Source organism: Gallinula chloropus (assembly GCF_964237585.1).
Source record: "Gallinula chloropus genome assembly, chromosome: 16".
NCBI lineage: Eukaryota > Metazoa > Chordata > Aves > Gruiformes > Rallidae > Gallinula > Gallinula chloropus.
This window is the reverse complement of record NC_140101.1, coordinates 2,527,129-2,647,118: the sequence shown is the minus strand read 5'-3', so window position 1 is coordinate 2,647,118 and position 119,990 is coordinate 2,527,129. Positions and strand designations below refer to the sequence as shown.

Genomic DNA, 119,990 nt, shown 5'->3' with positions numbered 1-119,990 from the left:
TTGGCAGTGAGACAGATTTATAAAAAAAGACTCCACTAAGAAAAAAATGGGTGGAAAAGATGAGAACATTGAGAAGGAAGGCTGGCAGCAAGCCCCTTTCTAGATGAGTAGATGTCTGGATTTAATAGTAAAATTTAAATTAAGCAGATGTTTTCCAAATTAATCTTTAATATGTCAAACTGTATCTCTGTTTCTACCATGTATTTTTCTACATTTTCTTCCTGGATCTTGTTAACAAAACTATTTTGGAAACTTTAGAAAAACTTCTTGTCAGCATTAAGAATGGAATAGAAGATTCAGTTATGTCTCAGTTTTGACCCAACAAATTGCTTTGCATGACATAAACCATGCTAAGAAAAGTCATGCCTTTAAGGACAGAGGTGTATTATGTATCCCACTTTATTTTTGGGGGTAGGTTGTAAGTGTACACTCATCCCAAAAGCAATCAGCTCAGTGAAGACTTCAGATCATGATGATGTTGTGTACTCTGCTTTATCACCAGCATGGAATTCTTTACTGTGGACCCTGTGAACCTGAATACATACCTAAAAAGCCTTTTCTTTTTAAAATTAGAGAGCTTGGTCAAGCAAACAATCAACCTAAGCCATCAAAGGTACCTTAAATAATGTTCAATTTCTTCTTCTCACTGAGGTTTTGGGGCTTATAATAATATCAAGGAAGGAAAATCATGAATTGCCTCAAAAGTAGCAGGTTTTAAAGGCTTATGTCTAAGTAGAAGTAGCTCTCTTTATAGCCTGATTCTGTATTTCTATTAGTAGGATCTTTCAGACTGTGAACAAAATATTTTTCTAGTTTTTCTCTTCCCTGTCCTGCAAGAGTTGGGATTTCTTGTTTTCCCCCCTTGCTTCTCCGGATGGCTCTGAAGCTCCTGCAGCCGGACCCGGCGCTGCTCGCCCCCCAAGCACTCCTCTTGGCTGAGCCCCGCCAGGCACCCGAGGCGTCCTGCTGCCACGCTGACCCTTTGGAAGTGCCAAAGGCACCAGAGATCTCAGGTCCCAGTGCTGCTTGTGCTGCCACTGGCAGAAATCTACAGCCTGACTGTAAAACAAGGGGTTTGTTTCGCTTTTTCTCCAGTTCCAAACGCCCCTTTGTCATAGCTTAATTGCATGTTAAATGTAACGTTGGATTTTGATGCATACACCTCTGTTGCCTACCTGTCATGTGTCTGCTGCCCAGCACGAAGCTGCAGTGCATGTGCTGTGTGACACAGGTTGCTGTCTGATGTGTGTGACGTGGTGCTGCCCGCTCCTTGACTCAGCGGTTGGTCTCGGTGAAGTGTTGGGGTGACAGCGGACTGTACCCTATGGGTCACACTGTCTGACTGTCTCTCTGGAGTGATGTGAAGCTGATTCAGCTTCCTGTGTACAAATCTATTACAGTTTCTCCTTCATAAACCTCCTGAAATAGCTTGTAGCGGGATGAGCTTTATTCCAGCCCATTCAATCAAGGGTATTGTGATGTGTATGTGTGTGTTCTCCTCAGCTGTGTGCTTTGCAGAGGAGAAGATTGCTTTATTTATATATCACTTGCAGCTCCCATCGGTGTGAGCCATTCATTTGTTCTTCTGGCTTTTATTTTTGTATCTCTCAGGACCTTTGTGTTCTAAATTAAACCACCAGAGCCCTACTCAAGCTAAAGCTCTGGGTAATGATTTTTCTTCCAGTGGAGGAGACAGTGACAGAACGGTTGCTGTCTCCATTTTTGCAGTGCTCTAGAGAGACAACAAAATGCTCCAACTCCCAGAAAGGTGTTAATGGAAGATACTAAAAAAAACCACTCTAAGAGCAGAAGGTGTAACTGCAGCCACAGAACTAATATCCCAGCTGGTCTTTGACAGGCAAACTGATATCTTAGGATTTGTCTGAATCTGAGCATTTTACCATGTCTTCCAGAGGAGAGGATGAAACGAGGGCATTTTCTTTTACAGTGTCTGTTTTATTCAATTTTACTGGGTTTTTTGGGGGATTTTTTTGGTGTTTTTTAAGAGTAGATGGCTGGGAAGTTTCTGCAATGCAGTCAAAGTGCATGTGTAGAGAGAGCACTAATGAATTAGACTTTTTTTAGTCTCTCCCTCTTGTCCCCAGTTCTTTTTCCCTGACTGTGAGCACTGGAAGCACAGGAGGTGAAACGAGCACTGCAGCAAGTGGATGTTGCAATGTTTGGTTGAAATTTCCTGGTGTTCCAAACTGATTTATTCCTTTGTATGGCTTCAGCTTGGGAAAATACAGAGCAGCTGGATTCCTACAGGTAGTCTGAAGTAAGAAAAACTTCAAGACATTCAAACTAAGTGCCACTTGCAAAAGAGTGAAAGCCTTGGAGAATGTTCCTGAACCAGGAACCCAAGCCCAGGAGTTAGGAATCATTTTTAAAATGTTTCATTTGTGTCTTTGAAACCTGTTAATAGAACACTACCAGAAGTGCTAGACCAGCGCTCTCTTACGGTCCAGACCTCAAGGACAGATCATGCTGCTGCTTTTATTTTCCAGGCCAGGCTGTATAGCATTCCATGGGTTTGTAATGTACTTATCAGTGTAGTGATCTGTGCAATAATTTAACTAGTGTAGGTTAAACCTTTGTTGTTTAATCCAGGATTCATGTAACGATACAGCAGGCCTCTTGGGGAATAGCAGCCTACCGAGGGATTTCCATTCTCACCTTCCTTTGGCAATCCTGAATTGCAGTAACCCTGGTAAGAAAGGCATGAGCAATCAGTGATTCAAACAGAAATCAAGAAACATTTTGATGTCTGTTAATAAGAATTTGACTGTAATGGCTTAGTGACCTCTAGTTGTAGAGCCCTCTTCCATTTCCACGCCAGCAGCATCTCGGTCAGTATGGAGTACTGTATCTTTTCATTTTCCTGATGTGCTTTTTGTGATGTTCACAGGAATGGCCATTTCAGTGGACACTATTCATTGTTCTGTAGAGTGGTACTGGACTTGAACTGCAGTGTCATCTTTTAAAGAGCATTACAATAAAGCAAAGAGACATGGAGCCGAATGGTGTTCAGCCCTTTTTCAGGAGACCTCAGTGGATTTCAAACCTAGTACAGCTGGTGTGGCCTGCTCAGTGTGGTTAGCATCACAGAGGGAACTCAGATTGGGTTGCTTTGTAATTAAGCAAGTATTGTCACAATGTGAGTATGGAATTGTCTTGTTGGAGGTGAGCAACTGACGTTAACAGCATGAATGTCTGTCGTGATGTGCTGGTGTTGTGTGTATTCCTCATTGAGTGCAGGGAGCAAGGAAGCTGCAAGTGTTGACAACGAAGCCAAACCCGTGTGCTTCATCTCTGTTTTGCTGGAGCTTCATAGTCTGAATGCTAATTTAAGATCTGTTTGAATTGGGAACAGTTTTAAGACAACATTGGTAGCCTCCTATATTTAAAGGTAACTGTAAAATGAAATTAAAGTAGCTATAAATAGATGCATGTACTCTGAGCTCTTACTAGCTTGTCTACAGAGACACTTAGGCAGGAGCAGAGGTAACTTAAGGCAGTTTTCCAAGAAGCAAGATCCCTCTGACAAATTCTCCAGCCATGGGTGATGCTTCACATCCAGATCCAGTTTCCTCCTTTAGCCAAGCAGCCCTGGGACTGTTCCAGATGGTTCCTGACTGCGCTGAGCTTTATGTAAATTCAAAATGCCATTTAGTTTGGTGTTGGTCTGCAGGACTGGGTCCTACCCCCCTTGGAGCAGTGACTCCATCAATTGTTCCACACCAAAAAAGTGGATGTTTGGGTTGGGTAGTGGCACTGGTGATATTCCCCTGATAACATCCTGCATTAAGGGCTGCTCTGCATGCAGGATGCAGAGTTTTCAGCTGGGATTAAAGTAAACAGGATATGCTGGTTCTGGAGGGAGGATTTTGTCTCTGTTCTGTCATCACCTGAGCACCAGTCACCTGGAAATGTACAAAATACAACGGGAAGTAAGAAGGTGTTTTCTGACTGCTGAGCTGAGCGCCATTGCCAGAGCTGATAGAAAAAAACAGAGTCTGTGGCTCAGAGTTGTCAACTTGAGGGACACCAGCTTGCTGCTGCAGCCGTGGTGTCCAGCTCCCTTCTGCTGAGTAAGCGTTTCTCTGTCCCTTTACAGCTCTCTGCTCTGATCCCAGTACCATGAGCAAGGTCAGTTTGTGCTCCCTTACCACTATACACTGTTGAGGTGTGCTCTCCTAGCAGATGCAGGCTGCGGAAGATGACTACCTGGATTTCCTGGGGTTCACAGCTCAGTGGTTTTAAGGAACCCAGGTGTCTGAGCACACAGTGGGGATGTGCCTGGCTTCCCTTCTCATGCCCTCCTCCAGGTTCTTCGGCAGGTGCTCTACGTGTCACAGCAGCTTCAGCTCCCCACAGCGCTGGCTGAACACCATTACCTTCTCTGAACTGCACAGGCTTGGACCAGCAACCAGGTACCCCAGGACAAAACAGGCCCCAGGATGAGGTGTGGGCTCTTCACCTCCCCACTGCTTGGGGAAAGGGTTGCAGGAGTGGTGAAAACAAAGTGCTGTGAGGAAAGTGAAGTGAGGGAGCTGGGTTGTCCTGTTGCTGTAAAACCCCAAACTCTGATGTACGTGCAGCTCAATCACTCATCTGTTAAGTCACTAATTTGTAAGGAGGCCAAGACACGTGGGCTGTTGGTCTTGGCTGCAGCCTTTGTGCTCTGTCAGCAGGACGCTGCGTCTCGCCCGTACCGCAGGCAGAGGGAGGTTAGCTGCCTCTCCTCAGCAAGTCCTTGCCCTTTGCGTTAGGTGAGGTGAGCTTCACGGTTTCCTATCCTCAACTAATGCTCAACCAAATGGAATTTCACCAATGCTCCCTCAGTGGCAAGGTTTAAACTAGCTAAAAAGTGGAAGAGACTAAATAAATAGTGAAAAGACCTCCTAGGAGAAGCCTGTTGTAGTCACAGTCGCTGAGGGAAAGTGTGGGAGACCATGTTTCTCCCGTGGGGCTGGTTACAAGGATTGTCAAGAGTAGAGTTGTGTTGGACCTCACCAGGATTGCTGCTCAAGCAGGAAAATCCAGTGCTATCAGCTCTTTGCAGTGTGTAAACCGGTTTTTGTCTTTCCCTTTAAGCTCTGCCAAAGCGTGCTCCCTCTGAGAGGCTGCTCAGCATTGCTGAGGCTGTTGAATTTTACAATAGATAAATCAGCTTCTGCCAGGAAACACAGAAAGGCTGGAGAGTGCCTTTACAAAGGGTTTTTTTTTCCCCCCACACACACTTCTGATTGAAGTGCTGCTGTGTGGTATCAGCAATTCTTCATTGGATTGCTCGAGTTGCCTTAAATATAACAGTGTTTGACCACCTAGGGCAAAATGCAGTTGTATATACCTCTCTTTTTCCTACTCCATTGGTGTGGATGACTAACACGTGTAGATTGATGTGCTGGATTATATAGAAGGCTGTCATGAGCAAGCTCAGCCTAGGACTTTTCTTCTATAGAGACCTGTCTGTGTGGTGTTAATGCCTAGATGTGTGTTACAGTTCAAGAGCAAAGTGTAATTTTAACTCAGTGTTCACAAATTTCCCATCCTTCCACCCCTTGGCTGTCACTCTTGGGCTGTGCCTCAGTGCAAGCCACTGGGCTGGAACTGGAAATTTAGCCTGCCTAGGCTGGGCTTAACTTTCAGTTCAGGCTCCCCTGTGTTGCTGCAGTAAAGGGAAGAATAGTGAGAGTCTGAATCTAAAACTACTCACAAGTCTCTTCTTGCCCACACAGGGGTGTGTCTCTATACTGGTCCCAGAACTTGGGATGGAGTACAAAGCCTATCAAAGAAGTGGAATAACTACTTCTGGTGTAGCCTAGGCTGCTAGTGATATCCCAGGTAGTTAAATTAATCCTCTGCAGAATAGACTTGGATGTCTCCACCTCCCTTAACCACCCTCGCAGAGCACAGGCATTTATGAAGCGCTGCTTTTCTTCTCTAAAAGGTCACTCACACGCTGGGCTCTGCCAGTGATGTGGTCCAGAGGCTCACCCACCTCTCCCCCATTGTGATCCATCTATTTCCTGCTGGAACCTGCAAGGCATTGGAGGTGAAATGGCTCAACCAGGCTTGGTCACTGCATAAGAGGAACAGGAGGTGTGACAAGAGAACTGGAGCTGACCTGTTCCAGTGAGTTGTGTCTGAATAACGGTGCCAGTGAGAAACACACTGTGAGTAGTTGATGTGTGGCACTAGCTTGGGGCTGGTAAACCTTCCTTGTGTTGTTGTCTATTTGTAGTCTTAAGCTCGGCTCTGTGGGGTGCACTCCTTGGGCTGAAACTCCTTTGGCTCAGTCCCCTCTCTTGCACTGGTTGTGATGGAGGACTGGGGCCATGGACCAGCTCGCACCGAAGATGCTGCTCGGGGAGCTTGTGGCCAGAGGAGAGCTGCTGGAGAAGAGCCTCACTTCTCCTTCCTTCCTCTAGAGGGGATTGTGTTCCTGTGCTGGGCTGCGGGACGAACCGGGCTTAAAAGAGGCTCGAGCAGCGAGCTCCAGGGGTGGGAATGGATCCTCCTCGTGTAGCTGCTTATCCGCAGCCCCATCCCGTGTCCTGCCTTTGACTTTCACGTCGTGTTAAGCCTACGCGACACGAATTCCTCTCCCCCATCCTCTCCCCCAACCAATGGTTCTGGTTTCTCTTGTCTCTGACAAGGCTGGTTTACAGCTCAGGCTGTAACAAACACCAGGTTCTTCCCCATGTTGGTGTGGAACTCCCTGTGCTCCAATCTGAGGGCATTGCCCCTTGTCCTGTCCCCACAGATCACTGAGAACAGGCTGCCCATGTGTCCCTGTGTCCCACCCTTCAGATATTGATAACCATTGATCAGATCCCCTCTCAGTCTCTATTCTCAAGGCTGAACAGCCCCAGCTCACTCAGCCTTTCCTCACAGGGGAGATGCTCCAGCCCCTTCAGCATCTTCATAGCCTCCTCTGGACTCTTTCCAGGGGATCCCTGTCTTTTTTTATCCCAGGGAGCCCAGAGCTGGATACAGTACTCCAGGACCAGGGCACAGCAGAGGGGTAAGGAGTTAAGAGCACGGCTCTCCTGTCTGCTCCACCCTGGGAGGCTTTCATGGAGCTGGAACAGCAGAGGTGCAGCTCACATCCCCAGAGTAGGGACAGCAAAGTCTTTGTGTCCCCATCAGAGTGGCCTGCAGCTCCTGGCTTTGATCTTCAAAAAATAAATCATGTTGAAGGGCCTCACCCTTAGGCTGGACCGTGGGAGTTCCACTCACCTGGCCAGCTTTGAGGTCTCACGCCCAGCACCAGTGCAGGAGCTGAGAGTTCAGGGCTGTTGAAAGTTTTTAATGCTTCTTCTACAAGCTGCTGAGGAATGGGGAAGTGGAGATGACGCAGGTTCCATCTCTTGTTGCATAAGAGTGTTTATTTTATCGTCGTTGTCATAGCTCCTCAGGTGTTCTTTCCCAATGAAAGCTTTCAGGAGCTCCTTATGAAGGTGCCTTTGGTGTTTTCATTACCTCTGCAGGTCCTGAAGCAATGCAGTTGTTGGGAGGATTTCATTTTCCTGGGGTTTAGGGTTGTTGGGTTTTTTTGCAAGCTGAACTTCTGTTTGTAGCTGTGGAGATCCACGACTGAGCTGTAATTGTTTAAAATTTTAATGTAACCAGACATCCCCCTGTTTGCTTTTTTGAAGCCAGCCAGATTATCTTGCCTTATGTGTGCTTGCTTGGGGTGAGCAGCCCTCCTTTCCTGTGGGAAGAAGCAATATATATTGCTCTAACAAAATGAAGGACACTGAATGACACGAGAGCTCCAGCTTGGATTTATTACTGCCTAATGAGAAATTACTGAATAACCTGCTCATTTGCTGCCACTAGAAGGTAATAAATCTTCCCAGAGTTCTTGGGCTCTAAGAACGCTGCTGTCCAGACTTATTATCAGCTTCCAACGCAGAAATGAAGGAGTCTCCATGGTGCAGCACACTCCAGGCTGGCTTTAATGGCTCTGAGACCATTCCTCTGGCTGCTGTGGGTGAGAGATCTCCAAGCAGGATGCTCATGGTACTGCTGATCTGCTGTGTTAAATGTTTCTCTAGGGAAGTGTTTTCTGTGAGGTGGCCTCCATAATTTGTTGTGGCACTGACATTGATGAGTTAAACAGCAAATAGCTTTACAGCCAAACATAAACTTTTTGTCTGAGAGCCAGAGGGAGAGCCTGGCTCCCAAACAATGCTGTGCTCCCTGCTGCCCAGCCCACCTGGCTGGGCTCCAGCCCAGGTGAACACACCTTGCTGGGGACAAGGAGTTGTCCCCAAGGAAAACGGTCTTTGGCAAGGACAGCTCCAGGTCAGCTGGTGCCAGGAGGTCTTGCTGGCAGAGAGGAAACACAGGCCTTGCACAATCAGGGGTTTTAGTGCCTTGATCTTGGCTGTGAACTGCTTTTATCCTTCTCTTTGTGCTTACCTGAACCCCCGTTGGTGTGTGAGGGGAGCAGGGGCGGCTGGTTGCCAGCTCCAGGCTGTGGGCATCGTGTGTGCCAGCTCAGAGCAGGAAAACTCCGAAGCTCGGTCCTGTGCCAGGCTCTCCTGCTCTGCAAGGAGACACCAGCAGCTCTCTGCTTGGCATGCAGCACCTGGGCTGCCAGGAGGAGGGCAAAATGTAGGGGGAGGACGAAGTCAGATTTTACAGGTGTTGACAGGGATGATGTGGGACAGCTCGTGGTGTCCCCCATGCTCATCCCTGACTTGCTGCTGCACTGATAAGAGTTGTCAGGGGCTGGAACAGGCTGCCCAGGGAGGGGGTTGAGACACCTTCCCTGGATGTGTTTTAAAAAAGGGCAGATGAGGTATTTAGGGATATGGTTTAGCTTAGGATGGGGACGGTTGGACTCAATGATCTCAAAGGTCTTTTCCAGCCTTGTGATTCTGTGAAAAGAGATGCTTTACAAATGGGGTTTTTTATCTTTTGACAACCTGTGCATTTATAATTTAGAAACAAGCCCAGGTCATAGAATCACAGAATCCCAGGGGCTGGAAGGGACATCCAGAGCTCATGGGGTCCAACCCCCCTGCCAAAGCAGCTCCCCAGCTCATACTGCACAGGTTGGCATCCAGAATGGGGCTGGAATCTCTCCAGAGTCCCTCCTGTCCTTCCCTCAGCCCTGCTTGGGAAAAAGAAGTTAATAAAATAAATCAGTGAGTGCTAAACCTTCTGCCTGATGTTGTAACAGGGCTGGAGCTGAAATACAAGAGAACTGGCTGGGCCCAGAGGCGCCTCTGTCTTCTCTGAGCAATTAATGAGTCAAGCTACTTCCTGAGACACAGAGTTTGATGCTGCTGTTCCTCTGGGGAGGAGACCTAGATGAAGTGACTCTGCAGTGCTGCATCCATATTCATTGTAGCCTTGGAGTCCCAAGCCCTGCTATGAATAGTACCTTCCATCTGTAGATCTCGATGATAACTAATTAAATCTAATTAATCTCTGCATGTATAGGGAGTTGGGAAGACCTACCTAGGGATAGCTTTTCCCAGCCCTGAAGGACTGTCACCTCCAGGATGGAGCTAACAGCAGCTTGCTTGGGATGTGTTCCCTTCAGGAACACAAAGGCTTTGGGGAAAGGCATGGAATCTGCAAAGGATGCTCCTGAGGAACTTGGTGCTGTGAGCAGGGGGCACACCTGGCTCTGCCTTAACATCCCTTTCCTCCTGAATTGATGAGGTGCTCTTCTCCCTAAACACCAGAGAAACCCCAGGGTTGTGACATCCAGACTGCTGTGCTGAGGGAGAGCACGAGTCCCTCCGGGCCTGGATCCTTGCTCAGATGTGGACTGGTAGCAGGAGCCAGGGATGGAGGGTAAGAAATGGTGAGTAACCTCTTCTCTAATGTATTCTTGCAGCTTCCAGCAATCAAGACAGAAGGAAGTACCTGGATTACCACTGCCAATGAGAGACCTGTCCTGCATGAATTTACCTAATCCCTTTTATAACCCATTTAGATTCTGAGGCTTAATACCCAGTGGTGAGAAATTGCACAATTCGGTTTTATGCTGCTGACATGGAAGAAAAATCCTACAGTTTGTCTCAAGCTGGCTGACTCTTTTAATGAGCTTGGCCCTGGTGTCCATGTTGGGACAACAGCTCCATACTCACCTTCTCTACAACAGTTGTACCTTTACAGTGGTCCCCTGTCTTCAGCTTTAGCCCATCTGGCTGCCTGCCGTGCCCAGAGGCATCTCTCTGAGCACAGCTCCATCCTCAGCAGACCTAGGTATGGCTGGCCCTCCCTCTGCTCTCTTGACTGAGTACTCTCAGAAGGGGAGATAATATATTTTTAGTGGTTTCTCTTCCTTGTCTTTGTGCCTTAAGTAGAAACGTTAACGTCCAATTTAAAGGCTACCTTTCACACGGTTATTTATGGAAGCAATAAGCCTTTTTTCCTCCTGTCTAAGACAGCAAAATAACCACTCTCTGGCTTGGAGCTTTGCTTTAAGTAGTGTCTTCATTTTCTTGAAGGAAGACACTTAATGCCCAATGAATAAACCAGCAGCAGTTTCTCCCTACTTGAAGTGAAGAACACCAGAAGAAAGCAAAGGGGAATCCCCAGTCTCTGTGAACCTGCCCAGTGAGAGGATGTGGTTGTGGGAGCAGCCAGAGCATCAGGCGCATCCTCTCAGCCCCATTATGCTGGTAATGAGGCTGCATTAAGGCCGTTCTGCTTTTAGCTCTGTGCAGTTATGTCGTGACAAGCAGCCCTGTGTGTGCAGCGGGTGCAGGAGAGCAGCTGTCTCCAGCCCAGGAGAAAGGACAGAGTCTGGGGTGGCTCTGCAGGTTGGATGGCCTGGGCAGCGATGGATGGATGAGAGCTGGGCTCCAGCTCTGAGGAGCTCACAGTGCCCTGCTGGGTGTGGGCAGGGTGCAGGAGCTGGCTGGCTGTGTGGTGATGGGGTGGGCAGGGTTGTGGGGGCTCTTCCCTCGGCGTGTGTTACGTGTTGTAAGTGGAAGGTGCCACAGTGGTGGGCAGGGACAAGCCCTGCCTGCCCCTGCTGAGGCTGGGACAGGCACACCAACATCAGTTGTGCCACAGAGGACTCCAGGAGACAGCCTGAGAGCTGCAGGTAAGCCTGCCCGTGCCTACAAGGGGAGCCTGTCTGCCTGCATTCGTGGCACAGCAGGATCAGCAGGATGCAGGAGGAGTGTGCTCCAGGAGAGCCTGCACAGAAGAAGCCTTGTTGGTGCAGCCTGTTCCTGCTGGTCTCCACACAGCCAGGCTGCAGTGGCTGTTTGACTTGGACTGGAGCACTGAGACAGAGGTTTGATCAGCCCCACTGTGCCTTCCTCAGCAGAGAGCCAGAGGGGATGCTGGCCAGAGGAAGACCAGCGTCTTTACTTTTGCCTTTACCTGCTGTCACCTGTTCCTTTTTGCTCTGCTCCCATCTCTGCAGAAGCATCTCCTCCCACCTTCTCCCCCTCTGCTCAGACTGAGCTTTGTTACCCAGCTATCTGGGGATGGCCAATGCACGCCCTGAGTTCTGACATCCCATCCTGGTGGGCAGTGGTACCCTCTTTGGGAAAGCCTGTGCCTTGCATCCTGAGCATCAGGAAGGATACAGACAGTGTGGAACAGCTTGTGAAAATCAGTGAAAGCCCAAAAGGGCTCTTATGGGGCAGAAAACCCAGAGGGTACCAGATGAAGTTAACCAAGTTCCCAGCTGCCCACAAAGGGAGAAGGTGGCTGCCAGAGCCTGCAGCCCTTGGCAAAGTGATTCTGCAAACTGCACCCTGAGGAACCAGCTGCATGACAGGTCCTCAGCCCTGGTGAAGAACAGCAGGCACAAAAGCTGGGTCTCCTCCTGATGTGGTAGGAAAATCCCTTCCTGATTTGGTGATAATGAGCAGTTATTTGTCAGTGACCATATTAATGGCTGGCTGTTACTGGGCTCTGCACCAAGAGCTTCAAAGACATCTGTTTTCCCCTCTGAAATGTTTCAGCATCCACCTCTTAGGAACCCAGGAGCCTGGCTATCACCATCAAAACCCTCATTTCTCAGGACCTGGTGACAAAAGGAAAGTGTTTCCATGCTTTGCTTGTGAGAGAGAGGTCAGGGAAGGTAAGGAAGATGCTGGAGGCACAGACAGCCCAGACCCAGCCTAGCCAGGATGGCAGGCAGTGAAAGCTGGTCCTCCTTTGCGTGCTGTCCTACAACCACAGGCAGCCAGGGGTGTTTTTAGGACACTGAGCTCATTTGGGAGTGCCAAGACTGCGTGGGCCCCCGTGCCAGCTCGCTGCCCCTCCGGCACAGGAGGCACACAGGTCCCCCTTTGATTTTGGACCTTGGCCCTGGCTGGGGTGTGCTGCTTGAAATGCTAACCCCTGTTTGATTTAGGGTATTACAGCACAGGGGGGGTGTAAGCCTGGAAGGGTCTGCTTGTGCTGACAGGGATATTGGCTAACTAGCTGCTGGCTGATAAATTGCTGCTGAAGATGATCTGATTAAAGGCAGCATTTAGTTTCGTGCTGCTTTATTAGGCTTCAGACTGAAGCAGAATCTCCTTAGCTGATAAAATTCCTTTCCTTTCCCTCACCCCCCTCTTCTCCATATTCTCTTTTGGTGGGATTTCTCCCTCTTCCATGTTTCTCAGGTTTGGTCCTTTATGCCAGCCAGTGTTTCTCACTCCTACTTTAAATAGTGGAACTATAATTACACGTGCTTAATTAATGTGATTAACCATCTCCCTATCCCAGTTCCCCTGCCTGGTTCTTTGCTGAACACCATCACTTGCAGGTTAGCTCCAGCCTGTGGAAAGTATCTCAGACAATGGAAAGGGTGGGAGCTGAGGCAGGTGGCGGTGCCTGGAGGTAGATTTGGAGGCTGTAGCCAGTAGCACCATACAGGGGAACAGCTTGGAACAGGCAAAGTCCCCACCTCATCAGTGCCAGCTCTTGCTAACTGCAGCCTGTGCTGCTCCATCCAACCTCCGTGGTGGCTGCTACAGTGAGGAAGGGCTCCAGCTGCTCTCAGCCCACTCCGTACCATGCTTTGGCCGTGGCGAGGGGTGCAGCCCACTCTGGGGAGAGGAGGAGGAAGCCCCTAGGGAAGAAGTTGGGAGGAAGCCCCATGGTTTGCGGGGGGAAATGGCAAATCTTGAAGCCTTCGCGGGAGAGTCGCAGCCGAAGGAAGAAGGAAGCGCTCCCTCCGTCTTCCTGCCGTGCGTGGGCGACCCCGGCAAGCGGGAGGGACACCGTCCCGCACCTTCGCGGCTCTCTCGGGCGGCCGAGAAACCAGCCACGCCGGGACCGGCTCGCAGCAGGCTCCTCCTCCTCCTCTTCCTCCTCCTCCTCCTCCTCCTCCTCTGGAGCCTGCAGCCAGGGACGGGGAGGCGGGGAGCCGGAGCCAGCGACTTCACGCTGCCTACCTGCGCCCAGCCAGCCGGGCTGGGGACCAGCATCCTCGCCACCCGCATCCCGCGGGGTGTGCGGGCCCCCCGGGAGCCTCTCCGGCCCCCATGGAGAGCCTGAGCAACGGCCTGAAGAAGAAAGCCACGGAGCAGCATTACAGGGCAGAGGTGATGATTGCTGGAGAGCAGCTGAGGTAAGAGGTGATGGGGTCAGCTCCCGGGGGCTCTGGGCTTGCACAGCGCTAGTGGGAGCTCAGAGCTTTATCCTTGAGCAAACACTCCCCTCCCCGCCCTGGGTGCTACTGTCGCCCCCTCCTTGGTGTCTGCTGATCCTTCCCTCATTCACCAAACCAGCGGTGAACCAGGTCTCCTCTCATGTCACTTGTCCTGCTGCTCCTCTCTGGGCATCTCTTGCCCTCCACTTCCAAATGCCAGGGCATGGGCAGGTGGGCTTAGATGGCAACAGGTTTACAGGGGTTTTTTAAGCCCTTTGCATCCTGCCCTAAACCCAGAGCCTGATGTGGTGCCTCTGAGCAGCCTCTCGCAGCCTGGCTGGGTGGGGACAGCAGCGTCTCAGAGCATGCGGGCTGTGGGTGGTTTGGGAGGTCGCCCTGTGGGTGCCATGCACACGAATGCTCTTGCACAGCAGGATGGAGGGTCTCCCCTCTCCTGAAAGCCACTTCTGGGAACTTCTGCGGGTTCATAGTCCCAGTTCTTGAGCAAGTTCTGAGTGGTTTGGTTTATTTTGTGGTTTGTTTGTGGGGTTTTTTTTTTCTTCTATCCAAGAAACCCTGCGTGGCTGGAATGTGTCCCCTGTATATCCGGGGTCAGACCCCCTCCCCTCCCTTTCTCTAAGCATGCAACTGTGACTGGAGCCTTTTCTTGCTCTGGAGCAGATTTCTTGTTTGTATCTGGAGCAGTTCTGGTCTGTTTTGAAATGTGGGTGGAAACTAGGAAATACATCTGTGAATAACATGAAGACCCCAGAGCCTCAAAGTGCTCTCATCAGACTCCTAGAAGTAGCTCTGTGTCACGATGCTACCTGCCCCTGCTCATGTTTAGCCTGAGCTTTATTATTTGTAAGCCTGAGCTTTATTATTTGTACCACAAGGGCTGTTGACCTCCAGCAGAAGGTAGGGGACCCCCCTTGAACACACAGCCAATGTCCAAAGTGGCTGGATTTTAAGTCTGCAGTGATGGTTACCCACGTTTCCAGGCTGTTCTTTCAGGGATGTTATGGTCCTGGCTCTAAAAACAGAATCTCTTCCTCAGGTAGTGACTGGGAGAGCTGCTGTTGGGGATGGGGACTGCATCAACCTTTCTGCCTTTGCAGTGTTTGCAGTCTAGGTTGTTAGAAGGGCTCTGGACATGAGTGTAACTTTCTTGCAGGGGAAAGCAGCAGCAGCTGAGCTGAGTGACTTGCCTCACTGCAGTAACTCAGGGTAAAAGATGTAAAAACATGACTTTTTCCATCCCCAGGACAGAGCTGGCTTATTCATATTTGTATTTCCAATGTTGTACTCTTTTGGAGTCCCTGAGGATTTAAAAGGTGTTCTGTAGCCTGGGCCAAAGGAGGGGGTCAGGTATTCAGAGAGAAAATAAAATGATCAGAACAGATCAGTGTGTGTGCAAGGGGGGTGATGTGGCTCCTCACACCTCTCACAGGGCAGGACCGTATCCAATCCTGGACCATTTGGGGATTGTGACTGTACAGAGGAGAAGGGGATAGAGTAAATCTGTTTGTGAGCAGAGCTCTAGCTGGTTCTTACCAGCAAGGTAAAGGCACAGTACAAACGTTACACTCTCCTGAAAGCAAATAACACCAACTCATTTTTTCCTTCCAGTATCTGACTGGAAACTTCACTCCTTATTGTGAGTGTGAGTGTGCCCTGAGCCTTTAGACAGGGTGCTAAAAGCCTGAGGAGCCCAAGCTTCTGCAGGGAGGGAGTATCTTTCCGTTAGTGTGACCAGGATGAAGTTGGATAGAAACCCCAAAATATATGTACTCTGGGGGCACCCATCTTTCCCCCTCCCTCCCTTGTGTAGCTGGAGTGCCTTGGAGTTTCCTGGTTTGGCAGTTCCCAAAATCTGAGCGTTTTCAGACCCATCCCAGCAGGTTGCAGACTTGGGCTGCTCAACTCCTGTTCAGTTTGGTACCCTGGGGAGAACCTGATGCAGGTTCTCTCTGCTGGAAGGGGCGACAGGAGGAGTAGGAAGGGTGTATGAGAGGAGAGAAGAGGTGAGAGCTCTCCCCTCAGAGGCTGGCACACACTACACCTGCAGTGCTGGAAGACACATGCTGTTTTGCAAACACCAGGGCACAGGGAGCAGACCCGATCTGCCTTTGGGCAGCCTCGACTGCTTCATGCCCCTGACCTGCTCTTGAAAGGCTTAAACTCTTTGTTGCATGGAGAGTTCTCAGATTTAATCCAGCAGGACTGCTCTCTTCTTCAGCTGTGTTTTGTGGGTGGTGGGTCTGAATGCCAAAGGCAGACCCCAGAGTACCCAGTGCTCACATGGATGGAGAGGTGGGTCCTGTTGCTGGTGGCTTGGCTCAGAGCAGTCACATCCTCCTGCTTTGGTCTGGGCAGGAGTCTCTTCCCAGTGCAGAAAGGAAGGAGCTGCTGGCCAGTATAGGCTGTAAAACTCAGGGAGGAGGGTGACACCAACCTGCAGCCAGGCTTCTGCTTCCCCTGTGGCTTGTCTGGCTGAAAGGAGAACAGAGTGATGCAGAGCACAGCACGCTGCTTGAGTCTGCCTCTTGTACCTTACAGCCAGGCAGGCAAGGAGTGAGTGATGTGAATCTTCCTGGGCCCTGGCTGCCCCTTAGGTAGCAATGGGGAAACTGAGGCAGAGAGGCAAGAGGGTGTCTCAGGCAACAGCAGGTGGGGCAGAGTTCAATGTCCACATTGTCCTCCCTTGCTCTCCCCCAGGTAAGGAATAAAGAAGCATGTGAAGGAGCATCACAGCCTGTCCAGACTCTGTAAACCTCACTCAGCAAATAATGCTGTTCTATCTACGTAAAATCTCAAACATTTGCTTCTCCCTGCTCCCTGCTTCCTGCCCAGCCTCTCTGCTATTGTATTTAATCAAACAAACCTTTGCTCCATCTTTACAGTTCTTTGGCTTCCCAGCAAGTTTACAAATCCCTGAGTTTGGTTTGGCCAGAGGGATGAGTCTGTTCAGTGTCACGATGCGTTTCCCAGCCAGAAATAGCTGCACAAGTGGGGGGTGAGGGAATGCTTCATGGGGATGGCTGGGAACAGCACAGATCCTAAAGGAATCACAGGGAGAGTCCATGCTGTCCCTTGGGCTGTCTGCCTGCCAGGGTCCCTTTGCTCCCACAGGGATGGAAGGGGAACAGGAGTTCTGGATCTTGGGGTTCTCCCCATCAAAAAGATGAAATAAATAATTGTCAGTGATACTTTCATCGTGGGTTCAGAGGGGGGATGGCTGGGGCTCCTTCCTCACATCTCCCACTGGGGGTCTTCTTGGTTTCAGACACATAAATTTGCATGAGGAAAAAAAATAACCCACCCTGGTTTTACTGTGTGTTGCTGGGTGGCATTGTGTAAACGAGGCCCCAATTAGTCATTTCTAATTGCAACAAATGGCTTATCTGCACAGAGATATCCTGGGACAGGCACTGGGCTTTGAAATCACACCCTGCTGTAATCTGAGGCTCTCAGGTTGAGACAAGCCCTCCTGTGCTGTCTCTTCTGGTTATTCCTCATGGTCAAGTGAGCCAGCTGTTCCCCAATAACTCTGCTAAGCTGCAGGAATCACTCTTAAATGTAAAATATACTTGATGAATTTATGTCTTGGACATAAAAAGGGAGAGGAGAAGGAAGGATTTCCCTTGTAAAGGGTAAAACTGTGATTTCAGCTGCTGTCTGAACTTTCCAACGCTGCTCAGTGTTTTATTGGAACAATTAAATTGAGATGCTGTTAAATTAAGGGCTCAGGCTTTAATGCTCAGGAAATGCTCACTTCAAGTTGTGTAGATGAGCGTGCCAAAACCTGTATTCCCAGCCAAAGATCCTGTGTCCAAGGGGAGGTTTGGTGGGTGTGCTGAACCTAGATCTCTTGAAGTGGGGACTCTGCTTGATGTGGTGATCACCAGGTGGACGTCTCTGGGCTTCCTCATTCAAAAGACCAGACTTCATGATCACAATTACCTTAAAAAGCTCATTAATGCATTTTCAGCAGTGGTGAAAGGCAGGACTGGGGAGAAGACTTGTGCCTGCTGGGATTCCTTTCTGAGATTGAAGCCCCTTTTCCCTACACCTACATTTAAATACAAGCAGGAAAAGAAGCCACCTCTGTACACCTTCAGCTAGGCTGCTGCAGGCGTGCAGAGCTCTCCCTCTGCCCCATAATGTGCTGGTGCTTTGGCAGCCTGGGGGTGCAGCAAGCAGGGTTTGGCTGAGCCCCAGTGAGCCTCTCCAGCAGCTGGGATATGTTGTTGTGTCTCTTGCTGCCTTTTGCTGAGCACTTTGGTTTGCTGGGGTTTTTTTTTGGGGGGAGGGAGCAGGGAGCAGTTTGTAATGACAGGAACAGAAAGGACCCTCTGGGTGAGGGATCTTTCCAGGGCTGTCTGTTTGTACTTAACCCCTGTTGGAATGGGAGTGAGTATCCTTGACAGATCCAGCTTGGCATTTGAGATGCTCAAGGACTGTTTACGTGGGGAAGAGGTGAAGGAGAGTGACCTAGAGGGACATCCCATCCCCCAGTGCAGGCACATGTGACTTCTTGGTGCAGAATAGCCATCGCTTTGGGGGTTGCTCTGGCTGTGCAGCAGTGATACAGTACAAGTAGCACCTTTTCCAATACAAGAAATCCCTTTTCTTCAGCAAATGCCTCTAATTCAGATTGTTCTAAAACCACGTGAGCTGTGAACATGAAGTGATGGAGAAGGGAGCTCCTTGGATTCCTCTCCAGCACTGGACATCCTTAATGTGCTGCTGGAGGAGGAGGAGCAGGGAAGTCTGTTTGTAAGTGACTCTGGATTCCCTAGCTGTTTGTTTTGGGTCTTTTTTCCCCCCATGCTGTAGCTCTGCCTTTCCACAAGGTTGCACAGGATGAATAATGATGTCTTTGTAATGACCTTGACAAAGACACGATTTGGTTACCCAAGGCAGCCAACCCAAGGCAAATTGCATGTGAAAGCAACGTACCAGCTGCCAAGTGAGGAGGGTGTCACAAGACTCTCTTGTCCCAGCAAGCGTTTCATCCTCGTGTTACTGTCCTTCCCCCTCCCCACACCCCGGTTTGAAGAAGCAATAGGCACATGGGGTAGGTCTTGGCATCTAGAGAACTCCTAATATCGCATTACACATCCTTCTTTAATTATTTATTTAACTTTTGTTTTGGCTGGAAACACAATTATGAACCCCTCATCCTCTCACCAGCCTTGATTTTGCAACACCCTGTGCTGCCTGGTTTATAGAGCTGAGCTGCCTGAAGGCACAGTCGGTGCTTACATCCTTCTGTGTCTGAAGGACAGAACTGGTCTCCTCTTCCTCCATGGGAAACAGTCAACAGGAGGAAAATGAAAAGATCAGGAGGACGCTGGAGCTGTGCATCTCCTGCTGTCCTGGGTCTGCAGCAAGAGGACAAACTCTTCACAAAGTTAAAAAAAGAAGGCTCATGACACTACCAATCCAGGGGCACTTAAAATGCCATTAAATCCTGTCCTGGCAATTGTTCCCAACACAGTAGTTCCAGCAGAAGTGTAGTTTTTAAAAAAACGTAGGTTTTAGTAGTATTAATTGCTGAAAGTGTGGGGTTTTTTCTTTTCTTCCCCCCCTCCACAAGATCTGTGCACTTTCTCCAGTATTCTGAAACCTGATTAAAAGAAAAAAAGAGACCTAGAGGGAAAATATTCTTCTGCCAACCAGTTCCTGTTCAGCCCTTGTGTGATTATGCTCAACATGTTACTCTGTGTGTAAAGATATGTGTGGATGTACGTGTGTGTGTGTGTATTTATAGTCTTCGCAGGCTCCTGCAGACTCTTGATAGCAAGAGAGTACTCTTGGTTAAACACTTCTTATCTCTGCCAAACATGCCTCTGAAGTGGCATCCCACTTGCTGGTTGCTGAGGAATGAAAGGATATAAAGTGATGACTGCTTGTCACGTAGCTGTGGGGATGGATGGCAGGGAGGGGATGCTCTTTGTTTGCAGTTCTGCTGCCCGTGGCTGATTGTGTTTTGACACTGGACCATGAAATAAAGGAAGGAAAAAGCTAACAGTTCCCTAAGTAGCAGGCAGCTGTCTGGTGTAGGGTGGGCTCTTCTCTTTGGGTAGAATCCAGATGACTGCTGGTCAGTGTGAGAGTGAGACTTTCAGGGAAAGAGAGTCAAATACTGAGTGTAGGCTGCAGCACTGGGGGGAGTCAGAGGCAAGACCCAGAGCTGGCTCTGTGTGAATCTTTGGTCTGTTAAGAGTTGTCTTGGTTCATAGTAGCTTCAGCATTAATTACAAGAACCAGTCACTAATTCTTCATATAACACAAGGTTTTATCTTAAGGCTTTTGAGATCCCAGCATTTGTAAATCCCACAATATGGTATAATCCATGATTTGATAGATTTTTTTTAAAGATGTTTAATGCTTTTTGTATGGTGCCTGAAACTGTTGTGCAACGCGATGAGGTGTACACAGAAGTTCTTTGGAAGAAGTTGAGGCATTAAATAAAGCAATGCTGCAGTGATTAACACATTTGTAGAATATACTGGCCTGGGGCAAAGCTGGGAATTGAAATGAATAATTTGAAAACAGGAACATCCTTGAGTTACAGAGAAGATCTTAATTAAACATTTCTCCTCTGAGTCTGCTGCGTGCACCAGGCGTTTTCAGGGTTAGTATTTTGGGAAGTCATGACTACAGGGCAAAAGTTTGGCTCCTGGACAGATCTCCTGCCAAGCCAGGTTGGCTTTGGCCTGAACACATTAGATCTCTGTGTCTCGTGGCCTGCTCAGTTGTTAGGGTCCTTTCACAAGCCAAAGCCAAACTCACCTGAGTAATCTTTGCTCGTGTATATAACTTTCCATCAGAGGCACAGACTCGTTAACATCAGGGTTTTCGGGGCTGGACGCTTGTTGTTCAGATAAACTCTGTCCCAGTCCCTCCCAGTTTGAACCAGGAAATGGCAAGACTGCTGTCCATTGTTGCTGTGTTTTAGTGAGTAGTTTGCTGGGTACCCCTGGCACCCATCTGAGACCCATGGAGAAGATGGAGTGCTCCCATTACAGCTCCCACCCTGAGCTCTAAGACCTTGTCCTGGGGGCAGCTACCTTCCTGCTCCTGAGGCTGTGGGGAAGGATTAGACACACAGTCACACCAAGATGACAAATATTATGTGCTTTTTATTTTTTTCCCTGTGTTTCTTCATGAGCTTCAGGAGGCTGCTGTGTCTTTTTAAGAGGCTTGTTTAGAACCAAAAAGATGTGTGCAGTTCAGGGATAAGTCAATTATATCAGGCAATTCAACCACCTGCATCATGATAGAAGGAGGAAACAGGATGATAAAGGGAGGCTCTTTAGGATTGATTGATGTAGCCTTGGAAAGCCAAGAGAGTTGGTTGAATTTCTAAGCTACTGGGTGCTTTCCAGAAGTCCCAAATCATCAGTGGTTTCTGCTGGCTGGGCAGGCGCTGGGCTATTAGACTCAAATTGCTCTAACACCAGCTATGCTCAGTGGCTGTCTTTCTCTCTAGGCTTCGCCTGCACGATGGGAAGCTCATTAAAGACAGACGTTACCACCTCCGAACATACCCCAACTGTTTTGTGGCCAAGGAGCTCACAGACTGGCTGATTGACCACAAGGAAGCGCCGGACAGAGAGACGGGCATCCGCCTCATGCAGAAGCTAATGGACCATTACATCATCCATCACGGTGTGTGGGTTTCTCTGCTCCCTGCCAAGTCTCCCTGGGGATGTGGCTGTCTGTCTGGTCACCTCGTGTGTCCATCAACCCAGGATCATAGAATCATACAATGGTCTGGGTTGGAAGGGACCCCAAGGATCGCAGAGCTCCAACCCCCCTGCCCACAGGCAGGGACACCAACCTCCAGGCCTGGAGCTACACAAGGTTGCCCAGGGCCCCTGCCAACCTGGCCTTGAACACCCCCAGGGATGGGGCACCCACCCCCTCTCTGGGCAGCCTGTTCCAGCCCCTCACCACTCTCTCTGTAAAAAACTTCCCCCTAATATCCAATTTAAATTTTCCTTCCTTCAGCTTTAATCCATCCCCCTTGTCCTGCCAGTCTCTGCCCTTTAACAAGCTGATTCCCCTCCTGTTCCTCTGCTCCCTTCAGGGACTGGAAGGCTGCAATGAGGTCCCCCCACAGCCTTCTCTTCTCCAGGCTGAACCAGCCCAGCTCCCCCAGCCTCTCTTTGTAGGGGTGCTGCTCCAGCCCTCTGATCATCTTCGTGGCTCCTCTGACCCCTCTCCAACAGTTGCACATCAGGATGTGAAAGCGTGGTCAGGTCCCTGTTCGAAACCCTCATATGGATGAGGGGTTCTGGGGGAGCTGGGAGATGATGGGCAGGCATGAAGCTGTACGGACGGGGTTGGAGCTGCGTGATGCTCCATTATTTTGGGCCGGTTCCTTGCAGTGAAAAAACTGCATCTGGAGCAGCTCTTATTTGAGAGCAAGTTCAGTAACACCTGACCTGAATTGCCCTACAGCAATTGCACCAGCAGCTGGTGGTGGATATTTTTACAGAAGCTGGTCTGGCTCATCTTTGTGTCATGCAGAAGTAGAAGCTGAATTATGAAACACACTCCACATCTGCAGGGAAGTTCATTTTTCACAGTATGAGCCCAGTGTTCCTCAGTTTCCCCAGCCATGGTGGGATGGGACAAGTAGGTGAAGCAAAAAGTCATCTGCTGCCTGTAATCCTTGGACTCAAGCAATCCTGTAGGAATGCCTCCCTTGGGAATTAAGTGTCTGATACCATTTCAAAGGCTTGTCTGGAGAACCTGTTAAAAGGAAGGGGGGAAAGAAAGCAGGAGAGCAGCTTGGTGCTCAAGCCCAGCTCCTGTTATTCAGGCTTTGTTCTTTTACAAAGATTATTTGGAACTTTCGGCAGTTTTGGATTAACTCTGGTTATGTGCTGTGGTCTGTGCTTATCCCTGAGCTGTAGAGCAATCCCCAAGGTCCAGCCTTTGGTGCTGATGTAACAGCGGGCCCTTGGCAGGATGGGCTGTGGCTGAGCTGCTGACTCATAGCTGAGCTCTTCAGCTTCCAAGTCTTTGAGACATGAAGTCCAGTAGCCTGGAGTTTGGTGGTGGATGCAGCTGAGGAGGCAGAGGAGCTGGTGACAGCCATACCCAAATCCAGCCCTCTCTTCCCCAGGGTCCAGAAATAGCTGCCTCTAACCAGGGCAATGCAAACACTCTCTGTTTCCATCTGCTGCTTGCTGAGGTTAATGCCCTTTACATTAAGCTGCCTTGAATAAAAATAAACTCTGCTGCTGTGCTTTATCACAAAAGCATAAAGCTGAAGCAGTGAGGCCTCAGTTAACCATTAACACTTAAACCTGATTATTTTTCCATCTCTCCAGCCAACTGCTTCAAATAAATCCATTAGTTAATTAAAGCCATGCAGTGCTGGGTACCGTGGCTGTTTTGATTGCTTGTTGTGGACGTGTCCCTCCTGCTTCTGTGATAAATTCCTGGCAGGACACAGAAGTTGACTTTCCAACTCGCCTTATGGCCATTAATTTTCGTTAGCCCTGTGGAAACAGAGCTGCCTGTTAACCACAACACTCTGCTAAGTGCTTTGCAATCGGCTGTCTAAACTGTTTACCTTCTTCTCCACTGGGATCCAGAGGATGATCATTATCTCATGAGGATTATTGTTTGTGCTGCCTCTTAATGGTCTGGGGTGGTTGGAGCTGATACTCTGTTGCGTGCTGGAAATACATTGAAGTTGGTCTTCAAATACCAAAAATGCTTTAGTTTTCTGTGGGCAAAGTCCTATTTGGTTTGGTGTTCAGGTCCTGAGTGTGGAGGCATCTCAACTGTTGCTCCTTGGAGTTGTTAAGATGAAACTTTCAACAACCTTCTTGACCTGTCTTCTTGCTTGATGAGTCGTGGGCTTTAGTGTAGGGAGAAGTGGGGAACTCCAGGTGCTCTGATGGCTTTGAGCATTCTGCTGCTCCCCAGAAGGGAACGCAGCTCTCTGCTCTGCTCAGCAGAAGGAACGAGCCTGAAATTGTGTTTAAGAAGTTTGTCTTCTAAATTTCACTCCAGTGGGTCACGTTCCTTCAGTGAGGAAATCTTGGGTGGATTTCTTCCCCTTGGACTAATTGTATTTGTCTCCCAGGCATATTCTTTACTTTTTTCTTCTGTTTTCCCCCCTTTTTTTCTCCTCTCTTGTTTAAGTTTCCCCTTCCTGTGCAGACAGGAGGGCCTGAGGAGAGGTTGAAAGGTTGCTGGTTGATTTGAGAGCTGGACTGTGATTTTTACTTTATTTTTTGAGGCGGAGGGAGAGTGTGGGGAGCCTTGTTTTGGGTTTTTTTTGACCTGTAGCCTAAGGGTCTGTTGCAGGCAAGTTTATTTCAGTGCTGAATCCCAAATATTTACCCACTAAATGTTGCGTGCACTCAACAGCCCTGAGTTTACAGACTCTGTGCTCATCCCCAAGATAAACTGAGGCTTTTCCTATCAATTGGATTATTCCAGTTGCATGCACCTAACTTTGAAGAAAAAAATTCTCTTGAGCTCAGTTTACCCTGCAAAGGATTGAGCAGAGTTGGCACAACATAATGTGGAAAAGTTGGTGTTATTCTATTTCAATGTACAATTTAATTTTGACAGGGACAGAGGTGATTTAATGGGGTTTGGGATGCAGTGTGAGGGGGGGGTTTCCTTCTGTCTTCCAAGTCTGCTTACATGTGGCACCAGCTTTCTAAAAAAAGCTGGTTGAGACAATTGGGTTTGTTTTCTTATAGTCTAAACCAAAACATCAACATTTAAATTAAAAAAAAAAAACAAAACAAACCAAAACCTCACCAAAAGAACCCCTAGAACCCTAAAAGAAACCCAAACCCAAAAATAACAGCAAATAAAAAGGAAAACCAAAGCAAAACTCTTCCCAATTTGTCCTAATGAACATTTTAGTGTCTGGATCAAAGTGTAGGCTCAAACTCAGACTCTCCCAAGGTTCAGGGGGACCAACCTCTCCCACCAGCACGGGCTGCAGATGTTCAGAAACACCTAATCTGGGGACCAAAGGCTCAGATGCTGGTTGCTGCGTGGTGTGAGGGGCACAGAGAAGGCCATCACATATAAAGCTTCTAACCTGGAGGTAACAGCCAGCAGGGACGGTGCTCTGCAGCTCTGCCTGTCCCTGGCAGACTGACAGATCCCTGCGGCGCTGACGTCCCTGCTCTGAACTCCTTCCAGTCTGTGACGAGCACTCGGACTACAAGGACGCCAAGCTGCTGTACCGCTTCCGCAAGGATGACGGGACGTTCCCCCTCAGCAAGGACATGAAGGTGTTCATGAGAGGGCAGAGTCTGTACGAGAAGTACGTGAGTCCTCCCCCTGCGAAACAGCTCCTGGCAAGGGGCGTTGGGAGCGCTGGCTGCGCTTGCTGCTGATGCTCTAAGACTTGGAGCCACAGCTCCAGCTGCTTTTCTCTTCCTTCTCTGGGCTGTAGTTTGGGGGATGCTGGTTCCTGAGCTGCGTAGGACAGCTGAGGTCTTTGGGGCTGGGGCAGGAGCTGTACTCTTTCAGGGGCTCTGGTACAGGGAAGCCCTAGGGTTCAGTCTGTAGTTTGGGTGCTTCTGGGATGGGTCTGTCCAGTGGCAGTTCCCAGTCGTCCAACCCCCAGCCTCCCTAGGTGAGCTGCTTCCACTAGAGCTATTAGGATCTATGTCCCATCAAAATCAGCAGGGGCCAGGATGTCAGGGCCCTCATGGGTGAAGTGAGGTGCAGGGATCCAGGCCCATTTGCAAATTTGTACCAGAAAAACTCTTGGGTGGTAATGAAAACTCCTTCCACCTCCAAGTGTTTATGTCCTTTAGTGACCTGGGTTCAACCACTGCCCACCCTCTGGACACGTCTCCCTTAACAGCCCCTTCACATCTTCTCCATCCTCTAACCCTGCCCATCAGAGGCACGAAGTGGCCCTGAGGGACATGTCCTTCAGCCAGGCGGGTGGGGATTTCTGGTGTCCCCTGCCCCTCTGGCAGGCGTGCACCACCTTCCACAGTGCTCTGTGGGACCCGAGGAGCATCCAGCGCATCTCAAGGCTGAGCCCGCTGCACCCTCTCGTGGAGACGCCGGATTTAGCTCTCACCTCGGCTGCCAACTCAATCTGCTCACTGAAACCAACCTCCTCCACCCCTTCGGGCTATCTGCCTCTTGTTGCATGTGTTGCTTGGCTTCCCCTGGCAGCCTTTAGCTGAGGTGGCCGCTGAACTGATTCTGCTGAGGCTGCTTGTGATGAAGATTCAGGCGGCTGCCTGGCTGCAGCTCTGCCTCTCTCCTTCCTTTCCCATTGGCAGCTGTGTTTTGGGTTGTGATGCTTTGCCTGCTTCTCTTGGCCCTGCTTCGGCCGGCTGCAGCTCCTGCGTGGGCCGGCAGGGCTGCACTGCATCCCGGGGGGCTTGTCCCACCTCCCTGCCAGGCTGGTAAGCGTGGAAGAGTCAATCCTGAGGGTGAGAGAGGAGAACTCGGTGAAGTACCAGAGGGCTTTCCTGGGCTGCGAGATGATCGACTGGCTTGTTCAGGAGGGGGAAGCGGAGAACCGGAAGGAAGCGGTGGAGCTGGGACGGGCGCTGCTGGAACACGGGATCATTCAGCATGGTGAGCAAGAGGGTCGGGCTGGAGCCGGGCTGGAAAGCGAGAGATGAAAAGAAGACTCAGGGGGGACCTTATTAATGTTTATCAGTATCTGAAGGATGGGATGCAGGGGAAATGGGCAGCCCCTTGTCAGTGTCTGTGGGGACAGGACAAGGGGCAATGGCTGCAAGTTGGAGCAGAGGAAGAACTTTTCCCCAGTGAGGGTGAGGGAGCCCTGGGACAGGCTGCCCAGGGGGTGTGGAGTCTCCATCTCTGGAGAGATTCCAGCCCCGTCTGGACGCCGCCCTGTGCAATATGAGCTGGGGAGCTGCTTTGGCAGGGGGTTGGACCCCATGAGCTCTGGAGGTCCCTTCCAACCCCTGGGATTCTGTGATTCCATGATTCTATGAGTGTAGTTGTCAAGGCTGCGCTACAAACAAATCCCCATTCATGTCATGCAACAAGTGCTGGTGAAGTGCCCACTTGAAGATGGCAATGAGGCCTTTTAATTCTATGTTTGGAGCTGGTGACCTTTGAAATTGGAGCAATCTTCCACTACCCACAAAGGCTTTGAGTTGAAATCTGAGCTGTTGCTCTTCAGTTCTTCAAAGCCCCCCGGCCACAGGACTGGGATCCACCCCTGGGGTTGTGAGGATGTAATGTTCAGCTCCACTTGGCTGGAGATCATAAACATCTGCAGGAGTTAAAACTTCTGATTGAGAAAGCAGGGAGTCCTCTGAGTGTCTTGGGACAGGGGAGGTAGAGGTCTGTGACTTGATGGTACCCCCCTGGGAAATGGCATCTCTTGGGGCAGTGGCCCCTCTGTTCCTCCTTCCCTGCAGAGTTCTCAAACTGTCAGAAAAACTGCAATTAAAAGCCTGGATCCCTCAGTATATTTACCACATGTTTTTTGCACCCCCTCAGCCTCTCCCTCCTCCCCTGTTCTCTCCTAGTCTCCAATAGGCATCACTTCTTTGACAGTGACATCCTCTACCAGTTCTGGATCAACTTTCGGCGGCGGCGGCGTCTCACGGAGTTACTCAACGAGAACTCTTCTCGTGCCCTCTCTGAGAGCCCAGACAGCCCCTTCTGTCTTCGCAAGCTCAACCCGGATCCAGGCAACACCAGCTTTCTCTCTGGTAACTCTGGGTGTGTTTGTGGAGGGGTGTGGAAGCAAGGTTTATGTTACCAGAGTATCCCAGAGCTGAGGATGTTGCTCCAGCAGTGTGTAGGGTGTTCCTCTAGACATCCCATGAAACGAGCACCCATCCCACCGGTGTGTGGTGGATGTCATGATGCTGTGGCAGTCTCTATCACAGCTCCCCATCTCAGGAAAATACCTCCACTTACCATCAGTTTAGCTCTTGAGCTTTCTTTGAAGCTGGTTTTATTCTTTCCAAACTCAAATGCCATCTTCATTCCATGCTTACCAGCCAGATGAGGGTCAGACTGGTGGGGGAAGTTACTTTAAACTGGTTTGTTCCTTCCTTGGGCAATTGTTATTTCTGCCTCTTTCAGTCCAGACCAACAAGGAGATCAAAATTGTCTCAGCAGTTCGAAGAAGCAGCATCACGTCCCTCGCTGGAAACAACAACCCCTACTTCAGCGCTGCTCCCACGTTGGTATTTCCTCCTGTGGCCGAGTGCAACCCCAAATCAGGTCTGGGCTTCTGCACTGCCTGTCATTGCATAGGATGCAGCTTTCTGGGGCACAGGCTTCCTCAAGCCTCAGGTTCAAACTCTCCACTGTCAGCTTGGTGACTTGCACAAGGAGAGGGTGTGTCTCAGCCATGAGTCTCCATTTGGAAAGTTGTGTGTTTTGGAAAACATTGAGATAAATGCCAAGATTTCTGCATGTGGTAACTGGGGCTGGTTCTAACATCTGTTTTCCAGCCCCTGGTAATCCTCAGGCTGCTTTATTATGCACTGTCCTGTGTGAAACCCTTGATTCTGATAGGATCTGTCACTCTCTGCTCTAGTGTTAAAGAGACCCGTCACCAATGAAGAGCTCCTGTCCCCTGGGGCCCCCTACATCAAGAAAACACTCACTGTAAGTGACCATGGTGAATGGTATTGCTATTCCAACAGCATCCAGCCCTCTGACAGCTCTGTGATAGCTTTCTGTCTGCTGCTCTGACCTCCCTGTATGGGCACTGTGATTGCATGTCACATCATCACGGCTTTTCCCTGGTGAGCCTCAGTGGGTCAGTGTCTGCAGATATTCTTGTGGGTGAAAATGTGCACAACCTCTGCTTTAGTTTCATGTATATTAAAGGGGTAGATCAGGAAAGAGAATGTTCCCTGGACAGAAAAACTCCCATTTATGTTTCATCCAGCTCCCTACAAACTATTGGATCGGTCAAGTCTTGGTAGGACTTTGGCACTCATCCTCTGCCACACAGGTGTCCCCTTTGCACTCGGCTTTATGGGTCTTTCAGGTATCTGCTGAGGGTCAGATATGTCGATATGAACCATCAGCACCTGATGGAGCAGCACGGAACAGCAAGCATCCAAGGGCCACTCTTGCCTTTCTTATGATGGGCTGTTTTGATGGACAAAACAAGCACTCTGCAAAATCTCCTGGATGCTGCAGACAACCTGAGTTTGGGGCTTTTGCATTTCTAATTGTATCTAAAGCTGTAGGACTGGTGAAGGCAGAGCTGGTGGGTGCTGGGTATGAATGTTGCTGGGTACCAATGTCTCTGGATCCTATCATGCTTGTTTATTTTTGTGTAAAACCTCCTAGTCCTTTTATGCCCGCCTTTTTAAGGAGGAATCTTACAGTGGCCAGTTTAGGAAGCATGAGGGCTGTCTTGCTGTACTGGTTTGAGACAGGTGGGCTTACAGAGGAGCTGTGGATCAGATTCCCAGTTTAACTGTGCTGTAGAAATTGGTGGGAAGGAGCAAGAAAACTAAAGCTGGGGATTAGTGTGGCATGGATGAGGACATGCTGTTCACTCTCCTCCTGAATGCTCTTGCCCTGCCCTTCAACTCTGCCAGCCTGGGTCTTTCATGGCTCATTTCCTTCTGCTTAGCAGTGCAGTTGCTGTTATTTATTTATATGGGTAGTGTGCAAAGTCCTTGGGGAATTCCTTTTCCCTTTTAGTCACACCAGACGGCCGCAGTGTCACAGTGAACTGCCCTGTCAGACTGAGATCAGAGTGGGAAAACTTGAGAGTGGCTACTTCACCCCTGGAAATGCTCTCCTGTGCCAAGGGAAAGGCACCGTGTGCGTGCTCTGGAGATGTTCTCCTCACAGTCTTGGTGCATGCCTTGCACTTCAACTCCATGCTGCCTGTGCTTCACTCTTCTGCACTTGCTGGCAGGGAGCACTGATCAGAAACCAGCTTTGCAGAGAGTGATGAAGCCATGGTTCTGTGTCTGACTTGGTGAGCCACTCTTTATCCACCGCACAAGACACAATAGGATCATGAGCAGAGCTTTCCATCTCACTAGGAGCTCTTTCATCTCCTCTATCCAGCCCATTCCATGGTTTCTAACCCCCTTTTGTTCTGCCTGTAGATTGTGGGGGATGCGGTGGGCTGGGGGTTTGTGGTCCGAGGAGGAAGACCTTGCCACATCCAGGCAGTGGACCCAGGAGGACCTGCTGCTGCTGCAGGGATGAAGGTACTTCTTACTCTTGGGGACTTACCAGGAGGCAGGACTGATGTCCTGTTTGAGCTCTTTAGGTTGAACACATTATTCAACAACATTATTTGGGATAATCCCACCTCCTGCAGTGGAGATCCAACTGGTGGAGTCAGCACGTAGAGCTCTGGCAGTGCTGTGAGAGGTGGAGGGAAGGATGCTTAGTGCAGGCAAAGGGCCCTGCTGTGTGGCTGTGTGGTGGCAGATTTGCCTTTTGCCAGGGCAGCACAAGGGCTGTAGGCACCTAACACTGAAAAAAAAAACCCTGTCAAAACTAATCTGTCCCTGGAGTAGACTTTGGAGCTGTCAAAACTGTTGGAGCTGCTTAAAACAAAGCAGAGAATTCCCAGTTCAGGTCCAGTAACTGAATAGAACTCCAGTGAAGCAGGGAAAGAGCAAAGCTTTACCTTCAATCACTTGCTGTCACAGCTCCTGAGACGTAACACACTCCTTGTGTTTCTCTGCCATTAACAATGTAGTTCTGTGTGGGACTATTTTCCATGTACATGAATGCTTAATTGCCTTAGACTGATGCCTTGGTTAGATTCATCAAGCAACTGCCAGTATTTCCAGCTGAGGTGAAATGAACTGATGTCTTGAAACTCATTACAGAGCCAGGCAGGTCTGGGGTTTGTGTGTGGAGTTATAGGTGTGAATGAGAGAAATGCTGAGTTTCAGAGTTCCCCATAAAAACCCCAGCAGTGAGGGAGTAATTTCTACCCACTGACAGAAGCCTGAAGTCCCATGGATATTTGAAATAATGGGATGGTTCAGAGGCAGAGTGTGAGTCCTTCTTTGCTTCAGGCAGGATTGGAAGGGGATGGATGAATTTGTTTCATTTATGCAAGAGCCCAGTTAATTTCTCCTCACCTAATCTCATTTGCTACCAAATTGCTAGATGTAAATGTTGTGCCTCCTTTCCATCTGTGGCTCATAAACACTGCTCAGAAATGAAGTGGTTTGGGTATTTTTCCTGTTACCTCACAGTCTAAATCCCTTTGGTCCCTTTTTTGTATGACACAGTGACCGTAGCACACTGGTTACTGGTGTAGCTTATGGAATGGTAATGCTTTGGGGTTGTAGCAAGTTATCTGCATCGCAGCCCCTGGCTGTAGCCAGTCATGGGCAGAAGCTGCCATGAAGACATTGACTGAAGGTACCTTGCCCTTCCTTTCCTTGCAGGTGTGCCAGTTTGTTTTCTCAGTGAATGGTATGTATGTTTTGCATCTGGACTATCAGACCATCAGCAGCCTCATCATGACAGGACCACGAACTCTTGTGATGGAAGTCATGGAAGCTGTTGAATGAGCAAAGGACTCTCATCCCACTGTTGTTTGGAAAGGCAGGACACTCCGCCAAGCCGGGATGGACTGTGGGGAGGGACCAAGCTTGACCTTTCACTCTGAAATGTTAGCCAGGCCTTTTAATATATTTTCAAATAAAAATGTTCTAATGGACGAGGCTTGGATGTCGATGGTGTTGAAATACTTGGCTCCACCTGATTTAAAGAGGGTCTCAGCTCTTGCCGCTCCTGTTTCATGTTGGTGGGAGAGTTCAGCCCGTCCTGAAACCAGCCTGAGAACCAGCCACTTGCCCAGCCAAGCCTCAAGGCAGGTGGCACAAGCTGGTGAGCAGCAAGAGGCTTGATACCAAGCGAGTCAGTGTGTCTGAGCTCCCAGGAGTTGTCTGTGCAGCCTACTGAGAACGCAGCGTGCTCTCCAGATGGCCCCGTAAGCCGTGTCGCCGCCTCTGTCAAGAAAATAAGGGAACGAGTAGGGTGATGTGTGCTTCCCTGTAAAGAAAGTCTGGGGCTCCTGCTAGTCTCTTGGCATCGCCACGCTCGCAGCCAGGGCTGGTTGTTCTTCCCAGCTGCGTTTCTTGAAGAGGTGAGACTTCCATGGCTGTGCTCCCTGTGCCTCCACACCCCCCTAACGATTTAATTCATTAACTGGCTTCACCCTGGTATGGAGCCAAGCAGAGGTCCCACACTGACCTGGGGGAAGGAGAGACCATAAGCAGTGTCTGCCTGGAAAGAAATGTGTCATAGAATCATAGCCTGGTCTGGGTTGGAAGGGACCCCAAGGATCACAGAGCTCCAACCCCCTGCCACAGGCAGGGACACCAACCTCCAGGCCTGGAGCTACACAAGGTTGCCCAGGGCCCCAGCCAACCTGGCCTTGAACACCCCCAGGGATGGGGCACCCACCCCCTCTCTGGGCAGCCTGTTCCAGCCCCTCACCACTCTCTGTAAAAAACTTCCCCCTAATATCAGATTTAACCCTTCCTTCGTAGTTGGAGTTTGATGCTGGGAAGTGACAGAAAGGACTGAAAGCCACCAACACCCAGCCCCTCGGGCTCTGCTGATCCCAGCATGACTTCATTTACAGGTAATGCAGAACATTCACATGTGGACTGTGCTGAAAGAGAGTTAAATATAGAAAAACAGGTAATAACAAGCAACTGGGGAGGTTTCTTTCTTTCTTTCCAGTTCACAGAGTATCCAGCTCATAATTGGCCTTCAATGCTGTGCATACAGCAGGATGATTTCCAGCACTCCTGCTTGGGGCAGGTCTCTCAGTGCAACTCTCTTGCCCATCAGCCAAGTCTTTAAAAAAAAAACCCCAAGCCCTCCCATTATGAGTTGTGTTAGAGTGGGAGCTGACCTTCCTGCAAAGTCTGGTGTCAGCTGTATATTAGGTATTGCATTACTGCTGGCTGCCTTTTTTTCCTTGGTATGAAGGGATATGTTCTCCCCCAGCAGAGATAATAGGACTTCTTGGAGCTCAGCATTCCTGGAACGTGGTCCAGGCAAGATGTTTGCATCGATAACCCGCTCTGGGTTCCTTCCAACCCCTAAGTGAAACCAGACAGTCTTCAAAGCCATTTGTCAATACACTCACACTTGTGATTTCCAGCCACTGAGTGCACAAGCGAAGCAGTGTCCATCTGCCTGGCTGCTCTTTGAGTTCCTCTTTGTGTTGCTGTTCAGGGAGGGCATCTGTGATGGCTGTGAGGCTTAATCCACAGTGTTGGCCTTGAAACAAAGTTAAAAAAGCAAAGCCAGGAGACCACAGCATCACACAGGCACTGTGAGAAAGGTAGGCCAGGAAGCGACAACCTGGACATAAGTGTTGGAAGAAGCTCCAGATTTTTCTGAACATAAACTGAGCATAATTTTAGCTCTGGGTTTGACCTTCCCAGAAAGTGAAGTGCAGCAGATCTCTGCTCTTTTCTTTCTCACCACCTCCTAGTTTTAAACTGCAGCAAATCTGTGCAATTACTAAAATCCAGCAGGAATTACAGGAGAGGTAACTTGTGTTACTCACATGTAGGGTGGTGACAACCCTCACTCCCCAGGCTGCCAAATGCTCCATGTTTGGTTTAACAGTATTTGTTTGCTTTTGGTGTTATCTTTTGGCTTGTGTAACATGATGCTTTCTATAATACATACTAGATTATAAAGCAAAATGGAAATGAACTACCCAATCTTTATTTATTGAGCAGAAATATTTGACAACTACCTTTCTTCTCTCTGACTCGATGCTTTCAGAGGTGCTTGTGTTTCCTGAAGAATGACAAGTGTGAGTTTCCCACAGCTTGCTCTGTTCCAATGGGAGACTGATGCTGACAGTCCCCAGAGGTGCAGCTGAAAATCTGCACTCCATTTATAATGAGAAATGCCCTGTCAGTTCTTCCATTCCTGGCAACAGGGACAAAATCTTTCCAAAGAAGCTCTGGTGTGGAGCTGAGTGACTCTCCCAGGCGCTCCCAGGGCTGGGGACCACATGCCGGTGGAGGTCAGGGCTGTATCCCACAGCTGGGAAGTCTGCAGCGCCGTCGAGCTCCAGTTCATGATTCAGCCTCTGGCCTTGCAAGACTTACAGATGTGCCTAATTTCCTTAAGCAAATGCAACGTGAGTTGCCTCCAGCACAAACGCCGGGCTCTGAAAATTCTTTAAAGGGATGTGAGCGGGGCCGGACTGACTTCATCCCTGGGAGTCTGACAGTGGGCGGGAGCCACAACTTGTTGCTGTGCTCTAGGAAACCCGTGTGCAGCTTCCTAGCCATGTAGGATTTCGTTAGCAAGCCCACTGCAGGCTCTCTGCTGCCTTTCCTTGCAGCGCTCGGGTGCTTCTCCCGCACGCTTTATTTAGCTGCGTGGAGGGGGCCAAGCAGTGCTCTCTGTCTGCTGCGTGGTGAGAGGGAGGTGGGGGGGGGGAAATCGCTGTCCTTCTCCCCCCTGCTCTCCCTCCCCTTCCTTTACCCCTCCTGCCGCCTGGGAATTGAAAGCTCTGTCCGTGCCGAGGAGCAGGCGAGGCGCAGGGGCTGCTTCTCCCACAGTTTAAGAATGTAGCTGGATTCATCGCACCTCCCGGCTGACTCCAGGGAAAACCACGCTGCTCCACGGAGGTCTGTGTGGGTTTGGGGCGTGTGTGGGGACTGGTGGAGCAGGGATCTTCTGTGGGGAAGATCTCCTGGGGGTCTCCTGGAAACTTGGAGCTGGTGCAGCTGGGCACAGGGCGGTGCTGCTGGGGCTGTCTGGGGTGGCAGGTCTCATCTGCTGATGGTGAAGTAGCTCCAAGACCCATGTTCGCTGCAGGTCAGGTCTAAATGTTGCCAGGAATGCTTTAGCAATTCTCTTGGAGTGATGGCTGTGAGAAATGCACTTTGTAAGTTGGTTTGCTGGGTTGTTTGGGTTTTTTTTCCTTTATTAATATCATAATCATATTAATAATCACAAAATAATCACCTTATTTTGTGATTAATGGCATAAAACCTGCAGGGAATTGTTGCCAGGGAGGATGGTGCTTGGAAGGGTCTGTTAGCAGTGACAGTGATCTGTGTGGGCTTTTCCCACCTGGAGGTGTTTGGGTCTGCATCAAGCTGATAGGAAACCTGTGGGGAGCTGCAAAGGCTCAGCCTAGAAGTGAAACTTGTGCCTTACTTTTTTGGAGACTGGTACTGGGATAATTGACACTTTTGTTCAACAGGGGAACTAAAATACAGAAGGATTCCAGGGAAGAACAGAAAAAGTTTGAAAAATAGGATTTTTTTTTAATTGCTATTATTTTTTTCTCCAGTCTGCCTTAGCTCCTTTAACTAGCAAAGCCCCCAGGGGGTGTGGGACACATTCACTCCCTGCTGCTGGCTGCCTGGGGCGAGTCGCTGGTCTCTTCTGCAGGGCTGTCCCTGCACTGCTTGTGTGTCCAGCAGTGGGTGGGCCATGGGGTGACATTGCCTCGGTGATGCTCTCTGGGATGGGGAAATGTCTCCAAACTGTGGAGGGTGGAAATAATTCACAGATCCCCACTTTCAGTTGTGCTGAGTTCAATGTGACAGGGATTCTTTTTAATTTTTTAATAGATTTTTTTAATTTAATTAAAGTGACTATTAGAATTCTCTGTACAAATAAGGGGATCTCTGACTGCCTAAGCTTCCAAATCCCCTCTGAGCACACAGCTGGGGCAAGCGGGAAGTGGTGTGTGTCCCCCACACCCATTTTCCAGACCCTGGAAATACTCACCACATGCTCATGTGTTGCTGTCTCTGAATTCCTTCCCTGGGTGAGTAACAAGAGGGAGGGATCTGTGTGCCAGAGGCTGCCTGCCCACCAGCAGGCTGGTGTCACTGTTGTCCCCTCCATCCTCGGGTCCACAGCTCAGCCTGGATGGATGGTGGCACCAGTGAGAGCAGAAATGGGTGGGAAGGGACCATGGAGACCCAGGGAGGGAGCTTAGGGACCAGCAGGAGACCTGCTGAGTGGGAGCTCTGCAAGGTGGGGAAGAGATAGGTCTTCCAGCCAGGTATCTTCCCTCATTTCAAGAAGTGCACTTGTTGTTCCTGCTTTACAGGTAGGGAAATAAAAGTTGGAGAAGAGGCAAAATAGTGATGGGTTTGCCACTGAGCTAGGAATAAGAGATGAAGTTCCCCACTCCTTGCTTTAGTCATAGTAAAGATCCACTCCCTGGGGACTAACTGGATCCAGTCTGGTTGAATACTGAGTCATCCTTACTGACACCTCAGGGTGGAAGCTCCTGGCTGAATCAGACCCTGTGGTTAGCCTGGTTCGGTGCAGGCTGGGGAAGTCCATGAGTCCACTGGACTCTGGATCCCGTATAACCCTGGCTAACATGAAATGATCACACACAATCCAGTGCTTTTCCCAGAGCCCAGCATCCTGTTTGCCAGCAGAGCCTCAGGGAAGGTGCAAGGAAATCCAGAGCGATGTGGTGGCAACTGCAAAATGGCACAAGTGACCCTCTGATTCGGGGAGTTTAGCAAAGAGGCAGGTTTCTTCTTCTCTGGCACGTGGATCTGTGTAGCTTTGCTTTTCTTGAGGTGACAGGAAGATTCCTGAAGCCCACCTGTAAAATGTTTGCTGGTGTTTTTAATAAGCAATGACTTCATTTTATGAGCTGGAAAAGAGGCGCAAGTTTTTCCTATGGCTGAGGGCTTCAGTTACACTGCAGTTGTTCTGCATAACCTGATCTTCAATCAGAAAAAAAACCATATCACAGAGTGAGGAGGGCGGTTATAACCCTGTTACAACTTGTATATTTTCCCATTCATTCTTACAGCAATTTAGAGCTGATTTAAACCCCTGGAGATCATGGCTGGGTCACTCACGTGCATATTTATTTTGCCTTGAAATCACTAAAAAGCTGATATATTTGAAGGGAAATAGGCATTTGCCAGGAGCCTCTAAATACCTGTCCATCAGAATGAATAGAAGTGAAATGTCACTGCAGACAGCAGTGGAGGAAACCTGTGTATGGTCTGGTTCTGCCAAAAGCAATAAGGCTGAAATGTGCAGCACAACAATGACAGATGCCAATGATGCATTGCAAAAGGCCAACAGCAGCTCTGTTAAACCTGGTGTTTCCAGGCTGAGGTGAGGGGGAGGCATGGTTTCCAGCAGGGTGGTTTTAAGCTGACCTGATATTTCTGACCCAAGCTGAATAAAACTGAAATCTAGGCCAGCAAAGATAACTGAAGGTGCTGGAAGTTCTCAGCCGTGCTCGAGGTCCTCAGCCAGCCAGCTGTGTCAGTGCTGCAGAGGTGACAGTCAGTCAGTCTGACCCTCTGCCATCACTGAGCCCATAACTGCATCTGTTTTCAGGCTGTTCAGGTGAACAAGTTGAAACAAGACTATCCCAACAAGTCATGAGTGCAACTTCTCAGGAACTCCACTGTGAAATCAGCAGTAAAACCCTTGTTTCTAAACTGTTGATTCATAAACCCAGCCAGGTCCATGGTATCCCTCCTGCTGCATCATTGCTTTATCACAGAGACCACAGGGTCATTCAGCCTGTGGTGTGAGGAGCTTGTCTCCCAGACCATGCTCCTTTAAGCATTTCTCCCTGTGTGTGTGTGTTGCTGGGAGGTGAGAAAGATGCTGTGTGTTTGGCTACTCGTATTGATTTTGGTCATGATAGTCAGAAACAATTGCCTCTGCAGGATTTAAACCAGAAGTTGTTCTGGAATATATATATCTGTCCAGTGCTTTGGGCAATGTTGCTCATTTGCATGACCAGAGCAAAGCCCAGCATGGGTTGTAGCCCTGTTGAGATCGTCCTACCAAGAGGGCAGTGCCCACCTCCAGCACTAAGCAGGCTGTGAGGAGTCAGTCTGCTGCCCATCAGATTCATAAGCACAGTTTAGTACTCCTCCAAGGCACTGAGCAGCCATACTGGGGAGACCAAGAATATAAAATAATGCACAGGAATTGCAAGGTAATTCACACCTGCTTCTCCATCCTCCCTTTCAGTGATGCACAGAGCTGTAGATCTCAGCTGGTGGTCCCTCAGCTGAGGACTGCAGAAAACCAGTACTGTTGTGGTGAAATGTAGCTGTTAACTCTCCTTCCTGATGTTTGCCTCCTTGTAGGTCCTGCTCACCATGCTGATTCACACGTGTTTCTTCTTTGCCTGCCTGCCTGTGGTGAGCCATGTCTGGGGCCGAGCAGGACAAGGTAAGGAGCCCCCCTGCCCTTGCCTGGGGCAATTCCATATGGGCTGGATGTCAGGGGCGTTATCCCACCCCTTGTGGAGCCCTTCCCATTGGCAGTGACACCGCATGTGAAGGGCATTCCCAATGACAGACAGGATTTCAGGGGGCTGCAGTGCACTGGTGTCTGTTGGTGAAGTTCCAGACAGCCCAGTCCCACACTTGGAGAGCAAGGGGGCCATTTGGGGAGAGTATCTTCATCCCTCCCCACCCTGCCAAGCCTGGCCTCATCACTGGCAGCAGTTCAGCATCCCACTCCCTTGCACTAGGGATGCATGTCAGCCTGTATAAGCAATGCAGGGTGTTTATGTGAAATGCAAATGGAACTTGAGGAATAGGAAGGAAAAGCAGCATTGCTTCTGTTAGTCATTGCATCCATCCTGTGCTCTGAGTTATTGCTTTGGGTGTCTCTGGTGGTATGTGGTGCGACATTTGGATAAGAAAGCATGAGGTGCATTCCTCCTGTGCTCCCACAGTACCATAAATGATGAGAAAATACCTATAGCACCTCGCCGTGTAGTTTCTGATGTTGAAGATCAACCTTTATATGATCATAGAATCATAGAATCAGAATGGGCTGGCTTGGAAGGGACCCCAAGGATCACAGAGCTCCAACCCCCTGCCACAGGCAGGGACACCAACCTCCAGGCCTGGAGCTACACAAGGTTGCCCAGGGCCCCATCCAACCTGGCCTTGAACACCCCCAGGGATGGGGCACCCACCCCCTCTGTGGGCAGCCTGTTCCAGCCCCTCACCACTCTCTCTGGAAAGAACTTCCCCCTAATATCCAATTTAACCCTTCCTTCCTTCAGCTTCAATCCATCCCCCTTGTCCTGCCAGTCTCTGCCCTTTAACAAGCTGATTCCCCTCCTGTTCCTCTGCTCCCTTCAGGCACTGGAAGGCTGCAGTGAGGTCCCCCCACAGCCTTACCATTTGACCCATCTGTGGAAGGGGTCAGTACAGAGGTTTCTAAAGAGGTGATAGCATTTCAGAGTTCAGACAGACATGTCTCCATCCTGACTGTAATCCAGAGCAGCCTCTGCAGCTAAGCCTGGGCTTAACTCCCAATCAGCCAGAGAGCAAGGTTACAGCATCAAATAGTGCACATCCTACACAGGGCAGGGAAACAGTGGAGCTTTCATGGCACAGGGCTTCATTTGCATCCCACACATAATGGTGCTTTAGAGGATGCTGTCCTTCCCCATCTGTCTGGGGACATTCTTGCCTTTTTAGCTTCTGGGCTCCTAGAGTGATGGCTGAGGAGCTGGACCACACTTGGCCAAAAGAAGACAGCTCCGTGTTTAATCTAACTATGAATTCTCTTCATTGTTTCACAATCTTTTACCATTTCTCTTAGACATGATTCTGGGATTTGATTTTTGCCCCTCACCCCTCTTTCCCATGTTTTCCTTCTTCCCCTTCAGATTTGCCTGGGGTGAGATGTGAATCTGAGCTTTGTTTCCCCAAAATAGTTCTCTGCTTGTTGGGCAGCCTGCAGGAAGTCTCTGGAAGGAAAGGTTAAGGCACAGATGTTGGGTTGAGATAAGCAAGTCCTTGCTTCCAGCTCTCATTGGGCTTTCCTGGGCTGTGCCTTCATGGCAAGGATGTCAGGAGATGTCTGGATGACTGGCTCAGGGTTTGAGGAGTCCAACACACACAGTTTGCCAGCACTGAGCAGGTTGCTCTAGGTCACCCAAAGGGGTTTTTTTATGAGTAATGTTGAAGGGAAAGAGATGGGTAACAACTGCAAAGGAGGGTGGGCATTTTGAACAAGATGCTTATGTTGTGCAGGCAAGGGGCATGCTCACCCGTTGCAAATTAGGGCAGCCCACTGGAAAGGCATCTGCAGTAAAGGGTCAGGGAGGAGGGGAGGTAAATCTGCTGAGTTGCCATCCTGTACCCAGTCAGGTGAAAAAGGCTCACATGGTGACATTCCTACAGCAGCACAGCTATGATTTACCCAGGATTCATTGATTCAAAGAGTGACACATGAGCTCAGACATCTAGCTGGGGCTGAAAAGCTATCTGAGAACTCCAGAGATGATAAGGGAATGTGCCCTTTCTTCTTTTTATTTCCTTGTCTGATACTATTTTTTTTCCTCTGGAATTGTCACTTAGTTTGCTGCTCCCTGCAGCAAACTGATACAAGCTGGTGCCCATGAGTTATGGTCCTGCCAGGAACTGTTATTTACACTTTATCAGGTTTTATATCTTTTTTTACTTCTTTTTTTTTATTCATTTTTTTTTCCTTTCCAAACCCAGCTGGTTCTTGGAGCTGCCTCTGAAATTATCTTTCTACAGAAGTATGGGATCCATCACCTGGGGAATTGTCTCTACTTCTCAGCAGCTCCAGCCTCCTGAAGAGCCTCACTGAGCCCTTCCATAGGTTTCCTGCACTCCCATTTCAGATTTTTGCAATAAACACACTTGCTGAAACAAAACAGAACGCATGAGAAGGTTCCAGGAGCATCCTCCAAGCTGTGAGGGGTGCAGAGAAAGCCCTCACTGCAATGGCAGGCTGTTTTCCTGGTTATATATTGAGATAACTCCTCTCTGTAGGGTGCAGGCTGCAGATGCACGGGGACTCGCAGCAGGGTCCCTGGCTGAGGCACAGGGAGGCTGCAGGAGTTGCCCTGCAGCACTGGGGGATGCTGAGGACTTGCATGGGATGGTGAAGGTTTCCTCTGCACTGCAGCTGTTCCCATGTCCATAGAGGAGGCAGCGTATGTGGTGGGTGCATGTGCAGAGGGAGGACTTGTATCCGTTCCAGCATGGACACATCTCTTCCTCCCCAGGGTCAGGGCGGCTGAAGCTCACTGTCCTGTCAGAAGAGAGGCTCCAGATGAAATGGAAAGAGACTGAAGGGAACATCAGTGGCTACAAAATTCGGGTAAAACCCATGGCAGGTATGTGCTAATGCATTGGACATCAGACCAGGCTGAGTTTTGTGTATGAGGGATGGATGGAGCTCCACCTTTTGACTGGTGGGCAACAGACCTTAAGCAAGAGCGTTATTTAGACCTTAAGGTGATAGGATGAGGCAGAGGGAAGTACCCACTGATGTGCTGGTTTCAAGTGTTGGTTACCTAGGTCCAAACTCTTCTCTGGGCTGTACATGCAGTAAGGACAAGAAGCCTTTCTGGCCAACAAGAGAGCAGCCTGTAGTGCCCTGTCAGGGCAGGCACAATTGCTCTACCACCCATTCACAAGAGGGAAATTAAATTAATCCCTGTTTTTCCTAGGGAAAGCCTTATCCACATAGTATTCCTCTTAGAGAGGAGGAAAGGTTCATTGTTTGGATCTCGGGAGCTGCTGGCTGTCTCCCACCTGCAGGGACATGGGATGGGAAACCCTTGGCCCCATGTGTGTGTGGGAGTGAGCCCCCTGACTCCAGCTCTCCCTGGCTTCAGGCACTGAACCTTGTGGCAGTGGAAGGACCTGACATCCCTCTGCAAAGAGCAATGGTTGGGCTGGAGGGAACCGTAGTCTTGGCTGGCATCTGGTTTTCAGTTGCTGCCACTCTCTCAGTGAGCCAGAGAAGGTTGCTGCCAGGCAGGGGTACGTGCAGCAGACCTCTTGTGATCACCCATGCCCTTTTAGCTCAGCCCCCACCTGTTTCCCTAGCTGGAGCAGGAGGTTTCTCATTCCTTCCCTACCCTGGTCTTCCCTGAGCTCAGCGGAGAGCGATGAGCATCCCGGGAATGCAGGGAATCCCCACCAGTGCTCCAGGCACATGCCTGAGGCTTTCCCTCTGCGTAGGCTGGGGAGCTCCATCTCCAGCCCTAGGCATGAGCACAGGGGTGGCACCGCCAGAATTACATCCATCCCCATCATTTAAAGCTTGTAGGCTTCTCTTAATCAGAGGATTTTAGGGAGCTGGTTTGCCCCTCTCCCTTTGTTTTCTGTAGCACAGAGAGTGGTGCAGTGTTGCTGCTGCTTGGCAGAGCTGCCTCACTCCTTGCTCAATGCCATCCTGATGCAGGAATGCCCCAGTTCCTGGCTGGCTGAGGCATCACAGCCCTAAGACAGGTCCCACAATCATGGAACGTGGCTGGAGGGGTCTGGAGGCAGTGCTGGCCCCAGAAATGAGCTGCCTGCCCGCAGAGAGCATCTGCCTTTGGGAGAGGTAGGGCTTGCAGAGACAGCACCATGAGAGCAGCTGGGATGAGAGGAGTCCCAAGTGCCAGTGATGACCTAAAACACCAAGCCACTTCCTCAGTTTGTTCTATATGACCTCAAGCACATCAGCTGGTTGGATGTTTTAATGAGCAGTATTTACTGCCCAGTCTTTATCCTCCCAAGACCAGCTTTTCACTCAACAGCTCCTTGAGAAGTCAGTGAGAGTTGCACTAATACTGGATAGGAACTGGCTTTCCATTTTGGGCACGTTGGGAACTGGCTTTCCATTTTGGGCATGTACCAGGGATATTTTTATAAAATGCAAGTGTTCTGGATTGGGAAAAAGAGCAAAAATCAGAGAGGCACAAAACTAAAAGAGAAATAAGACTTGACTGAAGTCTCTAGGCAGACATTCCCTGCATTTCAGCAGCTCTTTTGCTACTGTCAGCTTAAATTTAAACTCTAACAGTCTCTGAACTGTGGTTTCATCCCACCCCAGGGGACTCAGAGCAAGAAGTCATGCTGAAAACTAAGACTCCCAAAGCCACAGTGGGGGGTCTGAGCCCTACCAAGGAATACACGCTGCAGGTCTATGTGCTCAACGGCTCCCAGGAATCCTTGTTTGCCAAGAGGAAATTTGTGAGTAAGTAGAGTGTGCTAGATTTTACCATTCAGAGAGCTCCTGAGGCTCTTGGAGATGTGGCTCCTCAGAGCTCATCCTCTGCAGTATGCACTGTAGACTGTGCTGCAACCACAGAGCCTGCTACTAGTTTGGTTGGAAGGTTTGAAGGGGGGTTGGTGTAGTCCCAGGAGATGAAAGATGGGCTGTGACTCACAGACCTGTCTAGATTGACTCTCTTTCCCTGGTTTTGGTCTTTCTACAGTAGAGGAGCTAAAAAACGCATCCCAGACTAGAAACAACCGAAGAAACTCAGGAGCTGCATCGGGAAAGAATCTCACCTCTTTGGGGAGCTCAGCAACTGAGCACAGTGCGGGGGTAGAGGCCACCCCTCCACCCCTGAATGCTGTCTTGACACAGTCAGGTGGGTGCACAGCTGTCCCTAAAACCATTCCAACTACCCCTGTGGCCCCTGCTTCATCAGGGGTATTCATTTGATGAGATGTGCTAACCCTGAACAACAGGCTTAAAAATATCTGCCCCTCATGCCAGCTAAACTGTCCAGCCAGGCAAAGCACATCCACACATTCCTGGAGCTGGCAGGTATTCACATTAAGCAGGTACACTCAAATCTTTCATCAGAGAGTGGATCCTTTGAGAACAAGCTGCTCCCAAAGCCCCAGGGCTAGTGATGCCTGACTTCTGAGGCTGCAGGTGGTCTACAGGAAGGTGTAAAGACTCCCCTATGGCTGAGGGCTGTATGTAATCACATAGATTCTTGTGTGGCTGATGACAGGGTTTGCATGGGTGCTAAAGAAGCATTTATACATGTTAATGGAAGAAGGATCCATCGGGACCATTGTATGAAAAGACTGGCATTAACACAGGGTGTTTCTGAGCCACAGATTGCTGGGGTCTGGAGAGTACACAGGGTACCAGGTGCCATGGTGTGTGTTTTCCCTGCTTTATATTTTATAAACATTCACATTTTTCCATGACCAAGGATAATGGGAAGGCCAAACTTTGTGATCCAGAAATGGGATCCATTTCTGATGATATTAACTCATGAGTCCACTTGTGGCTCCCTCAGAGAGGCATGAATGAAGATGATCTCCTCTATCTAACTACCTATTTGCAAAAGGTTGTAGGATTTTTTATCTTCTCTGAGGCCCCTACACCTCTGTCAAATGTGGCTGAAATCAGCTGATGATGCAGCAGGTTGCCTGGGGATAACACAGCTAGGGACAACGTTTCCTTTTCTCTTTGGAGCACAGCAAAGGACAGAGCTGAAAAGAAGAGGCAGAAGATGACTCAGCCAAAAGGCTCAGGAGAAGCCACAAGGAACCAGCCCAGTGTGGAAGCCAGCGTGACAGAAGCAACTCCAACAACCCCAAGGTCACCCCAGCGCCCTCCTGCCAACGGGGAGCGAGAGTCTCTAGGGAAAGAAAAACCCACCAAGGATTCACTGAGGAGAGGTGAGAGGGGTTCCAAACATGGCTTGCTCCTCCTTCCCCGCTGTTTTCCCATAAAGCTCTTTGCATACAAGCTTTCCATCCCATTTCTCTGTCGCCAGGATTTTTGAGAGTACAAATACTGCTGATAGTGCTTTTAATTGCTGGGTCATACTTTGGGGAACTGCCAGGCATCACTGGGAAGTTTGGAGTTCTGCAGAGCATCACACGTTTTTAAGGCAAACTGGAGCTGCACCAAAAATTGCTTCTAGATGGTTCTATTGGTTTGCCATTGTTCTCTCTCTTCACATTGCCAACTCCTGGTGCTTCTGACAGATCCCAGTAAGAGTTTGTGTTCATCACCAGATTCCTAGCCATGGTCATTTGCAAGCCTTCAAAAGGGCAGGAGCACGTCAGTGATGTTTGTTACCCAGCCTATTCCACCTCTTGGACTTGTTCTTCATGTTTCTCAGCTAAATGATCCATGATTATCTTTCAGATTTGTCTTTGAGACAAATCTATTTGAGACTATGTCAGGGCAGATGGCTCCCAGCACTGCTGGAGTGGTGGGAATGGGATTGATCACAGCATTCAAATTTTGGTCCCTTGAGACCAGTAAGAGTCCATATCTGTGAAAAGAGGTAAAAGAGTAACCTCATTGCAGCCCACTGAATCCTGATGGGTTCATCTATTTCCCTCCCCCAAAGACGGGAAAATCCTTCATCTGAAAAATATTTTGGGAAAATGCATTAAATCAGCAACATGCCTTATCTTATCCTCTGTTAAGCTGCAGGTCTGGGGTGGGGAGAAAGACAGAGCTTGAGTATTAGCAGGTTTTTACAAAGAAATGGGATTTAATCTAAAGCTACAAAATAATTATAGCAGACAGGCGATCTCGTGCTGGAATGGAATGAAGCGATCACCTGCGATGCTTGGAGAGTTAGGCTAGAGAAAAAGGAAGAACTGGGCTGGGGCTGAGATGTAATGGAGCTGACAGCTGGCAGGCAGCAGTGCTTGCCTTTAGCACATGTTTCCTGACAGCTTTAACCCGTTCTTTGCAGAAATGCAACTGTGTGCCCCAATACTAAGCTGGGTCACCCTTAACCTCTGGGTATTCTCAAGATGCTGGGATGCATCAGGCTGGCAGATGGTCCAAACCACCATCCAGACAAGGTCCTACATTGCAGGTTTTCTTTTTATCTTAAAACTGAAGCAGTTGCTTCTCTCAATATCCACCTTTATACCCTGCAGGGTCCCAGTTTCAGTGTGACACATCTGCGAGGATAGATATCATCCTGCTTGTGGATGGATCCTGGAGCATTGGGCGCAGCAGTTTCAAGCTGATTAAGGAGTTTCTGAGCAATCTGATTTCCCCATTCAGCATTGCCCCAGACAAGATAAGAATAGGTAGGACATTTTCCTGTTTCTTGACCTTAGGAAGTCCATGCTTGAAGGGACCTTGATCTCTTTTCCTGTGATTCTACTCTGAGAAACTGTTATTCCTTCAGGGTGGTGGGTTCATGTTGTTCTTGAGATCTTTTCCCATCCAGCCAGCCCTGGCCGCTAGTGGCTGTAAGCAACAGCTGCACAGGGAACAGTAGTGCCCAGTCCTCTGGGCAGCACCGTGTCAGGCATGGATGCTGAGACACATTTGGAGCTTGCTGCCCACCTCTGAGGAGGTGCTCAGCCTCCTCAGCACCATGTGAACAGATGTGGTGGGGATGCCGCCCTGGGGTGGCTGTGAGTGCAGCTAAGAGAGGTGCTGCTCCCAGCTCCAAGTCACACTAATGGTGGCCAGGCTGTATGTGAGGTAGGGCAGTGTAAATCCTTCCCACTCCTTGCAAGTCACCAGTTTGACCCTTATTAACACTGAGAACTTAAGAGATACTTCGAGCATCAGCACAGGGATAAGTACCACTGTGCCCAGTGGGGTCTGAAGCTTCTTCAGGTGGCTGCCTGCATGACAAGGGCCACGCAGAGAAGTGGAGCTAGAAATCAAATCTGCTCACCCCTACTCCTTTCATTATTTGTGTTATCCTCCAATGGCAGGCCTGACACTGCCTCCCCAAAGCGGATCTCCCCTTGAGGCTTACCTTAGCTGCCTTGGCTTGCATGATGCTGATCTTCCCTTCCCCAGGGCTGTCCCAGTACAGCAGCGATCCACGCACAGAATGGGATCTGAACACCTACTCTACGAGGGACCAAGTGCTGGAGGCTGTGAGGAATTTGCGGTACAAGGGTGGCAACACCTTTACAGGTAACTCCATCTTGCAGGTCTCTGCCAAGTGATCTGTGCAGCTGTACTGGGGGGAAGCTGTTCCCATGGGATGACATCCTCTGGAGGGACCAAGGCCACTGGAGGCAGAGGAAAGAGTAAAGCAAAGGTGTGGGGGGGTGTTGTCTGTGAGGCTGTAGCAAACCATCCATCCTTGCTCCTCCCCAGGTCTGGCACTGACCCATGTCCTGGAGCAGAATCTGAAACCAGATGCTGGTGCCCGGCTGGAAGCTGAGAAGTTGGTAATACTCCTGACTGATGGAAAATCCCAGGATGATGCCAACCTGGCTGCTCAGACCTTGAAAAACCTGGGCATAGAGATATTTGCCATTGGTAAGATCACAGTCATGGATAAGCTGTAGGACAAAGCCAACATACTGTCAATCTTCAAATTGAAGGTTAGGTTCCCTCTACTTTGCTGGAAGCATAAGGAGGCTGTAAAACTACCATGAGGTAGTGGGTAACCCCTCATTACATTGTGGCTAAGAGGAAAGTGCTCATTTATTCAGCACAGGCAGTGTCTTCAAAGCGTATTTTGTATCTTTAGAAAAAAACATTAATTCACATGAGACTTCAGACCTCCCATCTAGAAACCTTTGTGAGCCTCAGAGACCTGAGCCATGAGTTCAATACTCTCAGCTGTGGAAGTAAGCAAGAGAAGATGGTGTTGGGGAGGGCAGGAGACCTTTATAATTACTGCCTCTCACAGCTATCCATTTCTCTGACTAATATCTGCTCTTTGTTATCCAGCAGCACTAATGAGACACAAAATGGTCTTGAGCAGCTCTGTCCTTGATGACTACACGAGTCTGCTAGAGACTAATACACGAGCACTGAAGTTACATTGAAAAGTCTCCTAAAATCACAGTCCTCCAAACTTTAATTGCTCATTTATGTTGGGAGCACACAAACAAGGTTTTATTGCACAGGGTCGTGTAGCTAATTGGCTGGCACTGGGATTGCTTTCATGGACTGCATGGAGCTGCTGAGCTGTATGGTGTGCAGGGCAGCAGGCTAACATCTGTGTACCTGAAATCACTTGGGGATCTGTTCCTGGCTGGAGTCTTTGCCTTTCCTCTCTGGTCAGAGGAAGGTCACATTGCTTGGTCTTAGAGATTGGGATCTGAGTATGGATCTCAATAACACATTGGTTCTCATGGCAAGGGGGAAGGAGGCTAGCAAAGCTGCTAAGGTTAACAGTCTTGGACTTGAGAAACCAGGTGGGATCCCCATCTGGCAGTGGTACTCCTTGGGCAACCTTGAGCCAAGCACTGGGCAGCCAAGTAAGTTGTATGCTGTGGATCTTGGTCTGCAGAGGGTTAGAGAGGATGGGGAGCAGATGGGTAAGGCTGGAGGATGCTCTGTGATGAAGTTCACTAAATAAATGGCCTGCTTTTTGTTCATCCCTGGCGCTCTTGAAATGCAGTGTGATGTCCTGATGAACAACAGACTCTCCTGGGGAGGGCTCACACCTCATAGATATAAAACTCTGTGTTCATTCACTTTTCCCCCTATCCATGCCAACTGCTTCTTAGGGAGAAAAAATACCAGCCTTCCTGGTAGCAAAGCCTGCAAGTAGTGAGGAGGCAGGAAGACAGGAGGAGGATTCACTGGACTGTCTCCAGACCACAAAAGGACTTTTAAGCCCACAGAGTTGAAAGCCCTTCCCAAGCTGGCCTGAGGCTGTTGTGCAGGAAAACCGGGCCATTCTCAGATACACACACACACACACACACTGGAATGACTGGGAGGCTTTTATGGGAGGGCAGGACGATGGCAGACCCATCCTGCCTCTGAACAAATAATGCAGAAGCTGCTGCTCTCTGGGGACTTTTCTCAGTCTTGTTCTCTGCTCTGGTTGCAGGAGTGAAGAACGCGGATGAGGCAGAGCTGAAGCAGGTGGCCTCAGAGCCCCTGGAGCTCACAGTGTACAATGTGCTGGATTTCCCACTGTTGAGCTCTCTGGTTGGCAGGCTCACCCAGGTCCTGTGCACCAGGATCAAAGAGAAGAGCAACAAGGAAAATGCAGGTGAAGTGAAACCACCTCATTGAGGGCTGAGCTTCCTTCTGCTCCCCATGCACCTTCCTTGCCATCAGGATTGACCCTTTCTCATAGCATTGCCTCCTTGAGCTCTACCACCATGTCAGCACCACTTAAGTCTTCTCCAGTGCTCACCTCCTTGCTCAGCCCTCTTGCTGTCTGACAATGGTCCTTGCCACATCAGTCTGTTGGTCAGCTGCTCCTGTGATCACTGTCTTCTTCAACACCCCCTGGGTGCAGTTCTCCCACTCCCACTCCACTGTGGACTCCCTGCTGTCTCTTACCAAGTAGATGAGAGATGTTACCTGTAGATGTTTCCATTCTGATGCTCTTGGTTCAGATATCTGCTTTTGACCTGTGAGCCAATACAGGCAACAGCCATTTTAGCAAAGGTTTGGATAACTCCTGGTGGATGTAACTGCCTAAAGACAGAAGCTACTGCTCCCTTCTAGGGAATAGGGGACTTCTTTTCCCTCTTGTATTATTATATGGTGTGATAAACGTGTTGTAACCATCTCCTTTTCTGAGTTTCTCACAACCAAGAAGAGGCTGAAAAAGCAAACTGGCCAATTTAAGAATATATTAGAGCAAGTGTACAGAGGAAATGTAGGAGTAGGAAGAGGAGGTGATAAAACATCTAACACTTTTCTTCCCCCCCCCCCCCCCCAGACTTCACTTTAAAAGATGGATCTCCAAGGTATTTTCAAGTTTAAACCAGTCTTTTTCTTTCCTTTACTGGAGAGACGCTTGTGTGATGAACAAGATGGTGAAAATCCAATCCAGATGTTAGCTTAGATCCTCAGGAGAAATATGTACATATTTCCATATCTCTCTGCTCTAGAATTGGCCTGAGGAGAATGTAAAAGTCTTAACTTTCAGGCATTATTTTATTTTAATGCTCTGGAGATTCATATCAATAATAAATATTAATTTGTACTTATTTGCTGTAATTAGACAATTTTCAAAGGTATAGATTAGGTTAAAGAAAGATGAGCAGCTCGAAAAAGAATCCAAGATAACTTCTGCTTTTTCAGTTTGACTAATTTTCATGACTGAGGAAAGCTGGGTCATCTTTTGGTAACAGCCAAAAATTCAGGCTTGTGTGGAAAAAATGTTCCCAGCAACCAGCAAAATATGCAGCCTGTTCCCTATGGAATATTTATGTTCTCTGTATGGCCCTTTTAAAAATATTTCTTGTAGAGTAGTTTGGAATGATTTTGTAGGGAAGGAGACTGTAACTTGGTTTGAAAAATGTCACTCCTGTTTATTGGTTAGAAAGTACATTTGGTGTGAGAAAAGTCTGAATATGAGACAGTAACAGTGTTGTTAATTCCTAGGCAGCACCTTTAAAGATATTCCTGCGAACACGGGTCCCCAGCTGAGGCCAACTGACCTTAAAATATCAGCTGTGACCTCTAAGAGCATGCACTTGACCTGGAGTCCTCCTCTGAGACCACCAAAGAAGTATCGGATTGTGTATTATCCATCTAAGGGTGGTATCCCCAAAGAGGTGAGAGATCTTCCTCTGGACACCTGAGGCTGTGGTATCTTCCAGATGGTGGCTGGGAATTTAAGTAGACTTGAGTAGACAGATGAAGGGAGAGGTGTAGTGTTTGTGGGCCATCAGCTCAAGCCAGAGACGATATTGAATGTGTGCTGAGTGAGGATGTGATCAGTGATAGGATGACAAGGTAGGAGAGGCCATCAGATAAATAGCATCTTGCTGGAAATACTGCAGGTCACGTTGATGCTGGTTTTTCTCTTAGGCAGCATTAGCCCCTCCCTAAAGCATCTGTTCTGACTCTCAGAGGACACACACATGTGCAGAGAGCTGTCCAAGACTGTCTAGAACAGATTTGACTTAGAAAAGCAAATCCAAATTGTAGATGGATTTCCACTGATTTCAGTGAGAGTGTGTGGTTAGAGGCTGGTGTTTGGTGTTTGCACAGATCCCAGCCTTAGAGGACAGGAATGCTTACTGCCTCTTACCTCTCTGTTTTGGGGAGGTGCTAGCTGGCACAAAGTTCAGACAGCAAGTAGACTTCATGTTTCTGGTCACAGATCTGCCACAAAGAAGCCACACTTCCTAGGGGAGGCCAGTTCAGCTAGAGAGAGGCTAGGACCTCCCAACTTGACAGCCCTCCTTTGTCCTTTCAGGTGGTTTTAGATGGAGCAGTCTCCTCTCTGCAGCTCTCCAATTTGACCTCACACACGGAGTATCTGGTGTCGGTGTTCCCCATTTACGACACAGTTGTTGGGGATGAGCTGAGAGGTGTCACCTCCACATGTAGGTCGTGAGTAGAGAGAGTTATGCTGATGCACGGTTATTATAGGTGAACAAAGTTCTTTCTTTGTGATCATCTCTGAGTGGAGCCTGGCATTGTATTTTTCCCCCTACTTCAAGTTCAGTCTGTCTACAGCCACTTCCATCCATGGAGATGTTCAGAACTTGACCACAAAAGACCCTGAACAATCTGCTCTAATTTGGCCCTGCTTTGAGCAGCGGGTTGTACCAGAGACAGACTCACAGAATCACTAAGGTTGGAAAAGACCTCCAAGATCATCTAGTCCAACCATCCCCCTACCACCTACATTAATATACTCACTGAACCATGTCCTTAAGTACCTCATCCAACCTTTCTTTGAACACCCGGAGGGATGGTGACTTCACCACCTCCCTGGGCAGCCTGTTCCAATGCCCAACCACTCCTTCTGACAAGAAATTTCTCCTCATTTCTGGCCTGACCCTCCCTTGGCACAACTTGCCTCTTGTCCTACCACTGGTTCTGTGTTCCAGACCCTTCCCCAGCCTTGTTGCTCTTTTCTGGACATGCTCCAGGGCCTCTTGTAGAGAGGGACCCAGAACTGAACCCAGTATTCAAGGTGTGACCTCACCAGAGCTGAGCACAGGGGGATGATCACCTGACACAGGCTAGGATACCTTTGGCCTTCTTGGCCACCCAGGCACACTGCTGGCTCATGTTCAGGCGAGCATCAACCAAAGCCCCCAGGTCCTTCAAGGGCCCTTTTCCACCTACATCATTCTGCAAAGGAGACCACTGTGTCGAGCTCCCCCAACATGGCAGTAACACACCCTGCTAGAACTATTTTGCAACCCCTTGCCACTTTTTTATCCCTCGGCTCCAAATGAACTAAACTTGCTGTCTATAAAGTGGCAGCTCCACTGAGCTGGATGTGGGGTAGATGTCCATCAGCTTGCGGTAGTGGTTGCAAAGCCAGGTCTCCTCTGGGGTTTGAGCTGTTGCAGACTATATATGCTGAAGATACCTTTGTGCCTTGTTTTTCCTTTCAGTGCCTTTGTCTTCTCCTCGCTCCCTGCGTGTCTCAGAGCTGAGCCACAACAGCATCAGGCTGAGCTGGAAGGCAGCCCAGGGAGCCACGCAGTACCTGGTGCTCTGTTCTGCAGCCCCAGATGGAGCAGAGGACTACACAACAGAGGTGGAGCTCACAAGGATAATGACAATAATGTTTTTTCTCTGTCTGGGCTGAGTTTAGTTCCAGCTCTAACCTGTGTGAATTGGTAACATGGATGTGTTGGGGTTTGTTGTTTGGAAGAAAAAAGTGTCAGCATTATTGTCAGCAGTATCTTTCAAGAAAGACCTTTTTTTAATGTTTTATCTCAAAGTGATTTATAACTGTGAGGGTTTCACTTGGGAAATTAAGATATAGGGAGAGAACTGGCTCCCTCATGGGGCCCTGGAAACTCAGGCACTGAATTCACATCTCTGCAGCCCTAGGTGTAGTTGCTGAGTCTTTGAGACTAAGTGTAAGTGTCTTTGCTTTGTTTATCTGACAATGTTAATTGAGAATTTGTTAGGGCAGTTTTTGCTGACTTCTGAAACCAGATCTACCACACTTCTTAAGAATAAAACAGCGTTCCATGAAAGGAAAATCCCATCCCAGAACACATCTGAAATCCCTTTGTGGTCTGTGCATTTTAATGTGTTCTCTGGAGTTCCTGTAGGCTGAGGACAGGAATTTAAAAAAAAAAACCCAAACCCCAAAAGACAAGAGTGGGGGGAACACATATTTCCTCCTTGACTCAGATTCGCCCCCTGGATGCACAACAGAAACAGTCACAGGATAATTTTCACAAGAGAGCAATGGATGCTCATGCTCTGCTCTCAGTCCATAATTGTGTCTTTTAAGATTTAAAATGTTTGAAGAGCCGAACGATTAAAATTGTATTTTAGCCTATTAGAGCATCCCTGCAGCTACCTGCCTGAGGTGCTGCAAGAGTGCAATGCTCAAAGGCTAGGGCATGTCAGCAAAACCAGCCTTAAAATGCTCTCAGCCTTTCATAAACACTCCCCACCCTGTGCAGACTCCTGTTCAGTCCCCGGGGTGCGTTTCTGCAGCGAGCAGCCCGTGAGAGAGCTGTGGCTGTGCTGTGCTAGCGGCAGGTGGCAGCAGCTCGGCTGCTATGGCTTTGCTTGCAGCAGGCAGCTCTTCTGCCAAGAGGTTTGCACCAGTTCTGGGCAAAGTGGGGCATCGTGTCTCACATGGCCCCTGATCCAACCCAGAACAGCAGCAGCATCTTTGTCTGAGAGACTTACAGCTCTGCAGGTGCACCTGCAGGGTGTGTAGGAGAAGGTGATGTGCACCCCCAACGGGTTGGGTATCCCTTAGGAAGAGAGAAGTAGAGCATCCACCTGTGTGCTGAAGTCCCAAGTTGGAGAAGTCCCTTCAGTGTAACCAAAGGGACCTAAACCTGTGTCTCTGTAAGGTTTTGCTCTGCTGAGGGCATTGGTTGGTACCTCAGCAGTGAAGGGTGCCCCAAAACATCTCTCTGTTGGCAGGTGAAGGTGGCCCAGCCTGAGGTCCTGCTGGATGGGCTCTCCCCCAGCACGGAGTACTCCGTAGCAGTGTATGCGATGTACGGGGAGGAGGCGAGTGATCCCGCCAGCATCCAGGAAACCACCCGTAAGTGCTGCGGCTGCTTACTGAGCCATCATTAAGCACTTAAGGCAGGAGAGACGTGTTAAATGAGGTGCTTCCCATATTGTGCATGCGGCTTGTAAACACGCTGCCTCTTCCCTGCCTGATCTTAAGTGAATATTGGTCCCTGAGGGGATGTCTAATTACGTGGTGAGCTGTGAAAAAGGAGTGATTTTCCCCTGGTAAAGAGAACTCCTGGAAGAGTTGTTCCCCCAGGTCTTTGTTGTTTGGGGTTAAAAAAAGGGAATGATTTGTTTGTTTCTCACCTGAGGCCCAGGGAGCCTTTCAGGACATCCCAGGGACTAGTGTGGTAGTGACATAAAGAGAGAATTTTCCTGCAAGGTGAATGAGTCTCTTAGTTCAAGGTGGGGTCTTCTAAGAGCATCAGGAGCCAACCAATGGCATTTCCATTATGCAGCCTGTGAAACCTCGGAGTGCTGTCACTAACTCTCGTTGCAGTGGCCTTGAGCCCTCCCAGATACCTGAGCTTCTCCGAGCTCAGCCACGCATCCGTTCGAGTCAGCTGGGAGGCTGCGTCGCCGGCCGTGAAAGCTCATCGCATCACCTATGTTTCTAGCAGAGGGAGCAACACTGGGGAGGTGAGTCCTCAAGGGGTTGGTGGAAGGAAAAGAAACTTGAGAGGTCAAGATGCTGTCTTGTTCTCCTTCAGCTGCATGGTTCAGGGAAGGCTCATCTGCTGGCAGCGCAGTGCACACTTTTGATGTTGCCACCTACGTGCTGACCCCTCTGCAGCTGTCCCCGTGCTCCTCTCCAAATACTCATACAACTCCTCTGCTGCAGGTAGAGGTTCCTGGCACTGCAACATCCACTGTCCTGAGACCTTTGTCTTCCCTCACCCAATACTTCATCAGTGTCCGATCTACGTATGATGAAGGGGACTCCTTTCCAATTACTGGCAATGTTACCACCTGTAAGTAGGGAAAGGAAATGCTTTTGGTCCTAGTAACAGGTGACAAATCTGGCTTGTGTGTCTCTGACCTGGGATGTTTTGAAGGCTGGTCCCAACAGGCAAACTACAGGTGACCATTGTTCTTTGCATGTGGGATGTGTCCAACTTTGTCATGTTTAGAATGAGGCAGAAGGAATAAAGCAAAGAAGTAAATGAAGAAAAAGCTTGTTGTATTACTAATCTCTGTGTCCTTGAGAGCCCTCCTAGCCTTCTCCTTTTTACAATACCAGTGTGGTCTGTGTCCTTTCCACAAATGAGATAATCCTCCTTAATTAGACTTTTTAAAATAATTTACCCCTCTCTGTCCTGATGGCTGTTGTCATATGGGTCTGGAGAAGTGAGAGACAGGCTGGTTGCAGACACCTGCCTGGTTGATGTTTTGCTCCCTGAACATCTGCTTCACACCTTGGCTCTGACAAGGCGCTGTCAGTGCTGGCGCTTCAGCTGGTTTTCCTTCTGCATCCCTCAGTAAAGGTCCCCCCGCCACGTGCACTGAAGGTTACTGAGCTCTCTGGGAACAGCCTCCGCCTGCAGTGGGAAGCTGTGGCTGCCTCTGATGTGGTTGTCTATCAGATCAAATGGAGCACAGTCAGTGGAGAGATGCCTCAGGAGGTACGGACCCCTGCACAGCTCTGGGGAGGCAGGGTTGGCTTTGTGCCTGCTCGATGGCTCTGAACCCACCTGCAAGAGTGGTACAGGGAGGTGCAAAATTGTTTAGGCTAATGTACTCAAGAAATGAAACGGTTCAGTACCCAGACAAGGGAGCCTGTAGAATAAGACAAGGCTCTGTCCTGGGTCTGGCTCTGTTCAATGGTGCTGTCACCTTGAGTGCTGGATGTGGGAGGGATGGTGGGTCAGCAGGGTCAATGTCCTACAGGCTCTGGGAAGATTGCAGAAGTGTTCTGGAAAATCTCAAGGATGAAATTCAATAGGGACAAGCAGAAAGTATTAAGCTTAGGTAGGAATAATTAACTACAGGTATACAGGATGTCGAACAAATAGCTAAGAAGCAATTCAGTTGAAAAAGATCTGGGGTTGCAGAGAATCACCACTCCACAATGTCAAGTTGTTGTGGAAAAGACAAAGCTAATACTCAAGTATTTAAAGATAGAGGTATCACCTCTGAGGCAGGCGAAGCAACTTCTGCTTTCCTCAGTGCTAGTAAGCACAGGCTGCTTTGGGGATACTGCTCTTCAAGAAGGATGAGGTCCAGCTGAGGAGCACTAAGAAGAGAATGAGCAGAGACAGAGCTGGTGCAGGAGGGGCAGGGATGGACCAGGTGACCTCTTCCATCTATCTCAAAGCCCTATTTTCAATAAGAGTGCAAACAGCAGTGGGTTAAATACACAAGTGCCTCCTAAGATATTTCACATTTGGGCTGGAACAGGGGTGTGTATTTGGGCTTCTGTCCCCAACACATTGGAAAGTGAGCAAGGGGGTTTCATGCTCCAGGCAGGCTGAGTAGTTGCTGTGTGTAACTGGGCAGCAGTATGCACATATCTACACTGCATTAATCAGGGCTGGAATTTTGCCTTTGCTTAGATGTTTGCAACCCACAACACTAGACCTTCTCCCCAAAGCCCAGTGCTAACTCATTTGTGCCTACGGGCAGTCTGTGAGGCAGACGCTTGGATGGCATCACCCAGCTTGGGGGTTGCCTGGGAACTTGACTGACTCATTTCTTCCCCCGCTGCAGCTCTCCATCACTGGAAATGTGGCAACTGCTGTCCTGCCAGGCTTGCAGAAGAACACCGACTATAAAATATCCATCTGGGCCTATTACAAAGATGGTGCTCGGAGTGACACGGTGTCTGTTCAGCACAGGACCAGTAAGTCATCAGTGTTCGGTATCCATGGTGAAGGGGTAATAAACAGGGCACAGGATGCCCATCACAGCCTAGCAGCTCAGATCTGGCCATCTCCAGCTCTGAAAACCCAAACCTGAATGTCTGAATGTGGCCAGAGATATTTAACTTTCTGTCTTCTGGTGTTCTGAATTTGTCTTGAGGAGAGATAGGGATGGGGCAAACTCAAGCAGGCTGGTGCATCTTATCAGTATCCGACATCCATGCAAGGTGTTTCATTTAGGATGCATTGCTCGCCCCCACCACCCCCATCCCCAGCCTCCCCCTGGCTTCTCTAGTGTGTATCAATGCAAATGAGCTGGCTTTCTGCAGCGTGTTCAGCTGAGCATGTCACCCTGCTGCCTCACCGGTGTTTCCTGTGAGTAAAACATTGTCTGTTAAGGGAGGGTGAGGATTTCTTCAGCTACGTCATCGCTGAGCTGTGCTCCATCGTAGGGCACACACAAAACTGAGAGAGGATCCTGCAGGCAGACGCTGCCTGGAAGCATTATCTAAATCTTGCTTTGTACAGACAGGATATGAGGTTAAAAAGTGGCACTCCCAGAGGTCTCTTAATTAATATTGCCTGTATAATGGCTTTGTTGGCAGTGAATGGAATGCAATTCATTCACCAGCAGCAGTCTTCCTCCATCTCTCAGCTCTCAACCGCCTTTGAAGAATAAGCTCCTTTAGGCTGATGTTGAGCTGATGAAGCTCAGAGTAAATGGCAATCTTGGAATAAAAAGCTTGGGTTTTATTAATAATGAATAATAATAACATTTGTTTATAGAAAGCCACCTCGGGCAAGTACCCAGGAGCTGCATGCTGGCAAGAAACAATGATAAATGAAAGCATCCTGCAGGTATATAATGATAAAGGGACAATTATAGCTGCTCTGAGGGTTCAGAAAATCAATGGCTACGTTTTAAACCATGAATTTACAAAAGATCAGAGGAGCTCCCTCAGCCCACCACAAACGGCGTGTGAGGGTGCCCTCCCAGGCTTATTTGAACAAGCCGGTTCGTGCTGGCACTGGCACCCCGGTGGGACATGGAAGGCAATTTGACTTCAGCTTGTCAGCTGCTGTCCTTGTTCAGAAACAAGGATGCCTTAGGGATATCAGCCTTTGCTGTGCTGCATGAATAAAGGAAAGGGCTCAAAGAAGTCTGGTGTGCAGCTGGGCAGCCAAACTGGGTTTTCAGTGCCTGGCCCAAGCCCTTGGTTTGATTTTTATGAGCCATCCTCAACCTAATTTTCATCATAAAATCTAGGGGCTGAAACAACAATACAGGCTACACCAAGGTCTCCTCAGGGTGGTGGACTTTGGGTTGCAACCTGTGAGCAGCAGTGTTCAGGCTGTGCTGAAACAAACCCAAAAGTAAACATTGGAGGAGGCTGAGAAACCACTTCCCTTTCACCATTGCTTTTCTCTTTTCCTCTCTTGGGAGCATCCCTCTTATATAGGAGTAGGTCAAGTTGTGAAGTTTCTTTTTAAAAAGTCTTGGTAGAATTTGCAAGAAATGCTGAAGTTTAAGGGCAATGGCTCAGCAGGAAGCACTGGTAACACAAGCTTCTCATCCATCCAACCCAGAACACTTTCTTCTTTGAAGGATAAGGGGGAAAAAAACAAGCCAGGTCAGAATGATGCCCTTTGCATGTTGGTTTTGTGAAGCAGAACCACATTCCTCCCCTGTGAGTGTGGTGAGAACACCAAGTTCATTATATTCAGGACCATTTTCCCTCTCGCCACACCTGAAATACTCATTTCAAGGCCAGGGGACCCTGCAGACACCAGTCCCTCCAAGACAACAGGTCATCAGAATCATCATCCTCTCCTACAAACCAAAACCATTCATCACTGTGATGTGTCATGTAGCAGATTTGGGACTGGGCTTCTCTTCTTCCTGGCAGGTAGAAAATTAGTTTCAAAGTTATGGCTTGAGATTTATCCTCAAGGGGTTTATGAATTCAACTTAAAATGGCTAAATAGCTTTATCTGGCAAAGGGACACAAGTTAGAGGCACTACTATGGTGCAGGTCCCTTCTTATCTAGCTCAGCACTTAGTGTTTAAGTTGTAATGGTGTAATTAAATATTCTCTGCTGTTGCCTTACTTTCATATGAGCCTGCAGCCCAAGCAGAATCCTACTGCCAAATGGAGAGCTTCAGTTGTTGCAAAATGCATGGAGCAAGTGGAAGTTTTTTAATTCTTTGTCTTGACTGGAGGAAAAAAAGGAAAAGTTTAGGATTATTTCTCAGTAACTCAGTTAAGGAAACCTTTCTCTGCAGACTTACAGAGAGGAGAGCAGGACAAAACCACAGTGTATTTCCCATGGGTAACAAAATTGTTGCTGTGTCCTTATCCATGGTTCTGACGTTTTTTGTCTCTCTTATATTTAGACTGAAGTCTCATTTTGGTTAAGAGCTCTCCTTTCAGTACGTTCCTATCAACTGTCAAGGGTAACAAAGTCCTTATCCTTGACCAAAGGCTCCACACAGTGATCACTTGTCATAAACAGCCTCAGTGGTACATCAAGTATATATAAATCTATCACACAAGCTGGTGGGAGTGCAGAAGCTGCTGAGCAGTGATCCTTGGAAGATGCTGGAAAGGCTGGGTTTTGATCCTGCTGAGAAGCAGGCAGGGACCTCTCGTTTGTCCTGAGAGGAAGTTCTTTCATCCAGGCTGAGGAAAAGGAGCTTCCACAAAATGAGTCACCTGTTTGTTCTGAGGGACAAGAATACTGGGGTCTCACTGTGCCACAGAGCTTCAGGATTGAGGCTGAGGCAGCAGTGATGTGAATGAGCGTCAGAGGACACGTTAGCAGTCCATGGTGACACAGGGGATCTTCCCATAGCAAAAGGGCTGTGGCATGACTTGGAATTTATATTGTATATGTAACTGAATTTCAGCAGCATAGCAAGTTATTCAAGCTGCCAGCTGAATTATGCTGTCACCATAAATGGGTAGTGACACCATACATGGATGGGGGGTATTGATCTCCATCCTTGCCCAGCTTAGCTCAGAGTGAAGTTGCATTGTGTCCCAGGCTCAGCAGAGGAATGGTTGGTTAGATGTTAAGCCACCGTATCCCAACTGTCTTTCTGGCACCTTGGGACTGATAAAGGTCTTCAGATTCTTTATCCAGCTCCTCACTGAGCTCTTCCTACCAAAGCATACATTACAAATAAAAGGGATTGAAATGTGGGGAGGAAGCTTCAACCTATGGCAATGAGGGAAAATACATGACCTATATAATCATTGCCAATGAATACTTTGATGGAATGGATTCCAGGAGCTTATTCGTATTTGAAAATCTGCCTGTGATGCTGCTTAGACCTGAGAGCAAGCAGCCTGGGACTCTTCCTGTGGAGGGGGAGAGGTTCAAGAGGTAGTTGAAGGCACAGATGGTGTCCTCTGTGTCAGGGATGCTTCTTTGCTCCTAGGCAGCTTCAGGAGGTGACCTTTCCCCTGGCTGTCAGATCCATGCCATCAAATTCTGCTGGGCTTGGGGGCTTTCCAGAATAAACCCAACTCAGAAGACTTCCCCTAACTTTCCTTTTTGTTCACTTAAATAGTCTCCACTTACCTCAGCTGAAGGAAACAGCCAGTGCAGCCAGCAAAGATGCAGATGTATAGTTCAGCACTAATAATAGTGCCACTGAAGTGACTTTACCTCCCACACTTGTTTTCTTCTCCGCTTTACCTTGTGGTGATGCAGAGCAACAGCCTCCAGCCTGATTCAGCTGCTAGCAATCTTGGTTCAGCTGCAGTAAAAGTAAGCTCATTTTATGCAGAAGAGGGAAGGAGGATCAATGAAGGTGCAAATGATCTTCATTCAACCTGTGCTCTAAGGTCACCCTTGACTTTGCTGGGTGGGCAGAAGAGCCACACAGGTAAAACTGCAGAAATCTCAGAGCCTGGGTGTGTGTCCTTGACTGTCACCCATAATTCTTAGTCTTTCCTGAATAAAATGCCACCTTCTCTCTGCCTGAGACTTCTGTGCCTTCACACCAGCATGGGTTCAAGGCCAGACACATGTATTTATGCAGAGCAAGATGCTGGTTGAAAGCAAGTTCTAGGAGCAGAGGGCCTCATGCTCTCAAGCCTCTTCTTTGTACAATGGATGGATTTAGCCCCTCTGCCTTTCTCTTACTGACTCAGCCCCTGCTCAGAGAAATGGCTCCAGCACAACAGCCTCTGTTACCAGGTCTGGTTTGCTGTGCAGTGGGACTCCAGGGAAAGAAATGCATTTACATAATTAAAAATTTCTCAGCTTTGGTCTCTGGCAAACCTTTTTCTGGCTGAGCACAGCTCGGTCCATCACCTATTTGGGATACATCCACACAATGCAGTGCAGGGCCAGAAAGGGGAGGGTAGCTCAGACACTGTATGTGATCTGCTTCTCAACGCTGTGGGTGTTGGTGTGAGAAGCTCCAGGCAAAACTATTGTGTGCTGGCTGCTAAAGGGCTTTATTTAGACTAAGTTTAAAGCAGAGAGGAAAAGCTGGATATATCAAGGTGTTTGTCCAGTGTGTCACCAATTCTGTGATGAAGTCCTATTGCAGTTTGGGTCTTCTCAAGAGCATCCTTTGATGTTTGGCTGTGATTCGTATGAAGGAGCTCATTGTGCTTCCAGGATTCTTCCCTCCTTCTGAGATATTTTACTATGTCCTAGGCTTCAAATTGCTTGAGTTGTATTGCGTTGTACTTGGGCATTCCTCATCCCTCCAGAACCTGTTTTCTCTCATGCCCAAGGTGACTGCCTCTGCTCCAAGCACTGGTTAGCAGCACAGAAGTATTCAGAGATGGGCTTGGAAGCAAGTGCTGCCAGGCCTTTCTATAAACATTATTACCTGCCTTTTCTGCAGTTTGCCTTTAATCCCTGCTGCAGATTCTCGGAGCCCACCCACCAACCTCTTCATTGACTCCGAGACCCCCACCAGCCTCCAGGTCCACTGGACCCCTCCCGATGGCCGTGTACAGCACTACAAAATCACCTACAGCCCCGCTGCTGATCCAGGTGCTCAGCAAACAGTAAGTCTCCAGCTCCTTTGCAGGTGACAGCTTTCTTCTCTCCCTGATCTGTGGTGGGGAATCCTCAGAGCCAGAGGGGTTGAGGATACACCTATTTCTCCTCTGACTTTGGGACGTTAACCTTTGAAATGCCAGGTTTTCTACTCAAACCAAGGCTGGTTACCATGTTATAAGGCACTTCTAACCCATTTGCATGGGGAATACTGGGGACTTTACATTGGGAAAATGTACAGGGCTGGTCTGATGGCAATGCATAGCCAGGCTGCCTCTGCTTGCTTCCTGAACCATGCAGGGATGATGCTGCCCTGAGCCCCACTGTCCCAGGACTCACCACTAGAAACCTTCTGTGTAACTCTGGGGTATGAGCAAGAGTGATAATGGGAAGCCTGCCCAAACATTGGGCTTTTTTTCCACCCCACTGTAGATCATGGCTTCTGGCAAAAGCAGCAGCGTGACACTGCAGTCGCTGCTGCCTGATCGAGCCTACAAGGTGGTCCTTTCTGCCATCCACTACACGGGAGAGAGCGAGAGCACAACCACAACGGGACGGACAGGTAAGCATAGCAGTCAGCATCTGTGTGTTCCTCATAACCTGTCTATCAGTCCTGAGCCAACCTCCACTGGGACACTGATGTCCATGTTAGTGCTGGGCTGTGGCTGAGGCCAGGGTTTTGCTCAGCAGGGTAGACAACTAGCATCAAAAAGGGAAAATTCTGCCCCAACTTGTCTTCCTCCTTTCTCCCTCTGCTCTGCCCTGGTCAGGCCCCACCTGGAGTGTTGTGTCCAGTTCTGGGCTCCCTGGGATAAAAAAGACAGGGATATCCTGGAGAGAGTCCAGCGTGGGCTACAGAGGTGATTAAGGGCCTGGAGCATCTCCCCTGTGAGGAAAGGCTGAGTGAGCTGGGGCTGTTCAGCCTGGAGAGAAGAAGACTCAGGGGGGACCTTAATGTTTATCAATATCTTAAGGATGGGATGCAGGGGGAAACAGGCAGCCCCTTTCCAGTGTTTGTGGGGACAGGACAAGGGGCAATGGCTGCAAGTTAGAGTATAGGAAGTTCCACACCAACATAGGGAAGAACTTTTCCCCAGTGAGGGTGAGGGAGCCCTGGGACAGGCTGCCCAGGGGGTGTGGAGTCTCCATCTCTGGAGAGATTCCAGCCCCGTCTGGACGCCACCCTGTGCAATATGAGCTGGGGAGCTGCTTTGGCAGGGGGTTGGGACCCCATGAGCTCTGGAGGTCCCTTCCAACCCCTGGGATTCTGTGTGTTATTTCCAATTCCAGGATGACTGGGAGGGGCTGGTGACCACCTGGGTCTCAAGCCAGGGATCATGGTCCTGAATAACAGCTCATACAGTCATTGTTTTGTCTTTCAGCTCCTGTGTTGTCTAAATTCCCTTCAATACGAGGATTTGTTCCATCTAAAACAGAGGGTAAATCACATCCTATACAATCCTGCCTTTAGTTTTTAGCTTGGGTTTGGGGTTTTTTTGGGGGGGGGAGGGGTTGGTAAGAAATAGCACGGTGTGGGCTCTGCAGGGCAGGCAGGAGTGGGTATGTCATTTCTTGAAGGATGCCTTTGGGGACTGTCCAAGGACAGCCAGAAACCACAGAACTTGTCAAAATCAGGCTCCCTTAATAAAGAGGCTGATAGGATTTTTTAGAGGATTTTTGCACAACTTGCCCAAAACGGAGCAATGATGACATGTTTTAAATTAAACTTCCCTGTAAAGTCCCTTATTAAATTTAATGAGCATATGTTCTCATAGCTGATATAAAGCAAACTATAAAATGGATTAAGGAAAAATGTTGAATTAACAGGGCTATAAAATCTTATTAAGAAGCAAATATTACAAGGCAGATATTGTGGCAGTAGGGCCTTTTCCTGTCTGAAATAGTTCTAAACAAAGCTTCAATTTTGAAATGTATTGAGGGAAGCTGCAAAGTAAAAATAAGGCAGATTAGATGAAAAAGCTTAGTCTGTACTCAACAAAGAACATTTCAGGCTGAGTTTGCAAGTGTCTTATTGAGGAAATTTACAGTGTGTTCAGACCACAGTGAAAAAGTTCTGTGAACTTTCAAGTAGAAAACAATCTTCCCATAAGGGTGATGAGGCACCTTCTGGAATTTAATAAGGCTGCTTGGCTGTGCTAGCTGAAAAGGCAATAGGGAAAATATTAAATTTGGTATGTTATATGAAGTAACTTTGTTTAACAAGTGGAGAGGATATGTAATAAAGCTGAGAAAATTGTTGGATGTGCAATAGAAGACACAAATATTGATGTGTGACCAAATCACTGAGAGAAATGGTCTAACGTTGCAGGAGTGATTATTCATTATACAGTGAATACCTACACTTGGCTGGGACTTTGGGAGAAAAACAGAAAACAAAGAGAACAACAAAACAGCAGGAATCCTTGGCTGGAAAGTCTAGGAAAAAATCTTCAAAGCAGAAGTTCATACTGCCACTGTCATACTGTCAGGGATCCTTCCCTGACTCTGATAATGCTTTGTCTAAGCTGAGCATTGCCAGATCAAAGAGCTGTGAGCAATCCGAGTACCTTCAGCCTGGGAAGGAGGTGAGGATTGCCAGGTATGTCAGCAAGAGGGACTGTAGGGTCTGGGCAAGGGTTAGGAAGGGCTCCCTGACTCCCAAGCAAGAAAGCTGGATGCCTGGTAAATGGGCAGGTTTATAGCTTGCTTATATGACTTTGGAGGGATTTATTTCATTTCATTTTATATTATTTTACTTTATTTTATTTGCTTCATCATGCTTCAATTCTGAGCAATGCTTTGCATTCAGAAAGCTGCTTGGTTTCTGGAAGGAGAAGGGAAAGAGCGATCTATAGCTTGTAGACATAAGTCAGATCATCCAGGATGGAGGACATTGCTCCACAACCAGGGGCTGGTCAAGCTCAAAGAGGTGGTTTTGAGGCTCAAGTTCCAGTAGCTGATTTGTTAACTGATTTCCATAGATCCTTCAGTAGTTTCATACCAAATTCTAGAGGAGTTATGGTATGTATGTGTAAAACGGTGGAGTAGGTTGAATAACAGAGGTCATGACAGCTTGTAAGTCTTTGTGTTTTAACTCCTGGCTTCAGCAGTCCCATGACCAGCAAAGTCACAGGTTTAGGTGCCATTTCTTTGATGTATGTGATGCTCATGAAGAATGGCATTAAAACACCTACAGGCTTAGGAATCCCAGATGCCTTGGGAGGGTAAGTCACCCTCTTTAAGATCTTTGCAGCTTTTGTAAAGGTTAGGTATGGACAACTGGAATCCCAGCTTTTCTGGTGGGGAGTGAAATGACATTGATGCAAGAATGGCAATAGCAAGGCTCTAATGAAGCCTTAGTATAATGACCTGCTAGATTCTATTATATCCATGACCTAGAAAAGCATTTATGAAACAGCCCATCATGTCAAGTGTCCTTGATTCTCAGGGACGGTTCTCATTCTGCGTCAAGCATTCCCTTTGTCCCAGCTCCATCTGGCATCTACAGCCTGGGATTTACATGGCAGCAGATAATTGAAAGTCATATTTGTTTGCTGGTTTCTAAACACCCCCTTACCTGGGCCTTTTAAGTGGGGAGTGCTCATAACCTGCTGGCTCATGTTCCAGCCTCACATCCCTATCTTTTCCCCTCTGCTTCTGCTTTCTGTCCTGTGGCATCTTGGAGGATTCATCAAGGGAATTTCTGAAAGGCAAGCTGCTAAACTTTGTCAAAACTTGTTTCTCTCAAGAGTTCAGAAGCCAAACTGTCACGTTGGGACACAGAGTTTTGCTGTGTGAGTTTGAGTTTCAGGTCAAAATTTGGAACTGCAGGTATCTTTATTTTGCAAATAAAAATATATTAAAAAAATATTGGTGGTTCAAGAAATATATTAGTGGTTTGTTTTGATGTCTGTTTTTAAGGAGAAACTTGCAGAACATGATACACCCTTGTATTTCATATTATGAGGTGCCAGGTGAGTTAGTGAAAAGAAAATTATCATAAGGATATTTGATGATGAGACAGTATTTTTATTTTTATGATGGGCAAGCCAAGGGATGACCTTTATGTTTGCATAAACATAAATTCTTTCTCCATACATATATAAAAACAAGGTTAAAGGCCAGTCTCTGAAGTAAGCTCTAGAATATTCTAAGTTTTGCTGTGTTTTCCATTGCTCTGCCTGGAGGAGCTGTGTTCTTTTTGATTCCACAATTCCCTACTGTCTTTTCCCCCCACACCCCTTAATATTCTTTCTCTTTTATTTTCTTTCCACAGCCTGTCCCACCATCAGGTCTACTGAAGGCTCTGTCCGAGGTACAGTAGGACATCAAGCCCCATTGGTGCTGGGCTGTGAATGTGAGAACACTACGTTCTCTGCTCTTCCAAGAAGGATGCAGCTGAGCAGGAGGGAAACTGTTTCCCTGTTCTGAGGGAAAGGGGAGAAGTCTGAGAACTGAAATGGGAAAATATTCTTTATTGGGTAGAACTGTGCACTCACTGAATTGGTATTGCCCCTGCTGTTTCATCAGCCCGTGCTCTCAGTGGTTAGTGGCCAATGTTGGGATTTTTGCTGGCCTTAAGGAAGCTGGGCTTCAAATGGCTGTTGAATTTCAAGAGGATTTCAATTCCTAACTCATATAGGCTCCTTAAGAAAAACTCTCAGCCTGTCACTGAGACCACCTTCACATCCTCCAGAGGAGGTATGTCAGGCTCTACGGACTTCGCTCAGGGAGCAAGTTCCCCTTTCTGCTGTGGGTGCCATCAGCTCAACTCATGCTGTTGGGGCTGCTGTATGTATTTGCTACTTAGAAAACAATGAGGTTGGATGTTAGGAAGAGGTTCTTTACTGAGGGGATGGTCAGGCATTGGAACAGGCTCCCCAGGGAAGTGGTCACAGCCCTGAGCTTGGCTGAGGTCAAGAAGCATCCGGACGATGTGCTCAGTCCCATGCTCTGCCTTGGCTGAGCCTGTGTGGAGCCAGGAGTTGGACTCAATGGTCCTTATGGGTCCCTTCCAACTCAGGACATTCTATGTTTCTATGATTAGTCTTGCTCATGAAGTGGTATCACCTCCTTCCCAGAGAATTCTGTGATACTGAGTAAGACTGAGAAGCTGGATTCAGTCCTCAGCTCTGCTCCATGGCTGAGGGGTTTATCTCTGCTCAGCTCCCGCCCCTGCCCCTCGCAGCTCACAGGGATGTGCATCCGTGCCTGGGAGGCTCTCAGCATTGTTGCCCTGTCTGTGGATGCAGAAGCCAAAGCCATCAGACCATAAAACTGCAACAAATGTTGGCTTTTCCTTCTCCTCCTCAACAGAGGTGGTGGCAGGAGTAGCCCCTCTCCTTGTCACCTTGCTGAAACCAGGGCAGCATAACTGTAAGATAGTAACATGAGCATATTGCAACACATATATAGTTGTGATTTAAGCTTTATTTTCAGTCTTTATAATATTTCCTGCGTGTTTTAAAGTCAGTTCCAGTGCCTTTATCCAGAGATAAATGACTCTCAAGTAGGTAATTTCTTTTGGCAAACTCCCTAGTACTTTTGGAACATGGGAAATTAATAAAAAAAAAGCACCCTGGACCAACCCCCAGGCAAAATAACTCAAGCCAAGAAACTGCAGAAAGCTGTAAGTGGTGAAGGGCTGAGGGAGTACAGGCTGAAAGAACTGTGTCATAATGAAGTTGTAGCCTTTCCATTTGCTAAAGAACGAGCTATCTGCTTCATCCCAGCCTGCTGCAGACTCAGATAACCCCAAAAAAGAAGAAGAAGGAAAAAAAAAAGAATCCCAGTTGCAAGATCTTGTCTTGCTGAATAGAAAACTAGAAAACTGAAATATGAAAATGAATTGGAGCTTTAATGATGAGCTGGGAGAGAGGGGTGGAACTGCATGAGCCCAGGAGGTGGTCAAAGATGTCAGAGGAGAATCTCTGTAGGCTGCATAAGGCAGATCACCCCCGGGGGTCTCATGATAAAATAGAGAAACAGAAATGCCCAGATTTTAAAGTTCTTTCGTAATTTTTCTGGCTTTTACATATAAGGCATTTCAGAGCAGAAATAACTGTCTCTCCATGCTAGCAATTACCGGACTGCTTCCATGCCTTTTGAAGATAGTATTTCTGCATCTAGCTGAGGAGAAATTGTTGGAGTAACTCCTTTCTCATTTGTTTTCCATCCTGGAGATTTGAAAGCACAATTGTGAGAGCCTCCACCTCCACTCTGCTCTTCTCCTAGAGTTGTTTACAGCAAAGGTGTGCAGAGAATAGAGACACAAACTATTTTCCTTGGCTGCCACTTGTGGTGCACACTCCAGGTTTGCACAGCCTTGATGTCTGTGTTGCTATGGCGTTTTCTCCTGTTCCCTTCTCCATGCTAGCTAGAGGCTAATTCTACCCACTCTGCCATCATGCTTACTTTTCTTTGTGCTCTCTTCTAACCACTTCTTTTTCTATTTTTCTTTGTCTGTCGCAGGGTTTGATATGATGGAAGCTTTTGGCTTAGTGGAGAAGGAATATGCCTCCATTAAAGGCGTAGCCATGGAGCCATTCGTGTTCAGCGGTTCCCGAACCTTCACCTTGTTCAGAGACACACAGCTCACCCAGAGGACCAGGTGGGAGCCTGGCTTCGTGCTCACCACTGGTCTCATGCGTAGACATGAGCTGCACTCACAGCAAACGAAGGTCACTGATTTGTGGATGAATGATGCAGCCCCCGCTGGCAACTTCAGAATGAAATGCTAAAGCTGATGAGCTAAATCACACCATAGGTAGACTGGAAAGAGTGCCAGAGGATTTATCCTTAACATACTAAAAAAAATTACCCCCTGAGTTTTGTTGAGATGGGTGTGGAATGTCACACAGAAGTTAAGGGGACACAACAGAGATGTTCAGTACAGGTTGTTGTGCAGCCAGACATTTTCCCAGTGAGGTTTCTACTTTGTACAAAATCACTTTTTCCAGCAGTGATAATTGCTGTGATGGACATAAGGATCATGTCACGTGTGGATGCTCTGTAATTCTTCAGGCATTGTGTCCACAGCCATGTAGGCTTCAGTGATGGCAGTTCATCTTCATCTTCAATCCCTTTTCCCAGCATCTCTGGTTTGGAGACAGGTCTTTGTTTTTGAAAATACGCTCTCTGCAGCTTGGTCTTTTTTGATGACAGGGAATAACCACTGACTTGACCCTGTTCCGTTGCATGTGAGGCTTCTCTGCAGGGTCCCAGGTGGGCCAGGCAGCTCCCGTGACCTCATTCATTTTTTACGATTATAAATCCGGAATGATCCGACTCCTGACATTCAATGCTACTTTATTTAAAACCTAATTACTGAGGAACTGTCTCAGTTTAATCTTAGTTAAAGAAGCAAAGCTTCTTGCAGTAAACAGAGTGGGGAATATTCACAGAACATTTTGGTCTAAATACTTGGGAAACGATGGGCGAATCCTCTTGTTCAGCTGGTACTATGCCTTTCCAAGGACATTACTCCTTCAGAAACACAGAGAGAGAGATAAGAACCTGGCATTACTTATGAATCAGTCCTGAAAAGATGCTTGATGAGTTGTGTATATGCCCATGCAAATGTGTCCTGTTTCAGATTGCCGCTGTATTTCAGGCATAGCCAATTTGACCTTCCTCGTTGCCTCGTATCCTCTCGCTGCTGCTCCTGCCCAGTGGGTGCTGACAGGTTTGGCAGCTGCTGCAGAGGGAGATGGGTTGTGCCAGCAGCTGCTGACGGGCATCGCTGCGTGATCAAGGAGCTCCAGAGCCCAAATTTTGCACCTGGGATGTGGGAACTGGGGTGGGGGGGCTTTTTGGGCTCTATGCTTGGCCCTGGAAGGCACTTGCACTGATTTCTGCCAAGACCAAGATTTACCCCATGCTGCATGATGTTCCTTCCCACTTCTTGAAGAGGGGTCTTGGGGGAGTGTTTTGGAGCCTGGCGTGGATGTTTTGTAAGCTACTGCTGGGCTCTCTGTGGAAAAGCATTAAGGCTGCACTTGCTGTGTCTTGGCACTCCCCAGGCAGCCCTGGCAGTGATGGACTGACACTGACTGCTCCTCCCTGGTCTCCACCATAGCACGGGGAAGGTCCTTGATGCCTCATCACTCAGCACAGGCTCCAACAGCCTGAGAGGGATGCACAAAATAAGGGCCAGGCTCCCTTACAACATATCACATTCAACCCCCCTGGATGAAGCTTTTCCAGACCACCCTGCCCGAGTAACACAATGGATGAGCCCTGTCCATAGGATGTTGCCTGCTAACTCTCACTGCTTTAAGCCACTGACATTTGCCCTGCTTGTCTCATTCCAGTGACGTCCACCTCTTTGCAATCCCACCTGAGCACACCATCAGCATCCTCCTGCGCCTCCTGCCCGAGACCCCCAAGGAGCCCTTCGCTGTGTGGCAGATAACAGACGAGGACTTCCAGCCCCTCCTTGGCATTAACCTCGACCGTAAGGTTTCTTCTTGAATATGTTAAATTCAGGCATTTGCATACACCATTCCTGCAAGCAGCAGAGCACACTTTGGCATTCACTTGGAAAGTTTTCATGTTTTAATGTCCTTGTTATACAGCAGCATGTTTGGAAGGTTTGTAGTTGCTGCCAGCCTTGCATTTTAAGTAGCTCCTGCTGCAATTAAAAGACATATTTTCACTTTTATTCTTCTTGCAACATATTCTTTATTTTTACATGCTTCTTTCCACTGTTTGGAAGTATTTCTAAATACTTCCAATATATTTGAGCCTGGAGAAGAGGAGGCTGAGAGGAGACCTTATCACCACCTACAACTACCTGAAGGGAGGTTGTAGAGAGGTGGTCGATGGTCTCTTCAGCCAGGGGACAGGAGATGGGACAAGGGGAAATGGCCTCAAGCTGCCCCAGGGCAGGGTCAGAGCAGATGTTGGGATAAAGTTCTTATCTGAAAGAGTTGTTGGGGCCTGGAACAGGCTGCCTAGGAAGGGGGTTGAGTCACCATCCCTGGATGTGTTTAGAAAAAGGGTAGATGAGGGATATGGTTTAGCTTGGGACGGGAATGATTGGACTTGATGATCTTAAGGGTCTTTTCCACGCTTGTGATTTTGTGATTCTATTATAACCTAGTCCATAGTTTCACCATGTTCAAGCCTACTTATTTACTATTGTTCATTTTGTGGGTGAAACAATTTATCTTTTAATTCTAAGCTGTGATTTGTCCTATTTTCCTTGTAGCCAGTAAGAAATCCTTGACCTATTTCAATCATGACTACAAGGCTGATTTACAGGAAGTCTCCTTTGACCAGCAGGAAGTGAAGAAGATCTTCTATGGGAGCTTTCACAAGGTCCTTATCAAGAGAGGGAGAAATGTGGCTCACAGTCTCACTGCAGTTGGAGAGTATTACGCCATCAATGTGTATTGTTCAAAGGGAGGAGTGATTATACAAGTGCTTTGCATCCAGATCACTAGGGAACTGGCAAACCCCTTTGATATGCTGAGGGGTTTGGTTGTAAAGAATTAAGGTTCATCCCGTGTTAAAAACGCGATTTCCACATATTGATTTTTTTTCCTTCTCCCCCCAGAAGCTCCAAAGCTTGAGGAGGTTTTAGGATTTAATAATCAGGAAGAATTGATTAATCAAACTTTATTTTGTTTTGATTTTTAATTTGGGATTTTAGGGACCCTTTAGTGCTGGAAAAAATAAATCCAGCCTTGTGAGAAGGCCACTTTTCCAGTCATAACAGGATCTTTTGGACATCCCTGTCCAAAGTATTCCAAGAGAACACTTTCTCTCAGTATCAGTAGGCAGTTTCATTATTCAGCTAGTTCTGAAAATGGAATTATTTAATACTAAAACTTCAGAAGGGCTTCACCCAAGGAAAGATGAGGGGATCAGGGAAAAGTGCAGCATTGCACAGCAGACACAGTGTATACTGACACTGACTCCTAAGCCCCCTTGATCTGGTTGCTCATTAAAACCACAGCACCAGTGACAGCAGCAGCCTGGGAATTGGGCAGAAGGTATTATTGTCTTTAAAAGACTCCCCCATCTCATCACAGAGCTCCAACATGCCTCTTTCCCCCTGCCACCCAGGTGCACGTAGCTGTGAGCCACTTCAAGATCAAACTCTATCTGGACTGTAAGAAAATAGCAGAGAAACCTATCAACACTGTCGGCAGCATCTCCACTGCTGGCTTCATCATGCTGGGAAAAGTGACCAGGACCAGAGGACCCAGGAGTGGGTCTGCATCGGTGAGTTCCCTGTGGTGTGTGCTGCCCCTGTGAGGAAAGGCTGAGTGAGCTGGGGCTGTTCAGCCTGGAGAGAAGAAGACTCAGGGGGGACCTTATTAATGTTTATCAGTATCTGAAGGATGGGATGCAGGGGGAAATGGGCAGCCCCTTGTCAGTGTCTGTGGGGACAGGACAAGGGGCAATGGCTGCAAGTTAGAGCAGAGGAAGCACTTTTCCCCAGTGAGGGTGAGGGAGCCCTGGGACAGGCTGCCCAGGGGGTGTGGAGTCTCCATCTCTGGAGAGATTCCAGCCCCGTCTGGACGCCGCCCTGTGCAATATGAGCTGGGGAGCTGCTTTGGCAGGGGGTTGGACCCCATGAGCTCTGGAGGTCCCTTTCCAACCCCTCTGATTCTGTGGTTCTGTGAGTGAGAAGGCTTAAATTTGGAGCTGGCTGAGGTGGGCAGATGGGGAGGAGTGCCACCTCGCATCATTCTCACCCGGAATGCTTCCAAATGCTGCTGTGACGCATGTCTGTGTCCTGATCCAGCTGAGCTCTGTGATTTTAATGAGCTTTCCTAGTGTGGTGTTTCTGCCCCTCACCTACCTCTGTCTGAGGTCTGTGATCCGAGGCAGTAGCGTGAGCATGTCCCAGAGGTGTCTTCAGCTGGCTGCATCATCTGGGGACCAGAGGAGCACAGATCCTGCACTAAGATGCCAAAGCAGACAGGAGGGTTTGGGAATTGCTTCTGCAAGGGAAGGGTGTGCACATCAACCCCTGAGTAGCTACCCACTGGGTAGCTGAAGGCAAGAGGGCTGGATACTCAGCCTGCAGCGTGTTTGTGCTTACCTCTGCATGCAAATGAGAGCAAAATAATCTTCAGTATTGATGCTCTTTGCTTCTACTTAACAAACCAGTCCTGTGGGTATGTCCTTACTGCATCACACAGGACTGCAGAGAGCTGCTCCCCACAAGAGGAAAGGACAAGGGGAAGTGTGGATTTGGTGTTATACCCGGTGACAGCCCAGTGCACAGTCCTAAGGGCAAAACCACCCATCTGTGCCATCACCTGGCAGTGTGCTACAGTGCTCACTCCTCAAAACAGGAGTGAAAATATGTGCAGAGTAAGAGGCAGGTTCATCACTCACAATGTGCTGGTGGGGCTGTAGAAAATAATTCATGGCTTATGTGAAGCTTTTATTCCTTGGCTCTGCATTTAGAGGTAGGAGTCCAGGGGAAAACAGCACGTCCCTTGATTCACAGCTTCCTTTGCCTCAAAGCAGTGCAGTAAAAACAGTTCGTCCCCTACACCTTCCCAGCTGTACAGAGAGTAAATGAAGTCTGGGATGTACCAGGGGAAAAGTGGCCATTGGAGTTGCCTGTGAGATAAGGGGGGCTGTGGTTTAATCCTGGAGGCAGCTACCCAAACTACACAGCCAGTTGCTCACTCCCCTGCACTGCACCCCTGCCCCCAAAGTGGGATGGGGGAAAGGACTGAAAAGAAACTTGTGAGTTGAGATAAAGAGTTTAATAGGATGGAAAAGGAAGAGAATAAGGACAAAAGAATACACAAAACAAGTGATGCACAGCACCCCATGAAACCAATGCTCAGGTAGTTCTTGAGCCACGGACCTCCCAGCCCACCCCCAGTTATATGTGGAGCATGATGTCTTATGGTATGGAATGTCCCTTCGGTCAGTTGGGGTCAGCTGTGTCCCCTCCCAGCTTCTTGTGCATTCCCCACCTTCTCCTTGGCAGGCCCATGTGAGAAGCTGAAACTCAGATATCAGTGTGTTATCAATGTTATTCTCATCCTAAACCCAAACTCCAGCACTATGCTATCCAGCTGCCAGTAAGAAAATTTAACTCTTTCCCAGCTGAAACTATGACATGGAGACAGCTGGGTAAGAAACCAGGGGACAGAGGTATTCAAGCAGTATTGACTCACGTCCTAAATAAATTCGGTGGCAATTTGATCACAAGGCTGTGGCCAGCAAGGCAGGAATCATTGCTTTCCTCACTCCTCCCAGATTCTCCCTGCTAACAGCTCAGCTAGACACATCCAGTAAGTAATGAGCAGCTTTGTGCTGTCCCTATTCTCATTGCTTATCAAGCCCAGCAAAGCCTCATGTCTTCTGCAGCCCTGCTGCCCTTGAGAAGACAGAGTGTCTCATTACTGGTTATCACAGAACATTATTTAATTTAGGATATCTTTAAATGCCAATTGATCTACGAGGCTAATCTCTATCTGTATGCTGCCTGTCACAGTCCCATGGCTGTACACCTTGCTCATTGTTAAATGCGTGGAGTGGAAGGGGAAAAAAAAGATGAGAAATGGTGTCAAGGAAAGAAAAAAAAAATCTCTGCCTTGTTATATTGGTCTGTCTTTGTGCTGCATGGGCTCCTCTGTTAATTGGAAGGGGAAGATGTGTCAGTTGTGAAGGAGTGGTGAGACAGACAGGTTGGGTGTTCTTGGGAAGGGATTGCATCTGTCTTGGGAAATGCTACTACCACATTTGCTCTTATCTCCACACACCTAAAGAGGATCAAAGTAAAGTTTCCTTTCACATTGTAGTGATGCTGAAGCCCAATTACTTGAGAACCTGCCTGCTGTTGCAGGACTGTGAGTAAATTGGACACCGGGCTTTTGGAGGGGTGAAACTCCTTGTTGCCTTGCTTAGTAAAACACTGAGACCTGAGGGCTTGTAAAACACTCAGTGACCAGGAGTACTTTTCATGTTACGACTTCTTTTGGCTCAATCATAGTTGCAACCTCATGGAGGAATCCTGTCAAGTCATCACTGAAGGTTATTTTTAGCCATTGAACATCATGACATTCGGTATCCATGGACTCTCTGTGTGTGTGCCAATGCCACTTGCTTGTGAAACTCTTTTTCTCTCCACAGTTCCAGCTGCAGTCTTTGCAGATCACGTGCAGCAGCGTAGGGGCAGAGGAAGACAGATGCTGTGATCTCCCTGCACTGGTAAGACAAGAGGGACCACTCTGCTAATTGACATGAAGCTGGGGATGATGGAGCAAGTCCATGGCACTCAAGTGGCACTGCAAATGATTTTGACACACTTAAGAGAGAAACCTTTCCTCTCCACCACCTCCTCTTGAGAATCATTTCTGTGTTTCTTGGTGAAGTGAAAAAAAAATGTGTTTGCTTCAGAAGGAAAGAAAACTCCAAATCCCAGTGCAGTGTATATGCCTCCTGTCACAAACTCATCTGTGACAGCAGCCCTGATAGTCCTACAGCTTTGCTGCCACCTCAGCCCCAAGCCACAACACCCCCCTGCTCTTCCTTTCAAGTTTTCTTCTCAACACAGAAAGTTGCTTCATGGGCTGTCCCTAGTGAAGAGGAAATTATCTTCCAGTATGTGTTATGCAAATTTCAGGCAGGGCTTGTTCATATTTCTTTGTCTAAACTTTTTGTTTGACAGAAAAATAAAGCACTCAGTTGTTCACCAACAAAAATCAATAGAGTAGAGAAAATTTCTGCTTTTCTCCAGCTGAATTTTGAAACCAAAAATGTTACCTGTGAAGCATCCAACTTGTGTTATGCAGCTGCTCATGCCACTTTGGTTTGCTTCTGTTTTAGAGGGATGAGGAGACCTGCCCTACCTTGGCTCCTGCCTGCTCATGTACTTCTGGCCGCCCAGGCTTGCCAGGACCTCCAGGACCCCCTGTAAGTTCACCCTTCCATGTGTGCCTTGGAATCAGTATATTGCATGTTGGCTTCTGCTTCGTGTGGTTTGGGCATACCAGGCATAAGGATGGTGCTCCTGGGGCTCCATGAGGTTGTGGAATCACAGAACCATTTGTGTTGGAAAGGACCCTTAAGATCATCCAGTCCAACCATTAACCCAGCACTGACAAGTCTGGCACTAAACCGTGTCCCTAAGTGCCACATCTACACGTCTTTTAAATGCCATCAGGGATGGTGACTCAACCACTCCCCTGGGCAGCCTGTTCCAATCACTGACAACCCTTTTGGTGATTTTTTTTTCCCAATATCCAATCTCAATGGTGCAACTTGAGTCTGTCTCCTCTCATCCTGTCTCAGGGAGCTTTGATGTCCTCCTCGTGCCAGTGCAGGGCTGAGAGGTGCTCTTGAGGTTCCAGATGCTGGTGGAACAGGGAAACAGGGAGTTGGCAATGCAGCAGCTGTGGCTAGGAAAGGCTGAGCAGCTCCTGTTCCACCTTAATCTACCTTGCAGAGGAGGATGGTAACCCTTTGTGCCTGCAGAGATATCATGGCTCTGAAACTCCTTGTAAATGACAAAACCAAACCAAACCAAGACCAAACCACACATTTCTATCTCTTTATAGTGAATGTAACCTACAAGAAAACCCCAAAGGAATCAGGGCAAGGGGGCAGCCTTAGAAGCAGTAACAGTCATTAATAAAGGGCAGGGATAAAGGGCAAATGCAACATTTTGCCCTGTCCATTATGGATGCAGAGGAATCCCCATGGGCTTAAACTGCAGGAGGAAAATATTCCAGTTAAACACTAGGAAGCAGCTATCAAAGATTTTACATTTTGCAAGTTTAGGCAGAAACATTTTATTTGCACGTGGCAGCTGAAACCTGACAACTGTCCAGAGCACCCCAGTTCAACCAGTCCAGGTGCTTTTCTCCTTGAAAACACCACTAAAACCCCCTCTGGCCTCGTTGGTCAGGTGAAAAGACTTCATCTTACCTCCCTCATCACTGTGAGTTCACTGTGGATTCAGAGCCATGCTTTGCAAGGAAGAGTGCCTCGTTGCAGAGTTACTATGTGCTCATTCCAGTGGAAGTTTAATTACACAGCACACTCCACTCTCACAGTTTGCTTCAATATCCTAAGTGCATAATTACCAGCTTGCATTGCCCTGTGGTTTAAACATCTCCACAGTACAACTCTTTAAAGAGCAGGAGTCCTCTGAGCATTAGAGCAAATACAGCTCTGACACATAACCTTATCCTCACACCACGAAGCCCTTGGTAATTTTCTGCAGTTACAAGGAGCACTCGTTGCTATATTTAAAACTCTGGTTAGCAAAACTGTGGCCCACCTTGGGTTTATCACTGGCCTTAATGAGGGTTTCTGACCAGGTCCAGATGGCTTCTGAAAGCGCCTTTCCCAAAGCTCCCAGTCGGTATTTCTTAATCCAAATCCATTGTTTTTTTAAGTCAAGAATGGAAACTTTCAGATTAAGATGTCAGAAGTGCACACAATACTGGTTCATGCCACGAGATTGGTTTCTGCTCTCCATCCAGCAGTTATGTAGATGCAGAGCTATGCCAGGTCTCCCCCCCCGCCCCAGGATGATATTAAAACCAGCATATTTGCAAAGGGATTGTAGATGTCAGCTCCTCTTCTTTTTCTTCTCAAGTGTATTGCTCATGTTTATATGTTGTGTTGGCATGGATTTGCTGGGGGAGTTGGAGGAAGGAGGTTGAACAGGTTGAAACTTCCTGCTGTTGGTGAGGGCAGGGTAGCCACCGCCTGTCACAGAGGGGCTGTGCTGTCCTCTCTTCTCCCATTTTCCACATTTGCTGGATCATAGAATCATAGAACCACGGAATGCTTTGGGTCGGAAGGAACCTCAGTGATCATCTAGTTCCAACCCCCCTGACGTGGGCAGGAACAGCTCCACTAGACCAGGTTGCCCAAAGCCCCATCCAACCCAGCCTTGAACCCTGCCAGGGATGGGGCTTCCACAGCCTCTCTGGGAACCCTGGGCCAGGGCCTCACCACCCACAGAGTAAAGAATTTCTTCCTAATGCCTAACCTAACCCTGCCCTCTTTCAGCTTGAAACCATTGCCCTTTGTCCTACCACAGCACTCCCTGGTGAACAGACCCTCTCTCACTTTCCTGCAGGACCCCTTTAAGTATTGGTACTTCACAATTAGGATGACTTGATTAATTTTCTTCTTATCTTCTTTTGCTGCAACCTTTCTGGGGTGGGAAACATCTTTCACTGTGCACCCACTATTGTCCCCTGGCTCCTGGTCACATTGTGATAAAGATTATGCTATTTATAACAGCAGCTTTGTGTCCTACTGGCAGGGCAGCCCTGGGAGAAGAGGACCCCAAGGGGAGCAGGGGGAGCCAGGACCCAAGGTGAGTCCTCATACTCAGCACTACCACTGGCTTTGTTTGCTTCAGGCTGTGTCAGAGGCATGAGGCAAGAGTGCAAACTCCTCTGTTATTCATTCCTGGTCTGAGCTGCACCAAGCAGAGCCCCAACAGAGCCTTAACCAATGTATTTAGGAAGATGGAACACTTATTATTACTTAAATGCTCAGCTGGGCTTTGGAAATTGAGATGATGAGCCTGATTGCACTGAATGAATGTGGTCAGCAATGTTCTCTGAAAGCAGCCTTGCTGGAAAACAGTCAGTTGTTGTTCTGGCTGCCAAGACTCCAAACCAGGCAGATCAGTGCAGCTCTGGGGCAGAGCAGTGTGATGAGCAAAGCAGAGCAGGAACCACACAAAGCCTTCAGGAGCAGCCCCAAGGTGAGCACAGGGAATGACTGGGGCTGAATCCTCAGACCCTGGGGACTGGAGGAATTCGTGGTGCAGGTGTTCACTGCTCCACTGATCAAGACAGGGAAGAGCCAGACCAACCCACTGGTCACCTTTGGGGCAGCATCTGGGAAAGCAGCATGGTCACAGAGAGAAGATTTTGGGGAAGGAATGAGAGTGGATGCAGATCCCAGCCACGTGTTAAGGAATATCTCTCTCTGCTCTCTGGCCACCTTGACCAACAGGAGTTAATCACTGCTTGGGAAGCTGAATGAGACTTTGGAAAGCACTGTCTGCAGCTTTGCTGTCATCTCCCATGAAAGATACACCAAAACCTTGGACCTCAGGGGCAAAGGCAGCTGAAGTTACTTGGGGTCCCCTCACTGTCCTGACTTCATCCCGAATCCTGCTGACGGTTCAGGCTGACCCATGCCACGCTGTGCAGGCACTAATTGCTTCTTTTCCTTAGGTTTCATTTCATGTCTTTGGCTTTAGGGTGAACCAGGCCCACCTGGACAAGTGGGGCCAGAGGGTCCTAGTGGCCAGCAAGGCTCTCCAGGTTCCCAAGGAATCACAGTTCAGGGTCCTGTGGTATGTGATCTCTTCCGCTGCCTTTTTCTAGCCCTTGTTCTTAGCTAGAACACGTCTCAGTAATGGGTGTCTCCATAAAGCCCCCAAAACTCTATCTGTGTATTTACATCATCCCTGCTAACAGCTGGACAGCTGCAGGAGAGATGATGATCACTTTTTCATACTGAGAGGCCCTTCCCTTACTCATTCTGGCAAAAGACTCTCCAGACTTTCCCTAATGTGCCTTAAATGAAAACAGCCAGGGGGAGTATTCAGGGGTTTTTCTTTGCAATGAGCATAGTTTCTTGGGAGAGAGAGAGGGGCAGGGGGCTGCTGTGTGCTGCCTGGAACCCCAGAAGCCCCACACATGCTGTAGAATACCCATGCAGCACCACAGAGAGCTGGAGCAACCTGGGACAAGGATGTGGGGGAGCAGGGTGCTGTTTGGCTGAAAGGGTGCTGCAGTGTGGCTAACTATGTGCTTCTGTTTTAATCCAAGGGACCACCAGGAATTAAGGGAGAGAAAGGAGACACTGGAAGCCCTGGCATGCAGGTAATGGTAGACACTGTTCCTTTTCATTGTCTCAAAGATTTGCCCATTTTTTTTCCCCAGTAGCTACTTTAAGTAAGATTGAAAAGCCATAGAGTTACTACTCTATGTTGTCTGCTTGGAAACTACCTTCCATTTCCCAAGGAAAACTGAGTCAGTTGGTGCAAGAAAGATAGACCTGTCTGGAAGCTAGATAGAATGCAGTTAAGGTGGGATAGCAGTGAATAATGGTGAATAATTGTTTCTTCTTTTTCTTACCTCCCCTGTTAAAAGATGAAGCAGGGTAATGATAACCAGATACAGACTTGACCCAGCAATTCTGGTTTACAGGGCATTCCTGGTGTACAGGGAGCTCCAGGCAGGGATGGTCTTCAAGGTGCAAAGGTAAAATATCTCATCTCTGAGTTTTCATGCATGGCTGCCAAAAACCCTGCTGTGACCACACCAGCAGAGACCCAAAGCATCCAGCTCTCCTAATGCACTTGGTGCATAAGTAAAAACGGGGTCACCTCAGGTTTGGCCAAATCTGACCAGGTGCCACCCTTCTCATCTGCTTTGCAGATGTATTCTTTACCCATTGCTAGCAAGCTGCACATGGCAAAACCCTCTCACTGCTTACTAGGTCACTTTGAATCCTCTCATTATTACATGGTTGGGTTTGGCTTTGCAGGGGGTGAGGGGACTAGAAGGCACAGCGGGGCCTCCAGGACCTCCTGGACCAAGGGTGAGTACTCACTCTGAGTGATGCATACTGAGATCTCTTCCTCAGCAGGGGCTTGTGGTTTTTGCTGGCTAGCTGTCACCCAGAGGTGTCAGGGCAAAACCCTTCTGGGGGTGTCACAAGAACTAGCTGGCACAGTGTGTAGATGTCATCTTTCCCTGCTGCTGTCAGTAGAAAAACCCAGCTGCTTCTGGCAAGTTCTGAGGAAGTTTTGACCCATCAAGGGGAAGTTTTGACCCATCAAGGAGATGCTTGTTTTGTTATTTTTGCTATCCTGGTGCTACTGTTTTTCAGTGTTGGTTGAGTTTGAGGTGTATGGGTTGGTTAGATGGGAATCAGCAGGAGCTGGAGGATGCAGGCAGGTGGGAAAGGTTCTCCTAACCCCCACCATTCCCCATATCTGCTGCCAGAGCTGTATGGAGATTGGTGTGCTTGCACTCTGTTGTGCCCAGGACAGCAGAACCTTAAGGCTTGCTGATTTACATCCATCTGCTAATTTGAAGGCACCACAGCCCTTCCAAGTTCTGTGGAACAGGTACACTTCACTTTACATGGGAAACCGAACCCCAGTTTGGTTTAAATGATGGGTGGTGGACCTGCTAGTTCTTGATTCCTGCTGCTGAATTATAGGGAATTTGGCAGTCCTGAAGAGTGTAAGGTAGTGAGTGCTCACTGCTCTTTGCACTGGACCCCACAGTAATTGTGCTGAAGTTAGGTATTGATGAGAGCTGAGATTGAATTCAGCTCATACCTTTGACTTGCTCACCCTGGGAGGCTGTGGAGCCAGCAGGGTTGAACCACAGTGTTCTAAATATGAGAAAAGCACTGCAACCTTCAGAGCAGGCACCAAAAACTGTTCTGGTGCTGCCTTGATGATCTCTGGAGGTCCCTTCCAATCCCTAAAATTCTGTGAATCTGTGAAGACTTCTTTCATTTTCACGTGTAGGAAGAGTTGTTAATCTCTAGTGAGCTTAAACATGGAAAATTAGAGAAGAAAATATTTCTACTGGTTGTTTTTGTCTTAATGTTTTCTTCTCTTTATGGCTCCAAAGGGCACAGAAACTTCACAAAGAGGAGATGACCAAGGAAAGCACGTCCCACTCTCTGAGCTACTGTTAAAGGAAAAAGAAAACAACAGCATGGTGTTAGGAGGCTGAAGAAGAGGGTTATGCTCTAGGCTGTGTCTAAATCTGAATATATAATGAAGGATCTAAAGCCTGTAGGGTAAAAACACACTGCAGTTTGTTGGCAAAACTCAGCTTTGCTGGCTTGGCCATAATTGGGACAGTAATAGGAAGTGATATGAACATGACTCATACACGATATATTCTTAAAATTGGAGTCGTGGCTGGACGAGGCACTGACATAAAGCTTAAGGCTACACTGCCCTTGCTAGAGTCCTTTAAACACAACCTGCTGGTGCCCCTACAGCTGCAGGGAGACGTCAGCCTTGGACAGAAAAAGACTGTTAGGAAGTAACTGGCCTTTTATCTGAGTTTTGTAATCCATGTCTGCAGGGTTTCCAAGGAGTGACAGGCTCCAGAGGTAGCAGTGGGGAGAAGGGACCTCCAGGTGACGTTGGGCCAACGGTAAGTTCCTGCTCAAAGAAGGCCAAGACATGAAAGAATTGAGTGGAAACAAGCTGTTCCCACAGCAGCTCTACCTCAGAGCCTAAAGGGTACTTCTAATTCACACTCATCCATCTTAAGGAGATGTCTAGATATGCAAAGCCCAGGCTACTGAACTATTGATAAAGCATTTAACAACTCCTCCCTCCCTTTGCTCTCTGTAGACTCACAAGCTACACAAAATCCCATATCCAAGCAAATTTCTGCTGTAGGATTCTAGAATAAAGCAAGAAAGTCAGCCCTGAGCTGGAGTAGCCAGCGTTGGGCTTGTAGGGAAAACCACAGGTTTGGATGTCAGAGTTATTTCTTCTTCTCTGATGTCAAAACCAACCTGCTGTGTTGGGAAATCTGTTCTAAGATTGTATCTGAGGGATTTCTGCATCCCTGTTGATGTTACTTTATGCCACTGCTCTAGCTACCTCTTTATTATTCTTCTTAAAAAAGAAACCTAAATATTCACACGAGCTTGAAGCTCTTCTAGCCACTGTCAGGAGGCCAAGGAAACGATGAGAGCATGGGAAGCAAACTGTGCTCTGTGTCCCACTAATGTAACCCACATCCCCATTGGGCTTTTTGTTTAATTTTTACTTTTCCTTTCCCTAGACTTTTGTTTTTTCTTTTCATCTTTCATAGGGGCTGCCAGGTCCAAAGGGAGAAAAAGGAGAGAAAGTGAGTTTCTCTGGTGCTGGGAGAGTTTCTCTGGTGTCACTGTGTCCTACACTCAAAAAAGTGGATGTGGTAACCTGCTTTGCAAGCTCTGCTTACAAATACAAACCAAACCCAGTAACTTCTATACTTAGAGCTTTGTTGCCTTTCTGTTCACCTGCACTGGATATGCTGGTGGGATATAAATAATCCTGCAGCAGCAAGGAGCAACTTGGTGTTGGTTGTAGTAGTGAATCATGGAATCATAGAATGGCATGGGTTGGAAGGGACCCCAAGGATCACAGAGCTCCAACCCCCTGCCACAGGCAGGGCCACCAACCTCCAGGCCTGGAGCTACACAAGGTTGCCCAGGGCCCCAGCCAACCTGGCCTTGATGAAGAAATGCCAACTGAAACATTCGTTCTTTGCAGAGAAGGAAAAACCAAACCCACTTGGCTTCACTGAGTTGTTCTCTTTTAATGTATTGTGTAAGAGGGGACTCATCTGTCATGATGCTTTGGTGTGGCCCAGCACAGGGCCTGGGGGGTCAGGAGATCCACGCTGCCTTTGAAGGTCATTTCATTATGAGAGGAAGTTTTTCTAATCCTGACTTTCAGTCAAAACCCCCTCTCTGTGTCTTTCTGGGAGTCTGAGTCTCATTGCCAGGACTGACTTATATGAATTAGGCTTCAGACAGCTGCTTTTCACTCCAGTTAATGCCTCAGTATTATAATTTTAAACATTAACTTCCCATTCCCACCAGCTTTTCCTTTTCTATACTTTTTTTTTGGTGTTTGGCAGTGGAACTTCCCTTTATCCCCTCGTCAGGTGCTGTGCCAAGGCTTCTTTCTGTCTGGGTAATCTGCAGGATGATCCAGCCAGATACATCTATTTTCTACATGTTTTTTGGAAGTACACAGTGTGTTAGTTATGGATGTTCACACATAGAGTCAGTGTTTATTTTTAAGCTGCTTTTTTGCATTTTGATCACTTTTTCCTACTTGAGTAAAACTTTCTAAAGGACCCCTCCTATGTGATTTATTCAGAATCCAGGAACAGGAAGAATCAATATTCATAAAAGATTTAGAAAAAGATAGGATGCTGTAATCTCTGATCAGATGGGATGTTTTACATATCACAGAACTTGGATTTAGAGACTTAGCATCTTTTCTGATAAAATTTGAGCGGGGAAATTTTCTCTCCCTTTTTTGGGAGCTTCGGTAATTATTGAGATTCAGCTTTTTGATGTGCAAGAGAAAAGCAAATTATTGATGTTTCCCAATTGCAATTTTATGGCTTCAGAGGGTTGTGATAAATAAAAAAGAAGCTGCTCTTCACAGTAATTAATATCTCTGAAACTCAAGCTGACAGAAGGACTGGGCAGAGAGCTATCATGCATTATGGTATCGATCCTTTTTAAAAGATATTAATGCTTCCTCTTTTCTTTTTTTGGTTTTTAATTTTAGGGGGAACCACAGTCCTTGGCCACAATTTACCAACTTGTTAGCCAGGCTTGTGAGAGGATGATTCAAAGTGAGTATTACCAGCCCAGCTCCTGAGCGTGTTTGTGCCCCTCTATGAGTGAACAAAATGTGAAGAGGGACAGCATGGAGCTGGTGACCCAGGGAGCAGCTCCATCCTCTGCCGTGCTGAGCACCACGTGCAGCACGTGTCCCATCACAGCCTCTCAGTGCTGCACTGGTTTCACTGGGTGGCATTGTGAAATATTTCTTTGGGAAAATCTCTCCTTTGGTGCTTTGCAAAGACTCCTTAATTTCTTCAATGGAATAGCTTGAAATTAATTTGAAAGCAATTATTCATTCAGTGATTTGTGCTTGATTCCTCTGGAGACGAAGCGTTCTCAGTAAAGCTCCTGTGCTGTGAGGCATGAAGAGAAGCAGTGCTTTGCCCAAGGTCAGGCAGCAAAGTCACAACTCAGCTGTCCATTTTCCTCTTCTGGCTTTCTCAGTTCGGACTGACAGCTTTTTAGCACTAGCTGATCATTCTGAGCACCTTTTTAAACAGCATCCTTTGATTTTTCTCTTTTCTAAGTCTCCCAGACAAGGAAACATTCCTTTTCTTCCCTTTCTCAGCTCATGTGTTGAAATTTGACTCGTTCATTCATGAACATGCAAGGAAGCCAGTTCCTGTTTGGGAAGAAAGGTTAAAACCAGGAGAACCAGGACCACCAGGTCCTCCAGGTCCCCCTGGGAGCAATGGAGAAAGAGGAAAAAACGGCATCCCTGGTCAGCCTGGCAAAGATGGGTATCCTGGGGAAAGAGGTATGGACAGAAGTGTTTGTTAGCATTGTTTACTATATCTTTGGTACTTTAACTGAACACTTTAGTGCCTGAAACAGTACTGTAAAGATAACTTGTGATATTATCTCATCTCAGTGCTATTTTCCTTTTGGAATTCTCTTTTCTAGGAAGAGAAACCCAAGTTAGATAGTTTTAAGAGTATGGAGAAGACAGATGCAGCCTGGTCTTTTTGCCAGCTCTGCTTTGAGAGAAAGGCCAGTGTGCTATCATGTGTAGCTTTCGGGGGATGGAGAGTTTAATTTTAGAGAGCAGGATGCTTTCCCTAGAGAAAGGCAGAAAAAAACAGCTATTTGGATGATCATGTGGTGGTAGGACAGAGGAGAACCTAGGCAGAAATGAGCATCCTTAGAAAACACTGAAGGAAGGCATGAGGCAACTGAAGTAATCTTGAAAGTGGAAGTAGGTTTCTGGAGCAGTAGTTCCAGTAACAAAAGCCTCACACATGACTAAAGAAATAGATTAATGTGATCTCAGAAAGTGGCATCAGTTATTGCACATGGATGAGTGAGTGGTGGGAATACATTTCGCTTGGATTTGCAGACAACATTGTCAGTGGCTCAAGTAATTGTCTGTCAAAATAAAATGAAAAATGTTGGTTTCAGCAGTGTCCTAACACCTCTAAGTGACTACAGATCTTCTGCTTAACTCCTTACTCTGGCACTGTTCAGTCTTAGCTGGTATCTGCAGAGCTTATCAAAATGCCACTGAAGAGAAAAGGGAAGCAAGAACCTGCAGATGTTTCCAGCCTGTTGAGTGAGGAGGTGGGAGAAGACACATCTCAGGAGACAGCAATCTTAAGGACACAGCTGATCCAAATATTTTCATTTTAAAACTGAAAAATGGTATTTTGGCACAATGCAGCTGTTCCTCTGAGGTGGTTTTGTGAGCAGTTTCATGGGAAAGCATCACTCCATCGCGTGGCTGGAAAGACAGACAGGTCAGCTTGGAGATTGGTCTGATCCATGTGAAGAGCGTGGGAGTGGACCTCATGCTCAGGCCAGTGCACTCACACCAGAGCTATTCCTAGGTGAAAATCTATTTTGACTCACATCAGGCTGCAAATCAGTGCCAGTCCTGTTGGCCATGGGGCAAATGGCTAGTGTGGAGAAAAGAATAAGAGTCCAGATGGAATTAAAGGAAACAGGTATATTTCTGTGTTGCCAAGGGCTGTGACTCTTCTTCAGTTCAGTATCTAAGAGCCTGGTGGGTTGGCTGCAGGAACATTAATTCAGGGTGAAATGCAAAAGGCAGCAAAGTGACACTTGTCCATTATCTGTGATTAGGTGCCCCAGGACCCAAAGGAGAAAAAGGGATGTCTGGAGCCGGTGAGGAAGGGATCCAAGGACCCAGAGGCAGAACAGGTAGGGTGAATGCAACCTCTTTGTATGGCCCCATGAGGCCATCTGGAGCCTAACGGCTGTGGGATTCAAATCATCATTCAGCCTTGGGACCATTGTGGTGGGGCAGACTGCAGCACTGCTGGCAGCACCCTGGGTGGTTCCTCTCCACTAAGAGATCGTTCACAGAATCACAGAATGACTAGGTTGGAAAAGACCTTTAAAATCATTGAGTCCAACCATTCCTGCCCTCTACTAAACCATATCCCTAAGTACCACATCTGCCTGACTGTTAAACACATCCAGGGATGGTGACTCAACCCCCTCCCTGGGCAGCCTGTTCCACATCCCCACAACTCTTCTAGTGAAGAATTTTTCCCTCACATCTGATCTGACCCTGCCCTGGTGCAGCTTAAGGCCATTACCCCTTGTCCTATCAGCATCTTTTGTTCCAGGCAGCTTCTTCCCTCTGGTACCCATTTCCACATAGTGATGTATTTTAAGGACCTAAGGCACATCCAGGGAGTCATAGTTTTCCTGCCTTTTTGCATGCAGGACCAGATAACCCAAGGAATAGAAACTCTTTGAAAATTCAGCTTGTGAAACACAAGGGTTTTGGAGTAATCTGTTAGGATTTGGCATACTCCTCCATCCTGATCCCTGATACTTCAAATCAGTGGGAGGTTTGCCACTGCCTTAACAAACCAGTCACTACCATGGGAATGCAGTCAAACATATTAAATTTTGATAATGGAGAAGTAAATACACAAAAGCAATGACTCTGAGATGGATCCTGGCATTAGGGTGATTTTCTGCATTGACATGTAGGTGGATTTTGGATTCTTATAACTAGACTCAGTTTTTAGCCAAGCTGGGTACCCTTAGGGTCAAGAATAAGATCTCTAGTTACTGGGACTTGGGAGACCTTTTCTGACTGGCAGGTCTGATCCTCCCACTAAAATGAGGAAACAAAACTCAAAACTTAACTGCCATGTAGACATGATAGAACTTACAGTGCTTCTCATTCTTCAGGCCCACCAGGAGAAGTTGTGCTGGGAAAACCGGGTCCGAAAGGTTATCCTGGGAATGCTGGTCCTCAAGGTTTTCCTGGTGTCAGAGGGCAGCCTGGGCAGTCTGGATATCCAGGGGGTTGTGATATCTCTGGATGTTATGGGGCAAGTAGAAGAGGTAAGTCCTGATTATCTCAGTGCAAAAGTTATGATTTTAGAACGGATGTCTCTGGTTACTTCTCTTAAGCTAGACAGAGCCCTGTGTTCACCCTTCAGGCACTGACAGTCTTGCAAGAGGCTCCTTCACAAAGCAATCAGGATGGTTTGTGTTCAGTTCATATGGATAAAAGCCATTTCAATTGACTGGTCCTCAGCCATCCTTCATAGATTAACACACAACTACAGCAGCAGTTTAGCAGGTGGAATGATCATGGGGGGTATCTTCAGCTTTTAATGTTCCCTAGCAAGGATTCCATCATGGATAGAGAGGAACAGTATCTCTGTTCCTACACATTTATTGCATTTATTTATCAGTTTGGTACAAAGTCCTGGGAAGTGAAGAAAATCACTGGCCCTCAACGAAAGATTTACAAGGGAAAAGAATTAATTCTAAACCATTCCTTATAGGTACTTGACACTGATTTATTAGTTTGCTCACTGGCCTCATCTCCTTTCCACACACAGATTTCATCCCCTGACAGCTGCTGTGGAGGCAGCTGAAGACATTGATTTGCCCTGGAAATCTCTGGGTGAAAGCTCCACGCACTCCAAGAGAAGCAGCAACCTGAACACCAAATGTGTTGTTTGTGTGTGTGTGTTTTTTTAAATATCCCATCATTTCTATAAGGACAAGTCAATCAAACACTAAAGCCACCAGACCAGCCTGCGTTCAGATGAGTCACCCATCTGTTTTTCAGCACTGGACAACTGCAGTGTTCAAACTCACGCTGCACATCCCACAGACACAGTCAGGGGTGCAGGCTGACAGGCTTGGGAGGAAAAGAAATAATGTATTGAAATTCTCAGAAATAACACATTATTTTTTGCCCCATTTGGCTGCTCGTGGTTCCTTTTTGTCACTTGTTATTCTGGTCACAGGGAGAAACAGGCACCTCGTGCCCGAAGATGCAAATCCACTGGAGCAAAACTGTGTTTGCTCTTGGTTGACAAGGTAACAAAGTCTAGGGCCATTTTGATGGCTCCTGCTTTTGGCAAAGCACTGATGGGTTCCTTGCAGGGGTGTTGCATACACAAGCACCTCAGACAGCATGATAACCTCCCTGTGATGTGACAAGCCCCCACCGTTTAGCTGTGTACTCTCAGGCTTGGTAACTGTCAGGCAAAGCTGTAGATCAGACAGAGCCCAGCCACGTACTGAGAGGAGCTGGAGATTAACCTACTGAACTTCTCCATCTCCCCCTCCTGCTGTCTGGGCAGCTACTTGACATTTTATCAGGTAGGATATTGAAGTCTGACTTTTCTATAGATGACATGGAGGTAATTGTCGTGCTACACCCCTTTCCTTGCATGAGACATAGTCTAATATGTAGCCACAACAAGCCATACTGATAGTGATAAAAATGTACCCCCTCCTTTGCGATCGCTGCTCCAGGCAGTGCTCAGCGATGCTGCTTGTAATCATGGAATCATAGAATCACAGACTGGTCTGGGTTGGAAGGGACCCCAAGGATCACAGAGCTCCAACCCCCCTGCCACAGGCAGGGACACCAACCTCCAGGCCTGGAGCTACACAAGGTTGCCCAGGGCCCCATCCAACCTGGCCTTGAACACCCCCAGGGATGGGGCACCCACCCCCTCTCTGGGCAGCCCCTTCCAGCCCCTCACCATTCTCCCTATAAAAAACTTCCCCCTAATATCCAATTTAACCCTTCCTTCCTTCAGCTTTAATCCATCCCCTTTGTCCTGCCAGTCTCTGCCCTTTAACAAGCTGATTCCCCTCCTGTTCCTCTGCTCCCTTCAGGGATTGGAAGGCTGCAGTGAGGTCCCCCCACAGCCTTCTCTGCTCCAGGCTGACCCAGCCCAGCTCTTTCAGCCTCTCATCATAGGGCAGCTGCTCCAGCCCTCTGATCATCTTCATGGCTTCCTCTGAACCTTCTCCAACAGTTCCTTTAATTCCATGCCTGTTTACCTCTCCTTCTGTCCTGTCCTTCTTAAAATCCTCTGTCCTAATTTGGTCAATCTTATTACTGCCCTTCAGTAACTTGCGTGCCCTCTAGCACTGTGTGTAGTGTGACATCATGTCTTTAAATCTTCTATCCTCCAGTCCTTAAATCACAATAAATTTGGATTTTTATCCCCGTTGCAGAGTTTGACCCACCTGGTGCAGCTGGATTCTGGCAGAGGCTGAGGACCTTTCAGAAACAGATATTTTTTGCCTCAAGCATCATTTTAAGGTATTAAATCAGTCTCAGGGGTAAGGTACAATAAGCACAGAGGACTAACCAGCAACACTGCTAACAAGCAGCTCTGAAAAGGCTTTCTCCAGGGCTCAGCAGCTTGGCTGGAACAGATTTAAGGGGCTGGAAACAAATAAGACCTCCTGGGTGGGCATGAAAGGTCTCATAAATGGACATCACTGCAGCAGGGGAGAGCCCACTGGGGCTCTCAAGGCAGGCAGGGCTGTTGTACATGGATTTTCCTTAGTACCACAGGCCAATCTTGCATCTCACACCAGCACCTTTCTGCCTGTCTCCACACAAAGGAGTTTCCTTGAGTCCAGTTTCTTGATAAATGTCTAAAGAGAACTTTGTCCAAAAGGGAGGTGATAGATGCTGTGTGGATTAGCTGACTGGAGAATGAGATGATATAATGGAAAACAGTCCTGCAAACAGCTGGGAAATGGGGATGACACCGATCATCCTACCAGCCAGCTACAGGTAAAACACCCTGCGTGCCCTGTGGCTGGGGAGGTGATGCAGACAAAGTGAGCATTAAGGAACCAGAAGAAAGAGGGTGTAGGGAAAACCAGAAAATAGGTGGTAACTGAGATTGTTAATGTTAGGTGTCTGTGCCTTTGGTCTTCTTCCATTCATGGTCAATGGAGCTGTACTGGTGGGAAAGCATGAAACACTGGTGAGGGTATGATTTCTCCTCCACAAGCAAAACATGAATGATCAGAATCTGTGTCTGCTTTCTGTGGTGCCCTTGGGGGCCTCTGAGCTTAGTTTTGCAATCCCAGGTCCCCCAAAAAATCCAGTTACTTTGCTCTGGGTCTCTGCCAAAGCAGTTTTAGAGCTCTTGCTGTATCCCAGTCTGGCTTCCTCACTCTTCTTCTGATGTCAGCTTGTTCAGTCAAGTCCTGGGAATCAGTTCTGAGCTGGGAACACTGCAAATGTTAACAGCCTGGCTGCATACATTTTCCTGGAGTCTTTCATATGCTAAAAACCTCTCTCTTTGTGTTTCATGGTTTGGAATAGCAGAATTATTCATTCATTATTCTACAGTTATAGTCTGGTTCATGTCCTGGTTTTATTCCAGTTTCTGGTCATTGAATCCTATTGAGAGCATCCTCAACAACCTCCAAGATGCAATAACCTTTCTAAGAAAGAGAGGTAGGTGTTGATTCTGATTTTCTCCCCTTAGATTTTTGGAGGATGCACATCAGAAGCAGAAGGCAAGACTTTATTTGAACTTTAAATTGGGGGACTGGGATTAATGCCATGCAAGAAGGAATGGAGTTGCCACTATATGAAAAATGTTATGATGTTAGCAAAACAGAGGAGCCTGCTGACCTGCATTATCTGAGCTTCTCCCTAAACACCAGTAACATCTTTGTAACCAGTTTCAGCTGTCACTTCTGATCTTGTCCTGACAAACCCTGTGATCCCACAGCGAGGGGGGGGCTGACTCTTCAGGGACACAACCACATCCTTAGCACTCCTAATCACACCTCCTGTTTTGGATGTACTAATGGGGCAGACATGGCTGTTTCCTCCTCCTCCTGCGTGGCAGGGCAGTCCTGCCAGGGGCTGAGCTGCAGTTTCACATCCTTGCCAGGCAACCCTGCTCTTCCCGTTGAGACACTGCTGTTCACACTGTGTGCACAGGCTATTACCTTCTGTGGGCAAAGCGTGGAGCTGAGATGGCCCTTTGCTGCGACCGTGGTACAGCCTGTGCCTCTCCCTGCTGAGTATCACAAGATGCCACCTTAAAACATTTATATCTTAAACCTGTGCTTAAACCTTTACCAGTTTTCCTGTTAGCCCTCAAATCATTCCCTCCTGCCAGGCAGGGGCTCCTTGCTGTACAGCTGCCCTCACCTCTGCCAGTCCCGTCCCCCCAACCCCCTGATCTGCTCTGGCCATCGTTCTGCCTCTGCCCCAGCCCATATTTGCTGGGAGCAGAGACCGGAGTTGCCACTGATTCCCCAGCCCAGCTTGGAAAGGACATCATGTGTCTGCACTGCTGGAAATGTACATGCAGAACCAAGCCTCCCACCTGCCCCACTGCTACCCGTGCTCTGGGTCTGGGAGAAGGAGGAAGAGGAGGGGGTTGTAGTGGGAGCTCTGAACAGCCACCATGGGCACGGATGCTGTCTGGAGATACAATACTCATGGCATAGCAATGCCCAAGGTGAGAAATAGTCCCACCTTCATAATTATTTAATTGGTGCACTTGAAATGTGATGAGGAGCTGGTGAGACCCCCCCCCCCAGCCTGGCTGTAGCACAGACCATAACGCATCCCCGCCGTGGGGAGCAGCCACTGCCACGCAGGCTGCAGCTGCACTGGTACATTTATGCACTAGACCTTGAAGATGTTTGACTGTTTGTTTTCCTTCCATCGCCATAAGCAAACTCACTGACTGTGAAAAGGGACAAATTAGCATCTCCAAAGACCTGCTCTCCCTTTATTCTGAAAACAAGCAGAGAGGCAGCAGCAGCTCAGGCTCCCTCATCCTCCCTCCCTGCACCGTGCCAGCACAGCTCCTCATGGAACTGGCCCAAGCCACAGCTACTCTATGTTTTTGTGAGCTGTATGGATTTTTAGGCTCTTGGCTGAGCCTGTGAACACACAGGTCAGTTGTAGGTTCTTAGGTGAGGCCAAACAGGCTGATCACTGCCTTGACTTTCAGCCTGAGTGCTGTAAGTTTTGTTTCAAAGAAGTCTCTTTAAACCATATTGTTTTGGTTGTAGCATTAGTGTCACAAGCCCACACAGTTCTCTGCTGCTCATGAAGCCACGTGGCATGAGTAAGCTTCATGTGCCAGGCTACTGCACTGGGGTGCCAACACAGCTCACGTGGGTCTCACTTACCCCAGGCTCTGGTTTGTACCAGGTTCTCCTGTGCTAGTCCCCAGTCAGCTGCAAGCTGTGGGATCCACAAAGCTCTGGGATAGCCAGAGCTGCCTAGCAGTAAACTTCCCAGTGCCAGGCAGTCTGGTGCATGCTGATCCCAGCTGTGGCGTGCGGAGGAGATGCTGAGTGAAGCCCAGAGCCCCTCAGCTGCCAGCCTGGGCTTTGAGTCATGCAGCCACAGCAGGTCCCAGGAGAAGCCTGTATTTTTAGACTGTCTGGCTTTCCTTGCACACTGGTAAAATGTTTATAAGCCTTGCTGTCTATGAGACCTCTGAAGTAAGCAGGGAGATGCCCAGCTGGGTGCTGTTGGGCTTTTTCCCACCTGGCACCCAGAAGTTAGCAGTGAGGATGGAAACAGTGAGTCATGTTTCTCTGCGTGGGACAGGGCTCATGTCACCCCCCTCCTCCCTTTGGCCAGTGGTACCTGTCCCTGCCTTCTTGCTGCAGGTCCCAAAGCAAGGACAAGACATGCAAAGAGGCTGTTTAGTTTGATAGAGCTGTGAAGAGCACAGCTGCCAAGACAACTGCCAGACTCAAGGCTGTAGTACCCAGAGTTTCTGCATAGTGCTGTTCTGAATTCCCTGTCTGTCCTGCTCAGGTTTCCCCACGTAACAGTGCGTTTCCTCATTACAGTAACACACCACCCTGAGTTTCTGCCATACCTTCCTCCTCTCCATCCACCTTTCTTACCTGCAGCAAGGGTTTTTCAGCTCAGGGCGACCTTCTGCTCTTTTCCAGCAACCACAACTTGGATCCAGGAAATCTCCCTTGAAAGTACACTGAGGTGCTCCCAACAAGGTCTGAACCATAACCCCAAATCTTCCCATATTGGCATGACCCTCACTCAGCTGTAGTTTTGGCATTGGCCAGAGTAAAGCCCATCAATATAAAGACTGTAACTGTTGTGCTTTGGTGAGCCAAGTATCACCATTGGTCCTAAGGGAGCTGAGCTGCCTTGAGGACTTCCTTCCACCTTTCCAATCTGCCCATCTTTACCAGCAGAGCACAGACCACATCCTACACAAGCAGCCCAAATCTGGAACTTTATTTATAAAATGACTCATACAGGGACACACAGTCCTGAACCACTTCAGCTTGACAGGACAAAATTACTAGGCTGGGCACACCAAGACCTCTGGAGACAACTGGAGCTAATTTGCCAGGGGCTGGTTTGTAGATGCGAAGCCTCTTTATGTGCTGCTTTAGGGAACAAGCTCGTGGTCTTACACTGCTGAGTATATGCCAATGAATGCCACCATGCTATGTACAGACTTTAATAAGAACTTTTCCCCTAAATTAGATGGAGAAGGTGAAAATGGCTTGGCAAAATGATGTGACCTTGCAAAGTATTCCCAGAGAGCTCTGGAGCAACTCAAGCGCAGACACGCAGTGAATTATTCAAAGGGCTGCCTCCAATGCTCTGCTCCCCTCCTTGCAGGTGAACTAAAATCCACAGAGTGGGATACACTTTTCTTCCTTCTGGGGCTACATTTAGATCATTCCTGCCAGCCAGGGTGGGAGGAAGAGACCAACAGTTCCCAGCAAACACACAATGATGAACATCCAGAGAAAGATCCTGTCAATGACCATTGCAACGTACTTCCAGTCTTCCTTCACCTGGGAACAAAGAGATAAAAGGCTGATTATTAATCTTTATTAGAGATGAAAACTTATGAGACTATCAGTACTTTGCTCCAAAATAGGATAGGAGTCCAGAGACAGGAGGGGAGGGTCTCACTTGCTCGTAGTGCTCCCATATAATGGCAGATTTATTAAAGAACTGCTGTTGTGGGATGCAGAACCACAGACTGTGTGGGTGTGCATGTGCAATTGCAAACCCTGTTCACAGCTCCCAAGGGATGCCATACAGCCGTGGATAATTGAGCTCATCTGCACACTCACTATCCCATTTTCCATGCACAACAGCTGTAATTGGGTGTGTAAATGAGGCTGCAATTCAAACTGGGGAGGGTAGAGTGGAGAGGGAAGAAATTACTCGTTTCCCCATGCTCGTAAACAGATTTGCTTACAGATTAATGAAGCCAAACTCCTCCTGCAAAGGGATTTACAGCTGTGGGTGAGTATGCAGTGAAAGCGAACCAGCAAATGAAAGAAGTGGTCTTCCTCACCCTGCTTTTCCCAGCTTTTGTCTTGCTGTGGAAGGATTTTCCAGCAATTCCTCTCTGGAGAGGTCTAGTACTTATTAATACCATCAGGCAAGGATGGTAAATGGCTATTTCATTAAGTAAGAAACCACATACATATGACAAACCTCTTTTGTTACATTCCTGTTATTAATTTCTTTCCCAGGAAGAAGACTGATCAGATGGCAAAGTTTGATTTGATATGGTCCTACCCATCGTGATTTCCTACAATATTCCACTTGGTGATTAATAGAGCTGAGGGCTGACAGCTGGCAGGCTGCCTTGCTCTTCAGGGAAAACACCCCAGCAGGAGCTAGCTCAAACCTCTTCAGTGGCTGTGACTGCAGCCAGTGAGGAGTGTGGTGTAAGGGGACAGCAAAGCCAGCCTGTAACCCTGAGCAGACTGGGTTTCACTGTCCCCAGAGCTGTGATGTACACTGGGCTGTAGTGTGAGGGATAATATAGCACTAATAAAGCACCAGCCTTTTCATCCACAGGTCCTAGGCTTGGTTTAAACAGAGGTAATAATTAGGGAGCAGCCCAGAATAGCAGGTGTGAGCTAAAACATGATTTGCAGGAGACCTGGCTTGATTTCCTGGGCTTGTTGAGGATTTGCTGGTTATACTGAAAATTCATTTTGGTAAAGGAATCAATCCAAACAGCCATGAAATAGCCTTTTTCAGCAGATGATGTTTTCACAGGTATAGCAGCAAGTTCGAGTCCTAAAATAGTACAATCTGCCAAGCACTGAAGAACCAAGCTCTGAGCACAACACAGTGACTCTGTAAACTCACCTTGAGGCTTCTTTCTCCCTTTCCATCAGCCCCAGATGCAGCACTAAATTTTACCTTATACCTTGTGGGTGCTACAGAGAAATCAGGATGTGTCAGAGGAGAGGATATACAATCCTGGCTTCCACAGCCAACATTGTGGCATTTTATTGAGCTGAGAGAATTATTCCTTGCAAGTAAACTACATCCATTTACCTCATTTTGGCATGCTGAGCCCTTCACAAACCCACCATGAATCTTCCAATGCATTTGCAGAGTGGTTGCTGTCACTCTGGGCTGTGATGCAGACAGCCTTCAGCTGGAGCAACGCCAGCAAAGAGAGCTCTTTCTTTAACTGCATCTCTCTCTGCTTGCCATGTGCACTGCTTGGTTAGGCCTTTAAAGCACCTGGTACAGCTCCAGCACCTTGGCTCAGTAACCAGCATGGTAAATTGGGAACCAAGGCACAGGCTGGAGACTATAAAATATTTTCCTATAGTTTGTTCCCTGAACAAAGCATCTTACAATTCACAGAATCACAGAGTCACAAGGTTGGAAAAGACCTTTGAAGATCATCAAGTCCAACCATCCCCATCCTGAGCTAAACCAAACACTTTCAAAAGAGTAAGAATTAGTTACATATTTATGTGTAGTGGATAACTCCACTCTCTTTAAAAACAGCACCAAGTTAAGCAGGTCTTTACTATCCAATAGGCAGAGGAAGACAAATAGAGTTTCATCCTGTTTGTTACTTTCTTGGGGGAAACCTGTTGGTTTATGATTGTACATCCCTTAGCACATCCATCTATAATTGGGGTGACTACAAGAAATCCAAGAGAATTCTCTCATCCCAAGGATATTGTCACAGTGGATAACTCCCCTTCACTATCCATCACTTGCTGAGAGTTGGACTGAGTCTCTGATGCTTAAAATTCCTTGTGGAAGGGCAGCTAAGTGAGGTCTGGAGGATTTTACTGATGGGATTAGTGTCTCATAATGCAACTGATGTGTAAAGGAAATCTGAAATTTACACCTGATGTGCAACTAAAAAGCTGTATTGAGTAAATAGTGCCCTATTCTGGCAAAATAAGCTGCTTTGAGTATTCATGCCAATAAAAGTGAGTGCTAGATCATGTGAAGAGAAGAAACAACAGGAGTTTCTATTTGAGAAAAGAAGGGGGCAATGGGAGAAGAGGAACAACTTCAAAAGTCCAACAGAAATGTGCTTCCCAACGTAATGGTGTGTGCATAAAAACTCAGCCCATCTTGAAAACGATGGCTGGGAGTGCATCAGATGTTTGCAGAATTGATATCCAGCTTCAGACTGAGAGCACAGAGGGATGAAATTGGAAATTGTGGAGAGACAATGGGGAAATAAAAAGGGAAAAAAAAGGAAAAAAAAAAGATTAAGAGGAAAAGAAAATTATCTGGATTTCTTTATGTTGTTTTCTGGCAGCACAGTAGCATTGCCCTGCTGCCCAGCACCTCACGTGGAGCACGATCCACAGAGGCCTCTGTGACAACATCTATGCAGCTGCCAACATCTGCCACCCCGACTCCTGAGCTGTATTTTGATTAGTTTTTAAGAAGCTCACTCAGAACTATTTTTGGGAAAGGATCAGGGACAGGAACCAGCTGAGTTCCCTACCCCCAAATTCCTGAATTAAATGAAGGAATCTGCAGCTCTTCCCCAGTCTGGCTCCTTGCAGAGGAGCAGCAGGGCATCCTGCCCCAGGATTTGAGTGGAGGGTTGTGGTACTTTAACAACATCTGATGCCCAGGACCCAGAGCCTGTAACACAGATTGCAGCAATCCTGGGTGGCTTTATTGTACTTTGTTAAAAATAAACCGGTGAGATTATCCTGGGTTTCCTCCCCCTCAGCCACATTCTCTCCCATTTTATTTTTAAACTGTCTTCAAAGTCTACTTAGTAGAGTAGTCTGGAGATGCACAAAGGCATGAGGACAACAAGGCTTTCCAGATGGTGGTTTCTGGTTATTTTGGCTCAAGTATGTCACACACCTTGATTTGCTTCTCAGCCTGTAATTAATTTCCCATGGCATTTCTATCAGGTGCTGGGACAATCCAGCCTTGCATTTCCCCCACTGTCCCATTGCTCTTGGATCGTTTGCAGATATCTCTTTTTGTAACAAACAACTGCCACTTGCATGTCCCATTTTCTCTTCACTGAAGCACTTAATTAAATGAGCTATTTACTATTCATTTAGAAGCCCTGCCCCCCATGGCAATGGTGGGTTAGGAAAAAAAGACAGGAACTCCAAAAGAAATTCTGTTCTCACTCTGGGAAGGTGCATGTCTCTGAAAAAGTTACCCAAGAGACAGCAAGCTGTGGCTCAGGGGCTGCATCTGCATCAGAGGAGGTTCCTGCTGATAGATCTGTTGAAGACTTCCATGAAGAAATGCCACAATTTGATTTTCTGAGTACTGATTTCCGCCCCCCCCCCCCCCCCCCCCAATAAATTCTCATTTTATTACACCAGTTCTGGCCCTTTCAGTAAATACCAGTTCCAGAAGATCATGTTTCCTTCTTCTTTGATATTTCCACCTAGAGAAAAATATGTGCTTTCCCACTTGACATTACTTGGGTCCAGAAAAGGAAAAAGAGTATAGATTCAGACTGGGGTCAGCAAACATTGCCCCAAATCTGAAAACCCAACCTCTGCCTACTGTGCCAGCCACAACTGCTGGGAAAGAGCAGAAAACTGCTCTTCCTGGGGAGCCTGGTCCCTCGGTGGTCCTGGGGCTGACCCTTCTCCTCTCATTGCTGGATGTTTTCCTGGTGCCTTTGCTCACAGGTTGGGTTGGCAGGAGGTCCAGTCAGAGCCCTCAGAACTTCTCCTTTTCTTCTGCTTTTGATGTTTGGTGCTGTAAATAGCTTTCTCTTCAGGATGATCGTTTCAAGAGGGGAGAGTTGTGGAAGATAAGAAGAAAATTTGTGGCTTATCATAGAATCCCAGCCTGGTCTGGGTTGGAAGGGACCCCAAGGATCACAGAGCTCCAACCCCCTGCCACAGGCAGGGACACCAACCTCCAGGCCTGGAGCTACACAAGGTTGCCCAGGGCCCCATCCAACCTGGCCTTGAACACCCCCAGGGACGGGGCACCCACCCCCTCTCTGGGCAGCCTGTTCCAGCCCCTCACCACTCTCTCTGCAAAGAACTTCCCCCTAATATCCAATTTAACCCTTCCTTCTTCCAGCTTCAATCCATCCCCCTTGTCCTGCCAGTCTCTGCCCTTTAACAAGCTGATTCCCCTCCTGTTTCTCTGCTCCCTTCAGGGACTGGCTTCTGAAGACCTTCTTCATTTTAAAGCAAGTTGCAATTGTGGATTAAAAGGGAAGAACTCAAGACATTCATGACTCAGTCCTTGATGATACCAACAAGCTCAGCAGAAAGACAATCAGTTGAAATTGGATTTATTACTGGCACAGTAGTCTTTCATTTGCACTGAGGGGAAACAAGTGAGTGAAAATCCACTGACTTGCAGGGGTTTGCTAGTGATTATTGCTGGGAGGGGAGAGCAGAGTCCTAACATGCTTGTGAAGTGCTTTGTCATCTAATAAAGATGGGGATTCACAGCCCATCTCTGCCACAGATCTGTTCTGTGCCCTTGAACAGGTCACCTGTTCTCCGTATTTTGGCTGTCACGTCTCAACAGGAGCAATAAGCAGTTACTTCCTCAAAGGGATGTTGTGAAGTGAAACACATTAAAGCACAGAGGCCTCTCAACCTGTGGTACCAGGCAGTATATAAATGGACAGCAGCACTTAAATCTTTTGTTGCTGCTGCTAAGTGCTGAGTGCTGGGAAAAACACAAATGAGAAGACACTGCTGGTGCCCAGGATGTCTTGTATGAAAGTACCAGGGCTCCCATGGACTCTGCATCTTGAGAAACCAGACTGCCAGCACAGCTGAGAAAGTACCTTTGGCTGATGGATCCCTCTAGGAAAAGCTACTCTTCATTACCAAGAATACTAACTTTAGGTTATCATGTCACTTCCTTCACTATGGCCAAAATTAGCTAGCACCCTGCATCCATAGTATTGCGGGGGACGAGGTGTGAAGGGATGTAGCATTTGTGTGCACGTCGCCATCTCCATTAATAAACCTCTTTCAGCCTCTAGTTTCCTTCTCTATTTGTAGCCATATTTACCCCTTCAGAGTAGGTGTGACATTTGTCTGTCCACCCACCTTCCTGCACAGAGCCAACTGCTCCAGTGGAAGTCCACTAATGAGGAGCCACATCACGCAGAGCTAAACATACCCTGCATCATCCCCATGCTACTACACACTTCACACATCCACAGCCTATTTTGGGAAGTTGCTTTCCCAGGCTCAATAGCCAGAGTCAGTGCTTAATACAAACCAGAGTGTGAATTCCCCATCTGTCAGAGGCTTCTCTGTAAAGAATAAGTCTGCTACGTTCCCACCAGATGAGTGCTTTTTGGGTCTCTTTCACAAGCTTAACTGTTTCCTTCCTACCTAACAAAAACTTTACTCCTCTTGTCTGCTGGACACTCCTATTGTTCTGGAACAGCCCTGAGCATGGTCTGGTGGTACCCTTGACCCACATGCCAGCCAGGACCCTAGGAACAAATTCTCCAGCTATGCCTATAGTGGCTGATGTATTCAAAAGCCACAATGCTGGGGGGTGGCTGAGCCTGCATCAGCCTGTCTGTGCTGTCCCCAGGTGTAGTGGGGCTTCCTTAGCAGAGAAGCTTTTACTTACCCAAGGAGAGCAGCCTTAGTTAGCACACTTACTGAGAAATCCGCGTCTTCTGCTCGCAGGTGGTCTGCGATGTAGTGGACCCCTTCCACTGCCAGCTTCAGGGCTGGGGACATCAAGACCAGATGCTGCTCTTTGGCGCTGTGAGTCTTGCTTCCTTGAGCTGGTGTGCCAGCTGCCTCGCTCTTCTTGCATTTACACTTGCACTGAGGGGGCTTGTGCTGGGGCTGCTCTTCATTTAGGTGGCACCGCTGGGATGCTGGAGAGCCAGTGGATTGGCCATTGGTCTGGGAAGAGTCCTCTTGAAGGTAGCAATACTGGATGCTCCGGGACCTACAGCGGATGCTTCCTTCCTCCGCCTTGTTGGGGCTGTACATCTGCTGAACACTCAGTGATCTGCCTTTGGAGATGGAGGTGGTCTGGGTGTCGCTCAGAGGGTGGCATGAGGGTTGTGGAGAGGAGCAGGTCACCTGTACGGGCTCTGGGTGCAGCACAGAGTACTGCCCAGAAGGGGATTTGCAGACAGGCTGAGGCTTGGCTGGCTCCTCGAGGTGAGCACAGAAGGAAGATGTGGGCGATGGCTCGTTGCTCTGGGGGCTGGGGGAAGATGAGGTAGTGAAGTTGGGCTCCACGTCGATCTCAGACCAAAGCCCTGGTGTGTTGGTGATTTTGTGCATGGACTCAATGAGCTTCTTGCAATTGTCTTTCACTGTAGAGGGACGTTTCATGAAGAGGAGGCGTGGGACAATGTCAAGGAAGATCCTCCTCACCCAGTCAGGCATCGTGTGGGTACGTGGGGAGCGATGGTGCACGTTGAGCACAAAGACAGTGATGATGATAGACAAGGTAACAAATATCATGGTGAAGAGCAGATACTCTCCAATCAGGGGGATAACTAAGGAGGTAGATGGGATGATCTCTGTGATGAGCAGCAGGAACACAGTGAGGGACAGCAGCACAGAGATGCACAAGGTTATCTTCTCTCCACACTCAGAGGGCAGGTAGAAGACCAGGACAGTCAGGCAGGAGATCAGCAAGCAGGGGATAATCAGATTGATTGTGTAGAACAGTGGCAGCCGCCGGATAATGAAGGAGTAAGTTATATCAGGGTAGATCTCTGTGCAACATTCATATTTCTTGCTGTTGTAATTGCCCACGGCGTTGATGATGACCCATTCCCCGCTCTCCCAGTAGTCCAGCTGGTCCACATGACTATGCATGCTCACCAAGTCTATCTTGGCTTTGTCATAGGTCCAGGAGCCAAACTTCATTGTGCAGTTCTGCTGGTCAAAGGGGAAGAAGGTAACATCAATACTGCAGGAGCTTTTGTAGATGGCAGGTGGCATCCATTTAATTCTCCCATCGTAGAAGAGGTGGGCCTTGGTCAGGTGGGTGACTGCAAAGTCACCATCAGCACTGCGGAGAGATAGAAGATAAAAAAAGACTGAGGCTTCTTTGGGACTTCTCAGCTTACCTTGTGTAAGTCAGACCCTTGAGGTGAATGAACAGAAGTTTTCCTTGAAGGTGTCCCAGAAATGCCCTAGAAAGGGTTGAGTTTGCTTTGGGGGGCGGGGGGGGGGGGGGGGAACTGCTCTCACATAGCATGGCTGTGAGCTCTGCAGAATTAATTGTGACAGCTGCTATAAAAGAAACAGTGTTGGGTAATTATTCAGTCTCTTACATGGAAAACAGCAGGAACATCCTGTTAATAGGAATAATGAAAGTTAATCTCTTGATTTCCCAGGCAGAGAGAGAGCTGTCTTCTACGGTGTCTTCTTACAGGGACTCTCAACTGGGGTCTGTGTTCTGGTGTGAGATGAATAGGTAACAGCTCAGGAGTTTATAGCACAAAGACGTTTTCCAGGCAGTGAAAAAGCCATTCCAGAAACAGCATTATTTTACTTTAACTTTTTTATCTGCTTTTCACAGGTGGGTAGTGTGTGAAACACACCCAGAATTGCTGCTGCACTGTACACTGCACCCATGACACCAGCTGCTTCCACCTCATCACGGGCACCAGGATGTAAGTGAAGGAGAATCAGAAACGGCAGCTGGAGAAGCAAGTGCACTGGGGATGGGGTGAAGAAAGGTATGAGTATGTATGCCAGGTAATGGCATACTCAACTGGTATTGGAGAAAGGAGGGAGACTGAGGAACTCTGGGGATGGGATCCCAAACCTGTCCTCTGCCCGCCTCAGCATCACCAGCCGCAGCTCTGCTCTTCCCTCACACCCCCAGTTCTGCTGCTACCCAGCAAACACCAAACCTGCCTCTTGCCCCCGTGTGTGGATGCCACAGAAATAAATGAGCTTATTAATAGAGTCAATTAGTGCAACAGGTAATTAATGCCCTGCATGGCAATGCCATGCCCCGTTCCTCCCCTGCTCTCAGTGAGGAGATGTGGACTGTGCCTCTCATAACTCTGGGGCCAAGTCCACAGATACCTTCTCCACAGCAAGGTCCTTCCTACAGGCAGCATCTGCAGGATCTGCAGCCTGCATTACCTCAAACAAAGAGGCAAACCTGAAGCACACAGAGCTGCACAAGCAACATATCTCCTCATTCAAATACTGCGATGGAGACTGGGTTTTTGAATCACAAAACTACACCTTCACCTGAAAATCAGCCAGGTCCCTGCACCTGTGGGCTCTTTGTGCAATGATTGGCTGAAATATCAAACCCCTTCTTCTCCCTTGATTTCTACTTGCGGACAGTGGATTTGGGTATCCTTGGACAGCCACATCCCGGATCAAAGACGCTGGTTCCATCAGTCTTAAAATGCAGGAGAGGTTTGGATTGAGCTGTAACTTTGAGCAAAAGCCTGAAAGGTTGAAATCCCAACTGAAGAAAGCAGGTGGAATGTGTTTGTAGAGCCATGCCCTCAAGTCTAGCTACAGGAACAGAGAAAAGAGCATCCAGAAAGCAGGGAGGGAATTGGGGACTGTGTTACACACCAGGCTGGAGCCGCTGCAGAGCTCGGGGATACAGAGGAAGCAGCCTGGTGTGTGATGCCGAGTGGCAAACAGCAACACTGCTAAACAAAGGGGAAGCTGAGCAGGGGAAGGAGAGCTTCTGCTAAAAACTTGAGATGAATTATTCAGGCCGGTGGAGATAGAAAGCTCTCTGCTCCTGCCCAGCCCTCCCGGCTGGAGCCCATCCAGCCCGCAGCCGCTTGCACAAACTCCCTCGGCCCTGCTCTGCTGCTTCAGTGCTCAGATGTGCCCTGACAGCAGCCCTACAGCGACAGGGTGCGTGAGGGTCACACCTCTTCCTCACCACCAGCAAGAGAAGTACCATGGGAACAACCCAGAGGGGTCCCTGATGGTGCAGAAAGCAGAGGGACTTCCCTGAATGTATTTCTTTAGCAGAGCACCCATTATTTCATGTGCAAAAGGGGAAAAAAAATAACACATTTCAGTATTTCCTCTTGCACTGTGAAGCATCCTTGTCAGTCCATGACCACACTGGCTTCCAGTGAGACTGGTATAGCACTGCTCATTTTGGGAAACAATTGGGACAGATCTGGTCCTCAGCGAGCCTCCTGGCTAACATGTTATCAGAGAGATGGCACATGAGCCCAACCCCCCAGATCACAGCCCAGATCTTTTGTCTTTCAAGACAGTTTTCCAGGTTGGTTGAATTCATGGGAAAATAAACTCAGGATCATTGTTTGTGGTGGAGAACCAAGTTGCTACTAAACTCTTCTTTGTTTCTCTAATGGAAAGCCTCTGCTCTGCGTGGCAGATTTGGGAAAAACAGGAACACACAAAAGGACCTGGTGCTTTTTGACCTCTGAACTGGACCTTTTCTAAAGCTTAAAAAGTCTTTTTTTTTTTTTCTTTTCAAGAGAGGAAAGCTAAAAATATGTACAAACCCAGCCTGCTATCTCAAAGGGATCAAGGTACAACCACCACTGTGCTTTACTCCAACACAAATGAAAATGAGCAATGCCATTGCAACACACACTCAACTCCTTTCCTACATCTTCTTTCTTAAATCTAATTTACACTCAGGACCATTTGCTTTGGATGAAAACCATCTCTTTTTTTTCTTTCTTTCTTCCCTCCTGGGCTTTGCCTGCATTGTAAAGGCAGATTGAGCCACGAAACATGCACAGCAAGCAACAGTCCAGTGTTTGCTGTTCTCAGTGGTTTTCTTTCTAAATCTCCATAGGCATTTAGAATCCAATTCTGCATTTAATGAGATCTCTGAGGCATGATTAAATCGTTCATTAATGGAACAATATGCTTATAATTGGACTCGTATTACAAAAAAGGGATAATGAGCATCCACTAGTTTTTCCCTTTGTAGGTAGAGCAGGGTGTAAGCAGCTGGGCAACCACCACAGGTGTGTGTTTCTCCCTTTGAAAACAGTTGGAAAAGGGCACAAAACTTTTGCTAAAACTGCATCCAGGTACAATAATGATTCACATAATCATGTTTCATTCCCAGAAACATCCTGTCTGGCCATTTCACAGTCCCTGTGTGACTACCGCACACATCTCCTGTAAGCCTAGATGTAACCAGTGTGATGCCACAGATCTTGTGTATCAATTATTTCCATAACTGATCTGTTTCTTTGATGAGGAAGGTATTTTTTAATTGCTTGCCTAACAAACCCAGCCTCATCCTGGGTCCTCTTCAGCTCACACACGATTACAAATAACACTGGCACTGTCTTCCAAGTGGGATTTTGCCTGCAGAGCCATGGTAGGAGTAAAACCAAGAGCAGCATAGCTTCTTGCATTTTGAGAGACATCTAATGACTTTAAGGAGCCATAAAACACCCTGGGATTGTCCTCTTTTCCCCTCACCAGCCTTACAGGGATATGAAGTAATTCCTGGCTTTACTGGGCATGTTTGAACTTCTTGTTGCAGTTCAATGTGGGGACGTCTGAGCAATCTGTGAGCAGGGTAAATTAGCTGTAGTACATAGACTGTATCCAAGCCAGCCCTATCATACAAAAGCTGTGTTTGCAGTTGTCTTAACCCTTCCTGTGTACATATATTTTTATCTCCTTCCGCAAGCTTACCACCCACACTGGACCTTCAAGCATACGCTTATTAGACGGGAAGCTACGCCGGCTGGTACCCTGCCAATGCAGAGTGAACCTAGAGAGATGCTTGCATCCTGGGTGAGGCTTTCATTCTGCTCCTCTTGACATGAAAGATGGAGAAAACAAGGCCACCAGGCTGTTGATGGTCTTCTGAAGCCTTTCCCTAATCTCCTCCAAGGGATGAAGTTAGGACAACCAGTTTAGGAGATTGAAGAAACCCTGGTTCCTTGGGGAAAACTCTACTGTGGGAAAACCCATTCTTGGCCAAGTTGTGCTGACAGCCCTGTCTGCATAACATGAATAATTCCTTAGACAGGAAGGTGGGAGATCTGATAGAGTGGGATGAAGAAAATCTGCAGTCATTCCTTGATAGTGGTGGCACATTTCCATCTCCTTCAGTCCAGACCACCGTGTTGTGACAGTTGTCATGAAAACCCATTTGGAAGAAGGAATGAGTGCAAGGTAAACATCACAACAAGGACTTGAGAATTAAGTTAGCCAGGCTCTCCTGATCATTCTGACCCAACAGCTCCAAAAATCTATCAGTAATAAAGTACTGGAGCTCCTATATTTTCCTGTCAACTACAACAGTGCACAGTGATAGGGGGAGGAGACAGTCATGTATAATTTTGCCAATGTAAATAGCACGGGCATGTTCTGCACTTGGATTCCTCATTTTGAGATTAAAAGCTGATCTTAGATATTAGGGGGAAGCTCTTTCTAGAGAGAGTGGTGAGGGGCTGGAACAGGCTGCCCAGAGAGGGGGTGGGTGCCCCATCCCTGGGGGTGTTCAAGGCCAGGTTGGATGGGACCCTGGGCAACCTTGTGTAGCTCCAGGCCTGGAGGTTGGTGTCCCTGCCTGTGGCAGGGGGGTTGGAGCTCTGTGATCCTTGAGGTCCCTTCCAACCCATGCCATCCTATGATTCTAAAATCTTCTAAGCTTATATGGGTTCAAGAATGGCACTGTTTTACTGGAAAACATCAGCCACATTTCATAACAAGCTCTGCTGATGGAGAATCCTTTTTTTTTGTTGTTGAGAGTTTCTATTTTCCCTGCAGTTGGGAGATACATCATCTCACAAAATTAAATGTTTTCAGAATGCATGTAAATGAGGCACACATTTATTTTAATTTCTGATGATACAATTTAAATCCAAACAGAGCTTTAAAAGCCTGAAAATTAGCTATATACATATATGGATATAGCTAGAATGTCCTCATTTAAAGCATTTTTCATCCAATAGCAGTAACTAAGAAAAATTGCAGGTTCAAGACCCCTTTAGAGAATGTACCCTGCACCCTTTTGGTACATAGTATAAGGATGCTTTTGTAAAGTTCAGATTACAGTACTCTCCCAAGACAAACCAGAGAATGCTTTAACAACCGTTTTGTTCTATCAAAACAATCACTACAAGTGTACAGGTTGGAAGGGACCTCTGAAGATGGGCTAGTCCAAACTTCTGGCTCACAGTAGGGTCAGCTACAAGAGGATCAGGACCTTGCCCAGCTGGGTTTTAAATATCTCCAAGGTCATGGCAACTTGGGTGCAAAACACCTTGGGTTACATAGACAGGCATGTCTGTGCACTGATGTGTACTTCTTCAGATCACATCCCAGCCTTTGTTTGCTTCAGGTGTTTAGACATCAATAGTAAGGGGCCTTTTGATTGTTCATCAGTAATATAGGCATCTGAGAAAGGGCTGTGCTACACCAAAGGAACGAGCACAGGTTTGTAAGAAGGCTCCAACAGTCCTGAATTTCTACATGTTGTTCAATTCTTCCCTTTGTCAAGCCCTTGGAAGCAAAACTCTAGCTCTGACTTTAGCATAGTGGTAGAAGTCATCCTTGGATGCTCACACAGCAACAGCCCATGAGAGAGATCCCTGTTATCGATTTCTTTCTATCAATTCCTGTATTACTGGATAGAGTTTGGCAGCAAATGTCCAAGGCATCTGCAGATATAATTCCTCTCTAGAAATACCACCACTTAAACTCCCAGAAGTACCAGGAAAGCTTAACTGTGAAGTAGTGATTATGGGCCTGTCATAAGTACAATCTGGTCTAAAATGACATGATCTGTGCACGTACACACACACAAAGAAAAATGTCAAGAGTATTTCCAATATTGGAAAGGTTAGACTAGGGCATCTTTTGGTATTTGTCCTCCAAGCAGCTTTGGGATGAGTCAGGAAACCAGTATCACTCCATAAGTCTCACTGGTTGCCAACATCATTGTCTAGTTCAAAAGAACAAGCCACTCTACTGTAGTTCAAAAGAATTCTTTGCTTTCTCAAACAACTTTCAAAAGCTGCCTGCCAGATGATCTCTTAACCCAGGCCAGTAATCCTTTCTGTCCATATTACCACTGGGTGAATTCCTCAAGATATTTCCTACTCTTAGTTACAAAGAGTTGCACTTGAATTCACTCCATGGATGAACTTGTCTTTTATTCTTTCTTTTCATTTTTTTTGGTGACTGTGGAGGCTAAGGCAGGGATTACTTTTCAGAACACCTAACACCAGAAGACACTGAGAAAAGAGAAAATTTTGAAGTCTGAAAGGTCCCAGTAGCTTATTCCCATGTTTTACAATTGTCAGGCCAGAAAAGACAAATGCTGTGATGTTTTCAGCTGGATATTCACGATAGCAAGTCAGTGATGCTCATATTTCAAGATCCCTGCCCATCCATTAGGCTCAAGGACACTGCCTTGCCCATTCCTCTGAGCATATCCCTGTAGCTGGAGCACCTGGCTGCAAACCTGCAGGTTCAGGGTTTTCTCCTCTGGACTTTCTGTGCTGCATGGAGTCTGAACAGCTCACCACAGTGATGGAGAAGTGAGGGACAAAAAAAACAAAACAAAATCTAAATGCAGCCCCAGGAGCTTATTCCCTGATTAGACTTTTTTTCTTTCCATTAAATATACAAAGGAAAACTAAAATGTGCTTCTAGTCCATTCATGAATGGGGAACTAAGTCAATGCAGAGGATTAGATAATTCATTTATAAATGATTTGGTGGTGTCTGAAGAGCCTTTATAGCCTTAGATAAGGAACAGCTGGCCTTCTTGGCAGAGAAGAGGAGTCTTTGTCACTTCACTATTAACTCATATTCCTCTGTTATACATATGTTTTGTCACGTTTAGTGGAAACTATTTACAGAGCCTTGGAACTTATCTCATCAAGCCTGAAAATTCAACAGCATATTAATTTCCCTGTAGAATATTAATTTGGGTTTAGATTCCTTATGAATGTTGACAACTACATACACTCTCTAGGCCAATCCAGCTGACTTTACTGATTTAATTTCAGCCTCTAGAGTGGATAAATGGAAGGATTTTTACAATAATGAGCTTAGATAGGAGAATAACCTCACAACAAGAGGCTAGGTTTCCTTAAAGATGTAAATCTCAAACCATCTTCAATTTCACCACTTTATACCTACACCCCAAGACAAAAACAAAAGAAGCAATTGTATAATCTCCTGTCCAGAAAGTCTTTTTTCCAAAGGATACCATCCCTACCAGAAATATCCTACTTCTGCAGACCATGTACTAAGAAACAACTAACTTAGAAGCCTGAACAATGCAAAAGGCCAGTGTGGCCACTTTCTCTCTTCCACCAAGATCTCTGCACACAATTCGCATGTTCTTAGGGACCCAGAACTCTCTATGTGTACTTTAAATTCCTTCTAAACAATATATATCTATTTTATATATATATATATACATAAAATATGAGACAGAGTCCTTGTCAGCATCACCCGTGACCAGTCACTATCTTTGCAAAGCCCTTCTTTCTGAAACACCTCCTGCTGAGATGCCAGCAAAGAGAACCACCCTGTGGCTGTGCAGTTGGTGAGCTGCCATGCAGAAGGACCTCATCTTGGTGTCCCATCAAGCACTGAGTTTTGCCTTGCCTGCTTTGTATTCGCCCTGCCTTGTCCTCCAACCCCCCAAAACCATGAAACCTGATTGTCAGAGTGGTGCAATAAGATGACTGTGGCTTTGGATGTGTTTGATAGGGAGTAGATAGAAGAGTATATCCCAGGGTACAAAACAGTCCACACAAGACTGTATGACAGAGCATGGGCAAATATAGCATTAAAGAGAGAATTAATGGACAACCATTACTGACTGGCTAGTGGTTGGCGCCTACATCCATGTTTAATTCATGGATAAAGTAACCAATTAAAAATGCATGATAGACCTATGACAACCAAGAGAGGCATGCATGATTATTTAGTGGTAAGCATGGACAAAGGGAGAGCTGTAGCTTGGGTTCAGGTAGCTGGTGCACTAGATGTCCCAGCGTGGTAGCAGGTCACCAGGGCAGATGGACTTTCTACCTGCCACACCTTCCTGCAGGTCAGACTGAGTCAGGCAATAAGGTTGGCAAGGCTGAAGGACTCGCATCCCAGAAGATGATAAAAAGGACATGCTGGAATAGCTGCTGCAGCCACCAGACAGGCAGCTGCTCCCCGGAGTTACTGCTCCTAACAGAGGGACAGAGCCTGCGAGAGTCAGAAGCCAGAGGCTGCCCAGCTCAGAGGTCTGGGTGCCCACTGACCTCTGGGGGCTTTCAGCATGGAGAGCACAAAAGGATACTGATACGTCCTCCTTTAGTGCCAGGGCCTCCTCCTTGCATGGACCATGCTATCAGTTGTGGTGAGCACAGTGAGCCAAGGGAGGAGATGCAGAGATGGCACATCAGGTCCTTGTGTACCAGTAGCTCCAGCCAGTGGGGGCTTTAAAGCACAAAGATGATGGAAATCCATACAGCAGTATTTCCTTTGGCACTCTGGTCCACCACAACAACCACCAGAAGCTCTGAAAATAATAATCCTTGCCATTGTCATTAATTAAGCAGTGAGAAGGACAAGGACATTCTCTTTTTTCCAGTGGAAGCTGTGAACACCCTTCTTGGCTGCGACGTGAGACAACTGTAATATAATATTCATGCTCAGAGCGTGTCCCTGTAGGATAGGAAGGTCCAAGTGCCTATGAATTAGTTATTTCCATTGGTCTAATCTCTGAAATGTGCTATGTGAGGATGCAGAGATTTCCAAGAGGTTTGCAATCACTCCACAGCACTGAAAGTCAGAGACAGGCTAATGGGAAAGATAACAGCTTCCACAGTCTCCAAAGCTCACAATTCCCTGGACAGGTTCCTCCCTCAGCCATTTTATTTTAGACAAAAAACAAAACCATATCACACTAGAACCAGGCAACTGGTTATTGAAAATAAACCTGGCTTCTCTTTGGAGTGTTTTCTCTGGGTGTTAACCACAAACAACAAGGGGTTTGTTTGATGCTGCAGCAAGTGTTTTCTCTGGAGCCTGTGCTGGGAAGGGAGGCTGGGGTATCCTACATCAGAGGAGGCTGGAGAGCTCTGGTATGATAAGCCAATGAGAAAACAGTCTTGGCACTTGGAAAGTCTTTCTAAGAACCTCAAAAGGCTCTGAAGAAAAAACCCAGCCACTGCCCCCTAGGACATGTCAATGCAAGAAGCAGAATTCAAGCATGCAGGATCAGGAAAAAATATGTACTTAATAATTCTAGGAGTGTATTGGGCTGACCTGAAACCTCTATATGTGGACACACAAGCCTGACATATTTCAATGTATTTTCCTGATTAAAGCCCATCCTCAGTAATTGGCTTTTCCACTTGATGGTGATGAATTAGGGGAGAGCTCTTGGTGAAATGAAACTGAAGAGGACTGAAAGCTTGAATCCAGCTTCATTGTGCCTCTGACATGGGATGAGAAAACAATACCTGGCATCCCCCAACAATACTCGTTGCCCAGTGAAAGGGTTATTAGGAGAAGAAAAGTCCTCCTGATGAATGTTAGTGGTGTCATTTAAGGCACATCTGGTACAGATATTAGGACAGTCTACATGGACTTAAACCACAGAGAGCAAAATAAGGGGGAATAATTGCAAGAACCACCTCAACACTATAGACAGAGGAAATGATCAAGGATGGGTTTGCCCACTGGCCACAGCGCTCACACTCACTTGTTGTAGAGGACAATGTCTGGCCTCCAGATGAGCTCCGAGGGGATGCGGATGGATGTGACGTTTTCATACTCCTGGGGGTCCCAGCGCAGCTTGTAGTCGTGCCACTCCTGCCAAAACCAAAGGGGTTACAGAACTGGGAGGGTTCAGGTTGGAAAACTGAAAAGGAGCATGGAATAAAGCATATTTTGGTGCACCTACCTGCTTCACCCACACATTTGTGGTCATCATTTGATTCTTCTCATCCTGGAATGCAAGGGCAGAGCTTGGTTACAGAAGCAGGTTAAACATCCCAAGCATCTCGTAACATTTATCTTAGTTGTACTTCATTTCAGTAATTGCAAATCACCTCTGCAATAAACCTAAGCTCCACCTTGGAAATAAAAAGCAGATGTTTCTGTCATTTAACATGGGACAGGGCACAGCTGCCTGATACCACTGAACAGCTGAGCCAAGCAATCCTCTGAGCAGGACTTGAATTTACTGGGATTTTCCTCGGTGCTGATGGATGATGAGGGCAGGCAGAGGAAGGAGCTCCAGTGTTTCTCCTACCAGATACATGAACTGAGAGCACTGTGGGTTGGCTTTTCTGAACAAACACAAGCTGCTCTGCTGACATGTAAGCTTTGGACAGCCTCATGTACACTCATGCTGTCAACTGGTAGACTTTTTTCCCCAACTGCAAGCATAAATAACATGGAAAGGTAGATAGATATTTATATGTATATAAATATACTTTAAAATACAATGCTGGCAATACTGTAGTAGAATTGATTTCTGCTTGCTGTTTGCCTTGCATGCTTGTTACAACCCCTGTGTAAATAACTAAGGCTACTTATGTGGGGCTGAGCCTAATCTTGGTCTTGAGCTCAGAACGTGTTTGTGTCTTTGCTTCTCTCTACCTTTGGTCTGGGATCAAAACCACTCAATTCACTTCTCCTGCCACTTTGTAATTCAAGCATCTGAGGGGCTCCACCACAGTCCCTGCACTGGGGATCCCAGTCTCACAGGTCCCCTTTGCCTACAATTTTCCTCCCTCTGCTGGGTGCAAACCCTTGGTGGAAACCACTGCCCACTGCTACACCTGAGGACTCTGCCACCCTCCTGACCCAAGCAAAGGAGAACTTGAGTCCCATGGGTTAATCTCACATCAGCAACGTGCTAATGACTGGCTGCCTCCTCCTGCACGGCTGACTTCTCCTGCACAGACACAGCCCAGAGGACAGTAGATGATTCTGCAGGCAACAGTGGTGTTGCACTGCCTGGCCTCATTTCTCAAGGTGAACATGGCACACAGGGTCCTACAGAGATATGGGCTTAAGTGTGCAAATGCATCTCCCAGCGGCTGCTCCTGGACACATGCTTGATCCCTTACTGCTTTTTCTGGGCTCAGAAAACCCCCATCACACCAGGGTGAGGTAAGGACATGCAGGGATGTCAAGTTCCACATTGATTTTTGTTCCCTCACCCCCAGCTTTTTTTCAGCAGGAGCAGGAGTTTGAATATGGCTCTGATTTCTCTTTCAGACTTCTCATCATTGGGAGCTGAACGCCAGGTCTAACAATGGCACAGGGCTCTGCACAGAAGCACTGTCACTGGTGGGAAGGGGGAGAGACAGTCAAAGTGCTGTGGTGGTGGCAGGGGGGTGTCATCCATCCCCAGCCACACAGACCACAGCAGAAGGGGATGACCCAGCTGTACCCAGCAGCCCCAGCACAGAACTGCCTGCTAGTTGCACTTGTACCCACTGACATCATTTTAAGATGATTAATTCTTCTTAAGTAAACTGGGAAAAGCATTACAAAGCAGGTGTATCGATCCCACCCTTCCACGATTCAGCAGCTGCATAATGGAAAGTCTCTCTCATGCCTCCACAGTCACTAATGTCTCATCTTTAGTCTTATCAATTATTCAGATGAGAACTGTACAACTTCAACATTAGCAACTGCAAACAGCCCCGGATCCCTCAGGCTGATGTAAGAGGAAGGAGGGGAGTGGAAAACTGTTTCTGTGCTGCAAAGCTGGAAGCTGATGGACTGTGCACAAGGAGATGCCGCTCACTAGCAACATGTGTCTTCAATTTACCACCTCTTGTATCACCTCAGCATCTCAAAACTCCTTTCTCAAACCAGAAAATGTTGTAGTCATCTGTTATGATTGTCCCACCCCAGTAATGTCTTCATGTTGCCTTACACTTTGCTATCACCCGCTTTTATTCAGCCACAGAAATACAGTCAAAGGCCAATACTCGCCTAAGAGATGCACATCTGCACAAACACCCTGCCCTGAAGTTTGGTGTGCAAACAGGGACAGGAGAGAGAAGCGGGAGCAAGATCTGCACAAGCTAGAAAGCCTCTGTGAGCATGCTTAACACCTGCAGCCCTGCAGGGATCTCCTTGGGATTAAACACTTGACCCCAACCCACTGCGACAGAGCAACCCTGTAAATACCGTTTCAGCACCCACCAGTCCTGAGCATGAATCACTCTGCTTTGTCCAGAGCATCTTCAGTCTGTACCTGCACAGCTTCTGTTTGAGCATTTTCCTGTTAATATCTGCCGACTTAGCCAACAACCTCCAAAACTTTCATGGGCAGAAAGCTCTTCACACAAGTTATCTCCAAGAGATGCATAAACCACAGCTCCTGTTAGCTTGTGTAAATTACTGATGATGATTAGGGCTCAAATTCCATATCAGACATTTGGGTTTTTTCCCTTACCCAGGTCACTGGTATGTATGAGCTGCTGCAGTGATCAGTCCTGCAGGTTTTGATAAGGAATTTGGGATTTTGCCTATAGCAAATAGATAAAGGATCCACTTTGATGACCAGTTACTCACATGAGTCATCCCTCGTTCCAGCAGAGCTGCCCGCATGATAACTCTTCTCTACTGGGAGCAAATCCTTCCCAACCCAACCCTGGACCAGCCAGTGTAACACACACACACCAGGACACTCTCCCCAAGCCCCGACCTGGTTAAACCTGGCCACTTGTTGCACAAGCAGGTTGCACTTACAACATCGATGAGCTGGGCAATAGACAAGCCGAAGCGGACAAGGACCACATCAGAGATGTTCGCGACGGGGCGAGACCACTTGTTATAACCCGAGAAGAGTTTCTTCAGGAGCCGCTCCTCTGCATGGGCTCGGGTCTCCACGTGGCCAAAGGCTGCAGGGAAGGCACGGCAGCATAAAAAAAACCCCCTATGTGCAACTCTGACATAGCTAGAACCTTCTCCAGGTGGAGGGAGGGGAACCCCAGGATAACCCCTGTGTTCAGCAAGTAGTGGCATATCTTCAGGTGATGCCACCCTGGTGACTTGCATCCCCGCTACCCCAAGCATCACTATGTCTCTCTCACCATGTTCACCCACCGTTCCCAATTCTCAGTGTAGGGTTTCTACTGCAGAGCGAGATCGGTCTGTAGAAAGCAGGGGAATCAATCGTTCTCCCCTGAATCTGGCTTAATTTTTGTGGCTGCTTCAGAGCAAGTTTCTAGCACTCAAGTCTGCAAGCAAGAAAGGGAAGGGCAAGGCAAAAAGGAAGAAGCAGCCTGCTGCTAGGGGACGGGGATTTTGGATCAGATTTGCACACAAAAACTGGCATCAAGTGCATCAGGGAAAGACAAAAGAAAAAACCGGGAGAAAAGGCTGACTGAAATTCAGCTCTTCAAACTAACCTTCTCCAGGTGGTCCTTCACAAAAGCACGGGTGAGGAAGAGGATGGAGGAGAGAGCAAATTGGGTAACAAGAGCTCAGTTTCCTTCAATAACGACTTTAAAAGTTAGAGGCTGCGAGGAGCAGCCCTGACCCTGCACGTACACTGTAGGAACCGTCGGAGGTGCCTGTTGGTTATTAAAAATTAAAGTCACCCTTCTTGCGGGGGGGGGGTGGCGGGGGAGCTGCGCTCCTGTGCCGGCTGATGCATCCTCCTCCGCCACGGACGGCGGGGAGAGGGAGCCGGGGGCTCTCCCTGCATCCCTCGTGGAACATGGCTCCTACTTAGTCTTTAGCTGCCCTGGATTATACAAAGGGAAGCATTAGCTGAGCGCTGGCTGTGCTCTCCCCAGCCGGAGCTGTAGCCCGGAGACACATTAACACACTTTACCCAGGGAAGAAAAACCCCGGCAACAAACAGGATGCTGAGCCCCCCGCTTGTGTTCCCCCTCCCGTCCCCTTCCCCACTGCGCCTTTAACCCTTTCCCCATCAAAGCAGGCAAGGAGCAGAAAATAAAAGCAAAGGCAGAGGCTGGGATTTAGGGGAACTGGAGCGATGGGACGGGGGAATATAGGAGTGGGGGAAATTCCTTGGGGATAGGGACCGGTCTTTGCAGCACGCCTTTGAAAGGGCTAAGGGAGAAAAGAGCTAAAGACCAGAGCAGGGATAGAAAAGCTTTCTCAAACTTACCGGGGAAGATGCTGGCACACAGCAGGAGGAGGAGGTTTCCTTTAGACACGAGAAATCCCATTGTGGAGCAGAGCTCAGGCACAGCCTCCCGTTCAGGCAACTTTTCCTCTCCGAGTCTCGGGATTCTCCAGCTTCATTCCCTTGAAGTCCTTTCTCCCCCTCTCACCTGCCTCTGGGAAGGGCTAATGGCTTGGCTGATGGCTTGGCTGTTTTTCTTCTTCTGACTGTTTTCCAGCTCTTCCTCCTAGAAAGATGCTCTTCCCCGGGACACCGAAGCCCATACACTTGGAAGAGACACACAAGGGCTGCAGAAAGCTGTGCAGAGACACAAAATGCACAGCCTCCTGGACAATCCTGCTTACTCCCCTCTCCTTTCCCACAGGGTGGGTGGGCTGCTGGGTCTATTTGCTGCTGCTGCTGCTGCTGCCACCCTTCCCCCAGCCCTTTGGGCTGCCTTGGCTCAGATTTTGCAGCTGATGGGCCAGCTCACACCAGCCCTTGGCGGAGCAGAGGGGGAGCACGGTCTGTTTGTGTATTTAATGTAGTTAGACCTGCCCACCTCCTGCTGGGGAGGAGGGGAGAATCTCTGCACTCAGGCAAACGGGCTGCAGGGAGGGAAGAAAACTTTTAGCATGAGAAACGAATGGGGACAAACAGACAGACAGACACCCCCTCCCCCCCGGTTGCAGCCAGAAGTGGTGGCTATGGGGCCATCTGGGATCTTTATAGCACCTGAAGCTCGAACAGTTCTTAATTAACAAACGCCGTCTGTTTAATGTTGTCCAAGTGCTTTTCGGAAATCATTCCTGTAGACTAACAGGGTAATGAGCTGGAGAGGTGTTTCTGGCACAGAAACAGAAATGTAGCTTTGGTGTCAGTTGTTAGTGGGCTGATGAACCTGCCCATGAGAACAGGGCTCTGCTGTGCTGGGTGTTGTGCAAACACCGTGCAAACACCAGTGTCAGTCCCTACCCACAGGCACTATGCAAATCAAAGGTTGGTGGTCCTGCCTGTGGCAGGGGGTTGGAGCTCTGTGATCCTTGGGGTCCCTTCCAACCCAGACCAGTCTGGGATTCTATGATTCTATGATGACTGAGGCAAGAGGTTACTTCAATACATCTGTATCCTTGAATGTGCTTCGAACATGCCACAAACAACACTGTTAAGTCATGAAGACTTTCTGTGGAGGAAAGGGTAATTCCTTGTGGTAGCTCTAGCCTTTCTCCTTGCATCCCTGATTCCTCGTGCAGGAGACATGGAGTAGAGCCCTCTCTGTTTCATTTTCAAACCAGCTTTGATATTAACACAATTACTTCCACACTCATAGCAAATGGATTTCATTTTCAGGCAGGGGTAATTTTGCCAGCTGCAAAATTAATCAAAGTCTGTTCTAATAATACTAGCTACATATTTTATGTATAATAATTTCCCTACTCCCAAAGCATCTCAAATACCTTCCAATATAATAGATTGCTGGCTGAAAATAGGGAGGATTAAAGCCACAAGAGAAATTAGGTCCGCAGTGAGATTATAAATACCATCAGTGTAGTACCAAACTCATCTTGTCCTGCCTTTTCTTGTCTCATCTCTTCCTCAACAGTTGTCAGCCTTTTTGAATGGCAAACCCCACCACATTTTCCACTGGCTAGCTGGCTGGTGTCCCTTATGGTTTGCCTGACTTGCTGTTGGTGTCCTGACCCTCACTGCGGCACCTGAGCACTTGTGACATACTATAAAAATCTGTAGTGCTCGTTCCAGGGAACCATCCAGAGTTAATTTAATAAAGAGCAGATGTGTGATCAAATTAACCCAAAGCTGAAGCACAGGTTACATCCTGAGAGCCAGGTCCTGTGCAGCGCTGAGCACTTCTCCTCCTCACAGCCAGCAATAGGGCAGCAGAAGGGCAACCGGTCCTCGTCAGGGTAAAACCAGCATCCCTGAGCCACACGCTCCAACCACACATTCCCAAACATGCAGCAACCAGAAAAACCCATTGCTTTAAGGCTCTCTATGAAATCTGGAGGGAGGGAGACATCACCTCAGTTTGCACACTCCTCGGCCCCTCGCTGGGTCCAGCGCTGTGCTGTTTGTACCCAGCAGCCTTACATGGGGAAATCCTGGGTCTCAGCCCATCCAGTTCCAGCAGCAAGCACCAGATCAAACAAATCTCACAAATTCCCAAAGGCTTGGGGGGGGGGGGGGAAATAGGATTTCTAGAGGCCATTTTTCAAGGAGGCTGGCCCTCTGCACGGGTCACGCATTGGGCAACCAAACCCAAGGGATCCAAGATCAGATACTCCCTTTTGAAAATCTTGGCCATGAATAATACAGGTATCCTTGACTACAGGCCCTGCTGCACAGAGCTGATTCCAATCCCACAGACAAACCCCATCCATCTTCGCCTTGCCTCAGTTTCTGTGCTGGCAAGCAAGGGAGCTGGTGAGGAAATACTGCCTTTGGATTAACCCTATAAATAATTTTGATTAAAAAAAGGATTTCCTTCCTTTGGAAATTAATCATAAATCATTATTTCCTATAAATGAAAGATTTATCCCTCACTTCCCTGGCCCTGGTTTTATACCTTGTGGGGAATGAGCATATTTTACAGAGGTTGCTGTGCCTTGAAGTGACCTTGTTAAATCTCCCTGCCAGTTTCTTTCTGCATCATTGGGCCATAACAAAATTTCCATCAGCTCCCGTGTGTATTTGGAAGGCAAAGTCTTCCACTGGTACATGCACAGGGGACTCAGCCTGACTGGGACAAAAGATGCCATTTAAAGCTTTTAATAATTCTTTATTTTATTGTGGGAGAAAGCTGTGACTCCGGCCTGATTCTCAGGCACCCAGCTCTGAGCATCCTCATTACTATCATCTCCCTTTGTCTAAAAATGTCATGGGTAATTTGAGTAATCCAGATGTTCACAAAAACTGAATGGAAACGTCCCAGCTATTGAAGATGGAACTGAACAGAACTAAGGCAGTGTTTCCCCCCAAGGTTTTCAGTGAACTCTCAGAATTGTCCTTGGAATAAGGGCAAGCCAGTAACAAGCCTGGGTTCAAGTGTTTTGGGTCATTTAGCAGAATTTCATGATTTTGCAAGGATCTGGGAACCCTCCAATCCACTGTCTTCCATCCTGCACTCCTGCATATCTCTTCCTTATTTTAGTCCTTTCCCAAATGAATCTATCCTACAAAAGTCCCTGAGGGAAGGGGTCTGGAGGTCCTGCATGTAAACCCCCTGCCTGAGCCCCTTCTCCTGCCATCACTAGTTCTACACAGCAAAAACTCAGCCTCTCAGGGAGGCAGAGACACGCTGTGCTGACTGGGACTGCACGCCTGCTTTGAATTTGCCCTCTCTCTCCATGATCTTGTCTTGGATGTCGCCACCAGCTCTCCAGGGCAAGCCCTGGGTCTCTGTTTGTTTTGTAAAACGTCATCTGCATGTTTGAATCTACAGAAGTGGGACATAATAATGATAATATCTCCTTACTTGTCCCCTGTTTGGGCTTGACACAGGGGACAAAGCCAGTTAATGGAATGCTTGAGAAACACCATCTTTGCATTCAAAGGTGTTCTGTTCCCCCCACACACACACCTTTAGCTTCCATTCCTGTGATAAAGATTTCTCTCTCCTGTTCCTAACTGCTTTGTCATCAGCAGAGATTTCAGGTGGAGCAAGAGCAGTAGGAAGAAAGCCAACACTGAAGGGACAGAGATCTCCTTTCAGTGAAATGTGCAGTGAAACGAGCAGCGCGGAGGGACGTGTTTCTCTGAAGAGCAGGCTCAGCCTGTCTCTGGGGAAACCTGCAAGGAACTGCTGGCCTCACAAGAGTGGCTCTGATCTATTCATATTTATTTCAGATTGTCTGTGAAGTGCCAGAAGACTTTGAAAGACATTTTTAACTAAATCAAATGTTTTTACTGTGTAAGAGACTTTTGGCCGTGGAGGGAAACTGAGACACCTGCATGGGAGTAGAAACAACAGAGAAAGAACAAGCGTGGTAATGATTATTGCTTTCCAAAGCAGTAGATCACAGAATCACAGGGGTTGGAAGGGACCTGGAGAGCTTATGGGGTCCAACCCCCCTGCCAAAGCAGCTCCCCAGCTCATATTGCACAGGGCGGCGTCCAGACGGGGCTGGAATCTCTCCAGAGATGGAGACTCCACACCCCCTGGGCAGCCTGTCCCAGGGCTCCCTCACTCTCACTGGGGAAAAGTTCTTCCTCTGCTCTAACTTGCAGCCATTGCCCCTTGTCCTGTCCCCACAGACACTGAAAAGGGGCTGCCCATTTCCCCCTGCATCCCATCCTTCAGATATTGATAAACATTAATAAGGTCCCCCCTGAGTCTTCTTCTCTCCAGGCTGAACAGCCCCAGCTCACTCAGCCTTTCCTCACAGGGGAGATGCTCCAGCCCCTTCATCATCACCGTAGCCTCCTCTGGACTCTCTCCAGGACACCCCTGTCTTTTTTATCCCAGGGAGCCCAGAACTGTTGTGAAGCTCAGGCTTCTCCCAGGCTGCTTTCCCTCTTGGAAGCAGGCTGTGGACTGGAGGGGTTTCCAACCATAAGATACTACTGTAGCCTCTTATTTTTTCCTGGAGCATCTTCATGGATCAGACTCTGGGGACAGAGGTGGTGTCATGGTTGTACAACCACGTCAGCATCTGCAGTGAGAAACCAGCTTTTCATTAGCAATGAGCAATACATCTGATGTGAGATGCTCCATAGCTGATGGGAGGAAGGAGGAATTCTCTCAGCATCTTTGTCTCCTGGCTGGTTCCCACCTCTCTCTCCTCCACAGCTGTGTGACATCACGATGATCTTTTTCTCCAGCCCTTGACTCATGGTATCAACAAAACACACTGATCCAGATATTTCTTTTACTCTGGATTTCTCCTCCTCCTGTTCCT

At 47.9% G+C, this 119,990-nt stretch overlaps 3 protein-coding genes across 3 annotated transcripts; 2 read left to right on the top strand and 1 right to left on the bottom strand.

Moving 5' to 3' along the window:
- Positions 1-13,101: 13,101 nt before the first annotated feature.
- Positions 13,102-31,220, top strand: LOC311197699 (DEP domain-containing mTOR-interacting protein-like; the record flags this gene model as incomplete). Its single annotated transcript, XM_084271492.1, is given in 10 exon segments — positions 13,102-13,468; positions 13,471-13,558; positions 21,081-21,259; positions 24,779-24,902; positions 26,007-26,185; positions 27,115-27,300; positions 27,680-27,820; positions 28,140-28,210; positions 29,683-29,787; positions 30,991-31,220. Coding segments are annotated over 10 exon segments (1,566 nt in total). The 3' UTR covers positions 31,117-31,220.
- Positions 31,221-37,707: 6,487 nt separating this feature from the next.
- Positions 37,708-87,362, top strand: COL20A1 (collagen type XX alpha 1 chain; the record flags this gene model as incomplete). The annotated part of the gene is made up of 39 exons (XM_084271664.1): positions 37,708-37,780; positions 40,611-40,721; positions 42,434-42,577; positions 42,819-42,977; positions 43,828-44,028; positions 45,256-45,411; positions 46,142-46,261; positions 46,448-46,612; positions 48,144-48,308; positions 49,658-49,830; positions 50,478-50,607; positions 51,634-51,779; positions 53,141-53,264; positions 53,739-53,878; positions 54,081-54,210; positions 54,719-54,861; positions 55,946-56,078; positions 60,988-61,130; positions 61,555-61,684; positions 62,505-62,561; positions 65,399-65,437; positions 67,594-67,732; positions 69,435-69,577; positions 70,334-70,443; positions 71,194-71,352; positions 74,236-74,313; positions 74,932-75,018; positions 77,387-77,440; positions 78,341-78,436; positions 78,915-78,968; positions 79,296-79,349; positions 79,636-79,689; positions 81,204-81,275; positions 81,948-81,983; positions 83,426-83,492; positions 84,053-84,241; positions 85,564-85,641; positions 86,650-86,805; positions 87,312-87,362. The coding sequence occupies 39 exons, from the start codon at positions 37,708-37,710 to the stop codon at positions 87,323-87,325; spliced, it is 4,422 nt and encodes a 1,473-aa protein (XP_084127790.1). The 3' UTR covers positions 87,326-87,362.
- Positions 87,363-93,435: 6,073 nt separating this feature from the next.
- Positions 93,436-115,138, bottom strand: CHRNA4 (cholinergic receptor nicotinic alpha 4 subunit; the record flags this gene model as incomplete). Its single annotated transcript, XM_084271586.1, has 6 exons — positions 93,436-93,561; positions 99,640-101,020; positions 110,674-110,783; positions 110,875-110,919; positions 113,688-113,839; positions 115,078-115,138. 6 exons carry the CDS (start codon positions 115,136-115,138, stop codon positions 93,436-93,438), a joined length of 1,875 nt encoding a protein of 624 aa, XP_084127712.1.
- Positions 115,139-119,990: the final 4,852 nt, after the last annotated feature.